Below are 144,179 nucleotides of genomic sequence, written 5' to 3'. Positions count from 1 at the left end.
TGTTTTCTGTTATTCCTGAGAGTTTATTCATTTAATAAACTAACTGCATTTGAATACCCGTGTCCTCGTCTTCGGCATCCTGCACCAACCCTGACAGAACGACCAACCTATAAATAACCGAAGATGAGCCAAAGGAGATGTCACAGGAAGAAGACGGTGAAACCAGTTAACACACCTATCCTGTTTCAAGGTGAACTCTCACTCGAGGATTATGCGGGGGTGTATATGGACCTTTATAGTGACATGACGCTGGAAGAGGAAGAGTTGAGGCACAGTTTCTGGGGTGGATTGAAGGACCCGCTTGCCCAGCTGATTTTGGTGGGAGATCTCAACCTGTCTTTTATGGAGTTCGTTGATCACACGCTATGGGTGTGTGGATCGAACTACGTGTTAGAGGATCTTCCCCTTCAGCCTAGTTCAAGACCGGTATGTCCAGAGCCCGCTGATCCTGCGCCAGAGCCCGCTGATCCTGCGCCAGAGCCCGCTGATCCTGCGCCAGAGCCCGCTGATCCTGCGCCAGAGCCCGCTGATCCTGCGCCAGAGCCCGCTGATCCTGCGCCAGAGCCCGCTGATCCTGCACCGCTGGTCCCGTCCAGCCCAGAGCTTCCTGCACCGCTGGTCCCGTCCAACCCAGAGCTTCCTGCACCGCTGGTCCCGTCCAGCCCAGAGCTTCCTGCACCGCTGGTCCCGTCCAGCCCAGAGCTTCCTGCACCGCTGGTCCCGTCCAGCCCAGAGCTTCCTGCACCGCTGGTCCCGTCCAGCCCAGAGCTTCCTGCACCGCTGGTCCCGTCCAGCCCAGAGCTTCCTGCACCGCTGGTCCCGTCCAGCCCAGAGCTTCCTGCACCGCTGGTCCCGTCCAGCCCAGAGCTTCCTGCACCGCTGGTCCCGTCCAGCCCAGAGCTTCCTGCACCGCTGGTCCCGTCCAGCACAGAGACTGTTCCTGAGCCCTCAGTGACCGCGACACTGGCCATTATGGCCACAGCCATGTGGTGTGTGTGGGCTGCGCACACACTGGAGCCGGTGTCTGTCCCCGAGCCGGTGTCTGTCCCCGAGCCGGTGTCTGTCCCCGAGCCGGTGTCTGTCCCCGAGCCGGTGTCTGTCCCCGAGCCGGTGTCTGTCCCCGAGCCGGTGTCTGTCCCCGAGCCGGTGTCTGTCCCCGAGCCGGTGTCTGTCCCCGAGCCGGTGTCTGTCCCCGAGCCGGTGTCTGTCCCCGAGCCGGTGTCTGTCCCCGAGCCGGTGTCTGTCCCCGAGCCGGTGTCTGTCCCCGAGCCGGTGTCTGTCCCCGAGCCGGTGTCTGTCCCCGAGCCGGTGTCTGTCCCCGAGCCGGTGTCTGTCCCCGAGCCACAGCCGGTGTCTGTCCCCGAGCCGGTGTCTGTCCCCGAGCCGGTGTCTGTCCCCGAGCCGGTGTCTGTCCCCGAGCCGGTGTCTGTTCCCGAGCACCAAGAACAAATCTTTGTGCCTGTCAAGTTTCCCTTTAAAATTTTTGGGGGGCGCAGTATACTTGCTAGGGGGGCCGCGGAGGTCTCTCCAACGAGGTTCCCAGCACCACCGTGGCCACCTGAAGGGTCCTCACCACCGTGGCCACCTGAAGGGTCCTCACCACCGTGGCCACCTGAAGGGTCCTCACCACCGTGGCCACCTGAAGGGTCCTCACCACCGTGGCCACCTGAAGGGTCCTCACCACCGTGGCCACCTGAAGGGTCCTCACCACCGTGGCCACCTGAAGGGTCCTCACCACCGTGGCCACCTGAAGGGTCCTCACCACCGTGGCCACCTGAAGGGTCCTCACCACCGTGGCCACCTGAAGGTCCTACTGCTCCGCCGTGGTCACGCCCACAGCCAGCTCCGCCCTGGACGCCTGAGGGTCCGACTGCTCCGCCGTGGTCACGCCCACAGCCAGCTCCGCCCTGGACGCCTGAGGGTCCGACTGCTCCGCCGTGGTCACGCCCACAGCCAGCTCCGCCCTGGACGCCTGAGGGTCCGACTGCTCCGCCGTGGTCACGCCCACAGCCAGCTCCGCCCTGGACGCCTGAGGGTCCGACTGCTCCGCCATGGCCACGCCCACATCCTGCTCCGCCCTGGCCACCTGCACGTCCTGCTCCGCCCTGGAGGCTTCCTGCTCCAGATCGGCCACCTGTTCATCAGCCTCCAGGGCGCCCACCCTCCCACCCCTTTGGATGTTTTACGGCGCGAGGACGCGCCTGGGGGGAGGGGGGGGTTCTGTCACATTGTTAATGTGTTTTGTTCTGTGTTGTGATCTTGTTTCCCCCTGTCTTTGTGATTTTTGGTTTAGTCCTGTTAGTTTTTCCCGGTCTGTTTAATTAGTAATTCCCGACACCTGTATCTTGTTAATTTTCCCATTAACCCTAGTTCTTTTAAGCCCTGTGTTTTCCCTTAGTGTTTGTTGGTCGTCGTCGGTAAAAGGTAGTGTGTTCTGAAGTCCTTGATTGTTTTCTGTTATTCCTGAGAGTTTATTCATTTAATAAACTAACTGCATTTGAATACCCGTGTCCTCGTCTTCGGCATCCTGCACCAACCCTGACAAAAGTAGGGATGCGGCGAAATGAAAATGTTGGCCGATACCAAAAACCGATAATTCTTTATATTTGAAAGCCGATAACCGATATATTGACCGATAAATCAAAATCAAATTTTTTTTTTTTTTTTTGTGAGCCTGATTACAAAAACAAAAGTCTCACCTTTGCCACATCCCAAACACACAATTATAATGTTCTCAATATAATTTTCTGTAGCCGACGATATAACAGACCTGCACTACTTTACTGTTTTTTTCCTTTTTTGAAGTGATTCCAATCATATTTCAAGCGATTCAAAACCATCATGGTGAACACTGCGCAGAGTCTCAGCTGAAGGAAATAATCCATTATTTATCTGCTTTAATATATCAGCCAAATTGTTTTATCGGACCGATAACAATAACATAAAAAATGAACATTTATCGGCAGATACCGATATGGAGGCCAATATCGTGCATCCCTAGTATAAAGTAAATTGAACAAAATTGCTTTATTTGGAAAGGAAAGGGTAACTTGCAGTTCAGATGTTGGTCAGAGGCAAATTCAGTTGAGGATTCATCAGACCAATTTAAATGAATAATTTAAAGAAGCTGCTCAAATAAGTAGTTTGTTTGTGAATCGGACTACACTGCCGTTGTGCGTTTGTGTTTATGTGTGCAACAACTCAATAGAAGGACGTGCGCAATCATATTTAGACTGCGATTACATTCATGGGTAAATATGATTTTTAACGTCGTGGCACTGGAGATTCAGCATCGCAGTTTTACATATTTGTACGGTTTATCGTTTTCTCCGGTATTTCACCCACCCCTAAATGACATTGTCTTACGATTAATTAATACTACATTTATATAATCTGTTAATAAAGCAATAACCTCAACTGGAACTCTAGTGGCTGCAATGAGATTTCATACAATTTAAGTACTTCAGACATCAAAATATGAACATTTTATTAGGGATGCACAATACATCGGCCATCATATCGGTGTCGGACGATATATGTCCTTTTTAATGTTATCATTATCGGCCCGATAAGAAAATTTCGCTGGTATAATATCGCTGATAAATAATGTATTATTTCCTTCAGCTGAGACACTTCAGATGTGCAGTGTTTGAATTGCTTGAAATAGGATTGGAATCACTTCAGAAAAGAGAAAATACAGTCAAGTGGTGCAACATTTAAGTCTGTCATATCGGCTACATTAAACATTTGAATTGTGTGTTTGGGACATGGATTTTAATGGTGAGACTTTTGTTTTTGTAACCAGGCTCTCAGAAATTATATAAAAATGTGGATATAGATTTATCAGCCAATATATCTGTTATCGGCTTTCTGCTATAAAGAATTATCGGTTATTGGCCAAAACATATCGGTTCATGCATCCCTAAATTTTATAATTTAAAAATTCTCAACATAGACATATAAAACTCAAAACAGGATAGTTCACCCAAAAATACAATTGTTTGTCAATTACTGAGCATCATGTCATTCCAAGACTTTCTAGGAAAACAAAGGAAAAAATGATACAGGTTTGTACACTAAAAACTATTTGAAGGCTCACACACTCGTTAAATGAAGTTTTATGTAACAAAGTTCGGGAGGAGCATGTTCAGGTAATCATCCAATCAGCACAAGAAGGAGCCAGTGTAAATAAAGCCTTCCCTTACCTCCTGTCTCATGACTAATTTCTCAGCATCCCACCTCCATTCTTCACCCCACATTCGGCTGGGTCCGTTCATAGATACCTATGATCTCTAAAGTTATGGGGGGAGTACTCTGGGGTCGGGCCGAATTCTGAGCTCGGAGCCCTCCCCCCGGACAGCCAAATACGCATTATAATATTACATCAGATTTCATTAACATGTAAACTCGTGAAAGAAAATTATTTAAAAAATGACCTTGTCATGCCTCTTGACTCTGTTTTTCACAGAAAGAACCAACGCAACAGAGAAACTGGTTTTAATACAAACTCAAATGACGTGGCTCAACGCTCAGGAGTACTGCAGAGAGCATCACACAGACCTGGCCACTGTTAGGAGTCTAGACGACAACAAACAGATCATCAGCTTGATAAAGGCTATGTGTGAGCCCTGGATCGGACTGTACCGGGACTCGTGGAAGTGGTCAGATCAGTCCAACTTTACTTCCTCAACCCAACTCACTGCTCAGAGACTCAACGGGTGGGGCGAAAACTGTGCCGGTGTATATTACTATAGTAATTCTATTGACGATTACTATTGCACTTCACTTAATTACTTCTACTGCAGCACTGGTGAGTCCTTTACTTTCATTCTTTAGTTGTTTGTTGACAAAAACTGACTGTTCATTTAATAAGAGTTTCCCAAACTGGAGGTGCATGGAAAAACTGTGAAAAGATAACAATTAATAAAAAAATAAAAAAAATAAAAAATTAATATTATAAAAAGTATTATAAAAACGCAAATGCTAAAATGTATAGATAGGGATGCACTCCAAAACCCTCCTAAACCCCAAAATAGCTGTTTTTTCCCTGAATTTTTTTTAGTAGTCGAAAATTTTTGGTGCATCACTATTTATAAATATTATAGAATTTGTACTAATAATACAACACATTCACATATTCACAGTTCTCTAATGTTGGTTAATGGTCACATGACATGACAGTATTATATACAGCCATCTTAAAATCAGTTCCACATTTTTGGTTAGGGGTGCTCCGATTGGTCGGCCAGTGATCGCAATCGGCCGATAATGGCTTTGGGAAGTTTGATCGGCGGTCTCTATAAAGGCCGATCTCAAGCTAACGACACGCAAAGAACTGCACAGCTGACACAGGAAACGTCACTTGCACAATCGAGGCAGTGTCGCATCGTCACTACAAAGAATTACAGAATTAGCATGTAAACAGTCGTTTTGTCTTAAGTGAACAGTTGAGATAGTTGTGTAACAGTATATTGGATCCGTGCATTCGGTCTTAAAGTGACATCAGCCTAATAATCCTTCTGCTTTCTCTGATTTTTTTAATGTCTTTTGTTGTTTGATTAACATTAATGCTAGGGATTCACGATATATTGGCCACCATATCGGTATCGGCCGATATATGATCATTTTTAACGTTGTCGTTATCGGAAAATTTGGCCGATATATATATATATATATATATATATATATATAAAAGCGATAAATAATGTATTATTTCCTTCAGCTGAGACACTTCACTGTTCAACATGATGGTTTTGAATGGCTTGAATATGATTGGAATCACTTCAAAAAAGGAAAGTTTAGAGCATTTAGATTTAGATTTATCAGCCAATATATCGGTTATCGGCTTTCAAATATAAAGAATTATCTGTTATCTGTATCGGCAAAATGTTCATATTAGTGCATCCCTAATTAATGACACTCACTGCTCTTGAATGACTAACTCAAATTCAGTTCACAGTTATAAATCAGACTTGTGCTGTGCATTATAAGCTATTGTAAAAACAAAAATGCACAGCATGATCAAACATTTAGGTGAGGTAATTATATATATTTTTTGAAAAATGTCTAAAAAAGGACCCCCTCAAATAAAAATAAAAAACCCACAAGAGTCACTTAAGAGGGATTCCCCCCATCTTCAAAAATGAAATTCAGGCCCTGAATGAATGTCTGTACAAATCCTGATTCTACATGATAAAAAGAAGTCAAATAGTTCGGTATCGGTGATCGCATCGGCAGATTCTGCTTCCTGTGATCGGCTCCACAAATCCTGATCGGAGCACCCTTGTTTTTGGTCAAAGAGGTTCGGCTGACAAGAAGTTTGGGAATCCCTAATCTACATATTCATAAAGTAAGATATAATAAAACACAAAGTAAGATATGACGTGTGTTGTCCTGCAGTGAAGAGTAAGCAGCAGGTGATCCGAGTGCAGGTCAACGCCAGTGAGGACGCGGACGACGCTACATTGAGTGCACTCGTCTCACACAAGGTGGGTTTTATATACTCAACAGACTAAAATTAACCCTCTGCTGCTCTTGGGTCATTTCTGACAGAAAGTTTGTACATTTGTTTCTTTTGAATAATTTTTTACTTCATCAGAATAGTATGAAACTTGGTAAAGGTTTTGGCACTTGCTGTGTGAACACACAAAAATAAATAAATGACATGATTCGAACAGGTTAAATAGTCCTGTAAGTAATAGTCACACTTGTGGTCCTCGCGGTCAAAAATGAGCACATTGGAAATTAATGAGAGATAAATTTCCTCTAGTGGAAGCGTTTGGTACTGCAGCCAAAGAACATTATCAGAAAGGATGTCCAAGGAACTAATATTTGTTTATTGTTTCCCGCACGTTCCATTATTAGCAATGCACACCGGTAGAAGATGACAATAAATCATTGTTTAGGCTGAAGGTTTTGTTCTGTGTAAATGTGTTCATGCAATACATACCATATACGATCACAGATGCATAACCCAGATGCATATTCAAGATTGTAAATAAATGCCTTATCAAGAATCTCTTCTCCACTCCTGATTCTCTAATCGGAATCTGATCCATATTTGGCCGCCTCAAGCAGCTGAACTTTCGATTGTAGTGGGACTTCGCTACATTAATATGGTCCTTCGAGCCGGACGATTATGAGGTTGGCTATCAACCCACTGAGGACCCTCCTCCTAAAGCTTCTTCCCACTGTCCCAGTCAACCAAGAAGCAGCTCGAGGAAAACGTCTCGTAGTGGTGTAAGCTCTCATTCCAGGACAAGTAGGCACTCTATTACCTCCACTGGCGTTTATATTCCACCAGAACTCTCTAACGTCCAGACTGCTGTTGGAGGAGAAGATTAAACAGAGGCAGTCTCCGCCAGCAGGTCGAGGAGGACTCAGTGGCAGATGTGGAATACCAGCGGCTACAGGCACAAGCTAAAGAAGCCCAGCGTGTTCAAGAGGAAGCTCTCACAGCTAAGGAGGTCTTATCCAAGCATCTAGAAAGACAGCGTAAGCTGAGACTGAGCTTGAGGTAGCGAAGCTCGTATCCTCCATGCTTATTAAAGACTCTGGTCAAACAACTCCTGTGCCTCCAAGCTCACCGGACAGCCTTTCACCTCCACTTCAGTTTGTATATATATTAGTCCAGCCTTAAGTCCACCTCATTCATCATCCTCTCTCCAGAGGCCCTCTGCTCAGTCACCAACTGTGACCTCAACCATACAAATTTGCCCTGCAGAACAGATTATCCCTGATGATTCTTGGGTGTCTCAGCCATTAGTTAGACCACTACAGTTTACACTCGAATCCGGGAGTGCACCACATGCAGTGCTCCACATGTTACCACAAGCTGTCTCATCACCTGTCTCCAATGTATTTCAGACTATTCCTATAATTGCACCAGCTTGTAATATGTTGTCGAATATGATACCCCAACCTCACTCAAGAGCCAGAGTCATGTCCACTGCTGCACACCCCTTGAGTACAAGCATGCCAGAAGTGTCACAGCAACCTACCGCAGCAATACTGCCCCCATCTACAATGCCATATGCAGTGCTGCAGACAGCCATTCCTCCAGTGACAACGCGCACACATCTGCTGCAGCCTCCAGTTACCAGCTATCAGGCTTCAGCCGTGCCACCTCCTGGCCCTAGCCGTGGTCAACCACCTTCATTCTTGCCCTTTCCGCATGATGGTCATTTAGCTTACCCTGGTACAGAGCTACTGTTTGCATCAGCATATGGCATCCCACAACCCAAGTTGCCAGTGTTCGAAAGTGGTAATGAGAGTGTCTTTGCCTTATTAAAGTTGGCACTGGACAATTTGTTGAGCAATCACAGCCATCTCAGTGAGCAGTACAAATATCTTAGCCATTTGAAACTTCCCAGTGCTCAGCAGCTGGCTAAAGCCTATATGTACCATCCACGTCCTTATTCAGGTGCACTGCAGGCTCTTCAAGACAAGTATGGCCAGCCAAGACAGCTCGTTCAGTCTGAGCTGGGTGCTATCATGAGTACTCCACCACTTACAATGGGTGATGTTAACGCTTTTGACTCTTTTGCATTATCCATTCAATCATTTGTGGGCATGCTGAGGACTCTTGAGGGCCAGAATGGTTACGAACTCATGTGTGGTTCTCACATGGGTCGTTTGCTAAGTAAATTACCATCTGCTTATCATGATGGGTTTGTTGAATACTGCCTAAGCAGGGGTATTCTCCAGACGGGTACTGACAAGACCTATACACTTCCTGATTTGGCCACCTGGCTAGAGACCAAGTCTCAAGCAAAACGCATCTCCAGCCGAGCGGCAACCTTGTTCCAGAGTGACTCACCCAAGTCCTATGGTAAGACTACGACATTCACTCATCCAAGGGAGCGACCTACAGCATTTCTTCTGGCCAATGAGAGTGGAATAAGGCCCCCTCAATCTGCTGACCTGAAACTCAGCTCAAAACCAAAGCCATATTGTCCCCATTGTGACAACATGGACCATTACCTCAACTCTTGTGACCAGTTCAAGAAGTTAACAACTTCTCAAATCGTCACTTGGATTAAGGAGGGAAAACGCTGCTGGAGATGTGGTCATTCACATGCAGTAGGTGCCTGCAACCTCAAGCGTCCATGTAAGGTCTGTAAAGAGTTACATCTCACAATTCTACATGACTCAATTAATGACACCTCCAAGTGGTCAAAGTCCTTCTCCACAATGGTTGACACACTATGGAAACCCATGCAGTCCTCAACGACGGGTCAGAGAGAACAATAGTGCTCCAGCCAGTACTGCAGCAGCTCAAGTTAACCAGCACTCCGGAATTGCTTCCCCTACAGACAATTCAACAGTCTCACACTGAACTTGATGGGTCATCGATATCCTTTGAGGTTTCCTCAGTATCCAAGCCCATGACAAAGTTCACTATACGTAATGCATTCACTGCGACCGGTCTGTTTCTAGCGGAGCACACCTACCCAGTGTCTGCTCTCCAGAATGCCTATTGACACCTGAAGGATCTGCCGCTGCCTCCTGTGGACAGGGTAAAAGCCATTGCTCCTTATAGGGTCAGATAATTCCCACCTCCTGACACCAATCCAACTGTACAAAACTTGGATGGTCTCTCCAGGGCCTGATGAGTCCAGTGTAACCATCACAAGGTAATCAGCAGTGTCTTCACATCATGACAGTTCCAACCCGTGATGATCTCATCCACTATGTAGAAAGGCTCTGGCAGGTTGATACTCTTATAACGAGAAAATGGTCACCAGGTCCAAACAGGATTGAGAGGCTTACACCCTGCTGCAAAATGCCACAATCCGGGTCAATGTGGATGGTGTACAACGTTACGCTACACCATTGCTGAGACGAACATCGATGAGTTTACTCCATGCAGAGACAGAGACTGTGCTTCCCAGTTTGCCTAGCACTGAGCGTAGGCTGGTACGGGATCCTGAGAGGGCTAAAACCTACTGCACTGAGATCCAGTGGCTAAGATCACTCCAGAAGAAGCCAACAAAAGTACAGAGTCTTGGTTCATCCCGCACCATATGGTGCATCACAACGGTAAAGACAGGATAGTCTTTAACTGTTCCTTTAAACATCAGGGACAATTCTTGAATGATCAACTGCTGTCTGGGCCGACTTTGGGACCTTCCTTACTGGGTGTCCACCTGAGATTCCGCCAACACACGGTTGCCATCAGTGGGGACATCAAAGGTATGTTCCATCAGGTACGCTTGCTGCCTGGGGACAGGTCAGTGCTGCGGTTCCTTTGGAGGAAGGGAGGTGGAACCTGATATATATGAATGGCAGCTACTTCCGTTTGGCACTACATGCAGCCCATGTTGTGCTATTTATGCCCTCCAACATCACACCCAAGGACTCAAAGATGACATGGCTGACCTAGTTAACATAGATTTTTTTTTTAATGTTGATAACTGCCTTTACAGCACACCAACTGCAAATGAAGCAAAAGCAATTGTGGATGGACTGCGCCAGCTGCTCGCTGATGGAGGCTTTGAGATAAGACAATGGGCAAGTAATGTACCATCTGTGATCCAACACCTTCCCACAGATGCCAAGTCTGCTAATAGTGAGCGCTGGTTGGCACAAATCAGCACTGACCTCCAAGAACCCACTCTTGGTCTACGGTGGAACTGTATCAGTGACACCCTGGGGTATAATTTACGCTCTACCGAGACCGCTGCTTCTACCATGAGGAATATGTATAGGACATTGGCAAGTCAATATGACCCTGTGGGGTTCATCATCCCATTCACAACCAGGGCCAAGGTTCTCGTCCAAGACCTTTGGAAACATAACCTTGGTTGGGACGACCCCATTGAACCGCATTTGAGAGAACAGTGTCTTGCATGGGAAGGAGAACTCCCGACTCTCCTTCAGTTGCAGTTCCCTCAAACATACACCTCGGCCTCCAATGATAACAGTTCTGTCATCCGAGAGCTTCATGTCTTCAGTGATGCATCGGAAAGAGCTTATGGTTCGGTTGCATGCTTGCGTACCACAGACAGTCAAGGACAGGTCACTGTAACTTTTGTCTTGGCCAGGTCTAGAGTAGCACCGAGGAAATGTCTGTCCATGCCTCGTTTGGAGCTGAGTGCAGTGCTGACTGGTGCCCAGTTGGCTAAGGTGATCCAAACAGAGTTGATCCAAGCACTGCTCTTAAGCATTCAAGATTTACGACAGTTTAAGATGGAAATGTAATTTTCAGGTCTATGGTCAAAAACTGAATAAATGGATTATAAATACAGCATAAATATAATTTAGTACCTTAAATATACCCTAAGTACTTGAATACACCTTGTGGTGCAACCTGGACACATCGTCAGTGATACTCCCGGGTTCATAGGGTGTTTCGGGTCTTACATCTGACACCCTCACCCGGGTGACCCAGCCGGGGGTGATCAGGTCCCGACTTGTTTTCAGGTAGCGCTCTACGCCACGCGTCCCCTCTCCTTAACCAGAGCCACCGTGCTGCCTTTTCAGCGGCTTCTAGGATGTTCTTGATGGCTCTTTGCCTGTGCATACAGGTCCGCAGCAAGGAGGTGCCAGTCTCTTGCTGTTGCGAGCAAGCCCCCTTGGGTCTTTCTAGGGGGCTGAGGCTTCTCTCCTGCTCGAACAAATGCAATTGCAGACTTTGTTGGATGATGCTGCTTGCTAATGTTAATGCCAGTGCAGATGGCGTCTGCTACTGCCTTCAGGATCTGGTCATGGCGCCAACGATAACGCCCATCTCCCAAGGCTTTTGAGCAACAGCTGAGGATATGCTCTAATGATCCCCTTTTCTGGCAGAGTTGGCAAGCAGGTGAGTCCACCAGGCCACAGGTGAACAGGTTGGCAGGGCTTGGAAGGACATCATACACTGACTGGACCAAGAACTTGAAATGGTGTGGTTCCGCCTTCCAGAGTTCTGCCCAAGTGATCTTAAGGCCAGCTGTTTGTTCCCACTTTGTCCAGGCCTCCTGCTTGGACATGCCCACCACTCTGCTGCAGCGAGCTTCCTCCACCTCGGCTCGTACCTCCTCCTGGATAAGCTTCCGCTTCTCCTTTCCTCTGGCTTTGCTGTAGCATGGCTTGGGATTGCTACCAAGCCCGGCCCACCCAGTAGCCACCGTACCCACCAGGGTGCTATGCCTCCGCCTTGCCTCCGCCTGTTCCACTGCATGCTGGGCACGCCTCTTCCTTCCTGTTCTGACCTAAAAATACTAACTAAAACTAAAATATAGTACATTCATTTCATTGACAAAAAAAAAAAAAAAACTATCGGTAATTTTTGACCGACACACAAAGAGCTTCAGTAATGTATTAAAGTTATGTGCTGGCTGGATGATTTCCAGTTACGTATTACAGTAATGAGAGTCTAATGAGGATCATCACACGTATTATTTATTAAGACCTTTTGCGACATTTGTTTTTGGCGACGAATGTCTTGGGATTTGGAAGCATTTGTTCAATGAGTTAGTCAGTCCTTCGTGTAATGACAAAATATTATGTATGCGTTTTGAGCTTCGCCAGTTTTTGCACTTTCAGCAAGATTTGTAAAATATAAGATGATCATTTTGAGGAGAAATACATCACACTTGTTTAATGAAAGCCTGTTTTTGTGGTTTAGTTACAGCAGATGCTGAGCGATCAGGACGTCACACTTACATGGAGGAAACAACCCAACGGAAAAATCTTCCAGAAGAAAAATACCATACGGAAAACCAGTAATGCCAGTACTCCAGTTTGCCAAAGCCAGGTTTTCTCCATTGAGTGAAACTTATCTCATATATTTACCAATGCTTCATTTCTTTCTTAGTTACAGATATCTGAATTAATCTAGATGAATTACAATTTACAAGTAATTAGTCAAAAAATAAATTTACATCTATTTTGTTTTGCATTTATTTATTTAGTAGACAGATATGTACACCTGAATATGAGATAACACATGTACAATCATCATGAAGAATAAATAAAGGCCTTTGGGAGGACATAAAAAACTGCATCAGATCTTCTCACAATAAAAAGCACTACTGAATTAAGCACTAGTGAACTTCACACAAACAACACAAGAAGCTTCTAAAATAAGAACTCAATTCAATTCAATTCAAATTTATTTGTATAGCGCTTTTCACAATACATATTGTTTCAAATCAGGCCTGTTCCTCTCTCGATCTCCACTGTCGTCTCTCCTCCTTTATGCCTCCGCTCCTCCATGAGAGATACGAGACCGGTGCGTCGCGCACGTGACGCTCATCAGTAATCACGCCACCGGCCTCGTGCCGTTCTCCCTGGGCCTCGTCCTGCTCGCCACACATATCATTTTTCTTCCCATCTAATTTTTTTTTGCCATCATCATGTCCCGTAGTTTATAAGTCCTTTGCATTTGTTCTTTGATTCAGATGCATTTGCATTTACAATAACAAGAGAGACTACGCCACAATGTTGATTCACAAATGTGACTGTTACCACAATTACTCCATAACCTACTCATTAGTTAATGATTCTCGAAGGTGAGAATGAGAAACCTCCTAGAACTCAAAATGTTTACAAGTTAACGCAAAAGCAATGATATAATTTTTCTTGACATAACTCACATAATGACCATAACAATTTGATTAAATCAGCTGTGTATGGAAGCTTATTTCCACCACAGAATAAAAAAAAATAAAAAAAAACATATATATATAACAAAACAATAAATGTAAAACAATACTATGGCCATGTGCTTCTGCTGTTGGTTATTATTGGAGAAACTGGATACATCAACAGCGGATTGGAAGCACTCAATCATTTATGAAGCCACATTAGGTAAAATGCCCTTTTCACAAGATGTAAAGTAAATCTCTGATGTCCCCAGAGTGTGTGTGTGTGAAGTTTTAACACAAAATACTCCACAGATATTTTTATATAGCATGTTAAAGTTGTCACTTTTTGAGCGTTTTCAAAAACGCACCGTTTTGTGGCTGGCCCTTTAAATGCAAATGAACTGCTGCAGAGGGCGGAGCTTCAAGAGCTCATGTGTGTTAGCAGCTACGATTACCTCTCACACACTAATGACAGAAACTGTTCTGCCTTTAATGTTAAAACGGAGTCAGACAAAGATGGAGAGACTCAAGAAGAAGTGACACATGTAGAAGAACAGGACGTCTCTGAATGGTTAGTTGATGAGTTTATGTTGCTGATGTGGAGTTAACTATCTTTAATTAGCATATTCTGTCATGATAATCTATAAATCGCTCGTATAGGAACTGTTGTGAGATGCACACAGAGTGACTTTCTATTGCATGTGAAAAGACGGATGCTAAAGTTTGAGCTGACTCACAAATGTGCTCGACTACAACAACTCTTCCTCTTCTCAACATGGACTGTGTGTTCAGGGGGCGGGGCTTATGTACATTTTAGGGTTGGTGATGTCACTTACGTGAGGAATGTCGTGTAGTTCCTACCAGCCGTTTGTTGTAGTCCTTTTCTTTAAAAATACTTTCCTTTGCTTTGAACTTTGAGTGTTGTAACTTTGCAGATGTTGTTTATGATCAAACACAACATTACACACTAACTACAGTTAGAAAACACAACATTACACACTAACTACAGCTAGAAAACACAACATTACACACTAGTTAGAAAACACAACATTACACACTAACTACAGTTAGAAAACACAACATTACACACTAACTACAGTTAGAAAACACAACATTACACACTAACTACAGTTAGAAAACACAACATTACACACTAACTACAGTTAGAAAAGTCAAATCATACTCAACCACCCCTTTAAACAATATAGCGACAGGACAGAAGACATACAAACACTTTCTATCACAATAATAACGTGTTCTATGGAAGTAAAATAATGGCAAATGTTTTTGAAATAAAAAAGCCTGTTGAATTGCACTACTTGAAAAAAATATCATTGCATTAACCATGCTTGCATTTTAATGCATTGTATTATTAGGGCTTGCATTTTTATGGGCTGAAATTCAACATGGTTGAATACTCACTATATTTTATTGAGATGAGTACCTAACTTAACTCGCGCTGATTGAGCCATCTGTACCTTCTGGTTGAGGTGTGTTATGCCAATACAATCCACTAGATGTCACAGTGTCAATCAACAGCATTTGTCACAACACTTCTTCTAACATGGATGTCAGAAACAAATAAATCACTCCTGCCATGTGAACTGTTCTTGGTGAAAATTTGCAAGGTAAGCATTTAATTTTTTTACATATTACACTGTAAGAGCCCTAACTCTACACAATTATGTTACTTGATGCAATGAAAAACCTTTAGTATGTACATAGAAAAGCTAAGCTAATGTTTTCACATCCATTTCTACAGTCAGAATGGATTATTTGCTTAGAAATATAAACTTCTGATCATTCATAGCTATGAATATGACACCGCTATTGTTATTTCTTTATGAATATACTGAGATAATTTCTTAAGTATGTATTTGCCACTTTTGGATATTTTTTTAAGTTAATATAATAATTTCATAGAATCAATGTGTTGAAATCAAAATGATCAGAGGCAATTACTTCTTAAATGAAAAATGCTGGTGTAAAATCATAACTAAAATTGTAAGAGATTGTTATTTATTTATTTGCCCAAATGAATGGGAGTCTATGGAGCTAAACGGCTAAATGTGTCTCTTTCACCCGATTGCCGTTGAGAAATCTCAGATTTGATTGTAGGTTTGGCAAGTTCAACATGGGTTATAGGTCGAAAGTTGAATGAACGAGTACTTATGTCCTTTCGATTTCTTACACGTTGAGTTGTTGTTGCCCATAACACGCTAGCATTCTGCTAATGAACGCTGATTGATCAGTGAAGGACTGGTTACGACCAGAGATACCGCTTGATGGCATCGTGGCATCCGAGGCAGGAACAGAATGTCTTCTAGCACGTGTGTTTCCCTGTGTCCGCTGCGCTGTGTTGTCGATGCCTCGAGAGAAAAGAAAGTGCGAGAGCGTGAAAGCACCACAGTGACTGAAGGATTGCCGTAAAGCAGTATCTGCTCGTACGATGTGTATGACGTCATTGACATTTTAAAAGACTTTTTAAAGCAAATAAGTGACTCTAAAAAAATCTAACACCCAGCAATGTGTAATTTCTCTGCATCTCCTTTCGAATATAACATTCAAATTACTAGACAAATTATATTCTGAGTGTAACGAGGATGACGAATGTAGTATTTAATGTAGGTTACTCTACAGAGGTTAAATTCAGACTAGGTTCGGCTCTGGGAGGATTTAAGAGTACAAGGGTGGACCAAATCAATTTCAAATAATTACCAGCCGGCAATTTTATTTACAATAATTCGCATTCAATATAAACAATATTCTCACAGTTGTCTGGTTTCCACTCAACACTATGAACCAACAACAAAATGATTCATATCAAACCCGAAGTTGAATGTGGATACCGAAAATGAAATAAAATAAAATGAAACAAAATAAAACACAGTCTCAATAATTTGTTCTGGATCCTTTGTATATAAAGTGGTCAATTGTCCATATGTATAAACCTCAAATGTTCATGTGTAAAGCTCCAATGGTCATGTGTGTGTGTAAAGAGCTTCAATGTCTTTGTGTGTTAAGGCCTTTTGTGTTGCTACCCGGGTAGTATGTATGTGCTTAGCTCTCTTGTGTGCATCCGTGATGGACCACGATGATTCTTTAAGTAGCAGATCAGGGTCTGGCTCGCCGTTCAATTGGTAGATCACTCAAACCGAATCAGCATTCAAAAAAAACAATCTGCATAAAACAATGCAGTCACATTAAACATTTTTCAACATAAACAATTTCCATACCGACATTTTCTATTAGCTGCACAAAATGTCCGTTATTACCAGTGTTAATCCAACACGTGACAATATAAGTGCAAATAAACAGCTTAAACACATAAAAGTATTTAAATATGCAATATATCTCTCTCGTTTGAATATTTCGTTAGTTGTACAACATTTCTTTTACTATTTGCTGCATTTATAACACTTGTAGAAAATAAAATAATTTAACTAAACAGTTAAACTAGCGTTATACACGGATAGATTTGACTCCGTATCAATTTTACCTTATAAACATACAAAAATACATTCTTAAACATAACATAACTCTGATTGGCTTTAAGACATATATAAAGAAAAGGAATATCAATTTGAAAGTTAAAGTAATGCATAAGCAAAACTCACCAGAGTTCTTGTAAAAGAAAAACCAGTTACCAAAAGCATTAACCGGTTGTCTTCCTCAGCAATAGGATAAATAAACGACATTGAACCGAAGAAACAAATGAAAAGTAGATCGTCTTTGCAGCTACACGCAAACCTCGTGCGTACATATTCAGCAGGCTTCTTCATCTGATTTTTACCATACGTTGACTCTCAACATACCACAGCGTCAACCGCCCTCTAGAGGTTAATGATAGTACTGCACCTAAAATGCAGAAACTTCCTTTTATGGTATATAAATCAACCGTAGTTACAAATAAATATACTTTAGGACTAGCCTGGGTTTCCCCAGACTGCCTTTGCTCAGCGCGATTTTATTCTCGCTGAAAGGCAGTCTGGAAACCATGGACCTGATTTTCGCCTCGTTTAGGGAACCAATCACAGAACGGGGAGGGAGCAGCAAGACGATGACGACATCTTTGCGACACAACTAAGCAGTTTGTTTATATATGGTTTATATCTATGTAGTCAACATGGCAGCAGACGCGAAGCTACCTTTTGATGCAGCCTTAGATATTGTTCTAAGTAGTTTAGATCGCAATTTTATTTAGAAAAAAGAGCAGCGTTTGGCGTTAAACCATTTCTCTACATACGTCATCTGGTATAATGGAAACGATTGGCTATGCGCATTTGATAGACATTCTTAGCACCCAATAAACGGCGCCGGCGCATTCGTAAACCACGCCTCAAATACGAGAAAATGAACATGTGGTTCCCAGACCCAAGTCTCAACGAGAATTGGGTCTGGCGTCAGCCAGGCTACTTTAGGACTAGGAATAAAGGAAAACTATGAATGTTAAATTCGAAAGGGTTACATGAGAAAAGTGGATTTTGAGGGGTATAGCTCCATAGACCTCCATTCATTCTGCACTCGTGCTGTGAGCGCCCTCATATGGAACCAGAGTGGAACTGCAACCAGTTCAGAAGCCGGTTACTCGATCCGCCCATTTCATCTGTTCATCGTTACCTTACCTCTCATTATCTACATGCATATATCCACCTTTTTCCTAATGAGTTCACTGCGTTTTAGATTGTGGGAGGCACTTCAGGTTCGGGGAAGTTCAAAAAGACTGAAACAAATTATAAGGTTGCGCTACAAATAATTCCTATCCATCAATTTGACTGAAAGAGCTGTAAAATTTCTTCATGTTTTATTTTCAGACGTCAGGAGAATAACATAACACTTGGTATTTTAATGTGATGTGGTACAACAAGAATATTTATGACAAAAGTTCTTTTCAATATCTGCATTTTTTTCCTCATGTTTATTTTCTTTTTAGGGCCCAAGCACTGAAGGGGCGAAGGCCCTGTTGTTTTCGTTAGGATTCGTATTATTATTTTTGTTCAAGGTTTCAGGGGGGTTGGGGGCCCTTAACCTACTCAAAAACTCATGAACTTTGCACAGAGGTCGGAACCCGCGGCCATTAGGGCCGGGCTGAAGCTGGTACCCGGGCGTGGCAGGGGGCTTGACAGCGCCCCCTAGAACGCAATATGAAATCTTGGACACATACAAGAACGTATTTGTATGAAACTCGGTACACATATAGACCTCATCGGGCCGAACAACTTCCGCACTCTATGTTGTTAGCTCCGCCCAACAGGAAGTCGGCTATTTACGGTTGTTTGGAAAATGTATGCTCTGAAATTCAATACACTCCTCCTAGGGAATTCATCCGATCACCACCAAACTCGTGTGCATAAAGTCAAGACATTGAGGATGATAAATTGGCAGCAGATCTCGAATGGTTTGGCCGTGGCGAGGAAACGAATTTATGGCGAGAAATGAGAAACAGGAAGTGTGTTATAACTTCTGCATACATTAACTGATCTTGCCAGACAACTTTCTAATTTACAGTCATTAGCTTCGACCAACGGGAAGTCTTTTAACGGGAAATTTTTACCCACTCCTCTTAAGTGGTTTATTTTATTTCCACCAAACTTTTTCAACATGATAAAAATACATTGAAGATGCTAACTTCGGATATTATGAGATGTGAATGGATATTAAATGTCTCAAAAGGTTTTGCTATGGCGAGGGATTAAAGTAATGTCAAAAAAGTAAACAGAAAGAGTCTATTAAAAATAGGTATATTGTGCCATCCAGTGTTTTATACTATGTATAAATGGGGTTGGATAAAATATATATATATATATATATATTTATTTTTTGCTTTTAAACTGTATTTTAAAGTGCACTAATTTCATTTTATTCCACACTGCATTTGCATCTTTATTTAAACATGATCAAAGTCTACTTTCTGTCACAGTTAGGATATATTTATATATATATTTAAGATGTTCTTTGTCTCGGTCTCCCTCTGTCTGTCTTTCCCCTCCCCCTCACTCCACCAGTCTCACTCTCTATGTGTGTGTGTGTGTGTGTGTGTGTGTGTGTGTGTGTGTGTGTGTTACAGTGACAAGAGTTTAACCCTTTCATTGTGCGTCTTAAATTAGTTGCTTACATTTACAAAATGAGCTTATATTGTACACGATTCTTTTGTAGTGTGGTATTGGTGGTGATGTACTAAAATAAACATTGTCACATGTGGACCTTTCTTCTCACCGTTGATTCCTGATGGATAACTTAAAGGATAATTCCGGTATTTAACACCTTGAGTCTATATTGTAGTTTGTTTTGGATGAACAAGAGTGGTGGACAACATTTTTTTGACAATGGTTCCTCTCTCGAGTTTTTGACTATAATAGAATTGGCCATGGACCCATTTAACATTGGAGTAAATGGCCATGTCTGAAAATGTCATTAAAACAACCTTTAACATTAGTTTTCAAAACTGTGCAACTCACCGAGTGATTAGTGATGTTAGTTGATGTTCCAGAAACAAAAAGTGTTGCGAAATACAGTTTCTGTCGTGTTTTATTCGTCATTTTGTAAAATCCCATTGAATTCTGTTGAAGGACTGAGTGCTCGTTAATATAAATGCGCTAATGGAAACGGAAAGGGGGCTGTTTACATTTGGTCGATGTAGTCTTTTTGCTCGCTTCCGTTTCTCATAAGGCGAGCGAGCAGAGCAACTGTGCTCCGGGAGAGTAAGCCAAATAAACAAACAAAACCTTGAAAATATTGAAAGACGTGACCACTGACCAGTGCAATATGAAGTTGAACTCGACTGTGACCGTGAGTGTCCCAACGCTTCAGATTCAAATATTGAGCGGAAGTTACACGGTTGTGAAGTGTCTGAAAAAATTGTTCCACTATAGCAAAATAAACGGATTGGAATCATATATTGCGACAATATATTGTTTATAATCATCAACGAACACCACTAACCACTCGGTGAGTTTAACAGTTTTGTAAACGAACATTATTGGCTGTTTTAATGACATTTTCGGACATGGCCATTGACTCCAATGTTAAATGGGTCCATGGCCAATTCTATTATAGTCAAAAACTCGAGAGAGGAACCATTGTCAAAAAAATGTTGTCCACCACTCTTGTTCATCCAAAACAAACTACAATATAGACTAGTGTTGTCAAAAGTACCGACTTCGTCTGTACTGAAATTAAAAAAATGTGACGCTTTGAGCGCTGTTGAGCGTAATCATAAACACCTCTGATTGGCCATTGTTTTCAGGAGCTCATCGGATATGTCTGTGATTGGCTACAATGATCAACGCACGGAAGTGTTTGAAAGTGTTTTGAAAGCAAAAGCAGGCGTCTATCAGCGCCAGTGGATCGATCCGCTGATAGACGCCTGCTTTCAAACGCTCCCGTGTGTATCTGTGTAATCGCTCGCTGAAGAGCGTTATTGATGTATATTTACAACATGTTTTTGAAGAGCTGATCATTGTAGCCAATCACAGACATATTTGATGAGCACGTGACAATGGCCGGCCATTCCGAGGTGTTAACGATTCCGCTCAACAGCGCTCAAAGCGTCACATCTTTTACATTTCAGTACCGACTTGGTACCGAAGTCGGTACTTTTGACAACACTAATATAGACTCAAGGTGTTAAATACCGGAATTATCCTTTAAGAGGACAATTACTTGAGTCGCCCCCTGTCGTTTCACAGAATAGTACAACGGCGAGCGCGTCGAGTATAAACAGCAAGTATAAACGCCAAGTCAGTTTGGGGAGGTGCGCATGCAGTCTGCGGAGACTCTGTGGAGCCAGGCGAAAAATATAAACAAGGCTTAACACATACTGAGTAGTTGTCCACAATACTTTTGAGTTACCATTCTTGTAGGCTAGAATTTTTACTACAAAATTAAGTGAAAATCATTCTGACCACTCTTTCACAAAACAACAATATTCGTGATTTAAACTTTGTAAGTCATTTTTTGTGTCAGCACTGCTGTATGCGTGGGCGTGTTGATGGCCATGAAAATGAATGAGGGGAGACAATAGACACTCCCCCAATAGCTAATGCCCCATCAAGGTGCTGTGAGGCCTGAAGATAAATGACAGGAGATTCAAAGGTTTTGTTTTTCAATCTGTTTAATTGTAATTTCTCTATGTGGAGGAACTAAATGTTGTGCCTCACAAGACCACAGTGCTACAGTACATATATATATATATATATATATATATATATATATATACATATAGTACCAGTCAAACGTTTGGACACATTACCATTTTTAATATTTTTGAAAGAAGCCTGCCTTTATTTGATCAAAAATACAGACACAACAGTAATATTGTGAAATATTATTACAATTTAAAATAATGATTTTCTTTTAATATACTTTAAAATATAATTTATTTATTTGACCAAAGCTGTATTTTCAGCATCATTACTCCAGTCTTCAGTGTCACATGATCCTTCAGAAATCCTTCTAATATCCTGATTTGATACTCGGGTATGATCTTGGAAACAGTTACTAACTTTTTATTCATCAGAGAATCCTGTAAAATTAATCAAATTTTAAAAGATACAGTTAGGCTATTTTAAATTGTAATACAATTTCACAATAGTACTGTTTATTAATGCTCCCCAAATGAATAATCACTATATTCTTTTTTATATTCCCATTCAAAAAATAATTGTCAACACTCAAAAAGTAAATACAAGAAAAAGAAAAGCAACTACAATAAACAAAAATATGTAACGGATAGGTACTTTACAGGAATTGGTCCTTATAGGTTGCACATTTCAGTAAAGTAAAAATTGGTGTGTGTAAGTCTTATCTGATTGTATAGTTCATCAAACAATGTCCAAAATTGAAACAGTCCATTTAGAACTTAAATTAAAGTTAAACTTAGTCCCGCATTAGACTCTTCCAAATCAGGAACAGTAAGAAGTAAGCCAAAAGATTACATCCCTCTGGGATTTAAATCCATATTTAGTTCGTAACATGCAGTGTTAAAGTCATCGATAAAGAGTCCTTCTAAAATACATACAAGGAAACTGTATCAAACTTCTTAGCAACAAACATCATCATCATCATTATCATCAAGACATACTTTTAACTAACAGGAAAGAAAACAAATCCTTACTTGCCATGTGCGTTGGATGTAGACGAAATGTCAAAATTGTCAGTATATGACGCCCTAGGATGAGAATACGTTGGCCTATCAGAGCTAATCTGTTTGAGAAATAAAATGTGGGAACAAGCCAGATTTTCCAACTCTTCTGCTGATTGGACTGCATTTAGAACTGTAAGAAACAAGTGTACTTTGATGATTAGAAAGTCCAAATCTGAGTTTTTTTTTAAGTCAACCACAGAAAACTTAAACAATCCTTTAAAGTTTCGGAAATCAAATAAATCTTTGTCGGGTGCACGTGTGACCTCAAACTTCCCGGAACAGAATCTTATTTTGGTTCAGATGAAATAAAAGACAAAGCAGTCATAGTCAATCAGTTTAATAAACATTTTATTCAGGCTGTATTCATATTTAATCAAACCATAAATAAATCTGTCCCATGTCCTGCTATGTCAGTATCTGAAAATGTAAATCGGGAATTGTTTAATTTTAAACCGATTTCCGTTTTAGAAGTTCATAAAGCCCTCAGAGACATTGATCACAAAAAGTCAGCAGGTACAGATAATCTGGACCCCTTTCTGTTAAAAGTGGCAGCTGATATTATTGCTGAGCCCATAGCGCATATTTTTAATTTGAGTCTTCTTTCTAACTCCATTCCCAAAAGTTGGAGAGCAGCCTATGTTCTCCCTTTACATAAAGGTGGAGACCCATCAGAATTGAATAATTACCGTCCAATATCAAAACTTTCTGTTTTGTCAAAGATCTTGGAATCATTTTTGAATGTACAGTTAAAACAGTATTTCACTGATAAAAACATTTTAAATAATTTTCAGTCAGGGTTCATAAGTGGCCATAGCACTATCACTGCTGCTACATTAGTGACAAATTATATTATTGGGGCCTTAGATAAGAAGCAACATTCTGCTGCATTATTTGTTGATCTTTCTAAGGCATTTGATTCAGTTGATCATGGATTGTTATTGACCAAACTACGTTCAGTTGGTTTAAGTGAGAAGGCTGTTGCATGGTTCCAGAATTATTTTGTAGGTCGTACTCAATGTGTTTATGCTGAAGGTTATAAATCTGATTTTCTTGAGATAACTAAAGGTGTCCCTCAGGGATCAATCTTAGGACCCATTCTGTTTTCAATTTTTATAAATGATTTGGATAGAGATGTTCAAGCCAAATTACATTTATACGCTAATGATGCAGTGGTTTACACCCAGGCTTCCACCATTTCAGTAGCAGTGCAGGAATTTCAGACTGCATTTCAGGCATTGCAATATACATCATTGAGTCTAAAAATGGCTTTAAATACACAGAAAACAAAGTTTATGGTCTTCTCAAAAGCTTGAGCACAGCTACTCGACAATTGTGGCATTTTGTCATTAGATGAGAAATCAATTGAGAGAGTGTCTTCATACAATCAATCAATCAATCATTTATTTATATAGCACATTTAAACACAACCGAGGTTGACCAAAGTGCTTCACAAGCAATCAAATAAACACAGTAGAACAAGTAAAACAGATACAGCATGCATATATAATACAAAAAATAAGAACAAGCGAGCAGTAATAATATAGCAAGAAATAATTATATAGTGTTAAAAGCCATGGAGAATAAATGAGTCTTTAGCTGAGTTTTAAAAATGTAAATAGACGGGGCATGCCTAATAAACATCGGAAGGCTATTCCATAGCTTCGGGTCAGCGGCAGCAAAAGACAGTGAAGGGACATTAAAACAGGTGTTATATGGTCAAACTTACGCTTCCCTGCAAGTAATCTAGCGGCTGTGTTCTGAACTTGCTGCAGGCGGGAGATAGATGCCTGAGTACTGCCATAGTACAATGAGTTGCAGTAATCAAGTCTACAGGTAATGAACGCATGAATGGCTATTTCTAAGTTATTTCTTGAGAGAATGGATTTTATTTTACTGAGAAGGCGGAGTTGATAAAAACATGATTTGACTACAGCAGAAATCTGTTTATCAAATTTTTAATTTGAATCAAATAAGAAGCCCAAGTTCCTAACGCACTTTGAGTTATAAGGGGTGAGAGGGCCGAGGTCGCAGTTATCCTTGGGGCCGAACAGAATAAACTCAGTTTTGTTTTCATTTAGATGAAGAAAATTGAGGGAAAGCCATGTCTTAAGATTTATTCAGGCAGTCTAACAGTGGCTGAAGAGAAGAATCATTATTGCATTGCAGGGGAAGGTAAAGTTGGGTGTCGTCAGCATATAAATGAAAGGAGACACCATGTTTTTTAAAGATAGAGGCCAGAGGAAGTAGATATAGAGAGAATAACACCGGCCCAAGGATTGATCCCTGGGGGACACCACAATTAAGCGGTTTATTAGAGGATGAATATTGACCTAACTGAACAGTAAAACAGAGCGAAACCACTGTAAGACAGAGCCCCGAAGTCCTACACAAGACTCCAAGCGTGACAGAAGAATGTTGTGGTCTACTAAGTCAAAAGCGGCACTTAGGTCCAAAAGGATCAGAGCCAATGGTTTGCCAGAATCTGTGATAAAGTATATGTCATTAAGAACTCTTAAAAGAGCAGACTCAGTGCTATGTAAAGTTTTAAAACCAGATTGAAAAACTTCATTGATTGAATTATTTAACAGGAAAGTTTGTAATTGTACCAAAACTGCTTTTTCCATGATCTTTGAAATAAAAGGGAGATTTGAAATGGATCGAAAACTGGAGAGAGATGATTGATCGAGATTAGTTTTTTTAATATAAGGAGTTATCACCGCCTGTTTGAGGCAAGCAGGAACCGTGCCCGTATGTAAGCACTTGTTAATGACTGACAGCAGGCTTGGGCCCATAGCACCCACATTTTGTTTTAGGAAATGTGATGGAACAATATCATGTAGGCATGATGTAGGCTTAAGACGATCCACAATTTCCTTACAGGCCTGAAAGCTGAGTGGCTCAAACACAGACCATGTGACGGAATATAGTGGAATCTCTGGCAAAACATGTCCTGTCTGAGACATCTTAGATCTAATAGCCAAAACCTTGTTTGTGAAAAAGTTTGCAAAAGTTTCACACAGCGAGACAGAGGGCTCAGGAAAAAGGTTAACAGGTGGATTTAACACAGAGTCAATAGTGGAAAAAAGCACACGCGGGTTATTTCTATTAAGCATAATTAAACCAGAGAAATATTTACTCTTAGCAGCTTTAGCTGCCCTCTGAAAAGAGGAAAGAGAGTTTCTCATAATTTCGTATGAAACATGCAGTTTGTCTTTTTTCCATCTGCGCTCGGCTTGCCGGCAAGCCAGCCTAAGAGAGCGCACTGAGTCATTCAACCATGGAATTGGCACCAGGGCCGTCGCTGGTGGGGTGAAAGTTGGTGACAATTATAGGGGCCCCCGCTGCCCAGGGGGCCCCACAAAATCCAGCAGTTATACTATAGGGACACTATTGCATGAATAATTATAATATTTATTAGTTGTATGCCTGAGATTTAAAATGAAAACCACAAAAAAAACATGCAACTTGGTTAAATATTTTTTCCAAATAGCTGCTTCTCTTACCTCCCTAAAAATGGTTTAGTCCGATCTATTTATTAGTTATTAATAAATACCCCGCCCCAGCTCGTGAAGAGAACCAATCAGAGTTGAGGCGGCATTGCCTGAAGACGTTAATCTGGTGGAACTGACTCACTGGAAAAATGTCGGGAAAGAGAAAATACAAATCTGGTTATCAGAAACGCCACGAAAAGAAGGAGAGGGAGGCCAGGAGAGTCCCAGTCAATTAAAACCTTCTTTAACGCAGGTTAGTGTATTGTATTGTTATTTCGCTGAGAATCAGAAAACTACCGTCTTCTTTCACTTTTCATTAACGGGCGCGAGCGGCACTACAACCGACTGAATGATTACGCGATTAAAATCCCTGTCCTTTTCACTATTGTAAATAACTTGACATGAGACACGACGCATTGCATTATGCATAATATGACCTGCTGGCTGGTGATGTGTTTATTACATCAAGAAACACGAATACAACTGCACTTGAATGAATAAATGTATGAGCTTTATTTAAATATTATTTTACCAGTTCCATATTATCTCTATTAAAATACATAATAAGATAAATCTTTTTTAAAACTTTGACTACATTCTTAAGACTGTTACTTACGTGGTTTGACCATACGGCAACATACGACGAAAAGGGTACCCCATAACGTCAATATGAGACGGAGACATAAGCGCACCAGCAGCGCCCCCTAACGGTACCCTAACCCATACCTAAACCTAACCATAACCTGAACCGTCTCATATTGACGTTATAGGGGTACCCTTTTCGTCGTATGTTGCCGTATGGTCAAACCACGTCAGTATGTGACGTTTTGAGATGAGACTGTGTTACAACCCATAAAAACATTATTTTACCGTTCCTTTTTTAAAAATTGGTTTTCTTATTATTTAAATTTTTTTGATTTATAGGCCTAACCTTTGATGACTTTACACCTCACTTCACTCCACTTCAAGCTTTTTGTTAATTTTTATTAGTTGTAATTTTATAGAATTTTAAGATACTCAAACTGCAAAAAAATGCCTTTCTTACTCAGTATTTTTGTCTTGTTTCCCGTCCAAATATCTCAAAATTCTTAAATCCAGATGCATTTACTAGATAAGTGAAATGCAATAAAATATTAAGTCTTATTTTCTGTTGAAATAAATCAAATTTAAGTGAGTTTTTGCTTAAAACATGTCAAATAATCTGCCAATGGGGTAAGATAAATAAGGACATAATCAGTGACTTTGCCAACAAAAAGGTCAGACAATGGGATTTGGGTTTATCCTAGTGAAGTGACGTGTAAGGTCATCAAAGGTTAAAGATCAAACAAACCGATATACATATACTAAATACTTGTATCATTTTATTAGTTATTTCAATGTTCATTTTTGAAAGAACTTTCATTTTTCTATTTAGGCCTATTTTCTTTTTATATTTAATGTTATATTTGTTTATTTTGCTTTTGCTGATGTTCATTAAAATCTTGATTTACATTTATTTGTTATCTGCTTTGTTATTTTGTAAGAAAACCCTAGTTACATGTGGGCCTCCATGCATATTGTACAGTACGCCAACAATATATGACTATGCATGCAGAAAATATATTGGTGGAGGGTGGTGGGGGGCCCACATCAATATTTCTTCAGGGGGCCCCGGATCCTCTAGCTACGGCCCTGATTGGCACTGATTTACGAAATTTAAGCTTTAGAGGTGCAATACTGTTCAAAATAGAAGCAAAATAGAATACAAGTACTTGGGGATATGGATAGATGATAAGCTTTCCTTCAATGAACATATTACTGCTTTAGTTAAGAAACTTAAATTATATTACAGAAACAAATCTTGCTTTACTTTTAGTGCTAGGAAGAAACTTGTGGAAGCTACTTTTCTGCCTGTAATTGATTATGGTGATATATTGTACATGCATGCTGCATTTTCCATCCTGCGTCATGTGGATTCAGTTTACCATGCATCACTACGATTCATAACAAATTCAAAGTCCCTTACCCATCACTGCATTCTTTATGATTTAGTTGGTTGGACATCACTTAAAATTCGTAGACAACAGCACTGGTATTGTCAGGATTCAGGCTCAGAGACAGAGGTAAGTGAATCTCAAACACAGCTTTATTTACAGGTGACAAGAAGTGCACGGTGAGTATACGGACATTTCAGGTGCTGAAACTGTGAAGATCACTCGGGGAATGGTTGACAACAGATAATCCAGGTAATCCAGGTAATTTCAGGTTTCAGGAAAAACGGTCAGTTCCTGTTGGAGGCTTGACAAAGACTGAAACTATCGTGAGTGTTTTAAGTGTTGGCTGATGAGGTAATTGATGATGAACAGGTGTGTGTGATTAATATTCTGAAGAGAGTGATTGCAGGTGCACCAAAGAGGATTCTGGGGAGTGTAGTGACAGACGGTGAACGTGACATAACCCCCCCCCCCCCCCCCCTCCCTCCCACTAGGCGTGACTAGCGGCGTACAAATATAACAACAAATATAACAACAAATATAACAACAAATGGGGTGGGAGGGTGGGCATCCTGGACTCCAGGGCGGTCCAGGCAGAGCAGGCTGGTCAGTGGGCCATGGCGGAGACGACCCTTCGGGCGGCCATGGCGAAGACGACCCTTCGGGCGGCCAAGGCGAAGACGACCCTTCGGGCGGCCAAGGCGGAGACGACCCTTCGGGCGGCCAAGGCGGAGACGACCCTTCGGGCGGCCAAGGCGGAGACGACCCTTCGGGCGGCCAAGGCGGAGACGACCCTTCGGGCGGCCAAGGCGGAGACGACTCTTCGGGCGGCCATGGCGGAGACGACCCTTCGGGCGGCCAAGGCGGAGACGACTCTTCGGGCGGCCATGGCGGAGACGACCCTTCGGGCGGCCATGGCGGAGACGACCCTTCGGGCTTTATAACATAAACATTAAATTCATAAAAGTTTTTTACTACAAAGCAGTGGACTATAATCATTATTATAACACAATTTAATTGATAAAAGCATGATTGTACTCCGTGTTAAACAATACGTATTATCTCTGTAAACACTGCTGGGTCATCTGACCAATCAACGCAGATTAGCGTCGCGCAAAGGAGGGGTTTGGAAAAATGAGTCGTTGAATGAATCATTTGGGAGTCGGTGTGCAAATCAGGTAAAAATAAATGCATACTATACGACAACAAAAGTGTTTTTTGTCATTGCATGCATGTAAAATTGTTGTTGGGGACTCCCAAAACAACATTAGGAACATTTTAAATGTCATAATAGGTGCCCTTTAATATACAAATATCGTGAGCTTAGAATTATAAGGTTCTATCTCCGTTTAGGGTAGTTCTGAGATATTGAGCATCAAAGTTTTTACATTCCACCTGGCAAAACTGAGATGAAACCTTATAATTCTAAGCTCACGATATGTTTAGAGAGTAATATCAAATTGAAAAAGTTTACACTTGACCATATACACGAATGTTAGGGATATTGTAAGGCACATTATTCCTGTAAGATGTCAAAAGCTAACCAAAACTAAGCAAAATATAGTCTGAAAATTCATATGAGTTCTATATAATCAGAAAAAGAATTATATACCACTAAACAACTTACTCCAAACTTGTATCCTCGGCGGGATCAATTCGCTCTTGAAAATGCAGCCGTTCGTCATCTTGGTTGCAATCTTCTTCCTCTGAGGAAAAGGTGAAATCTTCCTCGCTGTCCAGAATCATCTGAAGGCCGACTTTACCAGAGAAGCGTGCCATCCTCAAAACGTGATGAACTATCAGTGAATCTGACGAAGAAACTTAAGCTGTGTCCTAATGTGAAGGCTGCATCATTCGAAGGCCACGGACTTCAAATTATGCAGCCTATGTGTCCTTTGAGTACAGCCTTCGTGGGATTTCCTAATTGTGCAACCAGGTGTTCCCGATCACCGCTCCAGGCGCCAAGCAACGGTGCGAGAGGACAGCTGCCATCCTGATCATTCATTTGATATAATGGAGTACACAGCTATGGAGCCAGAATTGGCTATTGTCATTTTTATGTTTTATATTTCACTGGAGGATATGGTGAGGATGTTTCAGGTCATGTACTTTCGGCTTAGCCGAAGGTGCAAATGTTCATTTATATCTTACCTTGATGCGATTTTGTAGGCTAGTGTATTCTTCTTATTATGCACATAAATGGACCATGGTAAATATATTTACACAGGTTTTCAACCCTATCTGAATATAAAACCCAGTTGAATATAAAAAAGTCCAGTGCGAATGTTACTCCCGCTCGTCATCGTCAGCTGTCACAGTTGCTAGGCGACAAGAACAATCCTCCGTAGGCTAGACCGGTCCGAGCGCTTCAGATGCGCCCTTTGAAATGGGACGGAGCTGTTGTTCGCAACAATTTGTTAATATTGTGACAATAGCCTACATGTTGTTACTTTCATTTTCAAAATAACCATTGGTAGAATGTCAGCTGATCATTCATTTGACTTTTGATCTCGCTGTGAGAGGACGCTGGTGCGTTTTGGCTGCCGCTTCTCACTCCGGACGAAAAAGTTTGTTTGTAACTAAAACGATTTTACCTACTGACTTTGTTTGGTGGTATCTGTTCCTGCCTCAAGATCTGGATTGTGTCTTTGCCTGGTCGCCGCATCTGCTGCCTGTCACGTTGTGACTCTGCTGTGACCACCAACAAGCTAGCTCCCGGGGTTGCCTTCGGCCCATCCCCGCTGTGTTCTGCTCGAGCAGTGGATTACAGCCCGGTTACTGGCCGGCCTGCACTCCGGAGCAGCCTGTCAGCTATGCGGCTACTGTTTATGACTTTCCTGCTGGCCTTTCTGTCATCTACGGCTCTGACCATGGCGCTTCGATGCACGTCCTTGCAGCTTCTCAGATTTAATCACCGGGCACCTCCTTCACTGGACATCATCTCTACTCTGCAACAACACTGTCTTCGTCGTCGTCGCCCTTATATCCATCGAGGCTCCCGTCGTAATCTTCTCTACTACTTCAGTGCCGAAAACAGTATTCCATCTTTCCGTAGATCACTCCAGCCTGGAAACCGGCGCAACAACAACATCCGCATACGTCATCCGCGCACTCTTCACGCGACTTCATCTAACCGCCTGCCCGTCTCAACTTCCGCCACTTGGATTTCAAAACAAAAGCCTCTTAAGACAGCGCTATTCAATACAAGATCACTCAACAATAAAAGCCTGCTCCTCTGTGAATTCATTATTGACAATAAACTGGATTTTCTCTGTTTTACCGAAACCTGGCATAAACCCATGGATTACATTGCATTAAATCAGACCACCCCACCTGGATACTCCTTCATCGACAACCCCCGCCTGGACCGGCGAGGAGGTGGCATCGCAGTCATTCACCGCAGCGATATCTCCATCCGCACCATCCCTATCCCGGTTGTATCCTCATTTGAACATTTGGCTTTCAGACTTCCTGGTTCCCAATCACTCACTGCTGCAGTCATCTACCGCCCTCCCAAACCTTGCCCATCATTTCTTTCTGATTTCACAGACTTCGTAACTCAGCTGTCTTCTATTTCCCTGTCCGTTCTCCTCATTGGTGACTTATACATTCATATCGACTCTCCGGCAGCAAAATTCACATCTGACTTTTTGGACATTTTAAACTGCCTCAACCTCACCCAGCATGTCACTTCACCCACACATAATCATGGACATATCCTGGACCTGGTCTGTTCCACACCCTCCCTCACCATACATAAACTTTCATTGACCGACCTCACAATTTCTGATCATCTGGCCATCACCTTCGATATAATTACACCCTCTCCTACAATCAAACACAAGAACAATTACATTTCGAAACCTGAAATCCATGTTAGCCTTCACCAGAGCGAGGACGCACTGAAGCGTTTTTTTTATATATAGTTCAAAGTTACTATCAGATTTAATGTTATTACCTTGACAAACTATACATCATTAAAAATATATAAGTCTCACGTTTCAGTATTTGACCACTATTGTATTCTGAGAAACTTATAGTGACAGTTATGTCTTAATTTGTGTCAGGATTTATGTATTGAAAAAATGAGTCGATACCTTTAATATGAATTATGAGCATCAGCCGCGTCCATTCAAAAAAAACTCCCGTGTTGTCATGAGAACGCGTGACAAAACAACGTCCCTCAGGGCTTTTGGCTCAAAAATGTGCAGATTTGGAGAAATATTGATAGATTCTCATAGGTTTACATCATATTTCTATAGACAGGAATAATATTTATTGAATTTATATCCAAATGCGTCGATCTAAACATCAAGAGCGCTGGATACTCTGATGTACTGTGTTTTCAATCCATCCAGCAGCCTGAGGGCGATCTATGCACAGAATTTTTCCAAATATGGTGCACAGTGCACTCACGAAGAAGAACCATAACCTGTGACCTTCCAGGACGTCACTCACATAAACAACGCTATCAGAGATCGCTGTAACATGCAGATAAAGATGTTTTGAAGACAATAAACATGATTGCAATGATATTTGATGTACCTGTGTTCTTCGAGTCATGTCAGGTATTTTTATAATAATAGATTATATTTATAATGTAATGCTAATCGATATAGACTTTAGCATTGTGCAGAATACGATAACATAATATATGTTCTGTCTGATTTTCTTTTCTGAAGCCAAATAAGATCATAGAAGATTATTTAAAACACTCGACTTGCGCTATAAAGTAAATTTGGAGCACACACATGGTTTTAATCTCATAAATTGTCGTGTATTGATGGTGTGCTAAGCTAACATGCTAGCTAGCTCTCTAGTTGCACCTGCCATCTAGCTGTTATTTTTTATGATTTTTTTCTAAATCGGAATGCTTACTGAAATATTTCTTTATTTAAGAAAGGCATTTGATACAGTTTCAAATGTGAAGTGAAGATTATGAAAGAAATTAGGGGGTGAAAAACCGTGAATAGCCAGTCGTTAGGCATTATAATGGAGACAAAGGAAAAGCATATTTATGGACATAAGCAGGCTGGAGAGGTGTAAATGTGAGCAGGAGAGAGACTGTCACTGAATGGGTCTCGTTTGCACCACAAAACAATAGAGACAATAGACTGAATAGATGCTAATAGATGACAATAAACACAAGTTTGCATTTTAGAGTCAATTCAAAATAAAGTCATTTGAGATGATCTTGAAAAACATTTAACAAAATACAGAGTTTTAGACTTATCACCTTCACATTTTAAATATAACATGGTCAGACATGTGTCTTTAGCTGGAGTGCATTTCTAGAGTGCTGACGGGCCAACTTCAATTTAATTTTCATGAAGATGTTTCATAAAAATAAATTTCTAATAACTTACACAACATTGAAGCTATTCATAATTTTTTTTTTCATTATGACAATAATTCATTCTACATTTCCAATAAAGTGCCAGGTGTCAGCTTTCAAATGAGATCATGCTTGTGCTTTTAGTACAAAGCGTCAATGTACTGAATCTGTTTTCGGTTGAGAATGCAATTTCTGGGGATTTTTCAAAAGTGGCGCTGAAGGCTAACAGGTTAATCCCATCTCTCTCACCTCTGCCATCTCTACTTCTTCGCTTCCCTCCGATCCGATTGCCTCTGATCTAGTTAACTTCTAAAACAGCACACTCTCCACCTGCCTCAACCAAATAGCCCCTCTTAAAACTGCCTCAGTCTCCTTCTCCACCTCTGCACCTTGGTACACCCCAGATCTTCACATTCTCAAAAGACAAAAAAGACAGCTTGAAAGGATCCATAAAAATCCGGTCTCACTGTCCATGCCCAAGCCTACAAACACGCCATAACCACATCCAATTCTGCTCTCAAAACTGCCCGGTCCAACTTCTACTCACAACTCCACTCAAATTCTTCTGCACATTAAAACCCCCGCACATTATTCTCCACATTTGCAAAACTGACCAAACCCAAGGACAATATAACCTCCACATTCACTATAGACAAATGCAATAACTTCCTGTCATCCTACCATACCAAAATCCATACCATACACTGTTCACTAGCATCCACTTCCTCCGCTGCTCCTATTCCTGAATATCAACTCACTCCGCTCACACACCACAGCTTTTCCTCCTTCTCTCCTCTGTCTCCCTCTGACACCTCCAAACTCCTCTCAACCATGAAATTCTCAAACTGCCAGCTTGACCCGATCCCTTCTCCTCTCTTCAAAACCTGCCAAGAAACCCTCATTTCTCTCATCACCATCATCATCAACACTTCTCTTACGTCTGGATCTGTTCCATCCCCGCTAAAACTTGCATCCATCACATCCCTCCTGAAAAAACCTGGCCTCAACCCTGAAAATCTGGATAACTTCAGACCCATCTCCAATCTCCCGTTACTTTCAAAAATTCTGGAACGCGCCGTCAACACACAACTCCATCAATATCTCCACTCCTCTCAACTCTTCGAAACATTTCAATCCGGATTCCGTCCACACCACAGCACAGAAACAGCCCTTCTTAAAGTCACAAATTATCTCCTCATTGCTGCCGACTCTGGTTTCATATCCATCCTCCTTCTCCTCGACCTCTCCGCTGCATTTGACACTATAGACCATACTGTCCTCCTCCATCGTCTTAAATCTATTGGCATCTCTGGTACAGCACTTCTCTGGCTCAAATCTTACCTCTCTGACCGTCACCATTTTGTCTCTGTTAACAACTGCAACTCCCACACCTCCCCTGTCACCCATGGCGTCCCCCAAGGTTCCGTGCTCGGCCCCCTCCTCTTCACCATCTACATGCTTCCCCTCGGTCAGATCATCCGCAAACATGGACTCCATTTTCACTGCTACGCCAATGATACCCAAATCTACTTGTCCACAAAATCCATCTCCCCGGCTATTCTCTCCACCATCACCGATTGCATTTCCGACATTAAAACCTGGATGGACAATAATCTTCTTAAACTCAACAGTAGTAAAACAGAACTCCTTATCACTGGCCCAAAATCTCTCCTCTCTTCTATTCAGAACTTTACTCTCCTTATCGACGGACATATTGTCACCCCCTCCCTTTCTGTCCGAAACCTTGGTATCATAATGGACTCCACCCTCTCATACCAAACACACATCAACCATATCACTAAACTATCCTTTTTCCACCTCTGCAACATTGCCCGCTTTCGCCCCTCCCTTACCTTGTCAACAGCTGAAATCCTCATTCACGCATTCATAACTTCAAGACTTGACTACTGCAATAGCCTTCTATACGGACTTCCTACCAATCAACTACAAAAACTGCAATACATCCAGAACTCAGCTGCCCGCCTCCTAACCCACACCCGGTCAAGAGAACACATCACTCGCGTTCTCCGTCAGCTCCATTGGCTACCTGTTCACTATCGCATTCAATATAAGCTCCTTCTCCTCACCTATAAGTCCCTCCATAACCTGGCCCCGCCCTACCTCACTGAGCTCCTGGAACAGCACCAACCCACCCGCCACCTCCGTTCAGCTGGCACAAACCGCCTTACTCCGACCGTCCGCACTAACCGCCGGACTTTGGGGGATCGAGCCTTCGCTATCACCGCCCCCACCCTCTGGAACTCACTCCCTACATCCATTAGAAACTCCGACTCACTGCCAAACTTCAAATCAGTACTCAAAACCCACCTGTTCAAACTAGCTTTTCCCTAAACCCCTTGTTGTTTTGTTTTATTCCCCATGTAAAGCGTCTTTGAGTGTCCAAAAAATCGCTATACAAGTTTGATGTATTATTATTATTATTAGAATGTATGGAACTACAAACTTCATTAATGACAAGGAGGCTTTTTCCCTGCAGAATACATAGCTTTACTTTTACTCTTCATACCTTAAGTAGAGTATGTGACTAGTAGTTTTTCCCCAATGCAATATTAGTGGTTGTTAATAAAGCGTAATAAAGTAAAGTATATTTATTCCATGAGTCAGCCCTGCAAACCTGTTGGTAGACAACTTAGTGGACAGTGGAAATATGCACTCAATCACTCAGAGACCATCAGATGATGTCCCACCAGCAGGAGGCCTTACCAGCATCTCTATTGTGGAGCCCGTCCCGGTCCAGCAGAACACCAGCGTCTCTATTGTGGAGCCCGTCCCGGTCCAGCAGAACACCAGCGTCTCTATTGTGGAGCCCGTCCCGGTCCAGCAGAACACCAGCGTCTCTATTGTGGAGCCCGTCCCGGTCCAGCAGAACACCAGCGTCTCTATTGTGGAGCCCGTCCCGGTCCAGCAGAACACCAGCGTCTCTATTGTGGAGCCCGTCCCAGTCCAGAAGAACACCAGCATCTCTATTGTGGAGATCGTCCCAGTCCAGCCGAACACCAGCGTCTCTATTGTGGAGCCCGTCCCGGTCCAGCAGAACACCAGCGTCTCTATTGTGGAGATCGTCCCAGTCCAGCAGAACACCAGCGTCTCCCGCTCAGCTGAATACAAGTCTACATCGTTCTTTCTTATTTTATGTACTGTAAATGTAAATGTTTATGTTGATTTCGAGACGTTTAACGTATGTTGTAAATAGTTGGGGGGAAAAGGTTTAGAAGAATTTGTTTCATGTAGAAATTATAACTGTCATTATTGTAAATAAACAATGTCCAGAGCAACGAATTCTCTTTTATTTACACATTTAAAGTTGCATAAAAATAAATAAATGTACAGAAATTATTTTCTTATCCTTTTAAAAAATATATGTGAAAAAAAGTTAAACAAGAACACATATATATATATATATATATTTCTCAATCATTCTGCCTGTCCATCCTCTCCCTACTCTCCAATGCTCTCCTCGCCTCTTTCTCCCTCTGCAGTCACATGTATTCTCTAATCAAGTCCAAACACTCGTCCTCTCTCTGTCTCGCCTTCTTCGTGGTGGTGCTGCTGCTGGTGCTGGTGTTGGTGGTACTGGTGGTGGTGGTGGTGGTGCTGCTGCTGGTGGTGCTGGTGCTGGTCCTGGTGCTGCTACTGCTGGTGCTGATGCTGATGATGATGCTGGTGCTGGTGTTGGTGCTGGTGCTGGTGGTGGTGATGCTGGTGTTGGTGCTGGTGCTGATGCTGCTGCTGCTGGTGGTGCTGGTGTTGGTGTTGGTGCTGGTGTTGGTGGTGCTGATGCTGGTGGTGGTGCTGGTGTTGGTGGTGGTGCTGATGCTGGTGCTGGTGTTGGTGATGCTGGTGTTGGTGCTGGTGCTGATGCTGCTGCTGCTGGTGGTGCTGGTGTTGGTGCTGGTGTTGGTGGTGGTGCTGGTGTTGGTGGTGGTGCTGATGCTGGTGGTGGTGCTGGTGCTGGTGCTGCTGCTGGTGCTGGTGTTGGTGCTGGTCCTGGTGCTGCTACTGCTGGTGTTGGTGCTGGTGTTGGTGCTGGTGCTGGTGTTGGTGGTGGTGGTGCTGATGCTGGTGGTGGTGCTGGTGCTGATTCTGCTGCTGCTGCTGGTGCTGGTGTTGGTGGTACTGGTGGTGGTGGTGGTGGTGCTGCTGCTGGTGGTGCTGATGCTGATGATGATGCTGGTGCTGGTGTTGGTGCTGGTGCTGGTGCTGGTGTTGCTGCTGCTGGTGGTGCTGGTGTTGGTGGTGCTGATGCTGGTGGTGGTGCTGGTGTTGGTGCTGGTGGTGATGCTGGTGGTGGTGGTGCTGATGCTGGTGGTGGTGCTGGTGTTGGTGCTGGTGCTGATGCTGCTGCTGGTGCTGGTGCTGGTGCTGGTGCTGGTGCTGGTGCTGGTCCTGGTCCTGGTCCTGGTGCTGCTGCTGTTGGTGTTGGTGGTGCTGATGCTGGTGGTGGTGGTGGTGCTGGTGTTGGTGCTGGTGGTGGTGGTGGTGGTGGTGATGCTGGTGGTGGTGGTGCTGATGCTGGTGGTGGTGCTGGTGTTGGTGTTGGTGTTGGTGCTGGTGCTGATGCTGGTGCTGGTGTTGGTGCTGGTCCTGGTGCTGCTACTGCTGGTGCTGATGCTGGTGTTGGTGCTGGTGTTGGTGGTGGTGGTGGTGCTGATGCTGGTGGTGGTGCTGGTGCTGATTCTGCTGCTGATGCTGGTGTTGGTGCTGGTGCTGGTGCTGGTGCTGGTGCTGGTGTTGGTGTTGGTGCTGGCGCTGGCGCTGGTGCTGGCGCTGATGCTGGTGCTGGTGCTGGTGCTGGTGCTGCTGATGATGCTGGTGCTGGTGCTGGTGTTGGTGTTGGTGTTGGTGCTGGTGCTGGTGTTGGTGTTGGTGCTGGTGCTGGTGCTGGTGTTGGTGCTGGTGCTGATGTTGGTGCTGGTGGTGCTGATGCTGGTGCTGGTGTTGGTGTTGGTGTTGGTGCTGGTGTTGGTGCTGGTGTTTATGCTGGTGCTGTTGGTGTTGGTGTTGGTGCTGATGCTGATGCTGGCGTTGGTGCTGGTTGGTGCTGGTGCTGGTGCTGGTGTTGGTGCTGGTGCTGGTGCTGGTGTTGGTGCTGGTGTTGGTGCTGGTGCTGATGCTGATGCTGATGCTGATGCTGGCGCTGGCGCTGGCGTTGGTGCTGGTGCTGGTGTTGGTGCTGGTGCTGGTGTTGGTGCTGGTGCTGGTGCTAGTGCTGGTGCTGGTGCTGGCGCTGGTGCTGGTGCTGGTGCTGGTGCTGGTGCTGGTGCTGGTGTTGGTGCTGGTGCTGGTGCTGATGCTAATGGTGGTGCTGGTGCTGGTGCTGGTGTTGGTGCTGGCGTTGGTGCTGGTGCTGATGCTAATGGTGGTGCTGGTGCTGATGCTAATGGTGGTGTTGGTGCTGGTGCTGGTGCTAGTGCTGGTGCTGGCGCTGGCGCTGGTGTTGATGCTGGTGCTGGTGCTGCTGGTGGTGCTGGTGCTGGTGCTGGTGTTGGTGCTGGTGCTGGTGTTGGTGCTGGGAGTGGATGGAGTGCCTCTGTCCCAACACCTCATCCAATCAACATCATGATTCTTATGTTCTTATGATCTGCCATGATCTGAAAAATGATAATGAATAACTAGATTAAAAAGTTCGTTGAAACAAACTTTAAGTTGGCTTGTGAAAGTTTGGACCAGATAGTTTAAAAAAGTTTGAAGTAGTTTGAAGTTTAAAGTAGTTTAAAGTAGATTTAAGTTTAACGTAGTTTAAAGTTTAAGTAGATTACAGTTTAAAATAGTTTGAAGTTTAAATTAGTTTGAAGTTTAAAGTAGTTTGAAGTTTAAAGTAGTTTGAAGTTTAAAGTAGTTTGAAGTTTAAATTAGTTTGAAGTTTAAAGTAGTTTAAAGTAGTTTAAAGTAGATTTAAGTATAAAGTAGTTTAAAGTTTAAAATAGTTTGAAGTTTAAAATAGTTTGAAGTTTAAATTAGTTTGAAGTTTAAAGTAGTTTAAAGTTTAAAGTAGATTAAAGTTTAAAGTAGTTTAAAGTTGAAAGTAGTTTCAGTTGGGGAGTTTGAAAATCTGAACATTCCGCAATGTTAAGTCAATGGGAGTTTTTTCCGAGTTTGATCGTCATTTATAGGAAAACCGTAAGTCCGATCAGTCTGAAAAGATATAGCAACTAACTTCAGAACAGTTTGAGTGTCTGAGCCGAGTTTGGAGTATGTAGAGTTAAAGCTCTAGGAGGAGTAGCAGTCAACAGTTTGGTAAGAAGAATAATAATAATAACTAGAACGTACATTTCCAGAAGAAAATGTGAATGGTGCTTGCAGTGGCAAAACTCGCCACTCGGTTGCTAGAGCGTTGTACGTGATTGCATACGAGCCAACAACCATGTCTGTACGATGCACTGGTGCTGAGATATGGCTTATTCATATTGTTCAAGTGGTTGCTAGGCGGTTGCTAGGCAGTTGCTAGGGTGTTCTGGGTGGTTGCTAGGCAGTTGCTAGGGTGTTCTGGGTGGTCGCTAGGCGGTTGCTAGGGTGTTCTGGGTGGTTGCTAGGCGGTTGCTAGGCGGTTGCTAGGGTGTTCTGGGTGGTTGCTAGGCGGTTGCTAGGCAGTTGCTAGGCTGTCCTGGGTGGTTGCTAGGCGGTTGCTAGGGAGTTCTGGGTGGTTGCTAGGTGGTTGCTAGGGTGTTCTGGGTGGTTGCTAGGCAGTTGCTAGGGTGTTCTGGGTGGTTGCTAGGGCGTTGCTAGGCAGTTGCTAGGGTATTCTGGGTAGTTGCTATGGTGTTACTAGGTGGTTGGTAGTTGTCACAGATGGTTACTATGGAGTTTGTAGCATTTTCTTGGCATGATTTAGCACTTAGCTAATCAAAATTAGCATGTAGCTATTCACTGCTATCATGTGTAGCATGTAGCAAGTCCTGTTTGCTAGCATGAGTCAAAAGAGCCAACCCCCATCTCTATACGATGTTCTGATGCAGAGATATACGCCTTGCAAAACGGTTGCTAGGGTAATCTGTTTGGTTGCTAGGGAGTGTCTTGGCATTTGCCAATCATGAAGCTCCAAAGTCAGTGTGAATGTATAAAGCAACCCCCATCTCTATACGATGTTTTGATGCAGAGATATAGGTCTTGCAAAATGGTTGCTAGGGCTCCACAGATGGTTACTATGGGGTTAGGGCTAAGGTTAGGCACGAGGCCTGCGGCCTCGTGCCTACGAGTGAGTTTTTATAGAGTATTTAAAATCTCTATTAAACGAGTGCATTATAATGAGTGCACGAGGCCTGCGGCCTCGTGCCTATGAGTGAGTTTTTATAGAGTATTTAAAATCTCTATTAAACGAGTGCATTATAATGAGTGCACGAGGCCTGCGGCCTCGTGCCTATAGCCTATGGTTGCTAGGGTGCTGTAACTGGTTGCTATGGTGTGGCTATGAAGATTTTAGGCCATTACTTATTGGCTGCTGGATAATATAAATCCTCTGAGGGAGAGAGAGGGGGAGACATGCAGGGGTGTCAGGCCCTTTGTGTCTGTGTGTGTGAAAAATGACAGTTGGGATTTGAATTTCTGAAAATTCCGCAATGTTAAGTCAATGGGACTTTTTTGGCCGCTTTTTCATCCGCTGTGCGAACATCGTACACCCGATCACTTAGAAAAGATATAGCACACCTCTCCTCAATGAGCCGGTCGATTTGACACCTCACTCAGGGGTCTGTGACAAACGGTGCGGGGCGAGTTTCGCGCCAAACTTTGTCCAGAATAAAAAGAAGAATAATAAGTATGCAAGAGAACACTAATGTTGCTTTGCCATAGGCAAGCACCATTAATAAGAAGTTTAAGTACAATATCAGTAAGTTGGCTCTCACAAGCCAACTTAATTAACACACTTCAAATCAACAACAGCGAAAAAAGATATTCAGTGACAAAAACTGGACAGGACTTTTATCAATTAATGTCTAAATAATGGGTAGTTAAAAAAGTAGAATACAAGTTATTACATTAACAATTTAGTGTTTGATTATACATACTGTACAACATTTAATCTCGTTGGCAGTGAATTTCCATCATGATTTCCATCTCGACCTTCACAAGGACAATCCTGAGGCGCTTTATTCAAAGACTCGAAGCAAATCCTCACGGGTGAGTTAGGGAAATGAGTTAACTAGCAAATCAAAACATTTCTGATGACATCCATTACCTGTCATGATGTTCGCCTGGTGTAATTCTACACACATTTTGCATATGAGGACACTGATATTAATATCTGGAGCTCTACATAGCATATAGCTATTGATAGTTACACTTAATGTTGTCCTTTTACTGATTACATTACTTCACATTACAAAAAAAGGAGTAATTCCTGGTATTATGTGTCTTTTTTGTCAATCATAAAATGTAAAAAATAGAAATACGTTTTTAAAAGAAATTTTGTAATCATGATAATCTCATTTGAAAAAAATATTCTGGTCAAGCTCAGGTAAATACGTTTAACCATTTTATTTACTACATTATTGATACTTCAGTACATTTGTATTGTCACTGAATTATTACTATATTTTAATGAAATTATTGTAAAAAAAAACTGCTTAACAGGGTGGACAAACTGATAATAACAGTGATATATAAAGATGGATGGATAATTTCCCATCACTCACATACTCGCAATTGCGAGTTATAAAGTCAGAATCGCGTGCTAAAAAGTTGCAATTGCGAGTTATAAAGTCAGAAATGTGTGATAAAAAGTCGCAATTGCAAGTTATAAAGTCAGAATTGCGTGATATAACGTTGCAATTGCAAGTTATGAAAAGTCAGAATTGCGTGATATAACGTTGCAATTGCGAGTTAAGTCGAAATGACAAATTATAAAGTCAGAGTTGTGTGATATAAAGTCGCAATTGCAATTTAAGTCAAAATTGCGAGTTATAAAGTCAGAATTGCGCGATAGGCTATAAAGTCGCAATTGCAAGTTATAAAGTCAGAATTGCGTAATAAAAAGTTGCAATTGCGAGTTATAAAGTCAGAAATGTGTGATGAAAAGTCGCAATTGCAAGTTATAAAGTCAGAATTGCGTGATATAACGTTGCAGTTGCGAGTTATAAAGTCAGAATTGTGCGATAGGCTATAAAGTCGCAATTGCGAGTTATAAAGTCAGAATTGCGTACTAAAAAGTTGCAATTGCGAGTTATAAAGTCAGAAATGTGTGATAAAAAGTCGCAATTGCAAGTTATAAAGTCAGAATTGCGTGATATAACGTTGCAATTGCAAGTTATAAAGTCAGAATTGCGTGATATAACGTTGCAATTGCGAGTTATAAAGTCAGAATTACGAGTTATAAAGTCAGAATTGTCTGATAAAAAGACGCAATTGCGAGTTAAGTCGAAATTACAAATTATAAAGTCAGACTTGCGTGATATAAAGTTGCAATTACGAGTTATAAAGTCAGAATTGCGTGATATAAAGAATCGAGTGTTAAACAGTAGGCTATATTTTACGTATGAATTAATGTTCAGGTTTTTTTTTTCTTTTTTTTTTCACCACTCAGCTTTTCTTTTTAATAGTCAACTTAATTTGATCCGTCATCAGGCTCGGAAAACACTGACACAGACACAAAGATGAACCTTTAATTTCCCCAAATCATCAGTCGTCATGTTTTCAAGTCATTTCTGTAGCCGATATGACAGACCTGCACTACTTTACTGTATTTTCTTTTTTAAGTGATTCCAATCATATTTCACGTAATTCAAAACCATCGTGTTGAACACTGCGCATCTGAAGCGTCTCAGCTGCAGGAAATAATACATTATTTATTACATTTATTATATCCGCCAAATTTTCTTATCGGGCCGATAACGATAACATTAAAAATGTACATATATCGTCCGATACCGATATGGTGGCCGATATATCGATACAGATTAAATAAATAATAACATACTGTTTCTTTTTTTCTATTATTTTATTGTGTCTGTATTACAAATGTCAAGGAGAAGCGCCCAGCATGTACCTATTTGTATTTGCATAGGTAAATAACTGCAGAAGAGTCACGTTAAAGACGTTCAATTTTGCATGATCTGAAAATATACTCTGCTAATCACAAACACATAATGCATTTACACAAATACAGGTGACCTCAAAACTAACAAAGAGCAAATCTTTAATGCTTTGCATCTCCGAACTCAATGTCATACTAGTGAAAAACAACAATGCAATAAATGCAAGTTAATTCGAGAAGTAATTTCAGAAACATCTGTAAATGATGCATAAAGTTCGTTCTGTCTTTCTGAGGCGACACTATATGTTTTGCATAGACTTGTGAATCACTTTGTCCTTCATTTACATGTTCCACAAGGACATTTAAAATGAAAAATAAAGATAGATTAAGATTACACGCACCACAAGCACCCAAAACAATTAAAGTTAATCTGTATATCTCTTCATATTAATTATTTATGTCAAAATTATATAAAAGACATGCTCTGGTTGTTATATTAGTTATGGAATCATGGCTACTATCACCTGTTCAATGTTTAGATGCTAATTTATGATCTGAGACCAATCTGAGACCAATCTGAGATCACCAATCTGAGACCACCAATCTGAGATCAATCTGAGACCACCAATCTGAGATCAATCTGAGACCACCAATCTGAGACCACCAATCTGATACCAATCTGAGATCAATCTGAGACCACCAATCTGATACCAATCTGAGATCAATCTGAGACCACCAATCTGAGACCACCAATCTGAGACCACCAATCTGAGACCAATCTGAGACCACCAATCTGAGACCACCAATCTGAGTCCAATCTGAGATCAATCTGAGACCACCAATCTGAGTTCAATCTGAGATCAATCTGAGACCACCAATCTGAGTTCAATCTGAGACCATCAATCTGAGACCACCAATCTGAGACCATCAATCTGAGACCAATCTGAGACCACCAATCTGAGACCATCAATCTGAGACCAATCTGAGACCACCCATCTGAGACCATCAATCTGAGACCAATCTGAGACCACCAATCTGAGACCAATCTGAGACCACCAATCTGAGACCATCAATCTGAGACCACCAATCTGAGACCACCAATCTGAGACCACCAATCTGAGACCACCAATCTGAGACCACCAATCTGAGACCAATCTGAGACCACCAATCTGAGACCAATCTGAGACCACCAATCTGAGATCAATCTGAGACCAATCTGAGACCACCAATCTGAGACCAATCTGAGACCACCAATCTGAGACCAATCTGAGACCACCAATCTGAGACCAATCTGAGATTGATACAGGAACTAAATCTTGGAACATTTAAATATACTGAAGGCATGATGACTGATATTCTTGTATATTAAACTATAATTTAAATGTGTAACATCTGCTTCAAAGTATAACGATGACTCATATGATAATTAGTGTTTCTAAGACGGTCTACCAAATGACTCCTGTGGGAGGAGCCTCAAAAAATTATTCAATGCGCACTTTGCATCTGACAGTGAAATTCCCTTCTTGACGTGGATAACCCATTTAAAGAGGACAAGATTGAGAAACATCCTGATAACTCGCTATCACTACAGGACCGGTGGGCCAAAACTTCATCCGTCGAGACTTAATCCAGAAGAGAACTGGTAATTACACTGTACTTTTACAGATGCAACTTCACACTTTCTCCTCTGATTAATAATGTTGTAATGACAATTCCATCAACAGATTTAATGGATGTTTTGTTATTAATCAACTCTGTTTTCTGAGCATCACCTCTTCTTGTTGTAGATAGTCATTTCATTTTAATGCATTGTTTTCTTATATTTTCATAATTTGGCTACACGGCAAAGAACACATCCATAAAAAATTAAATTATGCACTTCTCCTCATACAAATATATTTAACTTAAGAAAAATCAAGTCAATATCTAAACTATATGCATGAAATGTATTTTAGAGAATGAATTTTGTATTTTTTCAGTGGCAAAACTACTGGCAAGATGATGGACCAAATTTGGTTTCCTCTGCTTTCTTTTTCAGGTAAAATATTATGCAAAACATTAAAATAAACAGAGAAATTACACCAAATGATTAATATTTTACATACAGTGATATTAACAAATATTAACAGTGTAATATCCTACAAATCTTTGTAGAGGAGAGTTATTAACTGACAATTAAAGAAAGCATCTACAATAGAGAGCAAAAGAAAAATTACTTCTCAAAAATCAAAAAGCTGTCCAGACAAGAGCCGTCACTAGCGGCCGATTATTCTGAAGGTTAATCAAGTAATAAAAAACTTAAATAAACAACACCAACCAAAAATAAGCCTTGACTTATATATATATATGGCTTCCTCTGGTTATTTGGGAATAATGACTGTATCCAAAAAAGGTATATTATTATTGAACAACACTGATAAAATACAATGTATAATGCAAGTTTTATAGTTTATGTTATTTTAAATCATTAATTGTTAGCATTTTTTATAATAATAATATTGTGGATGTACTTCTTAAAGGGGTGGTTCGGGATTTTGGACATCGGACCTCATTTTCAAGTTAGCCTAGTTGTTGTTCATCAGTGGAGACAGTTTTCAAAAATGTTCATCCAGTCCTTCCAGTTGCTTAGTTCGCCGATGCTAGGCTAGCGCGAGTCAACGGTATAAGCTAGCCTGCCATTAAAAACTGTTTTCCACAGTACACCAAAAGCAAATAAATTATAACGCCAGACTGTCGATGTAAATGTCCATTGAGAGAATAATGTTAGAAATCAAACTACCGGTACTCTTACATCTCAATGATCGCATTACATTTACAGGAACTAGTTTCTCAGCAGCGGCGGAATTTTACTTTGCTCCGGTTAGTAGTACTGCGCCAAAAAGTAAACACAGAACAGAAGCGCGCACTACAGACGGGACGTCTAGCTAGCTAGTAGTAGCCTTGAACAACGATATTGAAAAACATTTGATTGTAAACTAAGGAATTGGCAACATGGTGATTCGTTGTGCATTTCGAAATTGTAAAAATAAACCAAATAGATGGTCATGCAAAAAGTTTCCACAAATTTCCATTGAGAGACCCAGAAAGGAACCAACTGTGACTTCTTTCTGCTGGCTTGGACAACGAGACACCGGCAGAGACTATTAAAGTTGCGAATTTGTAGTGATGATTTTAGACCAGACGACTTTGAAAAAACCCATAATCGAAACGTTCATAAGTCACTGACAAGGAGTGCAGTTCCAGCCGTCTTTCCATAAGCACCAACAGCAGATGAACAGGTAATAACTTTTGTTAGGCTACTAAAGCTATCTATGAAGCTAGTCCCTTTCATAACTGATAGAATGACAATGACAACGTTAGTGGAGGTAACGTTACAGTTCAATTTCTGCCCTTTTAGCATCCATCTCGATTAGTTCTTCGTCTGTGTATTCCGGCTCATACATGTACAGTTCGTTGAATAAAACACATTCCTCGTCTCCAAAGTCTGAAACATTGGCATGGCTTTCAAACGTGGCCATAGTCCTATGTTGATTACTTAGTGAAATATACTCTGCTTCTGTAGTGATGAGTGTCAGCGGCAGGTAAATACACTTGCGTCATGTGGAGACTCTCTCGGTTGCCTAGGTAACTTAATATCACTCCGCCACTGCTGTAGACTGCTAATAAATACAGGGAACAAAGTGTAACTATTGCAATGCAATGAAAGGGTAGTTTGATTTCTAACATTATTCTCTCAATAGACATTTACATCGACAGTCTGGCGTTATAATTTATTTGCTTTTGGTGTACTGTGGAGTGGGTAAAACAGTTTTTAATGGCAGGCTAGCTTATACCGTTGACTCGCGCTAGCCTAGCATCGGCGAACTAAGCAACTGGAAGGACTGGATGAACATTTTTGAAAACTGTCTCCACTGATGAATAACAACTAGGCTAACTTGAAAATGAGGTCCGATGTCCAAAATCCTGAACCACCCCTTTAACCAGAGAACATTAGCACACTGCAGTTGTTGCTTTACACTTTAAATTACAATTTTAACATTAAATCCTTATTTAATCTTGGACAAACTACATTTTAAGTGCGCCTATTATGCTATTTTAATTTCCTCATAATACACACATCTCTTTACTCTCAGTGTCTGAAACGGTTCATTGGAAGATTCAGTCTCTCTAAGCTCCACCTCTCTGAGAGCTGCTCTGATTGGTCAGAAAGCAAACGTTATCATATCTGAATCTCAACTTTTGACACACAGTGATACGAACAGTAACGATGGCGTTGGTTTTACCGTATCAATCTCATCAAAGAACAACACGAACCAAACTCTTCCAGTCTCAGATAAACTACAGTGTTTGATCCAGACTAGAGGTGGTGGATACTCCTATCTCTGAAACTGAACCTGACAAGTTGGTTCAGAAGCACCCTGAAGTTTTTTCAGCCAGTGTGTTGACTAGGGCGCAAGTTCGTAAGCAGGCCAAAGGGGTGGATCTCGCGGATTCACTATTCTCCTCTGTGTTAAGGGAGGACCAGCTGCCCTCTAGTGGAGAGGCAGAGAATGGTCTCGAGAAGGGTCCTGTAAGTGTAACCCCCTCTGTCACTGTCTCTAAGAGAACATTGCTGTTAACCCACAAAGTCCTTGTGGAGGCTCAAAAGAGTGATCTCACCCTGGCTAAATGTTTTGCTACAGCTGAGTGTGATGTTAGTGAGTGTTCAAGTCAGCAGCGTTTTTTTATTGAGGATGTGGTGTTGATGCGTAAGTGGGTTCCTTGGGGTGGGACAGCAGATGATCTGACTGGGGGTTGTGTCACTGTTTATCAGGTTGTAGTTCCGGCGGGATGGCGCTAGTACGTGCTAGGATTAGCGCATTAACATTTGTGGTCGGGTCATCTAGGCATCACCAAAACTTACCATCGTGTGCTCGAGCATTTCTTCTGGCCAGGCATTAAGGCAGATGTAACGCACTATTGCAAAACTTGCAATACATGCCAAATCGTTGGTAAACCTAACCAGGTCGTGCCTCCTGCCCCGCTGCATCCAATTCCCGCGGCTGGTGAACCCTTCGAGCATGTTATTGTGGATTGTGTTGGTCCCCTGCCTAGAACTAAGTCAGGCAACCAGTTTTTGTTAATTGTGATGTGCGTGTCCACCCGTTTTCCGGAGGCTGTGCCATTAAGGAACATCACCGCTCCCGCCATCACGAAATCTCTTATTAAATTATTTACTACTTTTGGATTGCCAAAATCCAAAGTTGGCACCAGATGCTTAAGTCCACGTTAAAGAAATTCTACTATAATACAGAAAGAGACTGGGATGAAGCGTGTGAAGAGCAGACATCTCTATACGTACAGCTTACCAGAGCTGGGTGATACTGCAGTGGAGTTCCTGCAGTAGTGTGTATCAAGTCCGACCCTCGTGCTGGGGTTTACTCTCTCGGTGGAGAGAGGGTGGTAAAACTAATGTGTTTCTTTCTCTTTTGTAGTTGTTTTGTAGTTGTAGTTGTTCTTTTTGTATCTGTTGTACCGTTTGGTTATTTAATGTTGTAAATAAACACCACACTTGCTGATAAATCTTTCTCCTTTGTTCCTTTAACCCAAAATGTTTTTATTATTGTCACCAACCTCGTCCTCCCCTGGACTTTCCACTGGAGGTTCGTAACACTAGACAAAAACTATCTGCACTTTGATCTTTGCAGAGCTTTTAGAATCACAAATGTCTCGGTTACATATGGTAACCCTCGTTCCCTGAAGGAGGGAACGGAGACGTACGTCGTGACCGACGAATAGGAATCTCGCTAGAGAGGCCAATCTACTTCGAGTGAAACTAAACAAGCCAATGCACATTGGCGTGCAATCATTTGCATAAGCTATTTAGCCTCACAGCGCGGGTATATAATGTGCAGCAGGTGCGATTACACTTCGTTTTTTTTGTCTTTAAGTCTTTAAGCTTTAAGTCTGCTGATTGCAAAGGCTCAAATGGAGCATCCTGAAGTGCCCGAAGCACCAGGGAAAGGTCCCAAGAGGGTATGGAGGGGGGTCGAGGAGGATTTAATCGTCTCGCCCCCCTAAGGAACCTGACGACCAGGTCGTGCTTTCCTACTGTTTTGTCATCTATGTGGTCGTGATATGCTGAAATAGCGTGTACTTTGAGGGTGGAGGGAGACAGCCTCCACTCCAACCCTTGCTGCAAGAAGGAAAGCACAGACCCTATCGAACATCTTCGGGGGTCTTCTCGGCAAGAAGAACACCACTCGATGAACAGGTTCCACTTCAAGGCGTACACATCTCGTGGACGGCGCCCTTGCAGAAGTGATGCCGTTAAGTACCTCTGGAGGTAAGTCACCTAGAACCTCTGCGTCCCGTCCAGGGACCAGACATGGAGACATGGAGACACAGAGGTCCGGACGCGGATGCCATAGGGTGCCCCGTCTCTGAGTCAGAAGATCCTTCCTCAGAGGAATGGGCCAGGGAGGCACTGTCACGAGGAGTATGAGTTCTGGGAACCAGGTCCGGTTGGGCCAATAGGGAGCCACCAGAAGGACCTGTTCCTCGTCCTCCCTGACTTTGCACAGGGTCTGTGCAAGTAGGCTCACTGGGGGAAATGCATATTTTGCTGAGGCCCCGGGGCCAGCTGCGTGCCAGTTCGTCCATGCCGAGTGTTCCCTCGGTCAGGGAGTAAAACAGCTGGCAGTGGGAGGTCTCTGAGGAGGCAAACAGGTCTACCTGAGCCTCTCCGAACTCTCTCCAGATCCGCCGAACCGCCTGGGAGTGGAGTCGCCATACTCCCTGGAGCACAGCTCGTGATAGCTCGTCGTCCAGAATATATCAAAATATCCAGAAAGCATAATAGGAGCACTTTAAAATCAAGATGTCTTATTACACAATCTAAAATATTTTAGCACTGCTTTACAACATAAATACTACAGTGACTGTAATTTCTTAAACAAACATAAAAATCAAAGACAACAAGAACTTGTTCAACAATGATTTTTTAAAAATCCAGCCAAATAGAAACAAATACTTTGAGTGGAAGCTTTAAGAAGGACACTGGGGAAAATAATATATACAAATCTGTAAGTGAGTGTATTGTGTCGACAGGACTCCTGTCACTAACTCTGTGTAAACCACACGAGTATGTTCTGATCCGAGTGGCAATGCCGTGGGGAAAAGCTCAGAATTACTGCAGGGAAAACCACATCGACCTGGCCACAGTTCAGAGCGTTGAAGACTGGACCACTCTGCAAGAACTCGAAGTTGAAGAAAAGTATTCTTCATTTTCCTGGATCGGACTCTACAATGACATCAACAGCTGGCGTTGGTCTTATCAAGAGGAGAGTGTAGAGTTTCAGTCCTGGTATTCTGGCCAGCCGGATAACTACGGTGCGGGAGAGGAGTGTGTCACAATATATTACCCTGGAGAATGGAGGGATCGCAACTGCGATCAAACAAGATATTTTGTGTGTAGCGACGGTAAGAAACACTCTTTATTGATGCACATTATCTTTAGTTTATGCATTTATTACAAATACATCTATTTATTTATTTATTTAGCAGATGGTTTTATCCAAAGCAACTTTCAAAAGAGGAATACGGTATGCATGAAGACATAAATATAATGACATAAGGAGTGGAAGATACGTAAAAATGTATATAACAATTAGGCAAGATCATGAATTTTGTGCAGACGATTAATTTTCATATTAAATATTTAATTATGTTAGAGGTTAAGCCAATACGTTATTTATTTACTCGGAATCGTATAGAATATAATAATAAAATAGACACATATGATGTATAATTAATTATAATATTATTGAATGCAACAATACAATATAATGTAATAATATTTAATATAATGCAGTCTTATTAAACCAACAAACCTTTATAACAGTGTTGTTGTTGAACCAGGGCCCGGTTCCCCGATAATGCTCACTCTTAGCGTGCAAAGAAGACTCGAAAGATATATCTTACCAAAGTAGTTTATGTTCCTAAGTGTGTTCCCCCGAAGTGTCCCTTAGGAAGCTTCTTAACACGCTGCCTCTTACGTTCGACGTTATGAAGGCGATGTCCCGAGTGAAGTGCTGGATTAGTTGGCATCGATTGCTCAGGAATCGGTTTTCCACTTCACGTGAAGGTGCATTACGGCGTTAAGAAAGACAACACGTTCTATACAAATGAAACATTCCTCAAATTATTCCAGTAACATTTATTTTAACATAGTTTAAGTTATCAGTAAAATATAGACTATTAATTAAATTATCAAATTGTCAGTAATATGTTCACACGATAGCCTATGTTGTGACTGGTAGATGAAGCGGGTATCCCTCGCTAATCATTTACCCTCCTTATCCCGTTGTGCCACTTGTGCCGCTTCTTGACATGGGTTTAACGACTTCTAAAAATTATGTAATACACTTTTATATTAATGGTAAAGTACTTTACAATCAGAATTGATTGGCAAGCAGCTGCAGTTACTTCTGTTTATTGCGGTATTGATTGCCATTGGTTAATGTTTTCAATAAAAAGCAACCCATCTACAATGAACACAGAGAGAGAGTTAGATACAGAATATGGTGGGGAAGCAACGTTAAAAAAAGGCACCAAGCTTCTCGTCAGAGGAACTTGAAGTTTTGCTGGACGAGGTGAGCTTGCACAAGGTGACACTGTTTTCCAGCTTTCGGAATAACTTGTGCAACAGCAACAGAAAAGAGCTATGAAGCGACATAGCAAGGAAGATGGCTGCCTCCGGATCAGGCACACCAAGGTACTGGTAGGACGTCAGGCAAAATGTCAAAAGGGCTTAAGTTTTGCCGAATAAAAAATTAGATTTTTGCCGGTGCCGTCTTTGATTCAATACAAGGACACGTTGGATCGCTGCCATAGTTGTTTGCCAGATTTTAATTATCAAAAGTGATTGCCAATTTAAACGCTTTAATGACAGATATACTTAGCGTACGAACGTGTCGGGAATCGTGCCATAACTTTAAGAGAGAGGTTAAGGAATAGGTTAAGAGCTACTTAGCGATAAGAACGTTTTGGGTAACCGGGCCCAGATGATTAATCAATAATCCTGACAGCGCTAATCACGGTATTATTAAACTTTTTTTTTAAATAATGATAAAGGTATAAATTAAGGATATGAGCCAATATGAAAATTTTGTCCGATACCGAAAACCGATAATTATTTATATTTGAAAGCCGATAACCGATACATTGGCCGATAAATCAAAATCCAAATTTTCATATAATTTTTGTGAGCCTGATTACAAAAACAAAAGTCTTACCATTAAAAGCCACGTCCCAAACACACAATTATAATGTTCTCAATATAATTTAATGTAGCCGATATAACAGACCTGCACTACTTTACTGTTTTTTGAAGTGATTCCAATCATATTTCAAGCGATTCAAAATCATCATGTTGAACAGTGCGCATCTGAAGTGTCTCAGCTGAAGGAAATAATACACATTGTTTTATCGGGCCGATAACATTACTGATAGCATTAAAAAATGAACATATATCGGCTGATACCGATATGGTGGCCGATATATTGTGCATCCCTAGTATAAAGTAAATTGAACAAAATTGCTTTATTTGGAAAGTAAAGGGTAACTTGCAGTTCAGATGTTGGTCAGAGGCAAATTCAGTGGAGGATTCATCAGACCAATTTAAATGAATAATTTAAAGAAGCTGCTCAAATAAGTAGTTTGTTTGTGAATCGGACTACACTGCCGTTGTGCGTTTGTGTTTATGTGTGCAACAACTCAATAGAAGGACGTGCGCAATCATATTTAGACTGCGATTACATTCACAAATCGGGTAAATATGATTTTTAACGTCGTGGCACTGGAGATTCAGCATCGCAGTTTTACATATTTGTACGGTTTATCGTTTTCTCCGGTATTTCACCCACCCCTAAATGACATTGTCTAACGATTAATTAATACTACATTTATATAATCTGTTAATAAAGCAATAACCTCAACTGGAACTCTAGTGGCTGCAATGAGATTTCATAACATTTCAAGTCCATGTCAGACTTATTATTTTATTAGGGACGCACGATATATCGGCCACCATATCGGTATCTGCCGATATATGTTCATTTTTAATGGGAAGAAAATAAGAAAATTTTGCTGATATATTAAAACTGATAAATACTGTATGATTTCCTTCAGCTGAGACACTTCAGATGCACAGTGTTTGAATTGCTTAAATATGATTGAAATCACTTTAGAAAATAAAAAATACAGTCAAGTAGTGCAACATTTAAATCTGTCATATCGGCTGCATAAAATTATCATGAGAACATTTTAATTGTGTGTTTGGGACTTGTGGCTTTTAATGGTGAGACTTCTGTTTTTGTAATCAGGCTCTCAAAAATTATATACAAATTTGGATATAGATTTATCGGCCAATATATCAGTTATCGGCTTTCAGATATAAAGAATTATCGGTTATTGGCCAAAACTTTCATATCGGTCCATGCATCCCTAAATTTTATACTTTAAAATTTCTCAACATAGACATATAAAACTCAAAAAAGTCTCTCCATTCCAAGTCTTTTGTGGAACACAGAGGAAAAAATTATACAGGTTTGTACACTAAAAAATATTTGGTGGAAGATTTACAACTTTTTACTTAGAAATTGCTAGTAAATTTCACAAATAATTACAAAGAAATGCCAAGTAACGCATTAAATTAAACATGACTTTTGATAAAATAAATAAAATAGTTTTTTTTTTTGTAGACACTTATTTATCTCTTTATACTCTCATTTTATCCATGCTGTTTCCATGTACACTACGGAAATGTAATTAAAAAATCTACTTCTGGAAACAAATTTTGGCAGGTTTAAGAGGCTCACACTCATTAAAGAAAATTATTTAAAAAAATTAGCTTGTCTCTTGACTCTGTTTTTTACAGAAAGAACCAACGCAACAGAGAAACTGGTTTTAATAAAAACTGAAAAGACGTGGCTGAACGCTCAGGTGTACTGCAGAAAGCATCACACAGACCTGGCCACTGTTAGGAGTCCAGACGACAACAAACAGATCATCAGCTTGATAAGTTCTTGGTGGGAGCCCTGGATCGGACTGTACCGGGACTCGTGGAAGTGGTCAGATCAGTCCAACTTTACTTCCTCAACCCAACTCACTGCTCAGAGACTCAACGGGTGGAGCACAAACTGTGCCGGTGTATATTACTATAGTAATTCTATTAACGATTACTATTGCACTTCACTTTATTACTTCTACTGCAGCACTGGTGAGTCCTTTACTTTCGTTCTTTTTTGTGTTTTTTTTGACAAAAACTGATCATGACTTAATTTAATAAGAGTTTCCCAAACTGGAGGTGCATGAGAGAATTGTGAAAAGCTAATAATAATGAATAAAATCATTAAAATGTAAATATTAATATTATACATATGTATATACATATATTTTTATAAAAACACAAATGCTCAAATTTATAAATAGGAAGGCACTCCAAAACCCTCCTTAACCATTTAGGCCCAAAACCTGAAAATAGCTGTTTTTCAGTAGTCGATAATTTTGGTGCTTCCCTATTTATAAATATTATATAATGTACAGTCCCTGACAAAACTCTTGTCGCTTGTGTACAAATTCACTTGAAGTGCCGCTGAAATATATTTCTAATCAAGATTTTTTTTACAAGAAATGGCTCATTTTAATCCCAACAGCGTTTGTAATAATGTTTCAGTGCAAAACGAAACTGTCAAAAAGTATTCTAATATTCACATCATTGAGCATATGTGGGGTCGGATGAAAGAGGAAGCATGGAAGACGAAACCAAAGAATATTGATGAACTATTCATCAATAAATTGTATGAATCCTTGCCAAACCGCATGGATGCAGTCCTTCAAGCTCATGGAAGTCATACAAGATATTAAATTTACATATTTTTGTATTTGCAGTAAATTTGTTCAATTTCTGTATAGGCGACAACTTTTGTCTTGCCAAAATTTGACATTTCTCTCTTGATTAAATGATAAATCTTTTTTCAGTGAAACTCATTTATTTCAGTGCATTAAACATCATTTGGGAGGGTTTTAGCTTTTCATACGAGCTATTTCTAACACCAATTGATTAATTAAAAGTCAGTTTAACAGCAGGTGTTTCTACAAAATAGATAAGCGACAAGACTTTTGTCAGGGACTGTATACTAATAAAACAACACATTCAAATATTCACAGTTCTCTGATGTTGGTTAATAGTCACATGACATGCAGATAAACAACTAAAATATTTAAATCGGTTCCGCATTTTTGGTTAGAGGTGCTCCGATTGGTCGGCCACTGATCGCATTCTTTTTATGATGTAACGAGTACATCAGGATTTACGGGAAGTGTTCCCGGTCCCGGCTTTTCTAAACTATGCAGCCTAACATTGAGTTATAGAAGTCTATAATGCATTATGTGAATGCTAGGTCAAAGAGATGTGTCTTTAATCTAGATTTGAACTGACAGAGTGTGTCTGCTTCCCGGACAATGTTAGGAAGACTGTTCCAGAGTTTTGGTGCTAAATAGGAAAAGGATCTACCGCCAGCAGTCGATTTTGATATTCTAGGTATTATTAACTGGGCGGAGTTTTGAGATCGTAGTAGACGTGAAGAACTATAATGCGTTAAGAGCTCGCTCAAGTACTGCGGAGATAAACCATTTAGTGCTTTGTAAGTGATCAGCAATATTTAAAAATGTATACAATGTTTAATAGGCAGCCAATGCAGTGTTGACAGAACGGGGCTAATATGGTCATACTTCCTGGTTCTGGTAAGAACTCGAGCTGCTGCGTTTTGAACTAGCTGTAGTTTGTTTATTAAGCGTGCAGGGCAACCACCCAGTAGAGCATTACAATAATCTAGCCTTGAGGTCATGAACGCATCAACTAACTGTTCCGCATTTGTCAATGAGAGCATATGACGTAATTTAGATATATTTTTAAGATGGAAGAAAGCGGTTTTACAGATACTAGACACGTGACTTTCAAATGAAAGATTGGTATCAAAGAGCACACCCAGGTTCCTAACCGACGACGAAGACTTAACTTAGCAGCCATCAAGTGTTAGACAGTACTCTAGGTTATTACGTGTGGAAGTTTTTTGTCCAATAATTATAATCTCTGTTTTTTCTGAATTTAGTAGTAGGAAATTACTAGTCGTCCAATTTTTTTATATCAGCTATGCATTCCGTTAATTTTGTGAATTGTTAAGTTTTGTCAGGGCAAAATGAAGAAATAGTATCGTCGGCATAACAGTGAAAGCTAATTCCATGTTTCCTAATGATATCTCCTAATGGTAGCATGTACAGAGTGAACAGCAGCGGTCCTAGTACTGAGCCTTGTGGTACGCCATACTGAACTTGTGATTAATAAGACATCTCTTCATTTACTGCTACAAACTGATAACGGTCAGATAAGTATGATTTAAACCATGCTAGTGCAATTCCACTAATGCCAACATAATGTTCGAGTCTATTTAAAAGGATGTTGTGGTCAATGGTGTCAAATGCAGCACTAAGATCCAGTAATACTAATAGAGAGATACAACCACGATCGGATGATAAGAGCAAATCATTTGTGACTCTAACGAGAGCTGTCTCGGTACTATGGTACGGTCTAAATCCGGACTGAAAATCCTCGCAGATATAATTTCTTTCAAGAAAGAAACAGTTATTTTTGACAGAAAAGGCAGATTCGAGATCGGCCTGTAATTGACTAATTCTGTATAATCAAGTTGTGGTTTTTTAACAAGCGGTTTAACCATAGCTAGCTTAAAAGTTTTTAAAAATTGTAAGGATGAATCTGTGTTTAAGTTATTCAGGGTAGGTCATCCAGTATTATTTTCCATTTGATTAATTATTACATTTCTTTAGTATTTCTTACCTCAATACTAGTGTTAGACCTATCTGAAAAAAATAACTTAAGTACTGTTTATTTTGTTTGTCTTTATTCTGTATTATTTATTTGTACTACTGCTTGTAAATTATTTGTTCTTATTATATTACTGGCTGTTTACTTGTCTTTTTTGTGAATTCAGTTCAGTAAAAACAAAAATACACTGCATGATTAAACATTTAGGTGAGAATTATATATATATTTTTGAAAAATGTCAAAAAATATAACCTTAAGGAGGGATTCCCCCCATCTTCAAAAATGAAATTCAGGCCCTGAATGAATGTCTGTACAAATCCTGATTCTATATGATCAAAAGAAGTCAAATAGATCGGTATCGGTGATCGCATCTGCAGATTCTGCTTCCTGTGATATTTGGTCAAAGGGGTTCGTTTTGACCAAATAAGTTTGGGAATCCCTAATCTACATATTCATGAAGTAAGATATAGTAAAACACAAAGTAAGATATGACGTGTGTTGTCCTGCAGTGAAGAGTAAGCAGCAGGTGATCCGAGTGCAGGTCAAAGCCAGTGAGGATGCGGACGACGCTACATTGAGTGCACTCGTCTCAGACAAGGTGGGTTTTATATACTCAACAGACTAAAATTAACTCTAACATTTAAGAATTCACACACAAAAAAGTCAAGGAATGAATAAATAAATGAAAAATAAATGACATGATTCGAACAGGTTTAATGGTCCTGTAAATAATGGTCACACTCCTCGCGGTCAATAATGTGTGGAAGCGTTTGGTACTGCAGCCGAACTGAAAGATCATTTACTGAGATATCAGCCTCACATGTGGAACACAACTTGTTTAGGTTTAGATTTTCTCATGGGTTTAGAGTAATACATGTTTTTGAAAACATATATTTACAAATTTTAAATAGTATTTTGGCACATTTTTCATAACAATACACATACAATTCTGTAACTTTTTTAAGTTCACTTTTTAAACTTTTTTTTACTTCAGCAATAATCTGCCAAGTGTTGTCTTTGTAAAGACATCAAACTTTCTCTAAAGCATTCAAGATTTACCACAGTTTAAGCTGGAAATGTAACTCTCAGGTCTATACTCAAAAAGTGAATGAATGGATTATAAATACAGCGTAAATATAATTTAGTACCATAAAATCACCTAAAAATATTAAATAAAAAACATAGTACATTAATTTCATTGAAATAAAATGATATATATTTTGGTCATTTTTGACGGAGTATTATTTATTAAGACCTTTTGCGACATTTGTTTTTGGTGTTTTTGTTCAACGAGTTGGTCAGTCCTTCACGTAATGACAAAATATTATGCTTTGTGTTTTGAGCCTCGCCAGTTTTGTAAGATGTTTAGTATAAGATGATAATTTTGAGGAGAAATGCATCACACTTGTTTAATGAAAGCCTGTTTTTGTGGTTTAGTTACAGCAGATGCTGAGCGATCAGAACGTCACACTTACATGGAGGAAACAACCCAACGGAAAAATCTTCCAGAAGAAAAAGACCATACGGAAAACCAGTAATGCCAGTACTCCAGTTTGCCAAAGCCAGGTTTTCCCCATTGAGTGAAACGTATCTCATATATTTACCAATGCTTCATTTCTTTCTTAGTTACAGATATCTGAATTAATCTAGATGAATTACAACTTACAAGTAATTAGTCAAAAATACATTTACATCTATTTGTTTTGCATTTATTCATTTAGTAGACAGATATGTACACCTGAATATGAGATAACACATGTACACACTGTAAAATCATCATGAAGAAAAAATAAAGGCCTTTGGGAGGATATAAAAAACTCTATCAGATTTTCTCACAATAAAAAGCACTGAATTAAGCACTAGTGACACAAACGACACAAGAAGCTTCTAAAATAAGAATGAGAAAAATATATTTAGAAACCCCCAAGAACTCAAATATTTTGTGAGCGAACGCAAAAGCAATGACATAAATTTTTTCCCCATCATATTTTTTTTTACCATCATCTTAGTTTATAAGTCCTCTGCATTTGTTCTCTGATTCAGATGCATTTATATTTACAATAACAATTAAACTGCGACATGACGGAAAAAACTAACAGATGGTACGACAAATAATGTAATTGCTTTTGCATTGCAAAATGTTTGAGTTCTAGGGGGTTTCATAATATATTTTTTCTCATTCTCACCTTCGAGAATCAGTAAACTAATGAGTAGGTTATGAAGTAATCATTGTAACAGTCACTGTGTCAGAACCATCAAACCACTTAATCAACATTGTGGCGTAGTCTCTCTTATAAATTGCTTAGATGTATAGCCTCAAGCCATCAAATTCATCCGCGAAGAATACTGGCACTGAAGAACGTCTCGGTTACGGATGTAACCCTCGTTCCCTGAGTAGGGAACGGAGACGTTACGTCGAATAACGATGAAATGGGGTTCGCTTAGAAGCCTATTGTTGATTCTAAAAATCATGCTTCCCCCATAATTGTTGAATCACGGAAGCTACACCTGATATCTTGCCAAGAGATTTATTATTTGAACATGTGTCATATGTCAGACAGAGAGAAACACAGGCATATAAGAATAAGGCTACATGAGAGAAGGTCTTCATTCTAGATTTCTCTATTCCCCATTATCTATCTTCTCACCCCATCATGCTAGATGTAAATGGTTCCTGGGTTTCTCCTTCCTTACCCCATAATCTCTATGTTTCCTCCTTCCTCTCACCCCGTCATCATGCCTTAATGCTTCTCTGAAGTGGTACAGTACGATTCAGCTTATATACATCACAGAGAGACTTACAACTTCCATGTAAGGTAACAAAACATGTTGCTTTGAGCTTCTTAAAATTGGAACATATATGTCATATGTACACGTCATCTTCAACATGGTGTAATCCACTTCCATATTAAGAACTATCCTTGTTGTTTACATTAGTGATATACTTGCATCAGTGGAGACATTCCTTTCCCTGCAAAGAACATGTTACATAGCACACATACCTCTAAGCAAAATATAGCCCTACCAGCTCTCTGCTCAGCACACATGTACAAACATAGTCTGACTTCACAAAATACATTATGAAACCACAAAAAAAATTAATAAAGAAAAATAATACTAAAAAATAACATTAAACAGTCAATTTTCAGTCTTCACCTATCATCTTCGAAAGAAATAAAATGAGCCAATGGCAAGGAAATGCCATGGGTCTGCGGGATTTGCATAGCGTAACTCCGCCCCACCTCGTGGATATAAAAGGAAGTGCGCCGGCAACATGCAGATATGTTTCTTCGCTGAAGGAGCCAAGACTGAACTCAGGCTGTTCCAGCGGTACAGCGGACGCGGCAGGAAGACAGCATCCACTGTGAGACACCAATGTGTCCCTGAGCAAGACACTTAACCCCAAGTTGCTCCAGAGGCGTGCGACCTCTGACATATATAGCAATTGTAAGTCGCTTTGGATAAAAGCGTCAGCTAAATGAATAAATGTAAATGTAAATGTAAGACGTAACGCCTCCGTTCCCTACTCAGGGAACGAGGGTTACATCCGTAACCGAGAAGTTCCCTTTCGTTGTCACTTCAAGTTACGTCGAATGACGACGAAATGGGGTTCCCAGTCCAATCACGCCACCTCGGCTGTCTTCCAGTAAGTCTGAGCTCCCTGTCGTGAGACTAGCACGGACGAAGGACTCCTACTTAACACAGGAATACCTCATATCTCAGTGGAAATATGCAAGCAGTGCCCGCCCGAAGGGGGGTGCATACGGAGAACACATAAAGAACTGCAACCCCTCTCTGAGCTTCCCGTAACGGGAGCGCCGCATCGCCTGGCGTTCGGCAGGCTGCCGGGCTGGTACGGGCTGGGGAGCCTTCCTGCGACGACCTCCACGGCACGGCCTGGGTGAAGGCTGCTGCTAGGGCCGGCGGGAGGGGAGAGTTGCAGGAGGGCCTCGGCGGCGAGCAGACTGAGGCGGCTGAGTGGCAGCAGCTGGCCTCGGGATCAGAGCCTCAGTCTGCTTCTGGGCGGCCGAGAACTCCTCGACCGCGCCGCCGAAGAGGCCAGTCTGGGATACGGGGAGTTGAGGAAGCGGGTTCGCTCAGCCTCGCACACATCAACCAGACTAAGCCAGCCTTTCCTGGCTTAGGAAAGCCACATATGTGGACATCACCTGACCCAGGGAGCGTGTGGCGGCACGCAGCTCTTGCAAGAGCCCTGGACCGGCCGCACCCTCATGCATTAGCAGTGAGCACCCTTGGCCTGGTAGACCTGAAGGATGGGCATAGCATGCAGTGAGGCGGCAGCCAGCCCCGCAGCTCTATAGATCTCTGCCACCGGAGTAGACAAAAAACCTACAGGCTTTGGGGGGGTGGGCGCTGTGGGGACACAGAAGACTCCACGGGGGAACCCCAGTGTACCCATTGGCCGCAACATGGCGGAGGGTCCCACACAAGCCCGATGCTCGCGACTGCCCGGGAACATGACGCATCCATGAATGCTGTTTCCCAAACACATCAGACAGCGTCCGAGCCCATCAGCTGATTTAATCTTGTTTCCACCACATAATATATATATATATTACAAAACAATAAATATAAAACAATACTCGGCTCTGTGCTTCTGCTGTTGGTTATTATTGGAGATATTTGTAAAACTGGCCATACATCGACAGCGGATTGGAAGCACTCGATCATTTATGAAGATAATATATAGCGACAGAAGACATACACACACTTTCTATCACAGTAATAACCTGTTCTCCTCACACTATTACCTGATATCTCCTTGATCTCGAGAAGCCTCGAGTCTCTGACAGATTCATATTTAAAGGGCTGAGCGGCACATTAAAAATGTTTGACTATCCACAATATTAATCCATCAGTTTGACTATTTGTCAACTTTAAAAGTTAAACCTTCCCACGTGACACTAAACACATCACGTGTAGTTAGTGTATGTGTGTGTGTGTGTGTTTAACTAAAACAGAACAATAACTATTTAGACTTTTTTTCTTTTTTAACTAATAAATATGAAAAAAACACAAAACTTAAAATAGTGAGTGTGTGAGTATGAGTGATTATTGTGTGTGTTTGTGTGTGTGAGTGAATGTGTATGAGTGATTATTGTGTGTGTGTGTGTGAGTGAGTGAGTGAGTGAGTGAGTGAGTGAGTGAGTGAGTGTGTGTGTGTGTGTGTGTAGGAATGTTGGGAAGCCTGATGGGAAGGCATATGGACTCCTCATGAGGGACGTCTCGTCCATATGGCTAGTGTGTGTGTGTGTGTGTGTGTGTGTGTGTTGTGGTGATACAGCAAAATACTCCAACATCTCGAGGAACCGCACACATATCTGGACTCATATCTGGAGTCGAGATTAGATTAGTCAGAGTTAGCATCAGTTCTGGACCGGCAGAGGAGAAGCTGAAACACACCTCAGCAAACACTCGAGTGGATCCGAAAGAACTGCTGGACATTCGGACCGTCTGCATTAGTTGTGGACCTGCAGACATCTTTCATATTCAACACTGGAGTGTACCAGGAGAAGGGGAAACGCACCTCGTCACAGAGAAACACGGGAGTGTCTCTGAATCCTCCAGGATGGCTGTCTCGCGGGTCTCGCTGCTGGCTGGGCTCCTGTGTGTGACGGGCTTCGGGGTCCGGGGCCAGAACAGCACCGAGCCCATCGTGCTGGAGGGAAAGTGTTTAGTGGTGTGCGACTCCACTCCCACCACAGAGCCGGCCGGGAGCGCTCTGGGGATGTCGGTGCGTTCGGGAAGCGGACGGGTCGCCTTCTCAGCCGTCAGGAACAACAACCACGAGCCCTCGGAGATGAGCAACCGCACCATGACCATATACTTCGACCAGGTACAGCGAGCCTGAGGATGAAGAGACTGAGGCTTTAGCCGTTTAACAGTTACTATGGATGTAAAAACTACGGGTAGTTTGTTACTTAGTCTAAACTAAAGCTAGTAAACCACTTTAAGAGTCATTGTATTTTTTTTTACTTTGGCTTATCGCGATTTTGAAACGCAAAGGCTGTGATTATTTGTTTTTAGTCACTAACTGTAAAAGCAACTGTATACCTCGACCAGGCCTAATGAATATGAGATGCTTCAGCCGTTTTATCAGCAGTGCATGAAGCAACACGTGTGTGTGTGTGTGTGTGTGTCTTGTCGAAGGTTCTGGTGAACGTCGGGAGTCATTTCGATCCGGCACGGAGTGTTTTCCTGGCTCCGAGAAAAGGAGTGTACAGCTTCAGTTTCAATGTGGTCAAAGTCTACAACAGACAAACTATACAGGCGAGTCATTAGCATTTAACATTTCAGGCCACTCGAAGTATTTCATTATGTCCTTGTCTAGTCATGCACTTTACACAATACAGTTCTTAGATATTCTTATATATTATATCTATTTCTTATATAGCGATTTAACCAATACAGATTATTGTAAAATCAATTATGAAACAAATTCAAGTTCAACTCTAAAGCAGCTCTACAGAAGACAAGAGTGTTGTTCGATTCGGTTTACTGTCATTCAATTCTGAAACAGGTTTAATGATGCAAAGTTAATCAATTATGACATGAATTAAATTTTAAAAATGTAGTTACCAAATAAGTTAAATAAATCTAAATCTGCCGTCGCTAGGACACGTTTCTGGATGTCGCTTTTTCAAAACTCTTCATACATTTCTCATAACCAACTTTCAGCTTCACATTCCCAATGCGCTAAAACTATCAATTAATTATAAAATTTTTGGATCAGTTAATCGTTAATTAACTACATGTAGCTGTATTAATATTATACAATCAATTAATCCGTTCGTCCACCAAAACACTCAATATTGATAGTCTATCAACTCTCAGAAAGGATTGTCGTGGCCGCAGAAAAATAGCCTAACTCTTTGGTAGCATGTGTAACCCCTCCACCCGAGTCCTACTCGCCCCGCTCGGTGCGGGCCTCGAACCCGGGTCTCCGGCGTGAGAGTCGGGCGCTCTAACAAGGAGGCTAAAGACTGCAGCCGCTAATGCGCCTATTGAGATCAGAGGAGTGAGGTTTACACATGTAGCTGTGATCGCAACAATAAAGGGACTTTGATTTTACAAGCAGGGACCAGAATCAAAACTTGCATGAATGTGCACAGTTTCATTTAACTGAATCACGCACACACAACTAATCTAAACAAACACATACACACAAATCACGCATACATGGGTAAAAACAGAAACAGAAACACGGGAATGAAGCAATGAAACAAGTTTAACCATATGAACCGAAGCATCACCGTGTCCTAACCAGATACGATGCGATAAGATTCCAGCGACAAATCATCTGTCTGTCCACACTAGACGCGACTGCGAGATGCGTAAAAATCAATCAAAACCCACAGCCAATCAGAACAGAGTGTGGGCGGAGTCTCAAAAACCCACAGCCAATCAGAACAGCGTGTGGGCGGAGTCTCACGGCGAGTGCACAGCACCAGAGAGTAATCTTGTCGGCACTCGCAAGAAAATGGATAAGTACATAATCACATTCACAAATGTGAATGTTACTAGTCCATTTTAACATTATTAAAAATACATAGGCTACTGAGTTACGAAAACAATCTTTGTCAAAGAATACACTTGCTTGTTCACAGTTTGAACGTTCTTGTTTCCATTTGTTTAATCTCAAGATCTGAGGTGAATTCTCCATTGTTGCTTTTACAGCTACAAAGCTGGAGCACTAAATGATAATCACAGTCACATGACACACTTTTAACATTAAATAAAGCACGTAAACAGCGCCTGAGATTATCAGTGCCACACTTTGTGTTTGTTGTTCCAGCGCCACGTTTCTAAAAACGTTTCTAAAATAGAATTGTCGTGTGTTGACGCGGCTAGGACAAAAACTCTGATTAACATGGAAAATATAAATTTTATCGTCGTCGTGTGTAGTTAGGACACGGTGTAACAGTCTCATTAACAGTCCTTCCTTTCTGTCTGTCCGCCCAGGTGAGTCTGGTGTTGAACGGTTGGCCGGTGTTCTCCGCTTTCGCCGGCGATCAGGACGTGACACGCGAGGCGGCGACCAACGCCGGTCTGGTGAACATGGAGAAAGGAGATAAAGCCTCGCTCAAACTGGAGAGGGGAAACCTGATGGGCGGATGGAAATACTCCACCTTCTCGGGCTTCCTCGTGTTCCCCCTGTAGAAACAGAAGTCCGTGTGGAAAACAGAGACATTGATTCAGCAGAGGGACGTTTGTAGTTCACAAGTGTGATGATTTAGGTCCACTTACTTTCGCTGATGGACTTCTTCCTCTGCCAGCTTTCTTTATGCATGAACCTGCTTCTTAAAGGAGTACTTCATTTCAGAATTAAAATTTCACCCCCACGTCATCCAAGATGTTTATGTCTTTCTTTCTTCAGTCGAAAAGAAATGCAGGTGTGTGAGGAACACACTCCAGATGTTCTCCATATAGTGACTTCAATGGTCCAGCGGGTCGAAGGTCCAGATGTGAGTTTCAGCTTCAAAGTCTCTCACGACCCAGCCGAGTCTTATCTAGACAAACCAGCGACATTTTATAACAAAAAATAACTTTTTAACCACAAAGGCTCGTCTTGGACCCCATTGAAGTCACTATATGGAGAAAAATCCTGCAATGTTTTCCTCAAAAACCTTCATTTCTTTTCGACTGAAGAAAGAAAGACATGAATATCTTGGATGACGTGGGGGAGAGCAAATCATCAGGAAATCTTTATTTTGAAGTGAACTAATCCTCTAATACATGATTAATGGGTAATATACATCCATTCTTACATATAGCCCCTTTAACACGTTACATTGCACATTCAGGGTACAACATGGGATGCAAAATGCTTCTTTTTCAGCGAATGTGCTGATCAACCTCAGGACGTCACACTCAATACGACACAAGCTCTTCTGATTTCATTTTGCATGTGGTTTGTGACCTCATAACCTGTATTTAGGATACACATTTAAAACCCTGATTTCTGTTGTTTTTAAACAATTAATATTAAATACTCAAATACAAAATGTCTCATAAAAAAAAAACTTGGTTGGTAGGGACACAACAAAAGTATATGCAGATTGTGGGGCATAGATACTATGTTTCTGGTAATTAAACAGAATAATTACAAATATTTAAACATTTCAGTTCAACACATTATGTCACAAAGATGGCAGTGATTTTAATTGGACAGACCAAAAATCACCAATTTAAGGAAGGGATACAGACATTTTGAGTGTTTAAAACAAATCTTTGCAACTGCACAATAAAATGTTGATGTCTTGAAGCATGAACGACTCTAGATTGGAACTTCCTTTGTTTTTGAAAGAATACAAGTTAAAAATATCAGCCATGATAATTGGTCATTATCGATTATCATGATATTTTACTGAATATTAATGGAAAACCATTGTATTTTCATGCACTAGTATGGGAAAGAAAACATCTAAAAGTGTTTATTTTATTGCACTTGATCTATTTGCGTCTGTTGATTACAATACACATTTTTAAAGGCTGTTTTCACAAAATTATTTTTTTCTCTACTTCAGTAAAACTTACATACCCCAAAACTTACAGTTGTATTCCTATCTATATTCTGAAGGTTTTCACTGAAGGGTTTGTTCATATCTCATTCAACCTGATTTATGTAACATGTTATGACATGGTAAAAACATGGTTTAAATGTATTTTTTTCTGGCTGCTGACGTTATTTTCTGTGATAAAACAGAAATACTAAATCTAAAAACCTTTAACTCTAATATGTCAACAAAATCAAACAAGAATTTTGAACCTGTCTTTATCCAATTGATCAGATTTCAGTTCTGTAAGTGTATGCAAATTAGTGCATATTTAATTAAAAGGTTTCATTTGCATATGTAAACAGGCCTGTAACATTTACAAAAACCTGTATACAAAAGAATTGTCCTAATGTACAGTGATTAATCCATTGGGTCACATTTCTCAGCCGATTCTGCTGCAAGTCTTGCCTTAGAAACGCCTCATGGTTCACCGTGCCATGAAGGTCAGAGAGTAAACGGACACAAGCGTGGTCAGAGTCTATTTATTATCATTATCTGCCGTCTGTTGCTGGTCAGAGCCAGAGAGAAGCAAGTTCCCCGCGGCCGGCCGAGCGCACTCGTGTTCTCCGTTTGCATTGCAGAACATCAGCAATTATTTTGCATATTAGAAGAGGATGTTAGAATTAGGAATGTACATTTTTTTTATAGATATAATGGTAACACTTTAAGGTTCATTAGTTAACTACCTTAGTCAACATGAACTAAGAGTGAACAATACTTCTACAGCATTTAATAATCGAGTTAATATTGATTTCAACATTAACACTGTAAAGTGTTCCCGATGTAAGAAAGAAAGGCATGAATAGTTAAGTTTACAAGCGTCAGTTTCTGTCACTACCACCCGTCCCGCAGTGTTTTGTCCAGAACACCGGGAGAACTGCGTCACGAGAGGAACGATGCGCTCAGGATCCGGCCGGACAGATGGGAAGACGGGATTGGGAAGGTTCTGATGCCAGGAGCCTGTGGACTGAAGCACACACGCCATCACTCCTCATCACATGACTGATCATGAAGCACAGGGAATATCCAACACACGAGACACAGCTTGGGAAAAATACAACATTTAATCAAAGGTAAGAAAAGTGCTTTGTCAGCTCGTTACAGTTGATTGTTAAAACAGTGTCCCAAAGTCTTCATGAATCTGAATCCCAATCTCATATATTCAGGATTATATTTCTTTGAAAACTCATTTAGACATCATGACATCAAAATTATGACATCAAAACTTGAAATTAAGACACACACACAAAAAAAAAAGATGGAAGCTCGTTTCCGCCACAGAATGAAAAATAAAATAAGGTAATTGCATGATGTAAAGTCGCAATTGTGAGATAAAAGTTGCAATTATCTTTTAAAAAAAATTATTCTGTGGCGGAAACAACATATATGACTAAATCATAATAAGAGTCAGAAAAATAAAAATTCTGCATGCAAAATATAACTTTCTTTCTTTCGATTGTGTCGGCCAAGCTCGCGACTGCCCTCAGCCAGACTGAACACCTTTAGTTTGCTCATCGAAGCCAAACTCATAATGTCTCCGTGGCTTTATTTGGTTTGGTGTCTCTGCCGGGATCTCTGTACAATATTCATGCAGTTATTGTTTCCGATCTGAACTCCAAACACGTTGGACATGTTCATCTGGACGCCTAAGAGAAGCAGAGAAACGAACGAGTGAGTCAAGCTTCCAGAAGAGGATTATTACTGATGTTTCTTCCACACAGAGCATTATTTATTGATAAAGGAGTTTTATTATCTTGCAATGTGCACCATTTATGCATCTTTTTTATTCGCTTAAAAGTAGCGCTGCCAATCAATCTAAATTTGTCATTGAATTTATCACATGACGAGCCTGTTCGATGTATTTTAAATAATTGATCACACTAATGAACGTTACATTGACAGGCCAACTTAAAAGTTAACGTTTAAAAACGTGTAAACTGTAAAAAGGAATAGTTGAGAATGTAAAAAATCAACGCATTCAGATTTTAAAGTTCTCTTGTTTTAAAAAGTAACTCCACTTTGACTTTGAATCGTTCACTAAATAAAAAATGCCTCATTTATCAAGACAACTACAGATTTCTGGTTTTATTAGTACCACAAAAAATTAACTTTCCATTTTGGTAGCCAATATATACATGGCTATAAAACTATATACAGTATTTATATATATTTGGCCTGTTTAAACACTTCATGCGCTTCCTCTGATTGGATATCTAGTGGAGTGGAGGCGGGGCTAATTTGCATATTCATAGAACCGCGAATACTAAATGAAGCAAGGGTGTCGAGTTACATTCAAGATATTTTAAGGCATGAAAAAAAAACGTTTAAATATGTCACTGGTGATCAAAGATGAGTTTTAAGGAATAAAATGATTGACTACAGGGGGACTTACGGGGATAAACGTGTGAGAGTGTTACCGTATAAAATCAGTGAGAGTAAATGATCTTACCAGTGCTGATGCCGCTCTCTCTCCGACTGCGCTCTCGGATGTTGAAATTACCTGATAATAAATAAAAAGCAGCTCATATCTCTTGCTTTCATTGATGTGAACTCGGTTAAATTAGCATAGAGCGCCAGAATTGAAGATGCCGTTTTAACAGATCAGATATCCGATCAGTAAAAGCACATGATGAAGAGATCAGGAGTACAAAAGGCCCTATAGTATGTGAAGAGACGTTTATTCATGCTGCAATGCATGCTGGGAACTCACTAACCCTAAACATGTTCACGATGTAACTCTTTGTTGAACATTTGGTGATTCTGTAGGGCTAGCATGGGTCTGTTAAAGTCCCACTAACTTTCCTGAGTATTTGTGACTCAAAAGGTCCCTATTTTACGTTTTGTTTTTTAGAATTTTTTACTTTATCGGAATGGTAGGAAACTTGGTAAAGGCTTTGGCACTTGCTGTGTGAACACCAAAAAAAAAAATCATGGACATGAACAGGTTAAATGTTCTTGTAAGTAATAGTCACACGTGTGCTGCTCGCGGTCAGAAATGACACATTGTAAATGAATGAGTTTCCTCTAGTGGAAGCGTTCGGTACTGCAGCCGAACTACATCTCACTGAGAGATCATTTATTTGATCTTTGATTTTTGCCGCTTTAATTTTCTTGCAGTTTTAGAGTAAAACGTGTTTTTGAAAATATATATTTCATATAAAAATTGAAAATAGTTTTTTTGCACATTTTTCACAACAATAAATTCTGTAACTTTTAAAAGTTCACTTTTACAAAACTTTTTTTCACTTCAGCAATAATCTGGCAAGTGTCGTCTCTGAAAAGAGATCAAACTTCAGTCTGTCGCTCTAAAGCGTTCAAGATTTACCAGTTTAAGCTGGAAATTCAATTTTCAGGTCTATGCTCAAAACGTGAATAAATGGATTGTAAATACAGCGTAAATAGAATTAAGTATAAAAAAATCTCCTAAAAATACAAAATATTAAATAAAAATTCTCAAAGAAAAATGTATTACATTAATTTCATTGACAAAAAAATAATAATTGTCATGTGTGACGGACAGGTGAAGAGCACGAGAGAGTTAAACGGGAGAATATGCAGTTTTTATTTAGTTCGGTGACGTCCTGAGGAACGCTCCATGTTTACAGATTTCTGCATGAGTTTCAAGTGGTGTTCAATTACACTTTCTCAAGAAATATTGAAGTTGTTGAGTAAACTTTCAGGGCACTGACCTGGTGTCGATGTTTGACGCTGGAAGAAACAAACATAAAACATGTGAGCCGGTCAGTCGTGTTAAACGTGTGTGTGTTAGTTTGATTGCTGTGGTTTCAGACCTGTGTTGTTCTGGGAGGCGTCAGAGGAAGCGAGTCTACACAAACACACAAACACACACACAAACACACACATTCAGCACCAGACAAATCATGGGAATCACCACCATGCATCTTCGGTTGTGTTCAGATTACCTCTGTGTGCGGTGTGTGTGTCGCTGGCCCCTGTTTCCTGCGGGACACAGACACAGCCTGTAGTTCAGCGGAGTGTATGTCGTGAGCACAGTTACACTTACTGTCAGTTATCTCTTCATTTCACACTGAAAACTGTTGGAGACTTTAACTGGGGAAATTCACCGAATTGAAAAAGCTCATGTACTCTTCTCATCGTTTAGCAGACCAAGAATGGCAGTCGACAGAGAATTTAATATTAATAATATGATATTAGTTCAGTGAAATTATTTAAAATTATTACTAATGCTTTTACTTTGTTATAATGGTTACAATTATTTTTTTATAATATAATATAACATAACAATATTCTGTTCTGTATGACATAATATAATAAACATAATATGATACAATGTGATATAAAATATTATAATATAACATAATATAATATTTTGTTCTGTATAATATAAGATAACATAATATAATGTTTTGTTTTATATAATATAACAATGTAATATAACATAACATAACGTAATAAAACATAATATAACATAATATAATGTAATAAAACACAACATAATATAATATTTAGTTTTGTATAATATGACGTAATATAAATATTAAATCATAATATTATGTACTGTATAATATAATAGAACATAATATAATATAATAAAACATTATATAACAATACAATATTATATCATATAACATATCATATCATAATACCTGTTTGGGAAGAAATCCCGTGACATCCTGAGGACGTTCTTCTGAAAGACACAAAGATTAAGAAGAAGAAGAAGAAGAAGAAGAAGAAGAAGAAGAAGAAGAAGAAGAAGAAGAAGAAGAAGAAGAAGAAGAAGAAATTAATGAACTGCTTCTGTTCTTCAGCTGTGTGAGTCTCTTCAGATAAGGTGTGTGTTGAACACACTGAGGTGAGTGTGTGAGCGTAACAAACCGTTCTGTGGGTTACGGGAGATCTGGACTGATTTCAGACTGGAACACACGTCACCTTCCTGAACACACACACACACACACACACACACACACACACACAGTGAGTGAGTTGTGCAGTAGAAATAACTGAATTAGAGTGAGTGTGAGTGAGTTGTGCAGTAGAAATATAACTGAATTAGAGTGAGTGTGAGTGAGTTGTGCAGTAGAAATAACTGAATTATAGTGAGTGTGAGTGAGTTGTGCAGTAGAAATATAACTGAATTAGAGTGAGTGTGAGTGAGTTGTGCAGTAGAAATATAACTGAATTAGAGTGAGTGTGAGTGAGTTGTGCAGTAGAAATATAACTGAATTAGAGTGAGTGTGAGTGAGTTGTGCAGTAGAAATAACTGAATTATAGTGAGTGTGAGTGAGTTGTGCAGTAGAAATATAACTGAATTAGAGTGAGTGTGAGTGAGTTGTGCAGTAGAAATATAACTGAATTAGAGTGAGTGTGAGTGAGTTGTGCAGTAGAAATAACTGAATTATAGTGAGTGTGAGTGAGTTGTGCAGTAGAAATATAACTGAATTAGAGTGAGTGTGAGTGAGTTGTGCAGTAGAAATATAACTGAATTAGAGTGAGTGTGAGTGAGTTGTGCAGTAGAAATAACTGAATTATAGTGAGTGTGAGTGAGTTGTGCAGTAGAAATATAACTGAATTAGAGTGAGTGTGAGTGAGTTGTGCAGTAGAAATATAACTGAATTAGAGTGAGTGTGAGTGAGTTGAGCAGTAGAAATAACTGAATTATAGTGAGTGTGAGTGAGTTGTGCAGTAGAAATATAACTAAATTAGAGTGAGTGTGAGTGAGTTGTGCAGTAGAAATATAACTAAATTAGAGTGAGTGTGAGTGAGTTGTGCAGTAGAAATATAACTGAATTAGAACTATGAGAGATTCAACCCGGCGCTCAGGTAAAGTAAAAAGTCTGTGATAGGTGCTCTTGGGGTAGGGAAAAAATAACAGGAACAAAAAACGGGTCCCAGGCACTCAGTCAAAGTAAAGATGAAAAGAAGGAAGTTAAAAAGCCTTTATTAAATGTGGCTTAAATCATAATAAAATTACAAGCCAACATGTTTCGACCAACAAGTGGTCTTCCTCAGGGCAAGATAACACAGAGAATGCAAGTGACACTAAATTTAAATCAAGTTCCACCCATAATCAGACAGCATTCAATTAGCCTAATGAGTCCATCTACACTCAATTAATCCAATAAGGCAATCAGACATAATGAACAATGGGGAACAGACATAATGAACAACAACGCAAAATAAAGACAACAAAGAAACAGGGATGAATAAAGGATAAGAAAAAGAAAAATAACTCCAAAGAAATCGTCCTCAACGTAGGTTAACTGGAGAGGAAAACAAAAATAATGTATTAACCACAAATAGATAAGGATATAAGTACACGAAAAATCAACATAACGGCATAGAGAACATTTCATAAGAAACACTTAAACTCAATGTCCTCGTTTCTTATGAAATGTTCTCTATGCCGTTATGTTGATTTTTCGTGTACTTATATCCTTATCTATTTGTGGTTAATACATTATTTTTGTTTCCCTCTCCAGTTAACCTACGTTGAGGACGATTTCTTTGGAGTTATTTTTCTTTTTCTTATCCTTTATTCATCCCTGTTTCTTTGTTGTCTTTATTTTGCGTTGTTGTTCATTATGTCTGTTCCCCATTGTTCATTATGTCTGATTGCCTTATTGGATTAATTGAGTGTAGATGGACTCATTAGGCTAATTGAATGCTGTCTGATTATGGGTGGAACTTGATTTAAATTTAGTGTCACTTGCATTCTCTGTGTTATCTTGCCCTGAGGAAGACCACTTGTTGGTCGAAACATGTTGGCTTGTAATTTTATTATGATTTAAGCCACATTTAATAAAGGCTTTTTAACTTCCTTCTTTTCATCTTTACTTTGACTGAGTGCCTGGGACCCGTTTTTTGTTCCTATAACTGAATTAGAGTGAGTGTGATTGAGTTGTGCAGTAGAAATATAACTGAATTAGAGTGAGTGTGATTGAGTTGTGCAGTAGAAATATAACTAAATTAGAGTGAGTGTGAGTGAGTTGTGCAGTAGAAATATAACTGAATTAGAGTTATTGTGAGTGAGTTGTGCAGTAGAAATATAACTGAATTAGAGTTATTGTGAGTGAGTTGTGCAGTAGAAATATAACTGAATTAGAGTGAGTGTGAGTGAGTTGTGCAGTAGAAATATAACTAAATTAGAGTGAGAGTGAGTGTGATTGAGTTGTGCAGTAGAAATATAACTGAATTAGAGTGAGTGTGATTGAGTTGTGCAGTAGAAATATAACTGAATTAGAGTGAGTGTGATTGAGTTGTGCAGTAGAAATATAACTAAATTAGAGTGAGTGTGAGTGAGTTGTGCAGTAGAAATATAACTGAATTAGAGTTATTGTGAGTGAGTTGTGCAGTAGAAATATAACTGAATTAGAGTTATTGTGAGTGAGTTGTGCAGTAGAAATATAACTGAATTAGAGTGAGTGTGAGTGAGTTGTGCAGTAGAAATATAACTAAATTAGAGTGAGTGTGAGTGAGTTGTGCAGTAGAAATATAACTGAATTAGAGTGAGTGTGAGTGAGTTGTGCAGTAGAAATATAACTGAATTAGAGTGAGTGTGAGTGAGTTGTGCAGTAGAAATATAACTGAATTAGAGTGAGTGTGAGTGAGTTGTGCAGTAGAAATATAACTGAATTAGAGTGAGTGTGATTGAGTTGTGCAGTAGAAATATAACTGAATTAGAGTGAGTGTGAGTGAGTTGTGCAGTAGAAATATAACTGAATTAGAGTGAGTGTGAGTGAGTTGTGCAGTAGAAATATAACTGAATTAGAGTGAGTGTGATTGAGTTGTGCAGTAGAAATATAACTGAATTAGAGTGATTGTGAGTGAGTTGTGCAGTAGAAATATAACTGAATTAGAGTGAGTGTGAGTGAGTTGTGCAGTAGAAATATAACTGAATTAGAGTGAGTGTGAGTGAGTTGTGCAGTAGAAATATAACTGAATTAGAGTGAGTGTGATTGAGTTGTGCAGTAGAAATATAACTAAATTAGAGTAAGTGTGATTGAGTTGTGCAGTAGAAATATAACTGAATTAGAGTGAGTGTGAGTGAGTTGTGCAGTAGAAATATAACTGAATTAGAGTGAGTGTGATTGAGTTGTGCAGTAGAAATATAACTGAATTAGAGTAAGTGTGATTGAGTTGTGCAGTAGAAATATAACTGAATTAGAGTGATTGTGAGTGAGTTGTGCAGTAGAAATATAACTAAATTAGAGTGAGTGTGAGTGAGTTGTGCAGTAGAAATATAACTGAATTAGAGTGAGTGTGAGTGAGTTGTGCAGTAGAAATATAACTGAATTAGAGTGAGTGTGAGTGAGTTGTGCAGTAGAAATATAACTGAATTAGAGTGAGTGTGATTGAGTTGTGCAGTAGAAATATAACTAAATTAGAGTGAGTGTGAGTGAGTTGTGCAGTAGAAATATAACTGAATTAGAGTGAGTGTGAGTGAGTTGTGCAGTAGAAATAACTGAATTAGAGTGAGTGTGAGTGAGTTGTGCAGTAGAAATAACTGAATTAGAGTGAGTGTGAGTGAGTTGTGCAGTAGAAATATAACTGAATTAGAGTGAGTGTGATTGAGTTGTGCAGTAGAAATATAACTAAATTAGAGTGAGTGTGATTGAGTTGTGCAGTAGAAATATAACTGAATTAGAGTGAGTGTGATTGAGTTGTGCAGTAGAAATATAACTGAATTAGAGTGAGTGTGAGTGAGTTGTGCAGTAGAAATATAACTGAATTAGAGTGAGTGTGAGTGAGTTGTGCAGTAGAAATATAACTGAATTAGAGTGAGTGTGAGTGAGTTGTGCAGTAGAAATATAACTGAATTAGAGTGAGTGTGAGTGAGTTGTGCAGTAGAAATATAACTGAATTAGAGTGAGTGTGAGTGAGTTGTGCAGTAGAAATAACTGAATTATAGTGAGTGTGAGTGAGTTGTGCAGTAGAAATATAACTGAATTAGAGTGAGTGTGAGTGAGTTGTGCAGTAGAAATATAACTGAATTAGAGTGAGTGTGAGTGAGTTGAGCAGTAGAAATAACTGAATTATAGTGAGTGTGAGTGAGTTGTGCAGTAGAAATATAACTAAATTAGAGTGAGTGTGAGTGAGTTGTGCAGTAGAAATATAACTAAATTAGAGTGAGTGTGAGTGAGTTGTGCAGTAGAAATATAACTAAATTAGAGTGAGTGTGAGTGAGTTGTGCAGTAGAAATATAACTGAATTAGAGTGAGTGTGAGTGAGTTGTGCAGTAGAAATATAACTGAATTAGAGTGAGTGTGAGTGAGTTGTGCAGTAGAAATATAACTAAATTAGAGTGAGTGTGAGTGAGTTGTGCAGTAGAAATATAACTAAATTAGAGTGAGTGTGAGTGAGTTGTGCAGTAGAAATATAACTGAATTAGAGTGAGTGTGAGTGAGTTGTGCAGTAGAAATATAACTGAATTAGAGTGAGTGTGAGTGAGTTGTGCAGTAGAAATAACTGAATTATAGTGAGTGTGAGTGAGTTGTGCAGTAGAAATATAACTGAATTAGAGTGAGTGTGAGTGAGTTGTGCAGTAGAAATATAACTGAATTAGAGTGAGTGTGAGTGAGTTGAGCAGTAGAAATAACTGAATTAGAGTGAGTGTGATTGAGTTGTGCAGTAGAAATATAACTAAATTAGAGTGAGTGTGAGTGAGTTGTGCAGTAGAAATATAACTAAATTAGAGTGAGTGTGAGTGAGTTGTGCAGTAGAAATATAACTGAATTAGAGTGAGTGTGATTGAGTTGTGCAGTAGAAATATAACTAAATTAGAGTGAGTGTGATTGAGTTGTGCAGTAGAAATATAACTAAATTAGAGTGAGTGTGAGTGAGTTGTGCAGTAGAAATAACTGAATTATAGTGAGTGTGAGTGAGTTGTGCAGTAGAAATATAACTGAATTAGAGTGAGTGTGAATGAGTTGTGCAGTAGAAATAACTGAATTATAGTGAGTGTGAGTGAGTTGTGCAGTAGAAATATAACTGAATTAGAGTGAGTGTGAGTGAGTTGAGCAGTAGAAATAACTGAATTATAGTGAGTGTGAGTGAGTTGTGCAGTAGAAATATAACTAAATTAGAGTGAGTGTGAGTGAGTTGTGCAGTAGAAATATAACTGAATTAGAGTGAGTGTGATTGAGTTGTGCAGTAGAAATATAACTAAATTAGAGTGAGTGTGATTGAGTTGTGCAGTAGAAATATAACTGAATTAGAGTGAGTGTGAGTGAGTTGTGCAGTAGAAATATAACTGAATTAGAGTGAGTGTGAGTGAGTTGTGCAGTAGAAATATAACTGAATTAGAGTGAGTGTGATTGAGTTGTGCAGTAGAAATATAACTGAATTAGAGTGATTGTGAGTGAGTTGTGCAGTAGAAATATAACTAAATTAGAGTGAGTGTGAGTGAGTTGTGCAGTAGAAATATAACTGAATTAGAGTGAGTGTGAGTGAGTTGTGCAGTAGAAATATAACTGAATTAGAGTGAGTGTGAGTGAGTTGTGCAGTAGAAATAACTGAATTAGAGTGAGTGTGAGTGAGTTGTGCAGTAGAAATAACTGAATTAGAGTGAGTGTGAGTGAGTTGTGCAGTAGAAATATAACTGAATTAGAGTGAGTGTGAGTGAGTTGTGCAGTAGAAATATAACTGAATTAGAGTGATTGTGAGTGAGTTGTGCAGTAGAAATATAACTAAATTAGAGTGAGTGTGAGTGAGTTGTGCAGTAGAAATATAACTGAATTAGAGTGAGTGTGAGTGAGTTGTGCAGTAGAAATATAACTGAATTAGAGTGAGTGTGATTGAGTTGTGCAGTAGAAATATAACTGAATTAGAGTGAGTGTGATTGAGTTGTGCAGTAGAAATATAACTGAATTAGAGTGAGTGTGATTGAGTTGTGCAGTAGAAATATAACTAAATTAGAGTGAGTGTGAGTGAGTTGTGCAGTAGAAATATAACTGAATTAGAGTTATTGTGAGTGAGTTGTGCAGTAGAAATATAACTGAATTAGAGTTATTGTGAGTGAGTTGTGCAGTAGAAATATAACTGAATTAGAGTGAGTGTGAGTGAGTTGTGCAGTAGAAATATAACTAAATTAGAGTGAGTGTGAGTGAGTTGTGCAGTAGAAATATAACTGAATTAGAGTGAGTGTGAGTGAGTTGTGCAGTAGAAATATAACTGAATTAGAGTGAGTGTGAGTGAGTTGTGCAGTAGAAATATAACTGAATTAGAGTGAGTGTGAGTGAGTTGTGCAGTAGAAATATAACTGAATTAGAGTGAGTGTGATTGAGTTGTGCAGTAGAAATATAACTGAATTAGAGTGAGTGTGAGTGAGTTGTGCAGTAGAAATATAACTGAATTAGAGTGAGTGTGAGTGAGTTGTGCAGTAGAAATATAACTGAATTAGAGTGAGTGTGATTGAGTTGTGCAGTAGAAATATAACTGAATTAGAGTGATTGTGAGTGAGTTGTGCAGTAGAAATATAACTGAATTAGAGTGAGTGTGAGTGAGTTGTGCAGTAGAAATATAACTGAATTAGAGTGAGTGTGAGTGAGTTGTGCAGTAGAAATATAACTGAATTAGAGTGAGTGTGATTGAGTTGTGCAGTAGAAATATAACTAAATTAGAGTAAGTGTGATTGAGTTGTGCAGTAGAAATATAACTGAATTAGAGTGAGTGTGAGTGAGTTGTGCAGTAGAAATATAACTGAATTAGAGTGAGTGTGATTGAGTTGTGCAGTAGAAATATAACTGAATTAGAGTAAGTGTGATTGAGTTGTGCAGTAGAAATATAACTGAATTAGAGTGATTGTGAGTGAGTTGTGCAGTAGAAATATAACTAAATTAGAGTGAGTGTGAGTGAGTTGTGCAGTAGAAATATAACTGAATTAGAGTGAGTGTGAGTGAGTTGTGCAGTAGAAATATAACTGAATTAGAGTGAGTGTGAGTGAGTTGTGCAGTAGAAATATAACTGAATTAGAGTGAGTGTGATTGAGTTGTGCAGTAGAAATATAACTAAATTAGAGTGAGTGTGAGTGAGTTGTGCAGTAGAAATATAACTGAATTAGAGTGAGTGTGAGTGAGTTGTGCAGTAGAAATAACTGAATTAGAGTGAGTGTGAGTGAGTTGTGCAGTAGAAATAACTGAATTAGAGTGAGTGTGAGTGAGTTGTGCAGTAGAAATATAACTGAATTAGAGTGAGTGTGATTGAGTTGTGCAGTAGAAATATAACTAAATTAGAGTGAGTGTGATTGAGTTGTGCAGTAGAAATATAACTGAATTAGAGTGAGTGTGATTGAGTTGTGCAGTAGAAATATAACTGAATTAGAGTGAGTGTGAGTGAGTTGTGCAGTAGAAATATAACTGAATTAGAGTGAGTGTGATTGAGTTGTGCAGTAGAAATATAACTGAATTAGAGTGAGTGTGATTGAGTTGTGCAGTAGAAATATAACTGAATTAGAGTGAGTGTGAGTGAGTTGTGCAGTAGAAATATAACTGAATTAGAGTGAGTGTGATTGAGTTGTGCAGTAGAAATATAACTGAATTAGAGTAAGTGTGATTGAGTTGTGCAGTAGAAATATAACTGAATTAGAGTGATTGTGAGTGAGTTGTGCAGTAGAAATATAACTAAATTAGAGTGAGTGTGAGTGAGTTGTGCAGTAGAAATATAACTGAATTAGAGTGAGTGTGAGTGAGTTGTGCAGTAGAAATATAACTGAATTAGAGTGAGTGTGAGTGAGTTGTGCAGTAGAAATATAACTGAATTAGAGTGAGTGTGAGTGAGTTGTGCAGTAGAAATAACTGAATTAGAGTGAGTGTGAGTGAGTTGTGCAGTAGAAATAACTGAATTAGAGTGAGTGTGAGTGAGTTGTGCAGTAGAAATAACTGAATTAGAGTGAGTGTGAGTGAGTTGTGCAGTAGAAATAACTGAATTAGAGTGAGTGTGAGTGAGTTGTGCAGTAGAAATAACTGAATTAGAGTGAGTGTGAGTGAGTTGTGCAGTAGAAATATAACTGAATTAGAGTAAGTGTGATTGAGTTGTGCAGTAGAAATATAACTGAATTAGAGTGATTGTGAGTGAGTTGTGCAGTAGAAATATAACTGAATTAGAGTGAGTGTGAGTGAGTTGTGCAGTAGAAATATAACTGAATTAGAGTGAGTGTGAGTGAGTTGTGCAGTAGAAATAACTGAATTAGAGTGAGTGTGAGTGAGTTGTGCAGTAGAAATATAACTGAATTAGAGTGAGTGTGAGTGAGTTGTGCAGTAGAAATATAACTGAATTAGAGTGAGTGTGATTGAGTTGTGCAGTAGAAATATAACTAAATTAGAGTGAGTGTGAGTGAGTTGTGCAGTAGAAATATAACTGAATTAGAGTGAGTGTGAGTGAGTTGTGCAGTAGAAATAACTGAATTAGAGTGAGTGTGAGTGAGTTGTGCAGTAGAAATATAACTGAATTAGAGTGAGTGTGAGTGAGTTGTGCAGTAGAAATAACTGAATTAGAGTAAGTGTGATTGAGTTGTGCAGTAGAAATATAACTGAATTAGAGTGAGTGTGATTGAGTTGTGCAGTAGAAATATAACTGAATTAGAGTGAGTGTGAGTGAGTTGTGCAGTAGAAATAACTGAATTAGAGTAAGTGTAATTGAGTTGTGCAGTAGAAATATAACTGAATTAGAGTGAGTGTGATTGAGTTGTGCAGTAGAAATATAACTGAATTAGAGTTATTGTGAGTGAGTTGTGCAGTAGAAATATAACTGAATTAGAGTGAGTGTGAGTGAGTTGTGCAGTAGAAATATAACTGAATTAGAGTGAGTGTGAGTGAGTTGTGCAGTAGAAATATAACTGAATTAGAGTGAGTGTGAGTGAGTTGTGCAGTAGAAATATAACTGAATTAGAGTGAGTGTGATTGAGTTGTGCAGTAGAAATATAACTGAATTAGAGTTATTGTGAGTGAGTTGTGCAGTAGAAATATAACTGAATTAGAGTGAGTGTGATTGAGTTGTGCAGTAGAAATATAACTGAATTAGAGTGAGTGTGAGTGAGTTGTGCAGTAGAAATATAACTGAATTAGAGTGAGTGTGAGTGAGTTGTGCAGTAGAAATATAACTGAATTAGAGTGAGTGTGAGTGAGTTGTGCAGTAGAAATATAACTGAATTAGAGTGAGTGTGAGTGAGTTGTGCAGTAGAAATATAACTGAATTAGAGTGAGTGTGAATGAGTTGTGCAGTAGAAATATAACTGAATTAGAGTGATTGTGAGTGAGTTGTGCAGTAGAAATATAACTGAATTAGAGTGAGTGTGATTGAGTTGTGCAGTAGAAGTATAACTGAATTAGAGTGATTGTGAGTGAGTTGTGCAGTAGAAATATAACTGAATTAGAGTGAGTGTGAATGAGTTGTGCAGTAGAAATATAACTGAATTAGAGTGAGTGTGAGTGAGTTGTGCAGTAGAAATATAACTGAATTAGAGTGAGTGTGATTGAGTTGTGCAGTAGAAATATAACTGAATTAGAGTGAGTGTGATTGAGTTGTGCAGTAGAAGTATAACTGAATTAGAGTGATTGTGAGTGAGTTGTGCAGTAGAAATATAACTGAATTAGAGTGAGTGTGAATGAGTTGTGCAGTAGAAATATAACTGAATTAGAGTGATTGTGAGTGAGTTGTGCAGTAGAAATATAACTGAATTAGAGTGAGTGTGAGTGAGTTGTGCAGTAGAAATATAACTGAATTAGAGTGATTGTGAGTAAGTTGTGCAGTAGAAATAACTGAATTAGAGTGAGTGTGAGTGAGTTGTGCAGTAGAAATATAACTGAATTAGAGTGAGTGTGAGTGAGTTGTGCAGTAGAAATAACTGAATTAGAGTGAGTGTGAGTGAGTTGTGCAGTAGAAATATAACTGAATTAGAGTGAGTGTGAGTGAGTTGTGCAGTAGAAATATAACTGAATTAGAGTTATTGTGAGTGAGTTGTGCAGTAGAAATATAACTGAATTAGAGTTATTGTGAGTGAGTTGTGCAGTAGAAATATAACTGAATTAGAGTTATTGTGAGTGAGTTGTGCAGTAGAAATATAACTGAATTAGAGTGAGTGTGAGTGAGTTGTGCAGTAGAAATATAACTGAATTAGAGTGAGTGTGAGTGAGTTGTGCAGTAGAAATATAACTGAATTAGAGTGAGTGTGAGTGAGTTGTGCAGTAGAAATATAACTGAATTAGAGTGAGTGTGAGTGAGTTGTGCAGTAGAAATATAACTGAATTAGAGTGAGTGTGAGTGAGTTGTGCAGTAGAAATATAACTGAATTAGAGTTATTGTGAGTGAGTTGTGCAGTAGAAATATAACTGAATTAGAGTGAGTGTGAGTGAGTTGTGCAGTAGAAATATAACTGAATTAGAGTGAGTGTGAGTGAGTTGTGCAGTAGAAATATAACTGAATTAGAGTTATTGTGAGTGAGTTGTGCAGTAGAAATATAACTGAATTAGAGTGAGTGTGAATGAGTTGTGCAGTAGAAATATAACTGAATTAGAGTGAGTGTGAGTGAGTTGTGCAGTAGAAATATAACTGAATTAGAGTGAGTGTGATTGAGTTGTGCAGTAGAAATATAACTGAATTAGAGTGAGTGTGAGTGAGTTGTGCAGTAGAAATATAACTGAATTAGAGTGAGTGTGATTGAGTTGTGCAGTAGAAATATAACTGAATTAGAGTAAGTGTAATTGAGTTGTGCAGTAGAAATATAACTGAATTAGAGTGAGTGTGATTGAGTTGTGCAGTAGAAATATAACTGAATTAGAGTGAGTGTGAGTGAGTTGTGCAGTAGAAATATAACTGAATTAGAGTTATTGTGAGTGAGTTGTGCAGTAGAAATATAACTGAATTAGAGTTATTGTGAGTGAGTTGTGCAGTAGAAATATAACTGAATTAGAGTTATTGTGAGTGAGTTGTGCAGTAGAAATATAACTGAATTATAGTGAGTGTGAGTGAGTTGTGCAGTAGAAATATAACTGAATTAGAGTGAGTGTGAGTGAGTTGTGCAGTAGAAATATAACTGAATTAGAGTGAGTGTGAGTGAGTTGTGCAGTAGAAATAACTGAATTATAGTGAGTGTGAGTGAGTTGTGCAGTAGAAATATAACTGAATTAGAGTGAGTGTGAGTGAGTTGTGCAGTAGAAATATAACTGAATTAGAGTGAGTGTGAGTGAGTTGTGCAGTAGAAATATAACTGAATTAGAGTGAGTGTGAGTGAGTTGTGCAGTAGAAATATAACTGAATTAGAGTGAGTGTGATTGAGTTGTGCAGTAGAAATATAACTGAATTAGAGTAAGTGTGATTGAGTTGTGCAGTAGAAATATAACTGAATTAGAGTGATTGTGAGTGAGTTGTGCAGTAGAAATATAACTAAATTAGAGTGAGTGTGAGTGAGTTGTGCAGTAGAAATATAACTGAATTAGAGTGAGTGTGAGTGAGTTGTGCAGTAGAAATATAACTGAATTAGAGTGAGTGTGAGTGAGTTGTGCAGTAGAAATATAACTGAATTAGAGTGAGTGTGAGTGAGTTGTGCAGTAGAAATATAACTGAATTAGAGTGAGTGTGATTGAGTTGTGCAGTAGAAATATAACTGAATTAGAGTTATTGTGATTGAGTTGTGCAGTAGAAATATAACTGAATTAGAGTGAGTGTGAGTGAGTTGTGCAGTAGAAATATAACTGAATTAGAGTGAGTGTGAGTGAGTTGTGCAGTAGAAATATAACTGAATTAGAGTTATTGTGAGTGAGTTGTGCAGTAGAAATATAACTGAATTAGAGTGAGTGTGAGTGAGTTGTGCAGTAGAAATATAACTAAATTAGAGTGAGTGTGATTGAGTTGTGCAGTAGAAATATAACTGAATTAGAGTGAGTGTGAGTGAGTTGTGCAGTAGAAATATAACTGAATTAGAGTTATTGTGATTGAGTTGTGCAGTAGAAATATAACTGAATTAGAGTTATTGTGATTGAGTTGTGCAGTAGAAATATAACTGAATTAGAGTGAGTGTGAGTGAGTTGTGCAGTAGAAATATAACTGAATTAGAGTTATTGTGATTGAGTTGTGCAGTAGAAATATAACTGAATTAGAGTTATTGTGATTGAGTTGTGCAGTAGAAATATAACTGAATTAGAGTGAGTGTGAGTGAGTTGTGCAGTAGAAATATAACTGAATTAGAGTGAGTGTGAGTGAGTTGTGCAGTAGAAATATAACTGAATTAGAGTTATTGTGATTGAGTTGTGCAGTAGAAATATAACTGAATTAGAGTGAGTGTGAGTGAGTTGTGCAGTAGAAATATAACTGAATTAGAGTTATTGTGATTGAGTTGTGCAGTAGAAATATAACTGAATTAGAGTGAGTGTGAGTGAGTTGTGCAGTAGAAATATAACTGAATTAGAGTTATTGTGATTGAGTTGTGCAGTAGAAATATAACTGAATTAGAGTGAGTGTGAGTGAGTTGTGCAGTAGAAATATAACTGAATTAGAGTGAGTGTGAGTGAGTTGTGCAGTAGAAATATAACTGAATTAGAGTGAGTGTGAGTGAGTTGTGCAGTAGAAATATAACTGAATTAGAGTGAGTGTGAGTGAGTTGAGCAGTAGAAATATAACTGAATTAGAGTTATTGTGAGTGAGTTGTGCAGTAGAAATATAACTGAATTAGAGTGAGTGTGAGTGAGTTGTGCAGTAGAAATATAACTGAATTAGAGTTATTGTGAGTGAGTTGTGCAGTAGAAATATAACTGAATTAGAGTTATTGTGAGTGAGTTGTGCAGTAGAAATATAACTGAATTAGAGTTATTGTGAGTGAGTTGTGCAGTAGAAATATAACTGAATTAGAGTTGTGCACCAGGAGTTTCTGGACGTCTCTGACGGCGTCGCTGATCTCACGCTGGTGCATCTCGAAGACCTTCTCCGTCACATTCACACAGTCTGAGAACAATACAGATAAGATCAATTTGATTAAAATAAAAATAATTAAATAATAATAAATATTAGATTTTTTTTATTATAAAAAAAAATATATAATTTTATTTAAATTAAATAAAATATTTGATTAAATGAATACATTTTATTAAAAAACATTTTTTTAAACAAATTAAATAAATTACATTTTATTTAAATAAATACTACATTTGATACAACTAAATAAATTAATAAAAATGAAACCCGGAGTAGAAATGTAAATATAAATAAAAAATAACAAGATTAACTGAATAAACAAATAAATTTGATTAAAATAAAATACAAATTAACAATATTAACTGAATAAACAAATAAATTAAATATAAAATAAAATAAAAATTATTTAAATAAATTATAAATTAATATGTAAGGAAATACTTTTTTTTTATAAATAAATAAAAAGAAAGAGAAGCAGTATAAAAATTTAAAAATACTACTAAACTAAATGAATTTAAAATAAATAAATTAAATTTGATTTAAATAGATACATAATCTTTTTTTTATTAAAGTAAACAAATTACAAATGATTATATATATTTAAAAAAATTATTAATGTAAGAAAATAAAAATCATTATAAAAAAGTTTGTATTTATTTAAATAAAATAAATACAAACTTGATTTAAATAAAACTTGATTTAAATAAAAAAGAAAAGCAGTGTAAAATACAAAACACTATAAAACGAAATAAGTTAATACATTATAAAATACTAATATACCGGTAAATGATCAATGTAATAAATATAAATAAACAAAAATTTTATTTAAATAAATAATAAATGAATACAAAGATGATCATATTTGGCATCTAAAAGATTGAAAAATAAATAAATAAAACCATTTGATTAAAATAAACAAATAAAAAGATTATAACAAATAAATAATGAATTAATGCACTCAATTAAAATAAACAAAAACAGATTAATAAAATGTAATCTAAATAAATAAAACAAATAAATATGATACAACTAAATAAAACTTAATTTAAATGGAAAAAAGAAAAGCATTGTCAAAAAACACTACTAAACTAAATAAGTATATATATATATATATATATATATATATATATATATATATATATATATGAAATTTGATTTAAATGAGCAATAAAATTATGATGATGCTGGTGATGTTCCTGACGAGGAGATATACAAATAATATTGTATAAAAAAATAACAATATTAACTTAATAAAAACATTTTTTTTTAAGTTTACTTAAATAAATATAATAAAATTAATATATTAGAAAAAAATTAATAAGAGAAGCAGTGTAAAAATGTAAAAAGTAAAACTGCTAAACTAAATAAATAAAATAAATAAATAAAGTAGAGATGTAAATGAGCAGTGAGGGTGTGGTGACGCTGACCGAGGAAGGAGGGCCGGCTGTGGGCGTGCTGGTCCCAGCAGCTGCTCATGAGCTCCACCAGTTCCCCCAGTCCTGCAGTCTCGCTGGGGTTTATCAGAGTCAGGTCCGGCCGGTCGCCCAGAGGGATCCGGAACCGCACCAGACTGGACATGGCGCCTGGAGACACACACACACACACACCACACACACCACACACACACACACACACACACACACACACACACACACACAATAGAGAATAATCATATCTGAGGAAGAGCGATGTGTTAAGATATTTTGTTATTCCCTCTCAGAACTCACTGGGACCCAGGACCACAAACCCAGTCTGGAGCCGCACGGGTATATCTGTGGCAATAGCAATTTTTCTTTTAAGCCAAAAATCATGAGGATATTAAGATCATGTTCCATGAAGATATTTAGTAAATGTCCTCCCGTAAATATATAAAACATGTATTTGTGTGAGTGAATGCAGCACAATCGTGAACATAAATGCACAACTTTAAAGGAGATTTTCAAGATGTTTACATTTTTTTGCTCCCTCAGATTCCAGATTTTCAATAGTTGTGTCTCGACCAAATATTGTCCTATCCTAACACACCACACATCAGTGGAGAGATTATTTATTCAGCTTTCAGATTATGTATACATCTCAATTTGAAAAAGATTACCCATGTGACTGGTTTTGTGGTCCAGGGTCACATATTATGAATACATATTGCTTTACAAGATATTTTTAAATGTACAATATCATTTGACAGTGAAACCTTATGTTTTGGATATATACCTCAAGAATGGTTAAAAAGAGATTAATATTTCATATTTAAATAGGGTTTTACCAATAAATGTTTGTCACACGAGAGCCCTACCCCACATGCATGGATGGAAATCACAATGGACACAAATTAGAGAAGATAACAGCGTTTATAAATCTTAAAAAAATAAAATAAAATAAAAATTACATTTCTGATGAGTAGATGTTCGGCAAACACGACTGTATTGTGTATGAGTGGAATATGTGTGTATGTAGTGTGTGTATGTTTTTGATATGAATATACTCTATATATAGTATCTGATGTACATCTGATTGAAGTGTAATGTTTATCTGAGAAAGAGTAAAAAAAAATGCTTACCGCTGTACGGTTCCTTCCCAGTGATGATTGACCACAGCAGGACACCGTAGCTGGAGAACAAACATTCACACACATTAGCACATTATATTCAGTCATGACACTAGTGCTTGTTCAGGAAACACCCTCTGCCTGTCAATCACTGTATCGGACTTCTGATTGGCTGGCGTGTGTTTGGTGGGCGGGGTTTCGGGGAGGCTGACGTAAACGAAGCTTTAATGTCTAGTCCTTTCTTAATTTTTATTATTAAAGCAGAACATAAGATCAAAACACAGTTAGGCGATACCATCAAAGCACAACACATAAAACAGAACATAGGATGTACGTGTAATTATGTGAAGTGTGTGTAAAACTGTGTTGAGTATGTGTATAAGTTTCCTAATATATATGTAGAACAATGCTCATTATATATACTAATAATATATATATATACCGCAATAGTAATAATCAAAGAAAAAAATGAAAAAAAATAGTTTTTATACAAAATTAAATAAAGACCGTCTTTCTTGACTTCACTTAACATAAATACATGTTTTAAAAAAAATTTAAAAATAATGACTGTCTTTCTTGACCTGACTCCAAATGTTTCTTCAAATTTGATTTAGTGTTTTTTTTTTTTTTTTGCAGCTAGATAGCACTTTGTCGCCACCAGATTGTACAACGAACCTTAATATTGGCATCTTCAGCTGACACAAACTGAATAGTGACGGGGTGATGCGGCGGTGACGCGTTCATGTAACTGCCAATAAAGCACCTAAAAGCAGTATAGCAAGCAAACATATAGCAAGAAGACATTTGAATTGTTTATTAATAAACAAGTGTTTTCTGTCAGTGTCGGCTGCAAAGATGAAGTTGTCGATGCTGACTCGCGATCTTCACGGTAAGTAGTGAACGTGCCAGAGAGAAATGCACATTTCATACGGATTACATAAGCAGAGAGCAGTCTGTCTCCGTTTCGAATTGTTCTGTTTAAAAGTAGACATTTCAATATAGATGTATTTCTCAGGTCTGTGAGGCAAGTACCTTACGCTGAGTTTTGGTTCATTTATGAGACAAGCTCCAGTTCACGCGCCGGCGCCTCCATGTTGTGATTATCTATTGTCTGCTATATTTACTTCTTATTTATTAAATTGGTCGATGAAACATTGATTCAAATTAAGATACACTTTACACTTTAAACGAAATACACTTTAAAGAAATGCTTTGTGCTTTCTGTTTGAGGTCTCTGTGAAAAAGCAGTAAGTCTTATAGTGCCGCTTTCAGACCGGTCACGTCCGTAACGGAGAACTGTCACGTCCGTAACATTGTTCTTTACGTGCGAACACGAAAAATAAAGTAAAATGGATATTTTATGTTCTGTGGAGGGCCAACCCTTCTGCATCGGGTGGGTAGTATTACTTTTGGTTTGCGCAGTTTCTATGTATCTCATATTAAATATAAAACGCATGTGTGTAGACTGATATTTTTCTAATGTGTGGACTCCTTTATTAAGGGAGTATGGGTATATAAACAGACGTTTCAATATATTGGTATTAAATGCATTTTCTGATAATTAATATTTGACGTTTTTTACTGCAAATGTCACGTCCATAACGCTGGAATTGCCCGGTTTTAAAGAATTTATCCTCAACTAGTTTAATGGTGTAGGTCTACGTATTTTATAAAGTTGACTTCAAATAATACTAATAGTAATTTAAAGATGTGGTAGCATTGGATCTGGACGAGAAGGATAACTCAGAATCTGAGTGTCGCGATTTCAGTTTCATATCGCATTACAGCCCTAATTTTTAGTAAGGAAAATGGCAAAAATAGTAACGCACAGTGACTTGGATAAGTAACTTTAATCTGATTACTGGATTGGAATTAGTAACGCGTTAGATTACTCGTTACTGAAAAAAAGTGGTCAGATTAGAGTAACGATTAGAGACACAACCGGCTGTGTGTACGTGAATACTCTCCAAAGCGGACATTCAGACATAATGTTGTGTGCATTTGTCCATTCAGACGCGAAAGAGAGCTCAACTCAGTCCAAGTGTGTGTGTGTGTGTTCGCACAAAAAAACATACAGAATAAAGCTCTCTTTCGCGTCGTCACTCTTATTCAGCTCTCTCCATATGTCTGCTCTTCTCGTTCTCCCAGACGTTTACATTTTTAACGATTTGAGACGTGCATCAAGCGCATGCTAACTCGTGTGCCGCCGGTAGATCAGCACGCTACAGTTCACATGTGCGCATCGACCACACACACAAATCAGTTCTGACTAGATCTCTTCTCCAATCGTCCCTCCCTAACATCTCCGTCCCGTTTTTATTCGTTTACGAAAATGTCAATACATTTTCGTTATAGTGGTCATCATTTAAAATGGGGTTTTTATTTAGTTATCGTCTCGTTTTCGTCTGTGAAAAAATTAAACGAACACTGCCTAGGTTGCATTTTGGCGACAGTTACCCTTAAAGTACGCAAAGGCGCGCAGTAACACAAGTGGCATTACGCATTCCTGGTTTTTGTCGTTTAAGGGTTTATGTTTTGTGAGGTGTTGTGGTCCTGGTACCTGTAGACGTCGGAGGCGGTGCTGGGCTTGTAGTTGACGGACGCCAGCGCTTCAGGAGGCATGTAGCTCAGCGTTCCTCCCTCGTCCTCCTCTCGCTCGCCCCTGCACCTCGACACGCTGCGGGCCACTCGAGACAAGCCGAAGTCGGTGATCTGCAGACGACACACAGCCGTAAACACCCACGGGCTCATCCTGGTCACATTTATTTATTAAATAACATTAAAACGATCATATATCGGCTGATACCAATATGGTGGCCGATATAGAGCTTCACATTAGACCTTATTGTAAACTATGGTAAAAACTAAACTAGCACAGGAACACAGGAGCACAGGAGAAAAGTGCAGGAAAGGTCAAGAGGTCACGTTCCATTAGGAGTGTGTTTTAGCACTTGGCCTCGAGGAGGACCGCTCAGTGTCTTTACTGTCATGCTTTGTTCTTAATCAGATTATAATCAGTCAGGAGACGATCTGACGGTTTATGTCCCAATCTCATCCTGATCCTACAGAAGGAGCCGGAGTAGAGAGAGCTTCGGGAGTTTCACAGAAATGTATTTTTTTTAATGGAATATTGCAGTGTACATCATTATTGTGTTAAATTCATAATCTTGAATCAAAACAACTCCCACTCCCTCCAGCAGCGGCGTCTCAAACTTGACTCAGCATGTCAACTTTTTCTCATAACTATATCTTGTGTGTCATAATTATTACATTAGATGAAATTAAAACCTTTTACTTCATAATTTCGTCTAAATACCCGTCTCTGCAAGTATCTCTCTGGGTTATATCATAAGTGACCGGAAGTTTGTCGGTTTAAAGTGACAGTACACTAATATTCCTGCTGTCGTCTGTGTCATTAATGTTAATAAAACAACACAATACAGCTTTAGCAAAGATTAAACTATATTTAATTTCTACAGTGAACAAATAGTGTTATTTGACATTTACGCTTAATTAATAAGTTCTGCAGCTGAACACTACTGTTAGACTTTGTAACTTTGTTATTTAGTATTAATCTCTGCTTGTAGTGTGTGTATTTGTTCTTGTTTTATTACTGGCTGTTCACTTGTGTTTAATAATGTGTGGACGTTATCAGTTAGGCTCGTAGTTCTTGCTGTGGTATCGAAGAACTTCAAGAGAGCTTTAAAGGGACACTAAGTAACTTTTTAGGTATTTTATTATCTAAAATCAATATTTTTATTCATAAATATGTCCTCAATGGTGTACAAATACATCGGCCAATTATCTGACTTATCCTTATAAATGAAGAATTTATTATCTTTATATACATGGGACGGGTAGGTCCAGGAGGCTTCCATGTAGTTCCGCCATCTTACAAAACTATAATAGCAGAGAGGGACAAAAAGTACTAAGCCAACGCGCTTCCACAACGCGTTTTCGTTCAGATCCAGCCGAAACCAGCAGAAGCGCAGGTGCAGAGCAGTGAGAGGCGCTTGAAACTGCACCGGCAAGTTTAAAAGTCTGGATTGTTGTTATTATGGACCATACATATGCCAAGCCACAGGAGAAGAAAACATCGTCGCCAAAAAAGTCAAAAATAGAACGTAAAATGCGTGGGATTTCCCCCTTTCTGGTCAAGTATCCCTGCCTCTGCTTAATTATTATTATCCCCGGTGGGGATACATTTATCCTCCCCTCAAAGTGATCATAGTGCGAGACGGATCACAAAACTTATCACGGATCGGTGGTTTGATTAAAGTCAATTTTATTTTTAAATGATTACTCACTCACTCTTGAGCGTCTGGCGCGAGTGATTTCAATGTAAAGACGTGTTTATGCGCGTCTAGAGGTCCTGCTGCGCGGTGTTTAGCGCGGCGCGGTGTTTAGCGCGGCGCGGTCGACGCGAGCCTCATTCTACTCCAGTTTGCGCGAATGAGGCGAATTGCTATCACATATAATGTCTTTTCTATAATTTCACTGTAGCTCAGCATCGCGGTGTAAAGTTAACGTTATTGCATGATCACAGTTCATATGTGTGGGGAAAGATAAGCTATTAGAGTAAAAATATTGCGTTAGGCTACTTCAGTTAAAAGATTTTACAATTCCTGTAAATGCAGTGATGAAGTTCATGTTCTCATGATTTATTTTTATGAATAACAATGTTTCAAAACTCGACGAAGTGCTATTAGAAGACATCCTGTCAACGCTTTTTGGTACATATCGCCTACCGTAGATGCAATGCGCATTTGAAAAAGCGAGGCGCTGGAGAGCAAAATTAGTTTGAATGCAAAATATAAATTCACCACTAGATGGGAGTAATTCCTACTTAGTGTCCCTTTAAGTAATAAATGAATGGCTGTCATTGAGAAGCACGTTACTGGGCTTCAGTCATAAGCTTAATTTTTGATCTCATAATTATTGTTAGTACGTCATAAGTTTTTTCTCAATTTGTCTTTTAAAATCATAATTTCGACTTTTTATGACAATTGACTTTATGAGCAAAAAAAAATGTATACATCGGAATTGATGTCTAACAAATTTTTAAGTCAAAAAATGTATTCAACATCAATACCGATATATCTTTAGGCCCCGAGCACCAATGGTGAGAGGACCCTATTGTTTTTGCTCCGTTTCTTATTTCATCTTATGATTGTGGCTTACAGCTTATGAAAACCCCAAATTCAAAATTAGAATATTGTGAAAAGGTTTTCATAAGCTGTAAGCCAGAATCATCAAAATTATAACAAATAAAGGCTTGAAATATCTCACTTTGCATGTAATGAGTCTATATAATATATTAGTTTCACCTTTTAAGTTGAATTATTGAAATAAATGAATTTTTGCACCACATATTTCGAGTTTCGCCTGTACAATCTTCGGCCTCTATCTAAGTTGTCTACGTATTCTGTGGAAGAGTAAGACAAAAAAACGGTCTCTATAAAATCAGCCCTGATAAATGCAAGATCAGTAGTGTTCAAAAACAGTTTTACTAAACAACTTTTTTAAAATCAAATAATCTGGATTTCATGTTTGTCACCGAAACTTGGCTCAATGAAAACGATCCAACTCCCATTGTCCGAAGAGTCTGTTTTCCACTTTAAACTACGTGTTAAATCCCCAAATTGTATCCGGTCTAGTTAAGGAGGTGTTGGATGTTGTTTTAGCGAGCGTACTTTCCATTATAAATGCCTCTGCATAGCAGCACTGTCCTGTCCTGTTTAAAACATGTTGTGGTTCACCCCTTGCTAACAACACCAACCCTAGATTCTTCTGAACTTCATAACCACAGACCCAAAGTTGCTCTTTTTGCTGAAAGTTCTGGAAAAAGAGGTTTTAACTCAACCTTTTTAAATTATTACCTTTTCAGTGCTTTTAAAGCTAAGCACAGTACTGAGTCTGCCCTATTAAGAGTGACAATGATAATTTGTTACCAGTTGACTCTGGAAACTGTGCAGTTCTTGTTCTGTTGGACCGTGGACCATTGTATTTTGTTAAAAAGATTACATCACGAGGTTGGCATCTGTGATACTGCCTCCCCAGAGCCAATCACCTGTGGGGTGCCACAAGGCTCGATCCTGGGTCCAGTTCTATTTTCTCTTTACATGCATCAATTAAAACCTACCTTTTCTCTCAGTAACTTGGTTTTATTTTGTTTGCATTTTTTAAAATGCTATGGGGTTGCAGTTTTTGTGATGTTTCCAGGTTATGACTATCTTTTGCTTATTATACATTTTCTGTTTTAATTTTTTTGGTTTAAATTTCGGACATGTTATGTTTTACCATGTGTGTATTTTTGCTTTACTAAGAAGCACTTTGGTTCAACACTCGTGTTGATATAAATACATTTTGACAATGACCTTGATCAAATTTGTTCAGTCATAAGTTTGACTTTTTATCTTTATTTCGATGTCATACTTTCAAACGAATTTCAACGAATTTAAAACTAATTATGTCATTTCAACTTTTTATCTCATAGTTTTGACTTTTTATCTCATAATTATGACTTTTCCCCCTTATTATTTTGATGTCATAATTTTGTTTTTGTCATTTCGACTTTTTTTCTCATAATTATGACTTTTTTCCCTCGTTATTTTGATGTCATATTTTCGTTTTTATGTCATTTCGACTTTTAATCTCATAATTATGACTTTTCATCTCATTATTTTGATGTCATAATTTCGTTTTTATGTCATTTCGACTTTTAATCTCATAATTATGACTTTTTTTCCCTCGTTATTTTGATGTCATAATTTCGTTTTATGTCATTTCGCTTTTAATCTCATAATTATGACTTTTAATCTCATTATTTTGATGTCATAATTTCGTTTTTATGTCATTTCGACTTTTAATCTCATAATTATGATTTTTAATCTCATTATTTTGATGTCATAATTTCGTTTTTATTTCATTTCGACTTTTAATCTCATAATTATGACTTTTTTTCCCTCGTTATTTTGATGTCATAATTTCGTTTTTATGTCATTTCGACTTTTAATCTCATAATTATGACTTCATCTCATTATTTTGATGTCATAATTTCGTTTTTATGTCATTTCGACTTTTTCTCTCATAATTATGACTTTTTTCCCTCGTTATTTTGATGTCATAATTTCGTTTTTATGTCATTTTGACTTTTAATCTCATAATTATGACTTTTTTTCCCTCGTTATTTTGATGTCATAATTTCGTTTTTATGTCATTTCGACTTTTAATCTCATAATTATGACTTTTCCCTTGTTATTTTGATGTCGTAATTTCGTTTTTATGTCATTTCGACTTTTAATCTCATAATTATGACTTTTTTCCCACATTATTTTGATGTCATCATTTCGTTTTTATGTCATTTCGACTTTTAATCTCATAATTATGACTTTTCATCTCATAGTTTTGAGTTTTTATCTCATATTTTTGACTTTTTATCTCATATTTTTTTACTTTTTTTGTCAAAAATGTAGTTTGACATCAATAGCGATATATGAATATATGTATTTGTAAGATAGCAACGTGTCCCCAGTGCATCAGAGGTGGACTGGCCTTGGCGTCGAGGCTGTGGTTGAGGAGCACGTTGCTGGGCTTCAGGTCGAGGTGCAGCAGTGGAGGACTCAGGTGGTGGAGGAAGTTCATGCCCAGGCCGATCTGATGAGCCATGCGGAAGCCCAGGGCCCACGGCGGCGGCCCGGCCAGCGTCTGCAGGAGCCCGGACACCGAGCCCTTGGCCATGAACTCCATCACCAGGCCGGACTGCAGCGGGAGCCGGGCCTCCCCCAGACGGCCCTGGTACAGGCCGAAGATGCGCATCACGTTAGGGTTCCCTCCCTGGAACATCAGATCTGCTTCTCGCTGGATGGAGGACGTGGACCTGCAAGAGTCAGAGAATGCACTATTCATCTTTACAATAATAAACATGTTTAATGTGCATTTTCATAGAGCACTAAATACATATTTTTTTACTTTTATCTCATAATTATGACTTCATAAGTCATAATTTCATCTTTATCTCATTTCGAGATATCTCACTTTTTAGTGATATCTTCACTTATTCATAATTATGAGTAAGAATGTCATAAGACACTTTATCTCATAATTTTAACTTTTAAATATCATAATTTCAACGTTTTATGTCATAATTGACTTTTTAAGCCAAAATGTGTTTTTTTTGCCATCAATACCGATATTATGATTATATACTTTTCAAAGATGGTGTGGCTAAACATGATTATAGTGCATTTTCATAGAGCGGAAATAAATGTGCTTGATACAATTTGTTCAGTCATAAACTTGACTTTTTATCTCATAATTATTACTTCACATGTCATAATTTCATATTTATCTCATAATTATGACTTGGTATGTAACACTTTATCTCATAATTTTGACTATTTATCTCATAATTTCGACTTTTAAATAACATAATTTCAGCGCTTAATGTCATAAGTTACTTTAAGATAAAACATTTGTTCTGCATCAATACCGATATATTAGTATATTTATCCAAACATGTTTATTCAGAATAATCTGACAAATAAATGAGTTGCCATTTTAGAATACAAAACACACAATCTTTACAATAATAGCACAGTTATCCTGCTATTACCATGTAACAGTCTTTATAAATGTAAATACGGTAATGCAAATGGTAACCAGGATCAAGTCTCTGCCAAGAACTGTGGTCAGCTGACCAGTAGCGGAAGTTGCTCCATAGGGGGCAAGTTGTCACAGGGGAAACCCTGACTGGAAAAGCAGTGGAAATCAGATGTAGGATCTACTTTACCCGTCTTTATAAAGCAGCAGCTTTATCGCCACATCGATGACCCATCCCGTGTGTTTGGCCCGGTAAATCTGACCGAATCCCCCGCAACCGATCTTCACAAAACCCTGCAGACTGTCGTCACTGACCACTTCCGGTCTCAGGCAGAACTGACCGGCGTCCATCGATAATCGATACAGTTAAACAGTCTTAAAGCTTCAACATGTCACGATAGGTTTGAGACCAGCATTGTTCTCCAAGTTCCCTGTTAAATGGCGAGGCACGCTTCCACATCGTGAAGTTAATTGTTTCACTTCCTCATCACACACACACACACACACACACACACACACACACACACACACACACACACACACACAAAACACACGCGCACGCGCGCTAAAGACTGACGTCACCTCACCTGTGCTCTGACCTACGGAAGCACGTGACCGCCACCTGAGAGGAAAAACAATAACAAATCATGACCAAAAAATCATACACATAAAAAGTAGACATTTTAAGGTAAGTAATTATTGTGATATAAAAAGTTGAAATTATGACATATTGAGTCATAGGCCTGCTAAGTCAAAATTAGGAGATAAAAAGTCCAAAGTCAACTGGGATAAAAAGTCATAATTTCGAAATTGTAAGTCTTAATTATTACTCTTTAAGTCATAATCTCGACTTTTTATGTCATAGTTGCGATTTTTTCTTATGAAGGGTTTCCATACATTTCTTTATGTTACAGTAGGCAGTAAAAAAAAAACGTAACTTAATTTACTTTTGAAATAATGGGGGCATTTTTGCCTTGTTTTAACCTTTGTTTTTAATGCTGTGTGGTCTTCCTAAAATCTGGTGTATTTACTCGTTCCTCAATACATTTATTTATTATTAAAATTATCAACAACAACAAAAAAAGGATCACGTTTTTGATAAAGAACTCAAAAAGGAAATGTAAATAAAAATAAAATTAAAAAACGACACAACAGAAATATTAAAGCCCATATATTGAGCTAAACACAGCTTTAGTTAAATTTGGTTGATGATGGACGTGTTTATAGACTGTAAAAAGGTTTATACCATAGACTGTAAAAAGGTTTATACCTGTCACTGCCGTTGACTTACCGGAAGTGGGTTTACGTCACTGGAAATTCCCACAAGATGGTCTGTGTCTGAAAGAAGACATAATAAAGTCTGCGAGGAGATGTAGTTCGTGTGTTTTTCACTCGTATTCATATTCGACGTTATATGGGCTGTTTTGACATCGTTTCAGTTCAACAGTCGTGTGTTGATGCCAGTAGATATACGTGACTAAACAAACGCAGTTTCTAGACGCGCGTCCTTTGCGTCAGTTACGGTAGAGTCTCATCGCAAACTTTCCCTTTAGTTTCATTTCGACAACAATCATCATGACCAGTCCTGAATGTGGACGAACGAGTCTCCCTGAAGCTCTGGCTGATCCCTGAGACGAAACGAGGCGTTTATTACTGAGAAGGACTCGATCTAGATTGAATCTGGAGTGTGTTTATGATTCAGATCGCGAGCGCTTCACAAACACGACGAGAAAAGACGCAGTTTAATGTTATAAGCGATTATGGTAAGAACACGCTCTCCTTCAGTCCTACATATCTTACACACAAACCTGCCCTTTATATTCTTGTGTTTTTGTTTGTCAAGGCTGTCTCTGCTTTAGTCTAAAGACTCGTTTTCAGTCGTTATTCGCGTATGGAACAATATTGTGCAACCAGTTGAACTTTAATCGGTCGGCCGATGTTTGAATAGTATCGGACGAATATTAATGACTAGTATTATTTTTAATTTCACCTCAATATCATAATGTGAGCGATTTAAGGTTAACTGATCTAATTTAGTATCTCTGGAAAATAGTTATTTATGACGTTATTATGTTGGATGTCAACGCGTTGTTAATGAGGATTGTGGACATTCATGTTTTTAGATTTGTAGATTTAGATTTTACTCAATGTAGGCCTATAGTTTTTGTTTTGAGTTGAAAATATAAAAGTAGACATTGGTGTTAAGTGTTGTGACAGATTAATCTAAAAGGTACATTTATTCTGAGACTTATAAACAGGCATATCATATCAATATTTACATGTTTTATTTGAAGGCCCCGGCTACCTACTTATTGTAAATTAGCTGCCTATTTAGTTAGGCAAATTTGAGTGAAATTTGAATTCATAGTGGTGTATAATGACATATCTTGAATTAAAATATGTTAAATTAAATATGTAAATATATATGCCTATATAGAATAAATTTAGGCCTACCTTTCAGAAGAATCAAGCAGAACTTGATGTTCCCTGTGTTGTTCTGGTGTGTTCCTCATTGATGACCTCTGATGTGTTCCTCGTGTCTCCCTCAGTGAGTGTATGATGGCTCTCTCAGGCCCGGCTCTGGAGGAGTGTGTGGAGGATGAGTTCACCTGTGCAGGTGTGCTGAGGGGGGCTCTGCAGGCACTGAGGCCGTCGGTGGAGCGAGTGTTCGGGGTCACGCTGGTCATCGGAGCAGAAGAAGAAGAGTCGACTCAGAGCGGACTCATCTGGCTCCAGCTCCGCGGATCGGCACCAGATGTGGAGGCGGCAAAGGTGTCATCTATCTATCTATCTATCTATCTATCTATCTATCTATCTATCTATCTATCTATCTATCTATCTATCTATCATACATACATACATGTCAGTGTTGATTACAGCACTTTACCCTCATCTTTCCCTCGTGGGTCAAAATTATATGAAGCTCTGAAATTATACTTAATTTAGCTTATTTAATTTAGATCATATTTTTTCACATTTGTTATGATATTTTTAGTTATTTTATATTTTATTTACCTTTAAATTACTAGATTTGATCAATAAGTAATACATAAATAGTCATTTAAGCATATTCCTCATTCTTTCAACTTAAATTCAAAATATACTCATGCATAACCCTTTTATACCCTCTAAATATCTTACATTGGGAGTCTATGCCGACCTCTTGTGAAAAAATAAGAATATAACATGATATTTCATAATTCTAGATGGCTTTATAGCTCTATAATGGAGCAAATGAGCTGTTCCGCTGGGTCCTAAAGTCATTTCACCTCACTGTGCATTCAGATACATGTTATAAAATATTTTTTGGGGAAAGTTTTAGCATTTTTAGGTTTTTCCCATGTGTGCTGAACCATTCCTCGCATTCCATTCATTCCTAAGGGGCTCAAATTGAGGGAAGAATTTGTTATGGTTTTAAATTTCAACCATAAAACTCCTCGAATCCATTCATTGTGTGTGTGTGTGTGTGTGTGTGTGTGTGTGTGTGTGTGTGTGTATTCGTGGTTCAAGTGCGACAAAAGTCCTGGGGTCTTGGACCCCTCCGATGAACACTAAATTTTTAAATCTCAAAAATATTAACGGGTCAAAATGACCCGAGAGAAGGATGAAGGTTTTAACTGGCGTCGATCTACAGTCAGAACTTACTAACTTGAGGCCTCAATGTGAGATCAGATCAGAGCCTATCATTGACCCTACTGTAAAGCATCACCATGTGTTCTATTATTATATATTATTCTATATAATTGCTGATTTACTTGCCGTGTGTGTTATGCGACTCCTAGAGTTTCGTGAAAGGTGTGGTCAATCAGGAAACCCAACAAGAGTTCCAGTTTCCCGAAGTGCTTCACTGTGTGTTCTGCGGAGCCAAAGGGCTGTTCATGGACTGCCTGACTAAAAATACCTCTGCGCATATAGTGGTAAGTGAACAGATCATGTACTCCAATGCGTTATTGTGTGCTTCGTTATCAGTATTTTGTCTTACTGTCCCGAGAAATATTGAATCATCCTTGAAACGAGATAAAGTTACCTGGAGAAACTAAATAAAAATGCATAACTTGCGAGATGAAGGTTAACTGCGAAACAAAATAAAACTGCATGACTTGAATATACTGAACGGTATCTTGAAAAAAAAACATGAGAGTGGCATTTTATTTTAATTGTGGTCAAGGAAAAGTGTGCTTTCTGTAATCTGTTCTGTTTGTCTGCTCGGTTATGGTTCGTGTTCGGGTTAGGAGAATAAGTTGACTTGTAGTTGCCAAGTTGCTTATATTAAGCAGACAGTCTACTAATACTCTAGTTAGTTGACATGTAGCTGCAAAGTTACTTATAGTTAGTAGACATGTAGCTGCAAAGTTACTTATAGTTAGTAGAATATAGAGTATAATAAGTGGACTATCAAAATAAAGTATTAGTATTAATGGATCATGTGTTGCCGAAAAAGATCCGTCTTCAGCCGTCTCTTGTAGAGTTTTCCTGGTTACAGATTCCCAAAACTGCTCTGCCACTCTCCCTTATTTACCAGAACAAAAGGCTTTTGTTAGAGTTGTTTGGGGTCTATTCCTGTACCCCAGGGGGTAACACCTTGTTTTAGGGGAGAATGATCAGATATCTTGAAGAGACACCACCCAAAAAGGAGAACAGAATTCTCTTAAGTGTTCAATCTTTCTCATAATACCAATGACTGCAATGAAACCAATCGCACTGAGACATTTAAAATGATACCAAACATGAAAAGGGAAAAACAATAGATTCACAGATGCATCATATGTGGTATATAGACAATCTCAGTGAACTTTTGGTGACTTGAATCAGGGGGAGAGGAAGGGAGGAGGGAGAGGGGGTGCACAGATAAGGAGGGAGACGAGTTTGTAAAAGACAATGTTCTGTTCTCTTTCTTTGAGGTCTTCTCTCCAGGGCTTTTGCTTTATTGCAGGGTGCGTTTTATCTCAGCTTTTGTCTTAGAGGTTTTAGTGTCCCCTAAATATATAGGTAACAAGAGAACTGTTACCTGAGAAACAAAAGAAAGAAAAAAAAAATGCTAGATAAATATTGAAAAATAAAAATAAATTAGGGATGCATGATATATCGGCCACCATATCGGTTTCAGCCGATATATGTTAATTTTTAATGCTATCGGCTACCGAAATATCAAAGCCGATAAATAATGTATTATTTCCTTCAGCTGAGACACTTCAGATGCACACTGTTCACCATGATGGTTTTGAATTGCTTGAAATATGATTGAAATCAATTTGAAAAGGAAAATATATTTAATTAGGCTAGTGCAAGTCTGTCATATCGGCAAGATAAAATTATAATGAGAACATTATAATTGTGTGTTTGGGATGTGGCTTTTAATGGTGAGACTTTTTTTGTAATTAGGCTCTCAAAAGTTATATAAAAATGTGGATTTAGATTTATCAGCCAATATATCAGTTATCGGCTTTCAAATGTAAAGAATTATCGGTTATCGGCTTTCAAATATAAAGATTATCGGTTATCGGCTTTCAAAATATAAAGATTATCAGTTATCGTCTTTCAAATATAAAGAATTATCGGTTATTGTCTTTCAAATATAAATAATTATTGCTTATCGGCTTTCAAATATAAAGAATTATCGGTTATCGGCGTTCAAATATAAAGATTATCAGTTATCGTCTTTCAAATATAAAGAATTATTGGTTATCTGCTTTCAAATATAAAGAATTATCGGTTATCGGCTTTCAAATATAAAGAATTATTGGTTATCTGCTTTCAAATATAAAGATTACCGGTTATCGGCTTTCAAATATAAAGATTATCAGTTATCGTCTTTCAAATATAAAGAGTTATCGGTTATCGGCTTTCAAATATAAAGAATTATCGGTTATCTGCTTTCAAATATAAAGAATTATTGGTTATCGGCTTTCAAATATAAAGATTATCGGTTATTGGCTTTCAAATGTAAAGATTATCGGTTATCGGCTTTCAAATATAAAGATTATCGGTTATCGGCTTTCAAATATAAAGATTATCGGTTATCGGCTTTCAAATATAAAGATTATCGGTTATCGGCTTTCAAATATAAAGATTATCAGTTATCGGCTTTCAAATATAAAGATTATCGGTTATCGGCTTTCAAATATAAAGAATTAAATCGGTTATCGTTGTATCCCTAATAAAAATGTTTACAGAACAAATGAATAACATGCAAGATGAAGGTTATCTGAAAGGTTGCAAAATTAAATGCATGAAATGCAAGATAAAGATTACCTGAGACACAAAATTAAAATGCCGTGACTATGCTCTTGAATTGCTTACTGTCCCATAGTAAATCCTGTTGTGTAGTTATAATGATCCCGGTTCTGTTTGTTAAACCTGTCTCTAAACCCTCCTGCAGCTGGGATCCCAAGGCTTTCTCCTCATAACCGGACTGGCAGAACCTGTGGTGAAAGCCTACTCCTTTATCACAGACCTGGTGGAGAAATACAGGAGCAGCCAGGGACGGCGTGCCGAGACCGGGATCGGGATAGCGGGAGAATCCCTGGAGTCGCGTCGGGCCTTCAAGTCCCTGGTTGAGAATCTGGAGGACCGGCACACCCTCGACCTGCTGGTGTTACCGGTGATGGTGAAGGAGGCTCTGCTGGACCTGGTGAAGCAGTCCGGATTGGACTCGTATGCAAAGCGGCACCAGGAAGGTCTAATCCCATTGGAAGCCAATGGATCATTAGCGGTGCAGAGGAGCGTTTATGATCATAAAGCAGAAAACTCACAATCCCAGCATCCGCAATCTGCTTATGACAGGATTAACGGCACGGATGATTTCAGAAATGAATCCCACAGTCCGTTTCCCCAAGGCTTTACCCTCGACTCACCTGAGTCTCCAGAACCAGAACCTGAAGCCGAGACTCCTGCCGTTCCGTCGACCGCGAGAAACAAAGAGGAGTTCCAGCACCTTCTCAAGTTCTTCAGCGCCATGGGATTCACCGAAGAGGTTGTGCGCGACGTTCTGGCCCGAACCGGGCCTAAAGAAGCCTCGCAGCTTCTGGACTTGATTCAACAGGAGCACGACAAAACTAACCAGCGGAAGATTAAAGACAATGTGGTTGGCGAAAGGCACGAGGCCATTGAAGTAGGAGAGGAGACTGCTAAAGAGGAAGACTTCGTCTTGGGGGTGTTGAAGAAGGCGGCGGCCACTTGTGGATACACTGAGGACAGAGTAATGGAAGTGTATGGCAATCTCCCCGAGCTCAAGCCACACGAGCTGCTCATGCAACTGCAGAAACAAGAGTGCGCCGAACACGCGATTGGGACGAGAAATGGTGGAAAGCGAGCTGATTGGACGATTGAGAGGAATCCAGTGGCAGATTTTGAAAAAGTCGATTCTGGGAGCGCAAACGGAGCGGCAAAGCTAGTCGTGTCCAAACCGCTAAGCGTTCCCTCGGTGAGAGGCCCGCCTCAGACTACATATGCCTTTGAAACCATGAACCCCGACCCACAGCCAGGGAATCTGCCGGCACAATCACCTCCACGGAGGACCAAACCAAACATTGATCCCGGTTTCCCAAATCTCTCCAATCTCGTCATCGCGCCCAGACCAAGAGCGCCGGAGGTGTCTGTGGTCACGGGACCTCTCGTCATCGCGCCCAGGCCGAGAGCGCCGGAGGTGTCTGTGGTCACGGGACCTCTCGTCATCGCGCCCAGGCCGAGAGCGCCGGAGGTGTCTGTGGTCACGGGACCTCAGCGGTTCCTCGAGAGCCTGAAGACGCCATTCACACTGCAGCTGTCGGACGAGCCTGGCGACCCCATGCTGCGTCAGGTCATCATCGACGGCAGCAATGTTGCAATGAGGTAGGCTTCGATAGTACAATAGTCTATTTAAAAAAAATACTAATAATAATTTAGTTCAGTTAGAGAACTGAACGTTGTCTGCTTAATAAATCTGCTTAAAGAGAGTCGCCGAACAGATCAGCAACAGGAGACAGATTTAATTTATCATTGTACATTGTAATTTGTCATTTTACTGTTTTGTTGTTGTGTTTTTCAATAAGAATAATAGGCCAATGAACTCACCATTCAAGCAATCCGCCCCCGAATTAGCACAAATTTGAAAGCGAAACTAAAATGCACACGGCCAAAAAACTGACATAAAATAAAATGCATTTATCTAGTTAGGTTAGAAAATTATTCAAATCTAATTGGATGTATGCATTATATTTTATGTTAAATTCTTACATTTAAGCAATTATTATGAAGTCAGTCCGCACAAAAACACAACAAATATCATTTTCAAGGAAAAACATGTTTAAATATGTCATTTTGGTGATCAAAGATGAGTTTTAAGGGATAAAATGATTGACTACAGGGGGACTTGCATGTTGATGTATTCGCACTGGAAATACAGAGGATGAACAGTGCTTTTGCAGTGACGAGAAGACATGATGACATTACTGACGAGATAATTCTGAGCAGCTGATGATGTGTTTAGGGAGTGAATGTTTCAGTGTTTACGAAACTGTGATCATGTGATCTGATCCTCCTCAGTCACGGGCTGGGGGTGTTCTTCTCCTGTCGAGGCATCGCTCTGGCCGTTCAGCACTTCTGGACAAGAGGACATCGGAAAATCACCGTGTTCATCCCTCAGTGGAGGCAGAAGAATAACTCCAAGAACAAAGGTGATGTCAAAGTTCTGTCGTTATCAGCAGTTCAACGAGTCGTGTTTCCCGAAACCATCGAACAGCATCGCAGAGTTGTGTGTGTGAGCGACAGATCTCGACCTGTGGTTAGAAGAAGAGTTTCATGTTTGCATGTGGACTCAATAAATCCTAAGCAATCTGACATTCAGTGCAATCTATATCTTTATTTAGAAAACATACAAATGTAATTTACGTCTTTTAGTTTGTCAAGAGATGTAAAGTGTAGTGTTTGAAGAGTGCGCATGTGTGAACGAGCTCTAGTGCGTGAGAACGAGTCTATGATCGAATCTGGAAGTAAACCAAAATAACTGAGAAAAATGAGAAATAGTCCTCAGATGCCTCAATCAGATTCATTAACAGTAGTTATTACTCGTGCGTGACGTCATTAACCAGCGTGGTTGAACGAGCACTGCGACGATACGGTTTCAGGGAAACAGTCGTGACTATAGTTGATTTCTTCAACGATGTATGTACTGTGATAGTGAAGCAGTGAGTTACAGCGCTGTATGGGACACATATTGTTCCTCTACGCCTTTATCCTAATAGTTGTGGTGTGGACTTCCTTGTTTTCAAAGAGTTAGAATGATCAGTAAAACATTATAAAGTCATTAATGGTTGGAGAAACTAAGCTCTTGAATCCGTTGAATCAAATGATTCGAAGCGCTCGAAACGCAGGTCACGCAGGCAAACTCAGCCCAAACATGCAAACTAGCCAATTGAAGATGTTATCAGGAAAGTGTCATTTATTAAACGTGACCCTGGAGCACAAACCCAGTCTGGAGCCGCACGGGTATATCTGTGGCAATAGCCAACTATACATTGTATGGGTCAAAATTATCCATTTTTCTTTTATGCCAAAAATCATGAGGATATTAAGATCATGTTCCATGAAGATATTTAGTAAATGTCCTCCCGTAAATATATAAAACATGTATTTGTGTGAGTGAATGCAGCACAATCGTGAACATAAATGCACAACTTTAAAGGAGATTTTCTCAATGTTTAAATTTTTTTGCTCCTCAGATTCCAGATTTTCAATAGTTGTGTCTCGACCAAATATTGTCCTATCCTAACACACCACACATCAATGGAGAGATTATTTATCCAGCTTTCATGTGATGTATAAATCTCAATTAAATAAATTGACCCATGTGACTGGTTTTGTGGTCCAGGGTCACAAATGTGATCTGCTATTTAATATGCAGATCCTGTAAACTCAGTGAGTTATTAAGCAGTCCTGGACAAACTAGGTCAATCTTGTATTATGTTGTGTGCTCTGTGTGTCCTGTAGAAAAGCATTACCTGACTGAACTGCATGATCTGGGCTTCGTCTCATACACTCCCTCCAGAGAGGTCGAGGGCAAGAGGATCAACTCCTACGACGACCGGTAACTCACCAGTTCATCATCCAGACCAACACAAGCGTGTTCCAGAGGTTTATTCACCCATAAATCACCATTCTCTCTTCTAGAAACATGGAGGAAGATATTTATTATCTGACAATTTAGTTGATGTTCAGTTTTATCATCAGAATTAAAAATGTTGTGTTTTTCTTGTCATGATTTCCATAATTTAAGACGACTCATTCTAAATGTTAAATATGTATTTTAATTGCATATAAAATATCCATGCATTTGCATAACACAGTTTTAACATAACAAACTAATAAACGTAATGTCAGTCAAAATCATGGCAAAGTTTTATTAATTATCTGATTTTATTTTATTTAAATAATCATATTTTAAAATATGCTTACAATCCATTGTAAAAACAATTATATTTTTTAGGAATATGGTTAAAATATGACTAGCTGTTAAACAAGCAATATTCAGTCAGTTAAAATGTATGAGATTGAAGTGAACTGGATTTATTGATGAAAAATGTATAAACCTGGTTATTGTATATTTAAAACGTTCAGTTTATTAGTACTAGTACAGAAATATGACCTGCACATAAATGTATATAAAAAAAATCATGTATGACTGACAAGTTTTTTATTTTATTATATTATATTAATTTTCACACTGTTTATTGTTTTTAACTGAATTTAATGCCATGAAATCTGATCAGTTTCAATTATGTCCGACTGACAAATATGCATCGCATTAAGTAATTCAAACAGAAGGACATTTTATATGCAATTCAAGCACATGAATCTCAAATGTGTGCCTGAGTGTATGTTCTGAGTGGCAGCCGTGAGGATTTCTCCAGATAACGAGTGATTGCTCTTCAGATTCATGCTGGATCTGGCGCAGAAGACGAACGGAGTGATTGTGACGAACGACAACCTGAGGGATCTAGTGGACGAGTCGCCCGCGTGGAGAGACATCATAAAGAAGAGGTAACATCAGATCCAACGGCTCAGTGTTTCCCTGGCAGAACTAATGTGTGAAGCGTGGTATTTCAGACTGAAGTATATTTCTGTTGCCTTCCTTTTGAAACGGTCACATTTAAAGAGTTAAAATCCTGAATTACCAATGGCTTAAAGTGCCCCTGTTATGCTACTATTAAGACTCCTGTTTATGAGTCTCTTACAACAGGTTCACATTCTTCCAAGGTCAAAAACACTCATGATATCCATATATATATCTATATTCACAGTGTCTGAAACGCTTCATTCAAAGATTCAGTCTCTCTAAGCTCCGCCTCTCTGAGATCTACTCTGCTGTGATTGGTCAGAAAGCAAACGCTCATTATCATATCTGAATCTCAGTTCTTTTCTCACAGTGTCTGAAACGCTTCGATAAAGATTCAGTCTCTCTAAGCTTCGCCTCTCTGAGATCTACTCTGCTGTGATTGGTCAGAAAGCAACGCTCATTATCATATCTGAATCTCAGCTCTTGATCACAGTGATATGAACAGTAACGATGGCGTGGGTTTTACCGTGTCAATCTCAGAGAACAACACGAACCAAACTCTCTCAGTCTCAGATACACTACAGTGTTTGAGGGCGGAGCTAAGAGACGCTGTTCAGCCAATCAGGAGACATTATGCTAATGACATCCACAGACAGCTGTCTTGCACACCGTTATTCTCATTAGTGATGAAGGGCTTGTGTGTCAGTTTGCTACAGTACGTGTTTGCTGCCGGAGATCTCTTCATGTTGCCTGATGATCCTCTGGGCCGAGGCGGACCGCACCTGAGAGACTTTCTGCACAAACACAACAGGTATGATCACTTCTACTGACCAATCACTGTGGTGTTTATGATGTACACGACTGTTCAAAACTGGGGGATCTGTGGGAGTATTAAGTGTGTCTGATAGAGTCTCTTCTGCTCACCAAAGCTGTGTTTATCAGATCAAGAATACAGTAAAACAGTGAGATATTATTATAAATGTAAATCATCTGTTCTCTATGTGAATATACAGTAAAGTGTAATTTATTCCTGTGATCAAAGCTGAATTTATCATCATTACTCCAGTCTTCAGTGTCACATGATCCTTCAGAAATCACTATAATATGATGATCAAGACACATTTATGATTATTATCAGTGTTGAACACAGTTCATATTTGTGTTGAAACTGTGATGAATTTAATTTTCCAGGATTATTTGATGAATAAAAAGCTCAAAAGAACAGCATTTATTTGAAAAATAATATTTTGTAACATTATAAATGTCTTTACTGTCACTTTTGATCAATTTAATGTGTCTTAAAAAAATACTGACTCAAACTTTTGAATAGTAGTGTGCATAATTTCTGTTTTTGACAGAATTTACAGTGCATTGTTTTTACACACATACTCAAATCATTATTATAACTGAATAATAACAACAGTAACCATTTATTTGTAGATCGCATTTTGAAATATGAAAGCAACGATAAACTTAATTTTCATTTCATGCTAGTGTTGTTGCATAGTTGTGTTTGATATGAAAACTGTAACGATGTATCTTCGATGTAACCTTGCGCTCACTTGAAGCTTGAATTTGAGGATATTGGACCTGGAAAGTCCTTAAGTTCTGAAGGTGGGGAACCCCGAGGACAGCAAACCCAATCTCTCTTGTTCATGTGTTCTCAGCGGTTCGCCTGTTCCTGGAAGCCACACGTTTGCAGGTTTCTCCTCCTCCACCTCTCCATCCCGCGCGCCCCGCGCTCACACCGAGCTCCTGCAGTACCGGGACCGGACCCCAGGGGGCAGAGGGCAGGGGTCAGGCAGAGGTCAGGAGGTCAGCGAGAGGTCAGTGGAGGAGACGCTGGCGCTCCAGCAGAGTTTACTGCCCATCTTCCCCGGTCAGGAGAGCGTGATCATCATGATCCTCCAGTGCCACCCGGCGCTGCGAGACCTGGACCGCATCACGCACCTCGTGCTGGAGCAGCAGGAGTAACATCATCTCGTCACGCCTTCCCAATCCTAATCAGATGTACATTCATGAAGTGAGGATGACCAACACACGTTTTTAAACTTGTGCTTTTAGGAGACGTTTTTAATTTGTGCAACACTTTACAATGAGGTTTTTAATAGTAACATGAGCTACGAAATTAACAATTCTTCTACAGCAATTATTAAACTTAGTTAAAGCTACAATATGTACGTTTTTTTTATTTAATTTTTTTATAGCTAGGGGGCGCTAACCTCTTACAATAACAAAGGCGTAGGTTGATGACGCATAACCGTAATTATGGAACTTGGCTTCATGCTGATGATCTAATAATGTTTCTGGATGAGTGAATACACTGATGTGTTATCAGTGAAAAAAATCTTACATATTGTAGCTTTAATGTTAATTTGAACATTATACAAATATTTTTTAATTTTTTTAACATCAGTTAATGCACTGAACAAACAATGAACAATTATATAAGATAAGATAAATGCTTTAGAAATATAACAAACAAATCCGTATTATAAAGTGTTACCACTATTTGAAATGTTGTCGATGACTATTTATTTTCACATGCTTCTTTCTTAAAGTAAGAATTAATGAAAAGGACCGAAATGCAAAAAAAAAAAAAAAAAAAAAAATCAGAGTTTATTTTTAAATGCGTTTTCTCTCAGGGACTGCGGGTGTAATTGAGCAATGCATGTTTACATTTCGTATTTTTATACTGATGTTCATTAACATGCACTGTCCCTATTAAATAATGAAATGCATAAAACGCGTTGTCAGAGAGTTTGTGTCTACATAGAACAGACCAACAGTATTCCCCCGGCTATTATATTTATTATTATTTTAATTGTTATGTGATATTATTGTGGTGCTTGTATGTTTAATTTTGCTGGACTCTGACTGTTAATGTTGTTTTACTGACTGCTAATATGTTATTAAAATCAAACTTTAAGTTGCATTGACAAGAAGTTGTTGGAGAAAAAAAAGTAATATTTTTCTGAGAACAATTAATATCTACACCTGTGTTTAATGTTAACTACTTTTTTTAACGGCCATCTCAAAGAACAATCAATCTATATTCCTGACACTTCTTATGCAAAAATGTGGATTATGAGTCTGCATAAAGGTATCATGATACTAGACATTAAAACGCAACATGGAAAATGATAATAAATTTAAATCCCATATAATAACTTTTTAAAGTCGCCCTGTAGACAATAATTGTATCCCCCATAAAACTCATCTTTGATCACCAAAATTACATATTTAAACGTTTTTCCTTTTTAAAGTCTTCATGCCTTAAAATAGTTTGAATGTAACTCTACACCCTTGCCTCATTTAGTATGCGCGGTTCTATGAATATGCAAATGAGCCCCGCCTCCACTCACTCACTCACTCACTCAGAGATCCACTGGTGGACGATCACACGTTGATCTGATTGGTCAAGGTAGTGTGTGACGTCAGAAACACCAGCGATTCGTGTTTTTGAGACTGTCTTTGGTTCACTGCAGTTTTAAGCAGAAAATACTCAGCAATGCTGTCGACTCATGAACTTACACATGTGTGTGTTAAAGCAGATTAAAAACACCACATACACACATAAACTACATTAAAAGTGATTTTAAACAGTAAATATCCATGGTCATGCTGTGTACACTAGAGGGCACTATATCCACACTTATTCTTTTACAAAGTGAAATGGTCAGTGAATGAGGCTCTTCAGATAGTGAAATTAGCCTTAAAACATTTAGATGTTGTGTCATTACCGGACAAACATCAGAGAGCAGGACAATCAGACACGGAGAAAACATCTAGCATATCATGCAATTCTTGGGTTTTATTACAAGAAAATGATATTAGTCAGACGAGACAGTCCTTTCTGAAAATACATACAGAGGTGGACAAAGTACACAACTTCCTTACTTGAGTGAAAGGACAGATACTACTGGTCAAATATTACTCCGTAACAAGTAAAAGTTGTAAAAAAGATTTTTACTTAAGTAAAAGTTCAGAAGTACTTGTTTTTAAAAGTACTTGCGTATCCAAAAGTATATGTCACTGCCATGTTTTATTATTGTTGTATGTAACGTATGCCTCTGAATCTATGCCTGCCCTCATTTCAATTACACATTTATCTCTAGAACACTGTTCCAGTAGTGGGATTGAATATGTTGTCCTTACTCTTACTGTTATCTATAAGCTAGTGTGCTCCAAAACAATGACAAAACTCCCATTTAGAAGACCAAACCCAACGCTGAAAATTAAAATCAGGTTGATGTCAGAATCCAACGTCAGATTGACGTTAATCTCCAACGTTGGACCGACGTATTGTGGTTGGAAATGAAAATCGAGTGGACGTCAGAAGCTTTCTGCCGTCACGTTCACAACCTCAACACCGCTTTACCTCACCGCTCCACCGCAACCTCATCACCGCCTTCCGCTTTATCCCGATCTCCACCCCGAGGTGTCAAGATCGTGGAATAAACCAGCGATTATTTCTGGTGTCTGAATAATTTTGGGTTTGACTGTAGTTCACAAACCACTCACTATTCCTGTATTGTAGACTCTGAAGAGCACGGTCATGGGGAGATGCTCGCGAGCTATTTCTCCCCTGAAGCAACATCTTCCCTGAAGGCGTATTGCCCTGCAAGCCAGTCAGAATTACACCCGCCTCGTGGGTAAGGCTGCAGCATGCTTACATACAAGTGATATAATTATATATACAGTTGTGGTCAGAATTAAAGGCACCCCTGGTAAATATGATCAAAACTGGCTGTAAAAAATAAATGTGCATTGTTAATCATTTTGATCTTTCATTAAAAAAAAAACGAATGTGAAATAAATGTTTGGTAACGCTTTAGATTACAGCCCGGCAAGTACTCCGTAATTAAAATGAAAGTACAGTGTGACTTTCGGTAATTACAGTATACCTATAAAGTACGTGTGAGTATAGGGCAATAATATGTAAAGTTTGGGGAATTATTTATACTGTAAGTATTTTAGAATCTTACTTTTGGGAGCAATTTAGCGAGTACACTGCACCTTTTTGTAATAATAGTGTATAAAAATACATAAAGGCTTTTTTCAAATTACGGGGTACATATCAGTAAAGTAGACTAATTTGTTTTTATTGCAAAGGTGCACTGATTAAGTTTCAAGGCGTGTAAAACTATTGCAACTTTTTTTTTTAAATGCTGGGGAAATATACTCTTGTTCCATGTAGTTACAGGGTAAGTACAATAAAAACACACACAATCTAATATCACTCGGAAAACTTTATTTCAAAACCGATTTACAACATATTACACTTATATTCTTTATTCATTTTTTTTAAATCAACTTTTCATTTCAAATACTAAAGTCCTGACAGAATGTACGTTTTGTCCTTTTTTGTTTCTCTTGCATGGCTTCCTCCTCCTCTTGTTCCTCTTCTTCTTTTTCTATCATTCCATTGATTAGCCTAATCTTAAGAAGAAGTATTTTGCGATTCTGTATTATGTATTAAAAGAAAATACAGTACACCCAGAAATGTTCTCATAATTTACTCATTTTTTCGCTACCGACCAACTGTCACCAGCGCGAGTGCATGGTGACATTGGTGAGAGCCGTTATAAATTCAATGACCTCAGCTCCCTATAGAAAGGAATAAAGTACTCCGTTATTAGTTCATAATACTATAGATTAAGGGCCAGATTTATGAACAGCTTGCGCCAGGGCAAACCCTCTTTTGCCTTTAAAAAAGACACAGAAAATTTAGTGCTGAAAAGGCGTGGACACAGTTATTTTTGTTAATAAGTTAGTTTCTCTTTCAGGTGTAACATTTATGGGAGGAGAGTATTTAAAATGATCTCACAAGGTGATTTACTAAGGTTTGCGCCCGCCAATTTACTGGTGTCTGCGCCATTATTTACCGCCCCAAAAAAGCATGTCTTAAACCAGGCGCTACCTGGTAGATTACATTGGTCATTATGGAAACGATCTGCGTTCGTAGGTTTATATAGAGGCCGACTCGAAATACCGAGAGACTCCACAATAGCTTCATACAGGGAGCATAAATCCGTACATTCTTATAGTTCATATCCTGACATAATAAGGCATATTTTGGGACCTTAAAACTACCCAACAGAATGATAGACATAACTAGAACGTACATTTCCAGAAGAAAATGTGAATGGTGCTTGCAGTGGCAAAAAACACGACCCGGTTGCTAGGGTGTTCTGGGTGGTTGCTAGGCGGTTGCTAGGGTGTTCTGGGTGGTTGCTAGGTGGTTGCTAGGGTGTTATGGGTGGTTGCTAGGTGGTTGCTAGGCGGTTGCTAGGGTGTTGTGGGTGGTTGTTAGGCGGTTGCTAGGGTGTTCTGGGTGGTTGCTAGGCGGTTGCTAGGCGGTTGCTAGGTTGTTCTGGATGGTTGCTAGGCGGTTGCTAGGGTGTTCTGGGTGGTTGCTAGGCAGTTGCTAGGGTATTCTGGGTAGTTGCTATGGTGTTACTAGGTGGTGTGTAGTTGTCACAGATGGTTACTATGGTGTTTGTAGCATTTTATTGGCATGATTTAGCACTTAGCTAATCAATATTAGCATGTAGCTATTCACTGCTAGCATGTGTAGCATGTAGCAAGTCCTGTTTGCTAGCATGAGTCAAAAGAACCAACCCCCATCTCTATACGATGTTCTGATGCAGAGATATACGCCATGCAAAACGGTTGCTAGGGTAATCTGTTTGGTTACTAGGGAGTGTCTTGGCATTTGCCAATCATGAAGCTCCAAAGTCATTGTGAATGTATAAACCAACTCCCATCTCTCTACGATGTTTTGATGCAGAGATATAGGTCTTGCAAAATGGTTGCTAGGGTACTCTCTTTTGTTGCTAGGGAGTGGCTTGACAGCTGCCAATCATGAAACTCCAAAGGCTGCTTGTCAGTATGAATGATATAAACCAACTCCCACGTCTCTGTGACATTCAGAATGGAAGATATCCCTCTTTGGATTTTGGTTGCTAAGGTGCTCGACAATGGTTGCTAGGGAGGGGCTAGGATGTGTTGAGGTGATTGGGGATTGGCTGTTTGCTGCCCCGAGTCAAACGAGCCCACCCTCATGTTTCTATGACACTTATATCCTGAGATATCCCTTTGATGTCTTTCAATGGAAGTCTATGGAGCTTGTTGCTAAGGAGCTCTAAATGGTTGCTAGGGCGTGGCTTGATAGCTTCACAGTGATCCTGAGAGACTGATTGGTCGTCTGAGTAAAATGAGCCCGCCCCCTTGTCTCTATGACACTGTGATCCAGAGTTATGTTCAATACAAATGCGGTTTCGTACGTGAATGGGGCAACTTTGGGCCGGTTCTGCCCCACAGGGGTGCAACTTTTACCCCATTGTGTGGTATGTTCTTACAGAGCCTACCAGCCTCTTCAAATGTGATCCAGAGTTATGTTCAATAGAATATCGCTTACTATGGTGTAGGACAGCCCATTTCATGGGCTGTCCTACACCATAGTACTTCATTGGGGCAACTTTGGGCCCCTCCTGCCCCCCAGGGGTGCAACTTTTACCCCATTGTGTGATATGTTCTTACAGAGCCTGCCAGTCTCTTTAAATGTGCCAAATTACACGTTTCTGCGACATCCTTGCTCTGAGCTATGAGTCTGTGAATTTTGGTTGCTAAGCTGCTCGAAAATGGTTGCTAGGGCGTGGCTTGATAGCTTCACAATGATCCTGAGATGCTGATTGGTCTTCTGAGTAAAATGAGCCCGCCCCCTTGTCTCTATGACACTTTGATCCAGAGCTATGTTTAATACAAAATCCCTATGCAATTTACCATAGTAGGAAAAACGCATGCATTACAAAACGCATGCATTACATGGGCCGTCCTTCACCATAGTAAGTCAATGGGAAACTTTGGGCCGCTCCTGCCCCCCAGGGGTGCAACTTTTACCCCATTGTGAGGTATGTTCTTACAGAGCCTGCCAACCTCTTCAAATGTGGTAAATTTCACATTTCTACGAAATCCTCGCTCTGAGCTATGACTCGTCAAAGTTTGACGCAATGTTAAGTCTATGGGATTTTTCGTCGACTTTTTCGCCCCTGGGGCGACCACCGCACCCCCGATCGCTTATAAAAGTCATAGCACACGATTCCCGAATAGGCCGCACGTTTTGACACCTCATTCAGGGGTGTGTGACAAACGGTCCAGGAGGAGTAGCGCGCCAAACTTTTGTGTGGAAGAATAAAAATAAAAACTAGAACGTACATTTCCAGAAGAAAATGTGAATGGTGCTTGCAGTGGCAAAAAACACGACCCGGTTGCTAGGGTGTTCTTGGAGTTTGCTATGAAGATGCTAAGGTGTTCTGGGTGGTTGCTAGGGTGTATTGGGTGGTTGCTAGGCGGTTGCTAGGGTGTTCTAGGTGGTTTCTAGGCGGTTGCTAGGGTGTTCTGGATGGTTGCTAAGCAGTTGCTAGGTGGTTGCTAGGGTGTTCTGGGTGGTTGCTAGGCGGTTGCTAGGTGGTTGCTAGGGTGTTCTGGGTGGTTGCTAGGCGGTTGCTAGGTGGTTGCTAGGTGGTTGCTAGGGTGTTCTGGGTGGTTGCTAGGCGGTTGCTAGGGTGTTCTGGGTGGTTACTAGGCAGTTGCTAGGCGGTTGCTAGGGTGTTCTGGGTGGTTACTAGGCGGTTGCTAGGCGGTTGCTAGGCGGTTGCTAGGGTGTTCTGGGTGGTTGCTAGGTGGTTGCTAGGTGGTTGCTAGGTTGCTCTGGGTGGTTGCTAGGCGGTTGCTAGGGTGTTCTGGGTGGTTGCTAGGCGGTTGCTAGGGTGTTCTGGGTGGTCGCTAGGCGGTTGCTAGGCAGTTGCTAGGGTGTTCTGGGTGGTTACTAGGGCGTTACTAGGCAGTTGCCAGGGTATTTTTGTGGTTGCTAGGCCGTTGCTACGCAGTTGCTAGGGTATTCTGGGTAGTTGCTATGTTGTTACTAGGTGGTTGGTAGTTGTCACAGATGGTTACTATGGTGTTTGTAGCATTTTCTTGGCATGATTTAGCACTTAGCTAATCAAAATTAGCATGTAGCTATTCACTGCTAGCATGTGTAGCATGTAGCAAGTCCTGTTTGCTAGCATGAGTCAAAAGAGCCAACCCCCATCTCTATACGATGTTCTGATGCAGAGATATACGCCTTGCAAAACGGTTGCTAGGGTAATCTGTTTGGTTGCTAGGGAGTGGCTTGGCAGCTGCCAATCATGAAGCTCCAAAGTCAGTGTGAATGTATAAACCAACCCCCATCTCTATACAATGTTTTGATGCAGAGATATAGGTCTTGCAAAATGGTTGCTAGGGTACTCTCTTTTGTTGCTAGGGAGTGGCTTGGCAGCGCCAATCATGAAACTCCAAAGGCTGCTTGTCAGTATGAATGATATAAACCAACTCCCACGTCTCTGTGACATTCAGAATGGAAGATATCCCTCTTTGGATTTTGGTTGCTAAGGTGCTCGACAATGGTTGCTAGGGAGGGGCTAGGATGTGTTGAGGTGATTTGGGATTGGCTGTTTTCTGCCCCGAGTCAAACGAGCCAACCCTCATGTTTCTATGACACTACTATCCAGAGATATCCATTTGATGTCTTTCAATGGAAGTCTATGGATTTTGTTGCTAAGGTGCTCTAAATGGTTGCTAGGGCGTGGCTTGATAGCTTCACAGTGATCCTGAGAGACTGATTGGTCGTCTGAGTAAAATGAGCCCGCCCCCATGTCTCTATGACACTGTGATCCAGAGTTATGTTCAATACAAATGCGGTTTCTATGGTGTAGGACAGCCCATTTCATGGGCTGTCCTACACCATAGTACGTGAATGGGGCAACTTTGGGCCGGTCCTGCCCCCCAGGGGTGCAACTTTTACCCCATTGTGTGGTATGTTGTTACAGAGCCTACCAGCCTCTTCAAATGTGATCCAGAGTTATGTTCAATAGAATATCACTTACTATGGTGTAGGACAGCCCATTTCATGGGCTGTCCTACACCATAGTACTTCATTGGGGCAACTTTGGGCCCCTCCTGCCCCCCAGGGGTGCAACTTTTACCCCATTGTGTGGTATGTTCTTACAGAGCCTGCCAGTCTCTTTAAATGTGCCAAATTACACGTTTCTGCGACATCCTTGCTCTGAGCTACGAGTCTGTGAATTTTGGTTGCTAAGGTGCTCGACAATGGTTGCTAGGGAGGGGCTAGGAAGTGTTGATGTGATTCATGATTGGCTGTTTGCTGCCCCGAGTCAAACGAGACCACCCTCATGTTTCTATGACTCTTCTATCCAGAGATATCCATTTGATCTCTTTCAATGGAAGTCTATGGAACTTGTTGCTAATGTGCTCTAAATGGTTGCTAGGGGCGTGGCCTGATAGCTTCACAATGACCCTGAGAGACTGATTGGTCGTCTGAGTAAAATGAGCCCGCCCCCTTGTCTCTATGACACTGTGATCCAGAGTTATGGTCAATACAAAATCGCTTACTCTCTCTCTCTCTCCATTTCATGGGCCGTCCTACACCATGTTAAGTCAATGGGAAACTTTCGGGCGCTCCTGCCCCCCAGGGGTGCAACTTTTTCCCCATTGTGAGGTATATTCTTAAAGAGCCTGCCAGTCTCTCCAAATGTGGTAAATTTCACATTTCTACGAAATCCTCGCTCTGAGCTATGAGGCGTCAAAGTTTGACGTAATGTTAAGTCTATGGGATTTTTCGGCGACTTTTTCGCCCCTGGGGCGAACACCGCACCCCCGATCGCTTGTAAAAGTCATAGCACACCATTCCCGAATAGGCCGCACGATTTGACACCTCATTCATGGGTCTGTGACAAAAACTGCGGGAGGAGTAGCGCGTCAAAAAAACGGCGGAATAAGAAGTAGGAAGAATAATAAGTATGACGGATAACAATAATGATGCCTTGCTAAAGCAAGCACCATTAACTAGAACGTACATTTCCAGAAGAAAATGTGAATGGTGCTTGCAGTGGCAAAAAACACGACCCAGTTGCACATGATTGTAAACGGGCCTGTACACGGGCCAACAACTATGTCTGTACGATGTTCTGGTACTGAGATATGGCTTATTCATGTGTTTGTATGGTTACTAGGGTACTCTATATGGTTGCTATGGTGTGCTTATACAGTTAATGGGATGATATTTAAAGACTAGTTGACAGTCTGAGTCAAAAAAGCCGAACTTCATGTTTCTAGCATTTTCTGGAGCTGAAATATGGCTTGTAAATGTTGTTTTATGGTTGCTAGGGTGCCCTAAGTGGTTGCTAGGGCGCGGCTATGAAGTTATTATGTCACTACTTATTGGCTGCTTAATAGGCCGAGTCAATAGAGCCCAACCCCAAGTTTCTATGACCTTCTGATCCAAAGATATGATCTCACAAATTGTGTGCCAATGTTAAGTCTATGGGACTTTTTCCAGCTGATTTTTCGCCCGACGGACGAACATCGTACACCCGATCGCTTAGAAACATCATAGCACACCTCTCCTCAATGAGCCGGTTGATTTGACGCCTCACTCATGGGTCTGTGACAAACGGTGCGGGAGGAGTAGCGTGCCAAAGTTTTGTCTTGGTGAATAGTAATTACAATACTAGAACGTACATTTCCAGAAGAAAATGTGAATGGTGCTTGCAGTGGCAAAACTCGACACTCGGTTGCTAGAGTGTGGTACATGATTGCATACGAGCAAACAACCATGTCTGTACGATGTTCTGCTGCTGAGATATGGCTTATTCATGTTGTTCGGGTGGTTGCTAGGGTGTTCTGGGTGGTTGCTAGGGTGTTCTGGGTGGTTGCTAGGGTGTTCTGGGTGGTTGCTAGGCAGTTGCTAGGGTGTTCTGGGTGGTTGCTATGTGGTTGCTAGGGTGTTACTAGGCGGTTGCTAGGGTGTTCTGGGTGGTTGCTAGGCGGTTGCTAGGGTGTTATGGGTGGTTGCTAGGGTGTTATGGGTGGTTGCTAGGCGGTTGCTAGGGTGTTCTGGGTGGTTGCTATGTGGTTGCTAGGGTGTTACTAGGCGGTTGCTAGGGTGTTCTGGGTGGTTGCTAGGCGGTTGCTAGGGTGTTATGGGTGGTTGCTAGGGTGTTATGGGTGGTTGCTAGGCGGTTGCTAGGGTGTTCTGGATGGTTGCTAGGCGGTTGCTAGGGTGTTCTTGGTGGTTGCTAGGCAGTTGCTAGGGTGTTCTGGGTGGTTGCTATGTGGTTGCTAGGGTGTTACTAGGCGGTTGCTAGGGTGTTCTGGGTGGTTGCTAGGCGGTTGCTAGGGTGTTATGGGTGGTTGCTAGGGTGTTATGGGTGGTTGCTAGGCGGTTGCTAGGCGGTTGCTAGGGTGTTATGGGTGGTTGCTAGGGTGTTACTAGGCGGTTGCTAGGGTGTTCTGGGTGGTTGCTAGGCGGTTGCTAGGGTGTTATGGGTGGTTGCTAGGGTGTTATGGGTGGTTGCTAGGCGGTTGCTAGGGTGTTCTGGATGGTTGCTAGGCGGTTGCTAGGGTGTTCTTGGTGGTTTCTAGGCAGTTGCTAGGGTGTTCTGGGTGGTTGCTAGGCGGTTGCTATGCGGTTGCTAGGGTGTTCTGGGTGGTCGCTAGGCGGTTGCTAGGGTATTCTGGGTGGTTGCTAGGGTGTTGCTAGGCAGTTGCTATCGTGTTCTGGGTGGTTGCTAGGGCGTTGCTAGGCAGTTGCTATGGTATTCTGGGTAGTTGCTATGGTGTTACTAGGTGGTTGGTAGTTGTCATAGATGGTTACTATGGTGTTTGTAGCATTTTCTTGGCATGATTTAGCACTTAGCTAATCAAAATTAGCATGTAGCTATTCAATGCTAGCATGTGTAGCATCATGTAGCAAGTCCTGTTTGCTAGCATGAGTCAAAAGAGCCAACCCCCATCTCTATACGATGTTCTGATGCAGAGATATACGCCTTGTAAACCGGTTGCTAGGGTAATCTGTTTGGTTGCTAGGGAGTGGCTTGGCAGCTGCCAATCATGAAGCTCCAAAGTCAGTGTGAATGTATAAACCAACCCCCATCTCTATACGATATTTTGATGCAGAGATATAGGTCTTGCAAAATGGTTGCTAGGGTACACTCTTTTGTTGCTAGGGAGTGGCTTGGCAGCTGCCAATCATGAAACTCCAAAGGCTGCTTGTCAGTATGAATGATATAAACCAACTCCCACGTCTCTTTGACATTCAGAATGGAAGATATCCCTGTCTGGATTTTGGTTGCTAAGGTACTCGACAATGGTTGCTAGGGAGGGGCTAGGAAGTGTTGAGGTGATTGGGGATTGGCTGTTTGCTGCCCCGAGTCAAACGAGCCAACCTTCGTGTTTCTATGACACTTATATCCTGAGATATCCCTATGATGTCTTTCAATGGAAGTCTATTTAGCTTGTTGCTAAGGAGCTCTAAATGGTTGCTAGGGCGTGGCTTGAAAGCTTCACAATGATCCTGAGAGACTGATTGGTTGTCTGAGTAAAATGAGCCCGCCCCCTTGTCTCTATGACACTGTGATCCAGAGTTATGTTCAATACAAATGCGGTTTCTATGGTGTAGGACAGCCCATTTCATGGGCTGTCCTACACCATAGTACTTCATTAGGGCAACTTTGGGCCCCTCCTGCCCCCCAGGGGTGCAACTTTTACCCCATTGTGTGCTATGTTGTTACAGAGCCTACCAGCCTCTTCAAATGTGATCCAGAGTTATGTTTAATAGAATATCGCTTACTATGGTGTAGGACAGCCCATTTCATGGGCTGTCCTACACCATAGTACTTCATTGGGGCAAATTTGGGCCCCTCCTGCCCCCCAGGGGTGCAACTTTTACCCCATTGTGTGTTATGTTCTTACAGAGCCTGCCAGTCTCTTTAAATGTGCCAAATTACACGTTTCTGCGACATCCTTGCTCTGAGCTATGAGTCTGTGAATTTTGGTTGCTAAGGTGCTCGACAATGGTTGCTAGGGAGGGGCTAGGAAGTGTTGATGTGATTCATGATTGGCTGTTTGCTGCCCCGAGTCAAACGAGCCCACCCTCATGTTTCTATGACTCTTCTATCCAGAGATATCCATTTGATCTCTTTCAATGGAAGTCTATGGAACTTGTTGCTAAGGTGCTCTAAATGGTTGCTAGGGGCGTGGCCTGATAGCTTCACAATGATCCTGAGAGACTGATTGGTCGTCTGAGTAAAATGAGCCCGCCCCCTTGTCTCTATGACACTGTGATCCAGAGTTATGTTCAATACAAAATCGCTTACTATGGTGTAGGACGGCCCATTTCATGGGCCGTCCTATGCCATAGACAATGAATGGGAAAACTTTGGGGCGATCCTGCCCCCCAGGGGTGCAACTTTTACCCCATTGTGAGGTATATTCTTAAAGAGCCTGCCAGCCTCTTCAAATGTCGTAAATTTCACATTTCTACGAAATCCTCGCTCTGAGCTATGAGGCGTTTTACGTTTTTTTCAATGTAAGTCTATGCGTTTTTTTTCGCCGCTATTTCGCCCGTGGGGCGAACATCGTACGCCCGATCGCTTATAAAGGTCATAGCACACCATTCCCAAATAGGCCGCACGTTTTGACACCTCATTCATGGGTCTGTGACAAAAACTGCGGGAGGAGTAGCGAGACGAAAAAAAAGTGGAAGAAGAAGAAGAAGAAGAAGAATAACTAGAATGTACATTTCCAGAAGAAAATGTGAATGGTGCTTGCAGTGGCAAAAAACACGACCCGGTTGCTAGGGTGTTCTGGGTGGTTGCTAGGCGGTTGCTAGGGTGTTATGGGTGGTTGCTAGGTGGTTGCTAGGGTGTTCTGGGTGGTTGCTAGGCGGTTGCTAGGTGGTTGCTAGGCGGTTGCTAGGGTGTTCTGGGTGGTTGTTAGGCGGTTGCTAGGGTGTTCTGGGTGGTTGCTAGGCGGTTGCTAGGGTGTTCTGGGTGGTTGCTAGGCAGTTGCTAGGCGGTTGCTAGGGTGTTCTGGGTGGTTGCTAGGTGGTTGCTAGGCGTTTGCTAGGGTGTTCTGGGTGGTTGCTAGGCGGTTGCTAGGGTGTTCTGGGTGGTTGCTAGGCGGTTGCTAGGGTGTTCTGGATGGTTGCTAGGCGGTTGCTAGGTGGTTGCTAGGCGGTTGCTAGGGTGTTCTGGGTGGTTGCTAGGCAGTTGCTAGGCTGTTCTGGGTAGTTGCTATGGTGTTACTAGGTGGTTGGTAGTTGTCACAGATGGTTACTATCGTGTTTGTAACATTTTCTTGGCATGATTTAGCACTTAGCTAATCAATATTAGCATGTAGCTATTCACTGCTAGCATGTGTAGCATGTAGCAAGTCCTGTTTGCTAGCATGAGTCAAAAGAGCCAACCCCCATCTCTATACGATGTTCTGATGCAGAGATATACGCCTTGCAAAACGGTTGCTAGGGTAATCTGTTTGGTTGCTAGGGAGTGGCTTGGCAGCTGCCAATCATGAAACTCCAAAGGCTGCTTGTCAGTATGAATGATATAAACCAACTCCCATCTCTATACGATGTTTTGATGCAGAGATATAGGTCTTGCAAAATGGTTGCTAGGGTAGACTCTTTTGTTGCTAGGGAGTGGCTTGGCAGCTGCCAATCATGAAACTCCAAAGGCTGCTTGTCAGTATGAATGATATAAACCAACTCCCACGTCTCTTTGACATTCAGAATGGAAGATATCCCTGTCTGGATTTTGGTTGCTAAGGTACTCGACAATGGTTGCTAGGGAGGGGCTAGGAAGTGTTGAGGTGATTGGGGATTGGCTGTTTGCTGCCCCGAGTCAAACGAGCCAACCCTCGTGTTTCTATGACACTTATATCCTGAGATATCCCTATGATGTCTTTCAATGGAAGTCTATTTAGCTTGTTGCTAAGGAGCTCTAAATGGTTGCTAGGGCGTGGCTTGAAAGCTTCACAATGATCCTGAGAGACTGATTGGTCGTCTGAGTAAAATGAGCCCGCCCCCTTGTCTCTATGACACTGTGATCCAGAGTTATGTTCAATACAAATGCGGTTTCTATGGTGTAGGACAGCCCATTTCATGGGCTGTCCTACACCATAGTACTTCATTGGGGCAACTTTTGGCCCCTCCTGCCCCCCAGGGGTGCAACTTTTACCCCATTGTGTGGTATGTTGTTACAGAGCCTACCAGCCTCTTCAAATGTGATCCAGAGTTATGTTTAATAGAATATCGCTTACTATGGTGTAGGACAGCCCATGAATGGGCTGTCCTACACCATAGTACTTCATTGGGGCAACTTTGGGCCCCTCCTGCCCCCCAGGGGTGCAACTTTTACCCCATTGTGTGCTATGTTGTTACAGAGCCTACCAGCCTCTTCAAATGTGATCCAGAGTTATGTTCAATAGAATATCGCTTACTATGGTGTAGGACAGCCCATTTCATGGGCTGTCCTACACCATAGTACTTCATTGGGGCAACTCTGGGCCCCTCCTGCCCCCCAGGGGTGCAACTTTTACCCCATTGTGTGTTATGTTCTTACAGAGCCTGCCAGTCTCTTTAAATGTGCCAAATTACACGTTTCTGCGACATCCTTGCTCTGAGCTATGAGTCTGTGAATTTTGGTTGCTAAGGTGCTCGACAATGGTTGCTAGGGAGGGGCTAGGAAGTGTTGACGTGATTCATGATTGGCTGTTTGCTGCCCCGAGTCAAACGAGACCACCCTCATGTTTCTTTGACTCTTCTATCCAGAGATATCCATTTGATCTCTTTCAATGGAAGTCTATGGAACTTGTTGCTAAGGTGCTCTAAATGGTTGCTAGGGGCGTGGCCTGATAGCTTCACAATGATCCGGAGAGACTGATTGGTCGTCTGAGTAAAATGAGCCCGCCCCCTTGTCTCTATGACACTGTGATCCAGAGTTATGTTCAATACAATATCGCTTACTCTCTCTCTCTCTCCATTTCATGGGACGTCCTACACCATGTTAAGTCAATAGGAAAAGTTTGGGCAGCTCCTGCCCCCCAGGGGTGCAACTTTTACCCCATTGTGAGGTATGTTCTTACAGAGCCTGCCAGCCTCTCCAAATGTGGTAAATTTCACATTTCTACGAAATCCCAACTCTGAGCTATGACTCGTCAAAGTTTGACGTAATGTTAAGTCTATGGGATTTTTCGTCGACTTTTTCGCCCCTGGGGCGACCACCGCACCCCCGATCGCTTGTAAAAGTCATAGCACACCATTCCCGAATAGGCCGCACGTTTTGACACCTCATTCATGGGTCTGTGACAAAAACTGCGGGAGGAGTAGTGCGTCAAAAAAGCGGCGGAATAAGAAAAATAATAATAAGTATGAGCAATAACAATACTGTTGCCTTGCTAAAGCAAGCACCAGTAACTAGAACGTACATTTCCAGAAGAAAATGTGAATGGTGCTTGCAGTGGCAAAAAACACGACCCGGTTGCTAGGGTGTTCTTGGAGTTTGCTATGAAGATGCTAAGGTGTTCTGGGTGGTTGCTAGGGTGTTCTGGGTGGTTGCTAGGGTGTTGCTAGGCAGTTGCTAGGGTTTTGCTAGGCGGTTGCTAGGGTGTTCTGGGTGGTTGCTAGGGTGTTATGGGTGGTTGCTAGGCGGTTGCTAGGGAGTTCTGGGTGGTTGCTAGGCGGTTGCTAGGGTGTTCTGGGTGGTTGCTAGGCGGTTGCTAGGCGGTTGCTAGGGTGTTCTGGGTGGTTGCTAGGCGGTTGCTAGGGTGTTCTGGGTGTTGCTAGGCGGTTGCTAGGGTGTTCTGGGTGGTTGCTAGGCGGTTGCTAGGGTGTTCTGGGTGGTTGCTAGGCGGTTGCTAGGGTGTTCTGGCTGGTTGCTAGGCAGTTGCTAGGGTGTTCTGGGTGGTTGCTAGGGTGTTGCTAGGCAGTTGCTAGGGTGTTCTGGGTGGTTGCTAGGGCGTTGCTAGGCGGTTGCTATGGTATTTTTTGTGGTTGCTAGGGCGTTGCTAGGCAGTTGCTAGGGTATTCTGGGTAGTTGCTATGGTGTTACTAGGTGGTTGGTAGTTGTCATAGATGGTTACTACGGTGTTTGTAGCATTTTATTGGCATGATTTAGCACTTAGCTAATCAATATTAGCATGTAGCTATTCACTGCTAGCATGTGTAGCATGTAGCAAGTCCTGTTTGCTAGCATGAGTCAAAAGAGCCAACCCCCATCTCTATACGATGTTCTGATGCAGAGATATACGCCTTGCAAAACAGTTGCTAGGGTAATCTGTTTGGTTGCTAGGGACAGGCTTGGCAGCTGCCAATCATGAAGCTCCAAAGTCAGTGTGAATGTATAAACCAACCCCCATCTCTATACGATGTTTTGATGCAGAGATATAGGTCTTGCAAAATGGTTGCTAGGGTACTCTCTTTTGTTGCTAGGGAGTGGCTCGGCAGCTGCCAATCATGAAACTCCAAAGGCTGCTTGTCAGTATGAATGATATAAACCAACTCCCATGTCTCTGTGACATTCAGAATGGAAGATATCCCTCTTTGGATTTTGGTTGCTAAGGTGCTCGAGAATGGTTGCTAGGGAGGGGCTAGGATGTGTTGAGGTGATTGGGGATTGGCTGTTTGCTGCCCCGAGTCAAACGAGCCCACCCTCATGTTTCTATGACACTTCTATCCTGAGATATCCCTTTGATGTCTTTCAATGGAAGTCTATGGAGCTTGTTGCTAAGGAGTTCTAAATTGTTGCTAGGGCGTGGCTTGAAAGCTTCACAATGATCCTGAGAGACTGATTGGTCGTCTGAGTAAAATGAGCCCGCCCCCTTGTCTCTATGACACTGTGATCCAGAGTTATGTTCAATAGAATATCGCTTACTATGGTGTAGGACAGCCCATTTCATGGGCTGTCCTACACCATAGTACGTGAATGGGGCAACTTTGGGCCGGTCCTGCCCCCCAGGGGTGCAACTTTTACCCCATTGTGTGGTATGTTGTTACAGAGCCTAACAGCCTCTTCAAATGTGATCCAGAGTTATGTTCAATACAAATGCGGTTTCTATGGTGTAGGACAGCCCATTTCATGGGCTGTCCTACACCATAGTACTTTATTGGGGCAACTTTGGGCCCCTCCTGCCCCCCAGGGGTGCAACTTTTACCCCATTGTGTGGTATGTTCTTACAGAGCCTGCCAGTCTATTTAAATGTGCCAAATTACACGTTTCTGCGACATCCTTGCTCTGAGCTATGAGTCTGTGAATTTTGGTTGCTAAGGTGCTCGACAATGGTTGCTAGGGAGGGGCTAGGAAGTGTTGATGTGATTCATGATTGGCTGTTTGCTGCCCCGAGTCAAACGAGACCACCCTCATGTTTCTATGACTCTTCTATCCAGAGATATCCATTTGATCTCTTTCAATGGAAGTCTATGGAACTTGTTGCTAAGGTGCTCTAAATGGTTGCTAGGGGCGTGGCCTGATAGCTTCACAATGATCCGGAGAGACTGATTGGTCGTCTGAGTAAAATGAGCCCGCCCCCTTGTCTCTATGACACTGTGATCCAGAGTTATGTTCAATACAAAATCGCTTACTCTCTCTCTCTCTCCATTTCATGGGCCGTCCTACACCATGTTAAGTCAATAGGAAAAGTTTGGGCCGCTCCTGCCCCCCAGGGGTGCAACTTTTACCCCATTGTGAGGTATGTTCTTACAGAGCCTGCCAGCCTCTCCAAATGTGGTAAATTTCACATTTCTACGAAATCCCAACTCTGAGCTATGACTCGTCAAAGTTTGACGTAATGTTAAGTCTATGCGTTTTTTCGTCGACTTTTTCGCCCCTGGGGCGACCACCGCACCCCCGATCGCTTATAAACGTCATAGCACACCATTCCCGAATAGGCCGCACGTTTTGACACCTCATTCATGTGTCTGTGACAAAAACTGCGGGAGGAGTAGCGCGTCAAAAAAGCAGTGGAATAAGAATAAAAAGAACTAGAACGTACATTTCCAGAAGAAAATGTGAATGGTGCTTGCAGTGGCAAAACTCAACACTCGGATGCTAGAGTGTGGTACATGATTGCATACGAGCCAACAACCATGTCTGTACGATGTTCTGCTGCTGAGATATGGCTTATTCATGTTGTTCGGGTGGTTGCTAGGGTGTTCTGGGTGGTTGCTAGGGTGTTGTGGGTGGTTGCTAGGCAGTTGCTAGGGTGTTTTGGGTGGTTGCTAGGCGGTTGCTAGGCGGTTGCTTGGGTGTTCTGGGAGGTTGCTAGGTGGTTGCTAGGCGGTTGCTAGGGTATTCTGAATGGTTGCTAGGCGGTTGCTAGGGTCTTCTGGGTGGTTGCTAGGGTGTTGCTAGGCGGTTGCTAGGGTGTTCTGGGTGGTTGCTAGGTGGTTGCTAGGCGGTTGTTAGGGTGTTCTGGGTGGTTGCTAGGCGGTTGCTAGGGTGTTCTGGGTGGTTGCTAGGCGGTTGTTAGGTGGTTGCTAGGCGGTTGCTAGGGTGTTCTGGGTGGTTGCTAGTCGGTTGCTAGGTGGTTGCTAGGGTGTTCTGGGTGGTTGCTAGGCGGTTGCTAGGGTGTTCTGGATGGTTGCTAGGCGGTTGCTAGGTGGTTGCTAGGGTGTTCTGGGTGGTTGCTAGGCAGTTGCTAGGGTATTCTGGGTAGTTGCTATGGTGTTACTAGGTGGTTGGTAGTTGTCACAGATGGTTACTATGGAGTTTGTAGCATTTTCTTGGCATGATTTAGCACTTAGCTAATCAAAATTAGCATGTAGCTATTCACTGCTAGCATGTGTAGCATGTAGCAAGTCCTGTTTGCTAGCATGAGTCAAAAGAGCCAACCCCCATCTCTATACGATGTTCTGATGCAGAGATATACGCCTTGCAAAACGGTTGCTAGGGTAATCTGTTTGGTTGCTAGGGAGTGGCTTGGCAGCTGCCAATCATGAAGCTCCAAAGTCAGTGTGAATGTATAAACCAACCCCCATCTCTATACGATGTTTTGATGCAGAGATATAGGTCTTGCAAAATGGTTGCTAGGGTACTCTCTTTTGTTGCTAGGGAGTGGCTTGGCAGCTGCCAATCATGAAACTCCAAAGGCTGCTTGTCAGTATGAATGATATAAACCAACTCCCACGTCTCTTTGACATTCAGAATGGAAGATATCCCTGTCTGGATTTTGGTTGCTAAGGTACTCGACAATGGTTGCTAGGGAGGGGCTAGGAAGTGTTGAGGTGATTGGGGATTGGCTGTTTGCTGCCCCGAGTCAAACGAGCCAACCCTCATGTTTCTATGACACTTATATCCTGAGATATCCCTTTGATGTCTTTCAATGGAAGTCTATGGAGCTTGTTGCTAAGGAGCTCTAAATGGTTGCTAGGGCGTGGCTTGAAAGCTTCATAATGATCCTGAGAGACTGATTGGTCGTCTGAGTAAAATGAGCCCGCCCCCTTGTCTCTATGACACTGTGATCCAGAGTTATGTTCAATACAAATGCGGTTTCTATGGTGTAGGACAGCCCATTTCATGGGCTGTCCTACACCATAGTACGTGAATGGGGCAACTTTGGGCCGGTCCTGCCCCCCAGGGGTGCAACTTTTACCCCATTGTGTGGTATGTTGTTACAGAGCCTACCAGTCTCTTCAAATGTGATCCAGAGTTATGTTCAATAGAATATCGCTTACTATGGTGTAGGACAGCCCATTTCATGGGCTGTCCTACACCATAGTACTTCATTGGGGCAACTTTGGGCCCCTCCTGCCCCCCAGGGGTGCAACTTTTACCCCATTGTGTGGTATGTTCTTACAGAGCCTGCCAGTCTCTTTAAATGTGCCAAATTACACGTTTCTGCAACATCCTTGCTCTGAGCTATGAGTCTGTGAATTTTGGTTGCTAAGGTGCTCGACAATGGTTGCTAGGGAGGGGCTAGGAATTGTTGATGTGATTCATGATTGGCTGTTTGCTGCCCCGAGTCAAACGAGACCACCCTCATGTTTCTATGACTCTTCTATCCAGAGATATCCATTTGATCTCTTTCAATGGAAGTCTATGGAACTTGTTGCTAAGGTGCTCTAAATGGTTGCTAGGGGCGTGGCCTGATAGCTTCACAATGATCCGGAGAGACTGATTGGTCGTCTGAGTAAAATGAGCCCGCCCCCTTGTCTCTATGACACTGTGATCCAGAGTTATGTTCAATACAAAATCGCTTACTCTCTCTCTCTCTCTCCATTTCATGGGACGTCCTACACCATGTTAAGTCAATGGGAAACTTTCGGGCGCTCCTGCCCCCCAGGGGTGCAACTTTTTCCCCATTGTGAGGTATATTCTTAAAGAGCCTGCCAGTCTCTCCAAATGTGGTAAATTTCACATTTCTACGAAATCCTCGCTCTGAGCTATGAGGCGTCAAAGTTTGATGTAATGTTAAGTCTATGGGATTTTTCGGCGACTTTTTCACCCCTGGGGCGAACACCGCACCCCCGATCGCTTGTAAAAGTCATAGCACACCATTCCCGAATAGGCCGCACGATTTGACACCTCATTCATGGGTCTGTGACAAAAACTGCGGGAGGAGTAGCGCGTCAAAAAAACGGCGGAATAAGAAGTAGGAAGAATAATAATAAGTATGACGGATAACAATAATGATGCCTTGCTAAAGCAAGCACCATTAACTAGAACGTACATTTCCAGAAGAAAATGTGAATGGTGCTTGCAGTGGCAAAAAACACGACCCGGTTGCTAGGGTGTTCTGGGTGGTTGCTAGGCGGTTGCTAGGGTGTTTTGGGTGGTTGCTAGGTGGTTGCTAGGGTGTTTTGGGTGGTTGCTAGGCGGTTGCTAGGTGGTTGCTAGGCGGTTGCTAGGGTGTTCTGGGTGGTTGTTAGGCGGTTGCTAGGGTGTTCTGGGTGGTTGCTAGGCGGTTGCTAGGGTGTTCTGGGTGGTTGCTAGGTGGTTGCTAGGCGGTTGCTAGGGTGTTCTGGGTGGTTGCTAGGCGGTTGCTAGGGTGTTCTGGGTGGTTGCTAGGCGGTTGCTAGGTGGTTGCTAGGCGGTTGCTAGGGTGTTCTGGGTGGTTGCTAGGCGGTTGCTAGGGTGTTCTGGGTGGTTGCTAGGCGGTTGCTAGGTGGTTGCTAGGCGGTTGCTAGGGTGTTCTGGATGGTCGCTAGGCGGTTGCTAGGGTATTCTGGGTGGTTGCTAGGGTGTTGCTACGCAGTTGCTAGGGTGTTCTGGGTAGTTGCTAGGGCGTTGCTAGGCAGTTGCTAGGGTATTCTGGGTAGTTGCTATGGTTTTACTAGGTGGTTGGTAGTTGTCACAGATGGTTACTATGGAGTTTGTAGCATTTTATTGGCATGATTTAGCACTTAGCTAATCAATATTAGCATGTAGCTATTCACTGCTAGCATGTGTAGCATGTAGCAAGTCCTGTTTGCTAGCATGAGTCAAAAGAGCCAACCCCCATCTCTATACGATGTTCTGATGCAGAGATATACGTCTTGCAAAATGGTTGCTAGGGTAATCTGTTTGGTTGCTAGGGAGTGGCTTGGCAGCTGCCAATCATGAAGCTCCAAAGTCAGTGTGAATGTATAAACCAACCCCCATCTCTATACGATGTTTTGATGCAGAGATATAGGTCTTGCAAAATGGTTGCTAGGGTACTCTCTTTTGTTGCTAGGGAGTGGCTTGGCAGCTGCCAATCTTGAAACTCCAAAGGCTGCTTGTCAGTATGAATTATATAAACCAACTCCCACGTCTCTGTGACATTCAGAATGGAAGATATCCCTCTCTGGATTTTGGTTGCTAAGGTGCTCGACAATGGTTGCTAGGGAGGGGCTAGGATGTGTTGAGGTGATTGGGGATTGGCTGTTTGCTGCCCCGAGTCAAACGAGCCCACCCTCATGTTTCTATGACACTTATATCCTGAGATATCCCTTTGATGTCTTTCAATGGAAGTCTATGGAGCTTGTTGCTAAGGAGCTCTAAATGGTTGCTAGGGCGTGGCTTGAAAGCTTCACAATGATCCTGAGAGACTGATTGGTCGTCTGAGTAAAATGAGCCCGCCCCCTTGTCTCTATGACACTGTGATCCAGAGTTATGTTCAATACAAATGCGGTTTCTATGGTGTAGGACAGCCCATTTCATGGGCTGTCCTACACCATAGTACGTGAATGGGGCAACTTTGGGCCGGTCCTGCCCCCCAGGGGTGCAACTTTTACCCCATTGTGTGGTATGTTGTTACAGAGCCTACCAGCCTCTTCAAATGTGATCCAGAGTTATGTTCAATACAAATGCGGTTTCTATGGTGTAGGACAGCCCATTTCATGGGCTGTCCTACACCATAGTACTTCATTGGGGCAACTTTGGGCCCCTCCTGCCCCCCAGGGGTGCAACTTTTACCCCATTGTGTGGTATGTTGTTACAGAGCCTAACAGCCTCTTCAAATGTGATCCAGAGTTATGTTCAATAGAATATCGCTTACTATGGTGTAGGACAGCCCATTTCATGGGCTGTCCTACACCATAGTACTTTATTGGGGCAACTTTGGGCCCCTCCTGCCCCCCAGGGGTGCAACTTTTACCCCATTGTGTGGTATGTTCTTACAGAGCCTGCCAGTCTCTTTAAATGTGCCAAATTACACGTGTCTGCGACATCCTTGCTCTGAGCTATGAGTCTGTGAATTTTGGTTGCTAAGGTGCTCGACAATGGTTGCTAGGGAGGGGCTAGGAAGTGTCGATGTGATTCATGATTGGCTGTTTGCTGCCCTGAGTCAAACGAGACCACCCTCATGTTTCTATGACTCTTCTATCCAGAGATATCCATTTGATCTCTTTCAATGGAAGTCTATGGAACTTGTTGCTAAGGTGCTCTAAATGGTTGCTAGGGGCGTGGCCTGATAGCTGCACAATGATCCTGAGAGACTGATTGGTCGTCTGAGTAAAATGAGCCCGCCCCCTTGTCTCTATGACACTGTGATCCAGAGTTATGTTCAATACAAAATCGCTTACTATGGTGTAGGACGGCCCATTTCATGGGCCGTCCTATGCCATAGACAATGAATGGGAAAACTTTGGGGCGCTCCTGCCCCCCAGGGGTGCAACTTTTACCCCATTGTGAGGTATATTCTTAAAGAGCCTGACAGCCTCTTCAAATGTCGTAAATTTCACATTTCTACGAAATCCTCGCTCTGAGCTATGAGGCGTTTTACGTTTTTTTCAATGTAAGTCTATGCGTTTTTTTTCGCCGCTATTTCGCCCGGCGGGCGAACATCGTACGCCCGACCGCTTATAAAAGTCATAGCACACCATTCCCAAATAGGCCGCACGTTTTGACACCTCATTCATGGGTCTGTGACAAAAACTGCGGGAGGAGTAGCGAGACGAAAAAAAAGTGGAAGAAGAAGAAGAATAACTAGAACGTACATTTCCAGAAGAAAATGTGAATGGTGCTTGCAGTGGCAAAAAACACGACCCGGTTGCTAGGGTGCGGTACATGATTGCGTACGAGCCAACAACCATGTCTGTACGATGTTCTGCTGCTGAGATATGGCTTATTCATGTTGTTCGGGTGGTTGCTAGGGTGTTCTGGGTGGTTGCTAGGCTGTTCTGGGTGGTTGCCAGGCAGTTGCTAGGGTGTTCTGGGTGGTTGCTAGGTAGTTGCTAGGTAGTTGCTAGGTTGTTGCTAGGCAGTTGCTAGGGTGTTCTGGGCGGTTGCTAGGCGGTTGCTAGGGTGTTCTGGATGGTTGCTAGGCGGTTGCTAGGCAGTTGCTAGGGTGTTCTGGGTGGTTGCTAGGCAGTTGCTAGGCGGTTGCTAGGGTGTTCTGGATGGTTGCTAGGCGGTTGCTAGGTGGTTGCAAGGCGGTTGCTAGGGTGTTCTGGGTGGTTGCTAGGCAGTTGCTAGGGTATTCTGGGTAGTTGCTATGGTGTTACTAGGTGGTTAGTAGTTGTCACAGATGGTTACTATGGTGTTTGTAGCATTTTTTTGGCATGATTTAGCACTTAGCTAATCAATATTAGCATGTAGCTATTCACTGCTAGCATGTGTAGCATGTAGCAAGTCCTGTTTGCTAGCATGAGTCAAAAGAGCCAACCCCCATCTCTATACGATGTTCTGATGCAGAGATATACACCTTGCAAAACGGTTGCTAGGGTAATCTGTTTGGTTGCTAGGGAGTGGCTTGGCAGCTGCCAATCATGAAGCTCCAAAGTCAGTGTGAATGTATAAACCAACCCCCATCTCTATACGATGTTTTGATGCAGAGATATAGGTCTTGCAAAATGGTTGCTAGGGTACTCTCTTTAGTTGCTAGGGAGTGGCTCGGCAGCGCCAATTATGAAACTCCAAAGGCTGCTTGTCAGTATGAATGATATAAACCAACTCCCACGTCTCTGTGACATTCAGAATTTAAGATATCCCTCTTTGGATTTTGGTTGATAAGGTGCTCGACAATGGTTGCTAGGGAGGGGCTAGAATGTGTTGAGGTGATTGGGGATTGGCTGTTTGCTGCCCCGAGTCAAACGAGCCAACCCTCGTGTTTCTATGACACTTATATCCTGAGATATCCCTTTGATGTCTTTCAATGGAAGTCTATGGAGCTTGTTGCTAAGGAGCTCTAAATGGTTGCTAGGGCGTGGCTTGAAAGCTTCACAATGATCCTGAGAGGCTGATTGGTCGTCTGAGTAAAATGAGCCCGCCCCCTTGTCTCTATGACACTGTGATCCAGAGTTATGTTCAATACAAATGCGGTTTCTATGGTGTAGGACAGCCCATTTCATGGGCTGTCCTACACCATAGTAAGTGAATGGGGCAACTTTGGGCCGGTCCTGCCCCCCAGGGGTGCAACTTTTACCCCATTGTGTGGTATGTTGTTACAGAGCCTACCAGCCTCTTCAAATGTGATCCAGAGTTATGTTCAATAGAATATCGCTTACTATGGTGTAGGACAGCCCATTTCATGGGCTGTCCTACACCATAGTACTTCATTGGGGCAACTTTTGGGCCCCTCCTGCCCCCCAGGGGTGCAACTTTTACCCCATTGTGTGGTATGTTCTTACAGAGCCTGCCAGTCTCTTTAAATGTGCCAAATTACACGTTCCTGCGACATCCTTGCTCTGATCTATGAGTCTGTGAATTTTGGTTGCTAAGGTGCTCGACAATGGTTGCTAGGGAGGGGCTAGGAAGTGTTGATGTGATTCATGATTGGCTGTTTGCTGCCCCGAGTCAAACGAGACCACCCTCATGTTTCTATGACTCTTCTATCCAGAGATATCCATTTGATCTCTTTCAATGGAAGTCTATGGAACTTGTTGCTAAGGTGCTCTAAATGGTTGCTAGGGGCGTGGCCTGATAGCTTCACAATGATCCGGAGAGACTGATTGGTCGTCTGAGTAAAATGAGCCCGCCCCCTTGTCTCTATGACACTGTGATCCAGAGTTATGTTCAATACAAAATCGCTTACTCTCTCTCTCTCTCCATTTCATGGGACGTCCTACACCATGTTAAGTCAATAGGAAAAGTTTGGGCCGCTCCTGCCCCCCAGGGGTGCAACTTTTGCCCCATTGTGAGGTATGTTCTTACAGAGCCTGCCAGCCTCTCCAAATGTGGTAAATTTCACATTTCTACGAAATCCCAACTCTGAGCTATAACTCGTCAAAGTTTGACGTAATGTTAAGTCTATGCGTTTTTTCGTCGACTTTTTCGCCCCTAGGGCGACCACCGCACCCCCGATCGCTTATAAAAGTCATAGCACACCATTCCCGAATAGGCCGCACGTTTTGACACCTCATTCAGGGGTCTGTGACAAAAGCTGTGGGAGGAGTAGCGCGTCAAAAAAGCGGCGGAATAAGAATAATAATAAGTATGACGGATAACAATAATGATGCCTTGCTAAAGCAAGCACCATTAACTAGAATGTACATTTCCAGAAGAAAATGTGAATGGTGCTTGCAGTGGCAAAAAACACGACCCGGTTGCTAGGGTGAGATACATGATTGCGTACGAGCCAACAACCATGTCTGTACGATGTTTTGCTGCTGAGATATGGCTTATTCATGTTGTCCGGGGGGTTGCTAGGGTGTTCTGGATGGTTGCTAGGCAGTTGCTAGGGTGTTCTGGATGGTTGCTAGGCAGTTGCTAGGGTGTTCTGGGCGGTTGCTAGGCAGTTGCTAGGGTGTTCTGGGTGGTTGCTAGGCGGTTCTGGGTGGTTGCTAGGGTGTTCTGGGCGGTTGCTAGGTTGTTGCTAGGGTGTTCTGGGTGGTTGCTAGGCGGTTGCTAGGGTGTTCTGGGTGGTTGCTAGGCGGTTGCTAGGGTGTTCTGGGTGGTTGCTAGGCGGTTGCTAGGCGGTTGCTAGGGTGTTCTGGGTGGTTGCTAGGCGGTTGCTAGGTGGTTGCTAGGGTGTTCTGGGTGGTTGCTAGGCGGTTGCTAGGGTGTTCTGGGTGGTTGCTAGGCGGTTGCTAGGCGGTTGCTAGGGTGTTCTGGGTGGTTGCTAGGCGGTTGCTAGGGTATTTGTTGTGGTTGCTAGGGCGTTGCTAGGCAGTTGCTAGGGTATTCTGGGTAGTTGCTATGGTGTTACTAGGTGGTTAGTAGTTGTCACAGATTGTTACTATGGTGTTTGTAGCATTTTCTGGGCATGATTTAGCACTTAGCTAATCAAAATTAGCATGTAGCTATTCACTGCTAGCAAGTGTAGCATGTAGCAAGTCCTGTTTGCTAGCATGAGTCAAAAGAGCCAACCCCCATCTCTATACGATGTTCTGATGCAGAGATATACGTCTTGCAAAACGGTTGCTAGGGTAATCTGTTTGGTTGCTAGGGAGTGGCTTGGCAGCTGCCAATCATGAAGCTCCAAAGTCAGTGTGAATATATAAACCAACCCCCATCTCTATACGATGTTTTGATGCAGAGATATTGGTCTTGCAAAATGGTTGCTAGGGTACTCTGTTTTGTTGCTAGGGAGTGGCTTGGCAGCTGCCAATCATGAAACTTCAAAGGCTGCTTGTCAGTATGAATGATATAAACCAACTCCCACGTCTCTGTGACATTCAGAATGGAAGATATCCCTCTTTGGATTTTGGTTGCTAAGGTGCTCGACAATGGTTGCTAGGGAGGGGCTAGGATGTGTTGAGGTGATTGGGGATTGGCTGTTTGCTGCCCCGAGTCAAACGAGCCCACCCTCATGTTTCTATGACACTTATATCCTGAGATATCCCTTTGATGTCTTTCAATGGAAGTCTATGGAGCTTGTTGCTAAGGAGCTCTAAATGGTTGCTAGGGCGTGGCTTGAAAGCTTCACAATGATCCTGAAAGACTGATTGGTCGTCTGAGTAAAATGAGCCCGCCCCCTTGTCTCTATGACACTGTGATCCAGAGTTATGTTCAATACAAATGCGGTTTCTATGGTGTAGGACAGCCCATTTCATGGGCTGTCCTACACCATAGTACGTGAATGGGGCAACTTTGGGCCGGTCCTGCCCCCCAGGGGTGCAACTTTTACCCCATTGTGTGGTATGTTGTTACAGAGCCTACCAGCCTCTTCAAATGTGATCCAGAGTTATGTTCAATAGAATATCGCTTACTGTGGTGTAGGACCGCCCATTTCATGGGCTGTCCTACACCATAGTAAGTCAATGGGCCAACTTTGGGCCGGTCCTGCCCCCCAGGGGTGCAACTTTTACCCCATTGTGTGGTATATTCTTACAGAGCCTACCAGCTTCTTCAAATGTGATCCAGAGTTATGTTCAATAGAATATCGCTTACTATGGTGTAGGACAGCCCATTTCATGGGCTGTCCTACACCATAGTACTTCATTGGGGCAACTTTGGGCCCCTCCTGCCCCCCAGGGGTGCAACTTTTACCCCATTGTGTGGTATGTTCTTACAGAGCCTGCCAGTATCTTTAAATGTGCCAAATTACACGTTTCTGCGACATCCTTGCTCTGAGCTATGAGTCTGTGAATTTTGGTTGCTAAGCTGCTCGACAATGGTTGCTAGGGCGTGGCTTGATAGCTTCACAATGATCCTGAGATGCTGATTGGTCTTCTGAGTAAAATGAGCCCGCCCCCTTGTCTCTATGACACTGTGATCCAGAGCTATGTTCAATACAAAATCCCTATGCAATTTACCATAGTAGGAAAAACGCATGCATTACAAAACGCATGCATTACATGGGCCGTCCTTCACCATAGTAAGTCAATGGGAAACTTTGGGCCGCTCCTGCCCCCCAGGGGTGCAACTTTTACCCCATTGTGAGGTATGTTCTTACAGAGCCTGCCAGCCTCTTCAAATGTGGTAAATTTCACATTTCTACGAAATCCTCGCTCTGAGCTATGACTCGTCAAAGTTTGACGCAATGTTAAGTCAATGGGATTTTTCGTCGACTTTTTCGCCCCTGGGGCGACCACCGCACCCCCGATCGCTTATAAAAGTCATAGCACACGATTCCCGAATAGGCCGCACGTTTTGACACCTCATTCAGGGGTGTGTGACAAACGGTCCAGGAGGAGTAGCGCGCCAAACTTTTGTGTGGAAGAATAAAAATAATAAAAAGAAGAACTAGAATGTACATTTCCAGAAGAAAATGTGAATGGTGCTTGCAGTGGCAAAAAACACGACCCGGTGTTTCTGGGTGGTTGCTAGGCGGTTGCTAGGGTGTATTGGGTGGTTGCTAGGCGGTTGCTATGGTGTTCTGGATGGTCGCTAAGCAGTTGCTAGGCGGTTGCTAGGGTGTTCTGGGTGGTTGCTAGGCGGTTGCTAGGTGGATGCTAGGGTGTTCTGGGTGGTTGCTAGGTGGTTGAAAGGGTGTTCTGGGTGGTTGCTAGGCGGTTTGAAAGGGTGTTCTGGGTGGTTGCTAGGCGGTTGCTAGGGTGTTCTGGGTGGTTGCTAGGTGGTTGCTAGGGTGTTCTGGGTGGTTGCTAGGTGGTTGCTAGGGTGTTATGGGTGGTTGCTAGGCGGTTGCTAGGGTGTTCTGGAAGGTTGCTAGGCGGTTGCTAGGGTGTTCTGGGTGGTTGCTAGGCGGTTGCTAGGTGGTTGCTAGGGTGTTCTGGGCGGTTGCTAGGCAGTTGCTAAGGTGTTCTGAGTGTTTGCTAGGGCGTTGCTAGGCAGTTGCTAGGGTATTTTTGTGGTTGCTAGGGCGTTGCTAGGCAGTTGCTAGGGTATTCTGGGTAGTTGCTATGGTGTTACTAGGTGGTTGGTAGTTGTCACAGATGGTTACTATGGTGTTTGTAGCATTTTCTTGGCATGATTTAGCACTTAGCTAATCAAAATTAGCATGTAGCTATTCACTGCTAGCATGTGTAGCATGTAGCATGTCCTGTTTGCTGGCATGAGTCAAAAGAGCCAACCCCCATCTCTATACGATGTTCTGGTGCAGAGATATACGCCTTGCAAAACGGTTGCTAGGGTAATCTGTTTGGTTGCTACGGAGTGGCTTGGCAGCTGCCAATCATGAAGCTCCAAAGTCAGTGTGAATGTATACACCAACCCCCATCTCTATACGATGTTTTGATGCAGAGATATAGGTCTTGCAAAATGGTTGCTAGGGTACTCTCTTTTGTTGCTAGGGAGTGGCTTGGCAGCTGCCAATCATGAAACTCCAAAGGCTGCTTGTCAGTGTGAATGATATAAACCAACTCCCACGTCTCTGTGACATTCAGAATGGAAGATATCCCTCTTTGGATTTTGGTTGCTAAGGTGCTCGACAATGGTTGCTAGGGAGGGGCTAGGATGTGTTGAGGTGATTGGGGATTGGCTGTTTGCTGCCCCGAGTCAAACGAGCCAACCCTCATGTTTCTATGACATTTCTATCCAGAGATATCCCTTTGATGTCTTTCAATGGAAGTCTATGGAGCTTGTTGCTAAGGAGCTCTAAATGGTTGCTAGGGCGTGGCTTGAAAGCTTCACAATGATCCTGAGAGACTGATTGGTCGTCTGAGTAAAATGAGCCCGCCCCCTTGTCTCTATGACACTGTGATCCAGAGTTATGTTCAATACAAATGCGGTTTCTATGGTGTAGGACAGCCCATTTCATGGGCTGTCCTACACCATAGTACTTCATTGGGGCAACTTTGGGCCGGTCCTGCCCCCCAGGGGTGCAACTTTTAGCCCATTGTGTGGTATGTTGTTACAGAGCCTAACAGCCTCTTCAAATGTGATCCAGAGTTATGTTCAATAGAATATCGCTTACTATGGTGTAGGACAGCCCATTTCATGGGCTGTCCTACACCATAGTACTTTATTGGGGCAACTTTGGGCCCCTCCTGCCCCCCAGGGGTGCAACTTTTACCCCATTGTGTGGTATGTTCTTACAGAGCCTGCCAGTCTCTTTAAATGTGCCAAATTACACGTTTCTGCGACATCCTTGCTCTGAGCTATGAGTCTGTGAATTTTGGTTGCTAAGGTGCTCGACAATGGTTGCTAGGGAGAGGCTAGGAAGTGTTGATGTGATTCATGATTGGCTGTTTGCTGCCCTGAGTCAAACGAGACCACCCTCATGTTTCTATGACTCTTCTATCCAGAGATATCCATTTGATCTCTTTCAATGGAAGTCTATGGAACTTGTTGCTAAGGTGCTCTAAATGGTTGCTAGGGGCGTGGCCTGATAGCTTCACAATGATCCTGAGAGACTGATTGGTCGTCTGAGTAAAATGAGCCCGCCCCCTTGTCTCTATGACACTGTGATCCAGAGTTATGTTCAATACAAAATCGCTTTCTCTCTCTCTCTCTCTCTCCATTTCATGGGCCGTCCTACACCATGTTAAGTCAATAGGAAAAGTTTGGGCCGCTCCTGCCCCCCAGGGGTGCAACTTTTACCCCATTGTGAGGTATGTTCTTACAGAGCCTGCCAGCCTCTCCAAATGTGGTAAATTTCACATTTCTACGAAATCCTCGCTCTGAGCTATGACTCGTCAAAGTTTGACGTAATGTTAAGTCTATGGGATTTTTCGTCGACTTTTTCGCCCCTGGGGCGAACACCGCACCCCTGATCGCTTATAAAAGTCATAGCACACCATTCCCGAATAGGCCGCACGTTTTGACACCTCATTCATGGGTCTGTGACAAAAACTGCGGGAGGAGTAGCGCGTCAAAAAAGCGGCGGAATAAAAAGAAGTAAAATAATAAGTATGAGCAATAACACTAATGTTGCTTTGCCTATAGGCAAGCACCATTAATAAGTATGAGCAATAACAATAATGATGCCTTGCTAAAGCAAGCACCATTAACTAGAACGTACATTTCCAGAAGAAAATGTGAATGGTGCTTGCAGTGGCAAAAAACACGACCCGGTTGCTAGGGTGTTCTTGGAGTTTGCTATGAAGATGCTAAGGTGTTCTGGGTGGTTGCTAGGTGGTTGCTAGGGTGTTTTGGGTGGTTGCTAGGGTGTTCTGGGTGGTTGCTAGGTGGTTGCTAGGGTGTATTGGGTGGTTGCTAGGCGGTTGCTATGGTGTTCTGGATGGTCGCTAAGCAGTTGCTAGGCGGTTGCTAGGGTGTTCTGGGTGGTTGCTAGGCGGTTGCTAGGGTGTTCTGGGTGGTTGCTAGGCGGTTGCTAGCGTGTTCTGGGTGGTTGCTAGGCGGTTGCTAGGCGGTTGCTAGGGTGTTCTGGGTGGTTGCTAGGCGGTTGCTAGGCGGTTGCTAGGGTGTTCAGGGTGGTTGCTAGGGTGTTCTGGGTGGTTGCTAGGGTGTTCTGGGCGGTTGCTAGGCAGTTGCTAGGGTGTTCTGAGTGTTTGCTGGGGCGTTACTAGGCAGTTGCTATGGTATTTTTTTATGGTTGCTAGGGCGTTGCTAGGCAGTTGCTAGGGTATTCTGGGTAGTTGCTATGGTGTTACTAGGTGGTTGGTAGTTGTCACAGATGGTTACTATGGTGTTTGTAGCATTTTCTTGGCATGATTTAGCACTTAGCTAATCAAAATTAGCATGTAGCTATTCACTGCTAGCATGTGTAGCATGTAGCAAGTCCTGTTTGCTAGCATGAGTCAAAAGAGCCAACCCCCATCTCTATACGATGTTCTGATGCAAAGATATACGCCTTGCAAAACGGTTGCTAGGGTAATCTGTTTGGTTGCTAGGGAGTGGCTTGGCAGCTGCCAATCATGAAGCTCCAAAGTCAGTGTGAATGTATAAACCAACCCCCATCTCTATACGATGTTTTGATGCAGAGATAAAGGTCTTGCAAAATGGTTGCTAGGGTACTCTCTTTTGTTGCTAGGGAGTGGCTTGGCAGCTGCCAATCATGAAACTCCAAAGGCTGCTTGTCAGTGTGAATGATATAAACCAACTCCCACGTCTCTGTGACATTCAGAATGGAAGATATCCCTCTTTGGATTTTGGTTGCTAAGGTGCTCGACAATGGTTGCTAGGGAGGGGCTAGGATGTGTTGAGGTGATTGGGGATTGGCTGTTTTCTGCCCCGAGTCAAACGAGCCAACCCTCGTGTTTCTATGACACTTCTATCCAGATATATCCATTTGATGTCTTTCAATGGAAGTCTATGGATTTTGTTGCTAAGGTGCTCTAAATGGTTGCTAGGGCGTGGCTTGATAGCTTCACAGTGATCCTGAGAGACTGATTGGTCGTCTGAGTAAAATGAGCCCGCCCCCTTGTCTCTATGACACTGTGATCCAGAGTTATGTTCAATACAAAATCGCTTACTATGGTGTAGGACGGCCCATTTCATGGGCCGTCCTACACCATAGTACGTGAATGGGGCAACTTTGGGCCGGTCTTGCCCCCCAGGGGTGCAACTTTTACCCCATTGTGTGGTATGTTGTTACAGAGCCTACCAGCCTCTTCAAATGTGATCCAGAGTTATGTTCAATAGAATATCGCTTACTATGGTGTAGGACAGCCCATTTCATGGGCTGTCCTACACCATAGTACTTCATTGGGGCAAGTTTGGGCCCCTCCTACCCCCCAGGGGTGCAACTTTTACCCCATTGTGTGGTATGTTGTTACAGAGCCTACCAGCCTCTTCAAATGTGATCCAGAGTTATGTTCAATAGAATATCGCTTACTATGGTGTAGGACAGCCCATTTCATGGGCTGTCCTACACCATAGTACTTCATTGGGGCAACTTTGGGCCCCTCCTACCCCCCAGGGGTGCAACTTCTACCCCATTGTGTGGTATGTTGTTACAGAGCCTACCAGCCTCTTCAAATGTGATCCAGAGTTATGTTCAATAGAATATCGCTTACTATGGTGTAGGACAGCCCATTTCATGGGCTGTCCTACACCATAGTACTTCATTGGGGCAACTTTGGGCCCCTCCTGCCCCCCAGGGGTGCAACTTTTACCCCATTGTGTGGTATGTTGTTACAGAGCCTACCAGCCTCTTCAAATGTGATCCAGAGTTATGTTCAATAGAATATCGCTTACTATGGTGTAGGACAGCCCATTTCATGGGCTGTCCTACACCATAGTACTTCATTGGGGCAACTTTGGGCCCCTCCTGCCCCCCAGGGGTGCAACTTTTACCCCATTGTGTGGTATGTTCTTACAGAGCCTGCCAGTCTCTTTAAATGTGCCAAATTACACGTTTCTGCGACATCCTTGCTCTGAGCTATGAGTCTGTGAATTTTGGTTGCTAAGCTGCTCGACAATGGTTGCTAGGGCGTGGCTTGATAGCTTGACAATGATCCTGAGATGCTGATTGGTCTTCTGAGTAAAATGAGCCCGCCCCCTTGTCTCTATGACACTGTGATCCAGAGCTATGTTCAATACAAAATCCCTATGCAATTTACCATAGTAGGAAAAACGCATGCATTACAAAACGCATGCATTACATGGGCCGTCCTTCACCATAGTAAGTCAATGGGAAACTTTGGGCCGCTCCTGCCCCCCAGGGGTGCAACTTTTACCCCATTGTGAGGTATGTTCTTACAGAGCCTGCCAACCTCTTCAAATGTGGTAAATTTCACATTTCTACGAAATCCTCGCTCTGAGCTATGACTCGTCAAAGTTTGACGCAATGTTAAGTCTATGGGATTTTTCGTCGACTTTTTCGCCCCTGGGGCGACCACCGCACCCCCGATCGCTTATAAAAGTCATAGCACACGATTCCCGAATAGGCCGCACGTTTTGACACCTCATTCAGGGGTGTGTGACAAACGGTCCAGGTGGAGTAGCGCGCCAAACTTTTGTGTGGAAGAATAAAAATAAAAAGAAGTATAACTAGAATGTACATTTCCAGAAGAAAATGTGAATGGTGCTTGCAGTGGCAAAACTCGACACTCGGATGCTAGAGTGTGGTACATGATTGCATACGAGCCAACAACCATGTCTGTACGATGTTCTGCTGCTGAGATATGGCTTATTCATGTTGTTCGGGTGGTTGCTAGGGTGTTCTGGGTGGTTGCTAGGGTGTTCTGGGTGGTTGCTAGGCAGTTGCTAGGGTGTTTTGGGTGGTTGCTAGGCGGTTGCTAGGCAGTTGCTAGGTGGTTGCTAGGGTATTCTGAATGGTTGCTAGGCGGTTACTAGGGTCTTCTGGGTGGTTGCTAGGGTGTTGCTAGGCAGTTGCTAGGGTGTTCTGGGTGGTTGCTAGGCGTTTGCTAGACAGTTGCTAGGGTGTTATGGGTGGTTGCTAGGTGGTTGCTAGGCGGTTGCTAGGGTGTTATGGGTGGTTGCTAGGCGGTTGCTAGGGAGTTCTGGGTGGTTTCTAGGCAGTTGCTAGGGTGTTATGGATGGTTGCTAGGTGGTTGCTAGGGTGTTCTGGGTGGTTGCTAGGGCGTTGCTAGGGTATTTTTGTGGTTGCTAGGGCGTTGCTAGGCAGTTGCTAGGGTATTCTGGATAGTTGCTATGGTGTTACTAGGTGGTTGGTAGTTGTCACAGATGGTTACTATGGAGTTTGTAGCATTTTCATGGGATGATTTAGCACTTAGCTAATCAATATTAGCATGTAGCTATTCACTGCTAGCATGTATAGCATGTAGCAAGTCCTGTTTGCTAGCATGAGTCAAAAGAGCCAAACCCCATCTCTGTACGATGTTTTGATGCAGAGATATTGGTCTTGCAAAACGGTTGCTAGGGTAATCTGTTTGGTTGCTAGGGAGTGGCTTGGCAGCTGCCAATCATGAAGCTCCAAAGTCAGTGTGAATGTATAAACCAACCCCCATCTCTATACGATGTTTTGATGCAGAGATATAGGTCTTGCAAAATGGTTGCTAGGGTACTCTCTTTTGTTGCTAGGGAGTGGCTCCGCAGCTGCCAATCATGAAACTCCAAAGGCTACTTGTCAGTATGAATGATATAAACCAACTCCCATGCCTCTGTGACATTCAGAATGGAAGAT

General features: G+C 41.0%; 5 protein-coding genes across 6 annotated transcripts in view; 4 read left to right on the top strand and 1 right to left on the bottom strand.

The window, feature by feature from the left end:
• Positions 1–12,977, top strand: part of LOC306993532 (uncharacterized protein) — a 21,005-nt gene extending 8,028 nt beyond the window's left edge. The window contains exons 4-6 of the mRNA XM_079603384.1: positions 4,469–4,810; positions 6,400–6,488; positions 12,611–12,977. Coding sequence (XP_079459510.1) covers positions 4,469–4,810; positions 6,400–6,488; positions 12,611–12,757 — 578 coding nt within the window. The 3' untranslated portion in view covers positions 12,758–12,977. The remainder of the gene's footprint in view (positions 1–4,468; positions 4,811–6,399; positions 6,489–12,610) is intronic.
• A 32,072-nt stretch (positions 12,978–45,049) lies between these two features.
• LOC306993524 (putative C-type lectin domain family 20 member A) lies at positions 45,050–59,199 on the top strand. Its single transcript, XM_079603373.1, has 6 exons — positions 45,050–45,145; positions 45,483–45,541; positions 50,593–50,964; positions 54,422–54,763; positions 57,898–57,986; positions 58,826–59,199. The coding sequence occupies exons 2-6, from the start codon at positions 45,502–45,504 to the stop codon at positions 58,970–58,972; spliced, it is 990 nt and encodes a 329-aa protein (XP_079459499.1). The 5' UTR covers positions 45,050–45,145; positions 45,483–45,501; the 3' UTR covers positions 58,973–59,199.
• A 495-nt stretch (positions 59,200–59,694) lies between these two features.
• On the top strand, positions 59,695–65,672 carry LOC306988127 (cerebellin-2; the record flags this gene model as incomplete). The annotated part of the gene is made up of 5 exons (XM_079592890.1): positions 59,695–59,764; positions 61,189–61,479; positions 62,716–63,245; positions 63,560–63,679; positions 65,372–65,672. 5 exons carry the CDS (start codon positions 59,695–59,697, stop codon positions 65,567–65,569), a joined length of 1,209 nt encoding a protein of 402 aa, XP_079449016.1. The 3' UTR covers positions 65,570–65,672.
• A 1,539-nt stretch (positions 65,673–67,211) lies between these two features.
• On the bottom strand, positions 67,212–97,293 carry ripk3 (receptor-interacting serine-threonine kinase 3). 2 transcript variants are annotated; one of them, XM_079603220.1, is made up of 15 exons: positions 97,266–97,293; positions 96,186–96,577; positions 94,949–95,273; positions 89,955–90,106; positions 87,407–87,456; positions 86,277–86,432; positions 84,797–84,879; positions 71,824–71,881; positions 71,595–71,635; positions 70,890–70,926; positions 70,758–70,792; positions 70,656–70,674; positions 69,416–69,466; positions 68,548–68,612; positions 67,212–68,231 (listed from the first exon to the last, which is right to left on the bottom strand). In XM_079603220.1, the coding sequence occupies exons 2-15, from the start codon at positions 96,344–96,346 to the stop codon at positions 68,199–68,201; spliced, it is 1,266 nt and encodes a 421-aa protein (XP_079459346.1). In that variant the 5' UTR covers positions 96,347–96,577; positions 97,266–97,293; the 3' UTR covers positions 67,212–68,198. The 2 variants fall into 2 exon arrangements, with proteins under 2 accessions (XP_079459346.1, XP_079459345.1); XM_079603219.1 differs by lacking the exons at positions 67,212–68,231; positions 97,266–97,293 and adding an exon at positions 96,618–97,104 and having other exon boundaries at positions 68,366–68,612.
• On the top strand, positions 97,280–109,962 carry khnyn (KH and NYN domain containing). Its single transcript, XM_079603207.1, has 9 exons — positions 97,280–97,758; positions 98,545–98,767; positions 99,778–99,912; positions 102,375–103,825; positions 104,519–104,649; positions 105,962–106,058; positions 106,904–107,011; positions 107,734–107,838; positions 108,695–109,962. The coding sequence occupies exons 2-9, from the start codon at positions 98,552–98,554 to the stop codon at positions 108,999–109,001; spliced, it is 2,550 nt and encodes an 849-aa protein (XP_079459333.1). The 5' UTR covers positions 97,280–97,758; positions 98,545–98,551; the 3' UTR covers positions 109,002–109,962.
• Positions 109,963–144,179: the final 34,217 nt, after the last annotated feature.

The sequence above is a fragment of the Phoxinus phoxinus genome (assembly GCF_949152265.1).
Source record: "Phoxinus phoxinus genome assembly, chromosome: 2".
NCBI lineage: Eukaryota > Metazoa > Chordata > Actinopteri > Cypriniformes > Leuciscidae > Phoxinus > Phoxinus phoxinus.
This window is presented reverse-complemented; position numbering and strand designations above follow the sequence as displayed.

Excerpts from the sequence above, each read along its gene's own strand:
- LOC306993524 (XM_079603373.1), top strand. The coding sequence starts at position 45,502 with ATGATGGACCAAATTTGGTTTCCTCTGCTTTCTTTTTCAG. Across the intron at positions 45,542-50,592 it reads TCCTCTGCTTTCTTTTTCAG|GACTCCTGTCACTAACTCTG; the intron begins GTAAAATATTAT and ends TTGTGTCGACAG. Across the intron at positions 54,764-57,897 it reads TTACTTCTACTGCAGCACTG|TGAAGAGTAAGCAGCAGGTG; the intron begins GTGAGTCCTTTA and ends GTTGTCCTGCAG.
- ripk3 (XM_079603219.1), bottom strand. The coding sequence starts at position 96,346 with ATGGACGCCGGTCAGTTCTGCCTGAGACCGGAAGTGGTCAGTGACGAC. Across the intron at positions 90,107-94,948 it reads ACCACAGCCTCGACGCCAAG|ATCACCGACTTCGGCTTGTC; the intron begins GCCAGTCCACCT and ends TGTCGTCTGCAG. Across the intron at positions 71,636-71,823 it reads CTCCCGTAACCCACAGAACG|AAGAACGTCCTCAGGATGTC; the intron begins GTTTGTTACGCT and ends TGTGTCTTTCAG.
- khnyn (XM_079603207.1), top strand. The coding sequence starts at position 98,552 with ATGATGGCTCTCTCAGGCCCGGCTCTGGAGGAGTGTGTGGAGGATGAG. Across the intron at positions 98,768-99,777 it reads CAGATGTGGAGGCGGCAAAG|AGTTTCGTGAAAGGTGTGGT; the intron begins GTGTCATCTATC and ends TGCGACTCCTAG. Across the intron at positions 106,059-106,903 it reads ATCAACTCCTACGACGACCG|ATTCATGCTGGATCTGGCGC; the intron begins GTAACTCACCAG and ends ATTGCTCTTCAG.